Here is a 144,179-nt window from a genome sequence, read left to right on the forward strand (position 1 = left end):
CAGTCATATTTATATAATTAACAGCCAGGCCAGAGCATCCAGTGCTGCTGTTGGTGTTGAGGGTGAGTCACACCACCAAAAATATCACACAGGGCCACTGCACACAGATGCACACGTAGAGGGAGGCCAAGCCTGAGACCGCCTGTGACTTGAGAACCCGCAGCATCTCACAGTAAGTACCTGTAATTCATCAGTGGCTTTGTCCTCTGTGTGGTCTGCTTTCAGCAACTACTGGTCACCCACTAGTGTTATTTATTGAATTCTGTGCTGTATCCATTTGGAACAGCAAACCAGGATGGACTTACCACCACAAGGCTGGCTCCACTACAGGACACAGCTCTACTTTTAGAAACCTCAAAGGGTTCACTGTCATTTGCGCTTGGAACTGAAATTTAAGTTAATTCTTCACCCAGGACGAGATATAATCATAGCCAGTGGCAGATGGTCAATAGAGGGTGCTAGAGTCAATAGAGCCCCCACCCCCACCCCACATATAGAATAATTATATAGAACTTATCTAAATAAAGCTTTAAGAAAGTTATGATAATCTTTTTTAAAAGAGCAATCAATATGAATCATATTTATATGTGTATATCATATATATATGTGTATAATGTGCAATGACATTGTTCATTGTCTGAAGTTAGTGAAAGGTCCAAAAATCTTTCCCTATCGGCTTGACTGAAGACTCTTGGCAAACTGCAGTGATGCCAATGTTGTGTTTTGCTTTTCATGACTCCTCAGATCGAAGGACCGATCAGATCTAGCATGAATTTTGACAGGTATGACTGATTTAAAGCATTTAATCTGGCCCTGACTGCAGCTGGAGTCTGAATGATACAGTACCTTATCATTTCAATATACACATATCTACAATACATTGCCATGGTACATTGTATGAACCATTATATTCCTACTACAGTTTTTTTAATCATAATCTTAAATTTAAACAACATTTAGTTTGACCTGGTTCCATTACATCTGGGTTTATATCACAGTTTCACATGCACACACTACCTGCGTGGTGTTTAACCAGGCTCAGTAATGCAAAGAGCAGAATGATTTGCATAATGAAACAAAACTTGGAGTGGACAGCCATGCTAGTGCCTTTGTGAGGCTAATGCAAACTTCCCCATGCTATCATACTCACAATAACAATGCTAACATGCTGATGTTTAGCAGGCATAATGTTAACCATGTTACCATGTTAGCAAACTAATATTTGTCATGACAAGCCATTAAATAGGTAAACAAATGCCATATTCTTTTTCTGAGGTACCTGACCAGACACAAACTTGGGATAATGGCGATTGATAAAGCCTTTCCAAATGGAGCTTTCTTGAATGACAGTTTATTTTGCCTGAATCATTAATGTTGAATTATTATTTGGATTGTTTTGTCCTGTCACAATCTGAACAATAAACACCTGAATAAATATCTCAGAGGAACTGATGCAAAGACAACTAAGAAAGTCACAGAATCAGGTGTAGATCTACAGTAGTTGGTTTCTGTAGGTTAGAGGATGTGTGAAATGAGGCTAATAGAAAACCCCTTGGCATATGGATCCACACCTTGTCACAGCAGTGAGATAACCAGTGAGTTTGGATGTCTGTGTGGTCCTTTCCTGCTGAGTCCTCCTGGACCTACCACACTGTAACATTCCAGAGGCAAAAACCTCTTACATTTGTTTGCAGCCAACCTACCACAGTCAGCCAGCCTCGCTCAAGTAGAATCTGTTGACTTTGACCTACCTCACTGTGTGACGATGAACCATTCATCAAGATATTTAACTTGGATTTTAACAGGATGTGGATCAAAGATGCTGGGGTTTCAGAGCAAGCATGCAAATTACAGGATGTCTGTTTGGTGAAATATGTGATGTATCTGCCACAACAAGAAGTCATGGGATCTGGGAACAAAATAACAATGTAATAACTGTAATAATTTCCCATCTTATTTCCCTACAAGAAGTATAACCCAGATTTAGTATCAATTAAGCTTCTGAGGATCATTAATTATTCTGTCGTGTTTTGTAAAAAAACAAAAACTCTCCAATTTCTAAATGAAATAAGTTGTTTGCACAATCAGATGGAATATCTTGTACAATGTTAGGCAGAGATTACTTTGTATGTTCAGATTCTGTAAGGGAGGGGAGCGGCCTGATCCATAGATTATTAGGAGACTTCCCAGCAAGCTTTGTTTGACAGTAAAAATTCTACTGACACCCTCCTTTTTATTGTCTGAAGAAAACATACATGATGTAAACTTGCTAGCCAAAATACATTGTTAACCATGATAAAGGTTGGTGTTGAATTCAGTCTTCAACCACTCAAACTGTTAAATTTGCAAAGATCAGCTATGACTAGTTTCATCTTTGAACCAATGCTGAAATAAAGTAACTCCAAATAAAACAGCTTCATCTCTTATACACTGATCAACAACAACATTAAAACCACCTACTTCATATTTGCAGGTTCTGCTTGTGCAGCCAAAACAGCACTGAACTGTCATGGCATGGGCCAAAGACCTCTGGGAGTGTCCTGTGTTGTCTGGCACTGGGACATTTGTAGTGGATGCTTTGGGTGCTGTATTTTTGGGGGTGGGGCCTCCAATTATTGGACTGGTTTGGGCTGTTTGTTGTGTTCCTCAAGCCGTTTCTGAGCAGTTTTTGTGGTGTGTCAGGGCACATTGTCCTGCTGGTGGGGTCACTGCCATCAGGGGTGCCCTTGTCATGAGGGGCTGTACTTGGTCCACAAGGTTCCCCAAGGTTTCCCAGCAACATTGCATTGTAACGAGATGATCAATATTATTCACATCACCTGTCAGTGGTTTTAATGTTGTGGTTAATTGGTGCACATAAACAAGTTGAAGGAGTAAACAAAAGATCTTTGTTTAGAGTGGATCTTTTTATAGTAATTGTAGAAAAGAAAATAATGTATGTAATCTAATGATTTTGAATAAAGCCTACGAAAGTAAACTTGATATGTCTACTACATCCAATTAAGTTCTAAGTTAACATAACTAGACTTGTTTAGTTTGTGTGAAAACTGAAATGGTTTAAGGCGACAGGTTGCCACATGTTTTTCTCCATCGAGGTGCATTTGGACAGACAGGGTGACAAATGTGCCAGGGAAGTTAAAAAATAAAGGCACATTTTTAAAATGATGCTATGGATTAATGTTTTCACTTTGCATTGAATCATTGGTCATTGAATCTATATATGCATCTGGATCCATGGATCGTTACAAGCTCAGTGCTTGCTTGTGCTGGAAAGCACCCAAACGGGGCTTGTGTCCTTGGGTCTGATTTACTGGGGAAAAATACTGCTTTTATTTCTTGTTCAAAATGATAAAGATGTTGTATACTGAAGGCAAGTTTTAGACTCACCATTCCACTTAATATTGTTCCTGTGGTAGAAACCCAGATAAAGACACAGGATAGAGATACAGGAAGAACGTGCAAAGCCCAGCAGTACTGGTTAGGCAGAAAACCCAGGAGCTTCTCGCTGTGTGAGCCACCGAACACCCTCAAAGTGTTCCCGTGTGACTAAAGGGCTGATGTGCAGACAGCGGTGGTTTCAAGCTGGAGCCCCTCGGCCACCACAAGTTCCTTCCAGTCCCTTGATGTCCTGTTTGTTTTCCCTTTGGTCAGAACGTGGCGTGTCGACTGGTTACTGGCCAGAGGCAGTCAGGAAGGAAGGGACTGACCACAAACTGTCCTGCGGTCACTCACAAATCCAGTGAAATCTGCCTGTGTGTGTGCGTGTTTGTGTGTGTGTGTGTGTGTGCGCGTGTGTGTGTGTGTGTGTGTGTGTGTGAAAGTGAGACTCAGAGAGATAGATAGAACAGTTTTCCACTATGGGTCTATATATTTGACACTATCTACACATGTATGCACTCACAACAGGGAACTTCCTGTCTTTGACCTCAAATATTTGAGCATTTTTCCAGGTGTCAGATGTACAAAATATATACAGCTTAAAAAATATCTGACATACTTTCTGGGCAGTACTGTGGTCTTTACTTCACGCTATGTGTACTGCAGCATATGTAAACTGTTAAAAGCACAAAATGTCCCATACAGACCGTGACACACTCGTCATTTCCTTCGAGAGGCTTTGAATATCTTTCATGCATTTTTCTGACGTTTTCTAATGCAGCTTTGGGATCATTTGGCTTGAACCAATTTCAATCACACAAGGGACAATATCAGCGCAAAGAGTTTTTTTTTTGACAATGTCAGCAGTCAGAGTCAAAAATAGGTTTAACTGTAATAGTCAGCATCTGTGTGTGTCAGGAGGTGCTGCTGAGGATAAGAGAAAGAGGGAAAAGGCAAAATGTGTATGTTAACCAGACAGTTAACGCAGAATAGATGTTGGAAATATATACATTTCTGCAAACCATGGATATTTTGAAACTTTACATTTCTTTATGTTCCAACTTTAAGTTTCTTCAGATTTCATTTTTCAATGTTATGTTGGGATATTGCTGTGTTTATGATCTGGTTAGATTTAGGAACAAAAACCACTTGCTTAAGGTTAGGAAAAGATGTTTTTTTTTGGCTTAACATAAATGCCAGAAACATGCCTGGAAACATCCCGACATCTCATCAAAAAATTGTGGCATTGTCGCCACAAACATCCTGAAGTCTTGTTAAAAAAACCCTGCTTTGTCATGACAAACACAGCTGGAAATGTCCAGATGTCTTGTTGAAAACATTCGTTTTTGTCTCCACAAGCACAACTGGAAATTTCCTGACATCCCATTAAAAATACCCAGGTTTGCTGTCACAAACACAGCTGGAAATGTCCCAATGTCTTGTTAAAAATACCTGGTTGTGTCTCCACAAACACGGCTGGAAACGTCCCGACATCTTATCAAAAGTACTGTGTTTGTCATCATGTACACAGCCGAAAATATCCCAATATCTTGTTTTAAAACCCCTGTTTTTTGTCTCCACAAACACAGCTGGAAACGTCCTAACGTCTTGTTTTAAATTTCATTTTTGATTGCAAGTGAGGTGAACAGTATGCTGGAGTTTTTGTCCACACTTAAAAATGTTGAAACGCAGGCTTGAACTGTAATGCCACCAGTATCCCCCGCACCATCTAACATGACAGTCAGCTCTTGTACATGTAATGTATAATGTCTACCTATTGTAGGAATACAGAAACGTACAAATACGAACATATCGGTGGTAAACTGACAACATTTTACTCTGGCGACTGGGCTGGTATGTTAGAGAGAAAGATAAAATGAGGATAGATGGTCAACAGGCAGACAAAAGCTGCAGAAACCTGGAATAAGTCCAGGTGGTTGGAGGCCACCACTGAACCGATCGACCGTCCTGTTCGAGCGCCGGCCATCCTTTCACCCACGCAGCCTCACGCCGCAAGTGAGGGCCAAAGGTAATATTTAGGGACGCATGGGTACACAGCTAAACTCCAAACACACCTCGCTCCGAAACAAAAGTTGGACAGAGGGAAGAAACCAGAGAATTAAACATGTGGGAAGATATTTTTTCTCTCTCACTTTCTGCACAGTAGAGATGTGAGACTATAAATATTAGCAATTGTCCACTGGGCCATCACAAGGACTTTACTGGATTACACTGGACGCTCACATAAGAGTTGTGAAACCACCATTTTTTTAAATTGAGAGACAGAATTGATATAAAACAGGTTGAAAGAGTTCAGAATTCTGTCTTCAAGTCATTCATTTACCATGTTACACTCAGTAAGTGGATGCTCGCTGGTGTTTGCTTTCTGCTTGTCCCTCATTCTTCTGTTTAGCAACGGATACTCTGAAGCCTCCATATACCACATAAAAGGTAAGAAGTACCTCTGTTTCCCTGCAGGATTATTCAAACTCTTGTGTCCATGCTCTAGCAGCTGCTACTTTCTGCCTGGGGAGCAGAAATGAACACTTGCATTGTGACTTATGGTACCTCCGGACTATGTCCTCTATACTCTGACCTTGCATTCAGCCCCTGTGGGCTCTTCACAGCAGATCAGCGTGTTCTTATTGATCCCCTCCTCAAGGTGACTGACATACCCCATGATAGCTGAGGCAGCCTGCAGGAAAGGGACGATAAGTCAGTGTGGACGCTAGATTTAGCCTGACCTCTCACAGCAGGGCGTTATGTATTCTGCCATAAGGGTAAACATTTCTAGAAGTCTTCCTGTAAACGATGTGTAATTTTTTTAACCTATAGCTGGGTCATACCTGCACTGAAAAGGAAAAGTAAGGTTAAAAATGTGTGTGATATGTCATCGTGGTTCTTGTTTCTCCCACAGGTGTTTGTTCACACAAAGACAAGTACTACAAACCAGGAGATTCTTTCCGGAGAGGCTGTGACAAGTGCTTCTGTCATGATTTTGGTGTGCATTGCCTCACGTGAGTAGATTATTCACTTCATACTAATCATTCACATACTAATTAATTTCAGTTATACAAAGCCTTGCAAATGGCTGCCTCTCATAGAGGGAATTCAGACCTGGTAGCAATATCCATTCTGAGTGATCTTATTACAAGTGGACAACATCTAACTCCATCAGTTCACACCTGGCATTAACATGCGTCTCAACATTCATCTCAAGTGACCACTTGTGATCGGATCTCACTTCGATGCTCTACATGCAAATAAACACGTACATCATTGGGCCAAATGGACACAATGTTTTATACACAAAGAAAGAAAGAATTGATGTATAACATTTGCCGAATTTACAAGGAGGCCCAAACAGTTAAGACTTTGCTGTAGACAGTGTTTCACAAAGTTAATAAAGTTTCTCCTGACTCCACAACTCACAAAATTGCATGATTTTTAAAGGGAGTCTGGGAACTTTCTCAGTGGGTGACAAAGAAGAAGCCTATATTGGTGACTGTTTATTATCTGTAAAGTTTGACATGTTTAATGTCAATTAAATGTTGTCTTCTTTCCTCAGTTTACTTTAAATGTTTAAATGAGTCGAGACAGTGTGTTCAAACTGACACTTTTTAAAAGGAAAGAAACAACTTAATATGTTGCATTTAATGCTGAACTAACAAGAAGGCATGAATGATGTAGAATTTGCTGTAATGAAGTTTCTCAAAGTTTGTTGAGTCTCTCCTCACTCAACAACCCTTAAAATCACATGATTTGTAAGGGAGTCTGGGGATATTGCATTTACTAGTTCAGGTTAGTTGAAACAGATGTTCATGTTCACAAACATCTGTTAACATTGACATGTCCTCAATGCATCTTTGGGGCATTCATACATGTGATCTGAAAAGTCCCACAGTCTCATAATCACTCTCCTCTTCAACCATGTCTCCTCTCTGTCCTTCCAGGCCAATGAAGCCCACATCGTGGCCCAGGAAATGTCGGCGGATCAGGACAGAGTGCGGTTATACGATCATTTATAAAGAAGAGCCACAGGTGGAGTGTCGAGCCTACAGCTGGATAGGATGACGTGCTGGACTATTTTTTAACATGTAGATTATGTATGACCTGCATACTAAACACTGTGTATATAGAGTTGTAATACTTTAACTCTGTGCAGCATAACTTTGATGATATCACTGTCATATGTTTTAATGAGGACAAGTCAAATCATAATTTGATGCTTATTGTCTGACTGAAAACAAGCAGGTCAAAGGTCAAGGGCTGTTTATTGTGGATTCCAACCTTTTCTGTTGACAGTGTTTTATGCAGTTCCTTCTTCTAAGTGGTGTTTTTGGTAATGCATTACACAGTGTACTTATAAGGGTTCAAAATCAGTGATGTCCAATGATGATCATTTCATCTGATGTGAAATTCACACCCTAAATGCTTTGCTTCATGGGAGATTAAACTCACACTGTACATTTTCAAAGTTACTAGTTCTATGGAGAACATTTAGTATCGAAACATTTCACACAGCACTGCATGCTGCATGAGAGCAGAATGGAAAAAAGTGTATTAACATTAAAGGGCTGGTTTTACCCATTCATCTTGTATGTATGATTGTTTACAACTCCTGTTATTCAAGATTCAAGATTAATTTTATTGTAATTATGTCAATTAAATTAATCCAGATGGTATAATTAATTATCTAAGCTATACACACAAAACAAAAACTATACAGACGTATGAATAAATAATTATCATATCAGAAAATAACTATTGATGGTGGAGTGTTGAGCACGAGTTCAGGAGTCCTACAGCCTGAGGAAAGAAGCTGCTCTGTAGTCTGGTGGTAGAGCAGTGGATACTTCTGTATCTCTTGCCAGACAGCAGCAGGGTGAGCAGACTGTGGTTGGGGTGGCTGTTGTCTTTTAGTATCCTTTGGGCTCTGTGAGGCAAGAGGCCTGTTGTGATGATGGAGACATCAGTGTGGGCTGTGATTTAGTTACTATATTTATATATATATATATATATATATATATATATATATATATATATATATATATATATATATATATATATATACATATATATATATATGATCTCTTTGTCATTACATATAGTCATTTGATCCATTGTTTGATTTGTGTAGCTTTGTATATATTTGAAATAAAGTGAAGAATGTCCCCTGTGGTCATTATAAAATCATCATCCTGTGGAAGCTACCTGGACGGTCTGGAGAGTTAATTTAAATAAAGATTTAAAAAACAAGAAGAAACTACGGCAAAAGCATGATAAATATTAAATATAGGGTCTCTGGATCGTGACAATTAAAGAAGCACAAAACTCATGAGAAAGTCAATTCCACCATTCATTACCATAAAACAAGCTCAGAGAAACATGTTGAGTAAGTGAACCCTGATCAGCCTCGATCAGGGTTTAAATTTTGATTAGGAGCTTTCCTTTTACAGCAGCAGGAGGCTCTGTGAGAAAACAAGTTTGAACGTGTACAGAATAGAAAGAGGCACTTTAATTTCTTAAAAAAGCTGTCTGAGATAAAGTCTCATCATAACAGTTTGTAGTTATTATTAAAGGGATTTTTATGGAGATTTCCATATCCAAATCAAGGGTCTAGTGGGTGTCATTGTCTATACTGTACAGTTCTTACAGCCCTGTTAGGAAAATGTATGATTTTTTTGGCAATATAAATGACTTGATGTGACTTACTGTACATTTGCACCGCAATTAATCTGCCTTTACTGTTTAAAGTTGTTCATTACACTGTATAAAAAGTAAACAACAACAAAAGCATATTTTAATTACATACAATGTGAAAGATCATGAAATCTATAAATGTATTATCATTCTCTGATTTAATAGCAAACATTCAATCATACTGAATAACACTGCACTTAAAGTTGGCATCATATTGACAACTTCACACTGGCTAGCAGTGTAAAGCCTGTCAGTGTTGCAAGAGGCAATACAAAATCATCTTTTCCTTGAAAGAGCTGCAATCAATAGGACTCAAAGGTGTCGCAGTCAAAGGCTTACAGTCGCTACACTAGAAAAGATCCATGTAGAAATCACCATAGCAGCATAAAGTGTGCGATGGGGATCCAATGTCATCTATCAGGACAACACCACATTCCACAGGAATTCACAAATCAAAGTGAGTGAAACACAAACTGTCTTCTAAAAAGCTCTCTGTATTCCTCTAGTATAAAAAAAATCAAAAATGCATTTTTAACGTTGCACAGATTGAGTCTGTGCCTGGTGCATTCTGAAATATGCCAGGTTAAGATGCTGAAAACATCTGGCCGTGAGGACAGGCAGATGGGGATGAGCACTTCAGGGCCTTTAGGAGGCTATCAGGAGGTCAGCCAAGGGTGGCGGAGGCACTGTGCAGCGGTGGCTCTCCTCTCCGGATGATAATCCAGCATGCGAAGAAGGAAGTCTGAGAATCCAGAAGCTTCCTCCAACAAGAAGTGGTATTTCTCCACCATAACGTCATACAGGCTCCAGAGCCTCAGTTGGCCGACACGATGCAAGTCACCTGCAAGAAAACATACAATATTACACAGGGATGTAAACAAGTACCAGCGAGAGAGTATCTTGTCATGGGATCACACGGCTGCGACACCTGTCCACATGTTGCTGTTCAACCTATGAATGAATTATTACATGAGTACTCAATAGTGTTTACTATAGTATTACATGAGTACTCAGCAGTGATTACTACATTATTACATGAGTACTCAGCAGTGATTACTACATTATTACATGAGTACTCAGCAGTGATTACTACATTATTACAAGAGTACTCAGTAGTGTTTACTACATTATTACACGAGTACTCAGCAGTGATTACTACATTATTACATGAGTACTCAGTAGTGATCCCTACATTATTACATGAGTACTCAGTAGTGATTACTACATTATTACATGAGTACACAGTAATGATTACTACATTATTACATGAGTACTCAGTAGTGATTACTACATTATTACATGAGTACTCAGCAGTGATTACTACATTATTACAAGAGTACTCAGTAGTGTTTACTACATTATTACACGAGTACTCAGCAGTGATTACTACATTATTACACGAGTACACAGCAGTGATTACCACATTATTACACGAGTACTCAGAAGTGATTACCACATTATAACATGAGTACTCAGTAGTGATTACTACATTATTACATGAGTACACAGTAGTGATTACTACATTATTACATGAGTACTCAGTAGTGATTACTACATTATTACATGAGTACTCAGTAGTGATTACTACATTATTACATGAGTACTCAGTAGTGATTACTACATTATTACATGAGTACACAGTAATGATTACTACATTATTACATGAGTACTCAGTAGTGATTACTACATTATTACATGAGTACACAGTAATGATTACTACATTATTACATGAGTATTCAGCAGTGATTACTACATTATTACATGAGTATTCAGCAGTGATTACTACATTATCACATGAGTACTCAGCAGTGATTACTACACTATTACAAGAGTACTCAGCAGTGATTACCACATTATTACATGAGTACTTAGTAGTGATTACTACATTATTACATGAGTACACAGAAATGATTACTACAGTATTACAAGAGTACTCAGCAGTGATTACCACATTATTACATGAGTACTTAGTAGTGATTACTACATTATTACATGAGTACACAGAAATGATTACTACACTATTACAAGAGTACTCAGCAGTGATTACCACATTATTACATGAGTACTTAGTAGTGATTACTACACTATTACATGAGTATTCAGCAGTGATTACTACATTATTACATGAGTACTTAGTAGTGATTACTACATTATTACATGAGTACACAGAAATGATTACTACAGTATTAAATGAGTACTCAGCAGTGATTACTACATTATTACATGAGTACACAGTAATGATTACTACAGTATTTAATGAGTACTCAGCAGTGATTACTACACTATTACATGAGTACTCAGCAGTGATTACTACATTATTACATGAGTACTCAGTAGTGATTACTACATTATTACATGAGTACACAGTAATGATTAGTACATTATTACATGAGTACTCAGCAGTGATTACTAAAGTATTACATGAGTACTCAGTACTGCTTCTGGCCCCCTTGCTTGAATCACACCCATCTTCGGACTCTGAACTCAAAGTATGACTGCATCATACAAGGTTGTGACGCTATCACGATGAGAATATATGTCTGCATATACATAACATACATATAAACACCTGACAAAGTACACAAATCGATTAAGGTGAAGTTGCAGACCTACCTCTGCGGCTGAAGTACTCTGCAGAGTATTTTCCTGACAAGGCAACAGCTGGTGGGATTTTACCAAGCAGCTCCATAATCTGGGCTATGTGGTCTGAGGTTACATGCATGGGACACAGAAATTTACAGAACATATTAACATACAGTGCATCAACAATTACAATGCAGCCACTGAGTAATCTCATTTTAATCCTGTGTCAGTGGTTGTCGCACCACTATTAGTGTCACTAGACTGTACTAAACATACCCTCCTCCAGGGAGATGGACTCGCTGACTCTGGGTTCGAACAAGGAGTCTCCAGTGACCAGCTCAAAGGCCTGAGAGTGTGAGAGAAAATTAAAGTTTGGATGTGTAGCCAAGTAAGCATCAGTAGTGAGGACCAAATCTAAACCACAGTGATTGGTGACTCCAATATTGCTTAATTGTGGCACAAACTGAATTATTTCAACAACAATTGGCTGGATTACTACAAAATTTGGCAAAGATGTCCATGTCCCCCGATGATGAATATCCATGATTCTGATGATCCACTGTCTTAAATCTAGCACCACCAGTAGATCAAGTTTTGACTTATCCTCTGAAATATCTCCAAATCCACGAGATAGATTGGGGCATATTTTTTATGGACATTCATGATTTCCAGAGGATGAATGCAAATGAATATGTTGAACTCCGTGGTTACAGCACCCTCACAAGAATAAAGAATGTCATACTGTCACACACATTTATTCAAACTTTCATGCTCACAACGTGGTAAGTCCTGCAGATAAAGGTTGCCAAACACTGTAATTGAGACAGCACCCTCTTGCTTCCCCCAAGAGGGTGCCATCCACCATGATGGCTAAAGATGAAAAATAAAATCTTATCTAACAGTTTGCTGTTCTTTAAATGATGAAGGTTACTTGTGGGGTTCCTCAAGGCTGAGTGTTGGGCCCATTACTCTTTATTTTCTAAACAAATTACACATGTAAGGTATTGGAAACATTAAAATACATTTAATGGCAGATGATACCATCAAATTTGTTCTTGTGTGAATTTTTTTTCGATATTGTGGAAAAAGAATTGTACCTTCTAAAGAGTTGGTTTGATTTTAACAAATTTCAGTGGTATTCTGGCCAGTTAAAGCTCCTACTATGCAGACAAACTTTGTAATACCTACAGAACATTTACAGAACATTGTTTTGAATTCTAGTGTAAATCCCAAAGAAGGTTTTGGTAGAATGATGCAGAAATAAAAACATAGAGTCTTGGTTTGTATATTTTACACAGTGTAAATATCCAGTGTAATGTATTTCCCTCACCAAGCAGGCGACACTCCAGATGTCAGCAGATGGGCCGTACTCGGATCCCAGTAAAACCTCTAGTGAGCGATACTGACGGGTCTGGATCTCCTCACAGAAATGTTTATACTGGTCCAAGAAAAAGAAACGGACATAAACATAGACAGAAAATTGTAAGTTCAATCAGTTAGTGTTTGTTCTCTCAGGGTGTTACAGGCAATACATTTGTGTTTCTACTTTTCGGAGGGTAAATTCTCATGTAACACACAAACTTCTCTCTAAAAATGGAGACAAATGTGTTTTATATGGCAGCAAAATTAAGCTGAATTGCAATCAATCACCCATACCCACAAAGTCCTGTGTGAAGCAGATGAGTTGTGGGTTTTTTGAATACTTATCTAATGTGCCCGCCTCCTCACCCACACCCGCTCCCGTGAACATATCACCCCCGTACTCCAAAACCTTCACTGGCTCCCTGTCCCACACCGAATCAACTTCAAGCTCCTCCTACTCACCCATAAAGCCCTCCACAACCAGGCCCCTCCCTACCTCACGGACATGCTCCACCACCACACTCCTTCTCGAAACCTCAGATCCTCAGACGCTAACCTTCTCTCACCCCCCCTCAGGACCAAGCACCGTACCTGGGGGGATAGAGCCTTCTCCATTGCTGCCCCCTCCCTCTGGAACTCCCTCCCCAAACACATCCGTGACTGCCCAGACTCATCCACCTTCAAGTCATTACTCAAAACCCACCTCTTCAAACTCGCTTTTCATCTGCACCTGTAGCTGTTTGCTGTACTCAACCTGTTCTCCCAAAAAAACCTACACAGATCCATATCCTCATACACTGTTCTTTTTACTACATATTTCTCCTCTATCGCACCATGCACTTGAGTTTATGCACCATGCACTTGATTTTATGTATTCTTGTATGTATTCTATTCTTGTAAAGTGTCTTTGAGAGTTTTTAAAAGCGCTGTACAAATAAAATGTATTATTATTATTATTTATTAATGTTTTGGCCTCTTGGGGGCAGCAGAAAGAAGTTATATTATCACGTTTTAAGTTAATGTGGTAAACTTGTGAGCAAAAACTTTATTTATACTGCACATCCAGCAGTTATGTAGCAACACTGGGACTCAACTGAAGTGGTGTTTCTGGCCACTTGATCAATGTCTGATATTCTCTCAATTTTTGCTCTGTTTTTGGTCTCCACTATCTCCTGAGGCAAATATCTTCATCTTTAGCTGCTGCAGTACATGCTCAACTAAGTTTACTTTTCAAGAACATACTGTATGAGACTAAATGCCTGTAAAGATGGACCTGTATTGTAGATCTAGAAAAACAGACAAATTCAATACTAGGCTAATGTATGTCAAACTTTCAGCTTCAAGCTATGTAATGGTTGTATGTAAAGTATAGGCCAAGTACTCACCACCCAGCAGGAGCTGCCCAGGTCTGCAATCTTCACTCTAATTTCCTTTAAACTGTATGGGTTCACCTGCTTCTTCTCTGAAAGAAACAACAAGAATTCATGTATTAAAACATCGTATCCATTCCAAGATATACTGTTTTATAGGAAATTTACATACTGGAGACTTAGTTTTCTCCATCTATGACATTCTGGATATAATGTATTTGCTTGATATAAGGCCCTCAGTGTGTACAGAGTAAAGTTTAGTAAAAGCCTGACATTAGCACAAGTCATCTGTTCCGTACACACAACTGATGAACACTGTACGTATTAAAAAAACAACTGTGCCTGTGGTCTCTTTCCCAGCCAGTACAGAGGAAGAGCTGCTGCCCCCTGCTGGGACTTTGTGGGACTGCTGCTCCAGACACAGCAGGATGTTTTCAGGCTTGATGTCTGTGTGGATGATTTTACACTGAGTGTGAAGGTAGTCCAGGCCCTGCAGAACCTACAGAAAACACAGGACAGTTATACTGATGCACCAAACTTTTTCAGACCTGTGACTCTGTCAGGGCAGACCGATAGGGTCAGGCAGGCAAAATGGGCAGTCTAATTAGCCTCATATGTATCTGCTGCCTCTGTTTTTTTCAGTTGTGCAGAATCTACTTAGTGTAAAAGCCACAATGTTGTCACGACTTGAGAAAAAAGTATTCACTTTCTTGTCAAGAGTATGATAAGAAAATTGATAACCTACAACTCTCATGTTTCTATGCTAACTATGAGCAGTTGATTAGCTTAGCTTAGCAAAAAGCTTAGTATAAAACACACAGCCAGCAGCACCAGTAAAGTTCACTAATTAAAATGTTGTATCTTGTAAACAAACATAAATGTAAAAACAAGTTGGACAGAGCCATGTCAGCTTCCCTTTGCTTACAGTCTTTATGTTAAGCTAGGCCAACCACCTGCTGGTTAAAGCCATGTCTCTGCTACAGCTTCATATTTAGCACGCACACTTGAGAGAGATCAGTCTTCTCCCGGCAAGAAGGCGATTAAGTGTACTTCCCCAAAATGTTCAACTGTTCAAATATTTACTGATGGTATCTGGATTTGATCCTCAGCTAATGAGGCATTACTTCAGGAGAGTACTGGGAATAGGAAGATTTATGCAGTTCTTCAGCAGTATTTAAAGTATTATTTGTTAGAAATGGGCAGAATTTGAAGGTAGTTCCAAAACTATAGTGGGGCATTATAAACGCTTTCTACTGCTCACTATACTTTGCTGTAACTATCTTTGGTTGTAGCTCAGTAAGTCGAAGGGGCTAAGTGGCCCTATTAACTGACTGGAGTCTGCCCACACCACAACCTCGCAGGCAGCAGGGCTCTGTTATCCGGCTTTCTACTGAACACAACTGCAAACAAGACTGAGAGGGAGTCAGACATCAGCAATGGGTATAAACCATGTAAAGCTTCAATATGTTCACCTCTTACTGTGAATCGACTGGTGAATTGAGGATTTATTTCAACCAAACCGGAGGTGATTCTGGAAAAAACAAACCAAGGCTGCTTTGCTGAGTTGAATTTGTTTACGTCTAGTCTGAATGAAGTGTGTTTGATGAGGAGGTAACAAGGCAATTAAGATTGTCGGAGTTCTTGTGTATGGTTGTATTTTTCTGTTTCTCTTTCTTCACACTTGATAACGTTACTTCATTTTTTGAATGTTTGAGACTAAAATTCTGGCCATATCTTACAAAACTGCCCCTTCTGGTCTCAGCAGTTGTTTACCTGAGTAAGTACTTGTTTGACTGAAGGCCCCGTCAGTCCTGGATTCCCAAAACAGAGCTGCCAGCTCCTCAGGTCTGGCCCCAGCAGCTCCAGCACCAGGCACATGTCTAACCAGCAGGCATCAAGGTCAGTTTAACCTGTCTGTGAGCTATTAGCAAGCATTCTTTATTGCATGATGCAATGCAATACTGCAGTGAGCCAACATAGGCTAATGCCATGTGTTGTTACATCTCTGAAAAGTCAGAATTTGCAAACATTTATCATTTATGAGATATATTCATTCTATCACACATGTTGTATAATTGATACTATAGTATACTGTACTTTGATATTGACTGTCTGATTTGATTGATGCCTTTTACTGGCTCTTAGAGACACACCACAAGCTCACACCTCCATACATGATAACTCTTCAGGCCTCAGTGTCAGGTTTTAAATGCATGCCCAGGGCATGACAGTCTGTAAAAAGGATACGGATCCCGTTGACCCCGGCCAGCTTGAACTCATCAAGCAGCTGGACAATCCTTTGACTGGAGGGATGACGGCTCGTAGGTCCACTAGCCTGATTAGAGAGACAACAGGACAGAGAAAATTAATAGTAAATAGGGAGTGGCAAAGGCAGTGTGGAGGGGAAGGTGGAAAGGGAGCTAACATGGGCATGCAAGAGTTGTTTTGTGAAGGAGAATTTAAATGCAAACAAAAAAGTCAAGAAAATGAACACAAAAAGAGTGAGAGAACACAAACAACAGGTCACTCACACATCGTAGGAGAGCAAGTTCATCTTGTCCTGCCTGGGTGAAGCCAGCTCCACTCTTCAGCACCTTCACAGCCACACGAAGACCTAGCCTATCAACACAGACACCACTTTTTTATTATGTTATGGAAAACAGACAATATGTTATGAAAAATAGACAATAATCATCATGAGAAACAAAACAAAACTGGAAACGAAGCAATGAAGGAAGAGGTTTGGCTGCTGTTTGTGATTAATGTCTGTATTCAAAAATATTTTGTTATGTTTGCAATAAGTGCTAATTCCAGTTCTCATGTATACATTGGTGGCCATTGTGAAAACTATTCCTTTAAAGTAATATCTAAATAAGGTTGCATCACCACAGATTTTTCTACCTGAGGTCCAGACACAGCCAGACGGTGGAGAAATAGCCCCAGCCGAGTTTAGAAACCACCTGGTATCTTCTGTTGAGGATGTCTCCTATCTGGACAGGGTGGTACCCACCTGAGGAGTTAAGAGCATGAGAATAGACAAAACGATCTATTACCTCACTGTGTATATGATGGTTTAAATTTAAGCTTCAATGGCACGACGGCTCTCATGTGTTTGACCCCTGTGTGTACAGTTCTTCACTGGAATGTGAAACCTTATCATCATACAGTAGGCCTATACATATTTCTTCTCACAGAGAGAGGGCTACAATGTGACACTAAAGCTATTTCTGGCATTACAACTTCCTCCAAAGCTATATCGTGTCTGTAGTGAGTAATACATTCAAATCTGCCAGCGGGACACTGAAAAATGATGATGCATAAGCCTGTATCAGCTCTCTTTCAGCCAGCGTGACGTGCAGTTCTTGGACATAGTCAGAGATCTCGAAATTGAATCTCTTTTGCTACTAAAACTGAACATGATAGAAGCCAGAATATGATTTATTACTGTGTCAGGTATCTGTGGTATCACATACTCAAGAGCTTATCTGCTTTAAGAGGTACACGCAGAGACCTGCACAGCTGGCAGGAAGGGAGGAAGAGCAGGGACCAAGGTCACAATACTGCATTCAAGTGACCATGATTACAAAGGGAGTGAGTCTGGTCACGAGGGTCATAAAAAGCATTTAGTTCACAAACCAGAAAAAATGAAAAACCTCATTTGAAGTTCAATTATTTTGCAGACTGTTCAAATGTCATCTAATAAGGTCAACACCAAGGACGGGACCTAATTTAACGATTTATACCGTGTTATCAGAACGTTCACAATCCAGTTTGTGGCTCATCACAAAATGAAGAGCAGGAATTACACAAGGTGATATGAGCCTATCCTCAGATTGTTTGATTTGAATATTTTAAAAGCACAATTACCATATATTTTACAAAAAAACAGGAATAAATAAACCAATATAGAATGTATTGTAATGAAAATTTGTGTTGAGATTGAATGTCCCCAGTGGATGAATCCCACTGACTCTGTTGATCCCCGAACCTTTACTCTAGTGGAACCACGAGGTTGACATTTTTGGTTTGTAGTAAAATATTCTCCATAAATATTATATATATATATATATTATATTTGGTACACATTTGGTACACACAAAATACAGTATGCGTCCATCCATCCAATAACCAAACCATCAGCCGCAGTTGAACTTAGTGTTTAGTACCAATTACCAGTATTGGGGCTAATGCTCTACAAAAGTAATGTGTTACAGTAATGTATTATTTAAGCAGTAATGGAGTAAAGCATTGCGTGTCTTTAGTGTGTTAAGTGTCGATGAAGTGTCTTTTGCTCGTGCACCAACAGAAAAAATAGTGCTCAAGAAGAAATGTGTTGCCAAAATGGCCATAATACATCGGTCAAATATGTGAAATTTGTAAGTGACATTTGTTGTTCTGTGTGATTTCTCGACTCAAGCCCCTGTTCAAACCAATCACAATTAAATAATTGTTGTCAGACATATCAGCACAGGCTTCTCTTTCTCTTTTATTTTAACAGCAACGTGTTGTCATGCTGTATATGTAAATGATTTCTGCTTTGTTGATGGAAGAATCATTTAGATCAGTCTATTACAGGGCGTTCTGAGGGGTTGGGGGGGCCGAGGATGAAAGTGTGGCAGCAGTAAACGAGCACCTCTACAGATGATGAAGTGAGTTCAGAGACTGCCCTACCATAACAGTATTCTCTGGGGTCCTCAGAGTCCTGGTTGTCCTTTGGATCCAGCTGCTCGTGGCATCCAAGGGCCTCAAAATTATTAGGAGACACAGCTTTATTCCTGCAAACACACACACACACACACACACACACATAGACAAGTCAAATGAAAACTTCATCCTATAGTCTTCTGCATTACTGTCCGTGCATCTTCTACATAAAGTGTGTGTGTGTGTGTGTGTGTGTGTGTGTGTGTGTGTGTGTGTGTGTGTGTGTGTGTCAGTGCCAAGTTGCTGAGGGCAGCCGGGACAGTTGAACTTCTTTTAGAGTTTCCCATACAGTCATCCCGCTGTGGAAACTTGTCCCTGTGCCTGGCTAAGAGCGGACGAGCAGCATCGGAAGTTGCACTATTTCTGACTCAGCTGTAAATCATTTTGCAGCATGTTCACGCAACCTGATAACATCCCAGCTGCTCTGGATGTAGAAGAGTTTGGGTTATCACGTCATGCCTGAAAATACCATCCACAGCTTGAGTCGTACAGTAGAGTTTGCTGTCCTTTTGTTCTTAGATTTAGTGAGCACAGTAAAATGTTCATGATGTAATATGAAGACTTGTTTAAACACTTTGATATCCTGCCTGAAACTCTAAGCTGTCATTTAAGTCACCTCCATGGTGTCTATAATAATGCTGGCATGCTTTATTCGTGCAGTGCTCTGCTAAACTTAACTGCGCTGCTGTGGCCATGGAAAAAAAGTGTATGAGCCAAGCTGTGTTTTGATTGGAACAAGCAATAATTATAGGTTACATCAAAACATTAAAGCAAATGCATGCTTAGAAAAAAATGTTTGTGTGTGTGTGTATGTGTGTGTGTGTGTGTGTGTGTGTGTGTGTGTGTGTGTGTGTGTGTGTGCAGTTAAGTCACCCATTTGCGTACATGATTCTTCTACAGTAGCAAAAATAAAGAAAATCCTGTACAGTACTTACATATGATGCTGCTGAGCAGCTATATGTGCCGAGCGGGGACTCCTCTTCATGGTGCAGTTCAGGAGATGCAGCCTGCAGACACAGCGGCCAATCAAAAAGCAGGTATCTTTAATTTAAAAAGTGTTGCAGAGGTCCAAACTTTTTTTGCATAAAGTTAGGAGAGAGACGGACACAGTAGCTGCAGCACCTTTAATGTTGCACCACTTGAACACAGTTGAGCAGCTGGGAGGTGGTGGTGGTGTGGGAAAGGTGGGGGTCCAGTAGATCTCTCAGGGGACTGGGAGTCAGCAGGGTCTAAACATGGAAATCCCCAGCAGCCTCCTAACTCAGCGCCTGTCAGGCCTTTACCTGCTCCACTGTGCGATTTATATCCTCCACTCTCTCTCTCTCTGTATCTGTATCTCTATTCCTCGATTTCTCTTCAGCATTACTGTGGGAAGCCACAACAGAGTTGAGAGGGGCCAGCAGACGAGAGGAGTGTCGTGTGAAGCCAAACACACCGAGGGAGGAGAGAGAGTGACAGCTGCTGAGGGTTTTTTTTCCCCAGCCGTCTCACAGGGAGTTTGACCTTTGGACCGCAGGATCACAGATTGCTAAACCTGGTTTAAGAATGGGATCCCCGTCCTCCAACACGATATAAAGTATCACAATAAAGTCCAGAGAGCGAAGGTGAGCTGAGGTCGGCTGCTTCAAAATCAGGCATCGGTTCGAGTCCTTTTCTTATCTGTGATGTTACCCATTAGGTATTGGCCCTGGAGAGGAGAAATCCCAGGTGTGAATGTGTGTGTTCACGATAGAGGGGTGATGTATTTTCGTAGGCTATCCCGTAGTTAGTTTATCCCTGGTTCACTCATAAATAAGCTTGTGGGATTTTTGAATTGGATTCTGGATTATTGCAGAAAATAAACTCTTTGATAAACACAACTTTATGTTTAGCAAGATAATCTTCACAGATGAACACCACTTTTATGATTTATGTAGTGTCAATGCAATCCACAGAGATGACAAGCTAACGTTAGGCTATAAGCATTACTTAATTACCACTACTAAGCTTTTTACTACACTATACGGTACACAGTACTATAAATTGATCAATCTGCAAGTTGGACAATAAAAGTTGGAATAGTTTGCAACTAAAGTTGGCCCAGTAGATGAGTTTAGATGACCCCCAACAACCTCTGTAGTCTCATTTAGCCACTTGTTAGCAACTGCCTTTTTTAAGACATGTAAACACTTTACAAATGGAGTATTTACTGACATATTTTATGTCGTAGAGCAGAACGTTAAAATATCTAAAGCTTAGAACTGCAGACCTTATTTCAGGCATTAAACCTAAAAGACAAGACATTTTTAACCATTTAATTTGAAGTACCACGTCCCAATCACCGGGAGGTGGATGCCCAAACCTTGTCCACAATTACAGTCGATTATTGACTTTGTATCTCTTTGTCATTTTGAGATATTGCATCATAAATTCAAAATGGCAGAGGGAAGAAGAGACGAAAAAGTACCCTTGAAATAACTGTTAAATTCACTTATTCTCAGAAAACAGATCAAATCAACTTAATAAGGTGTCAGAAGTACTTTGAAGGGGCTCTGTTGAACTTCTGTGTTGTGCTGTAGGTTTATGTTAGCAGACTCCATTTCTAAACCAATGTTAGCTTCTGTTGCTCTCTGTTAGCGGAGCAGAGGGAGGCACAGAGACAAGGCATTTGAGAAAATGCATAAAGTTACATCCTTTGGACTGTCGCGGAAAATCTGACCCGAGTCCTTCACAAAGAAATCCACAGGCTTGTGTAGGCAACCAAGAGAGATGGGGAAGGTCTTATTTTTCATGCCGTGTGACGATCTGCTCACATACGGCCAATAAAACAGTGGTTAATACCTGTATATTGCTACAAATTGTTACATAGAGCCCTTTTAATCCAGACTTTAATAACGTTGGTGTTGCATGGTGTACATTAATCTAACTTACACATGATTTGAACTTGTTCAAAGGAAAAAAGACAATTATTTTGATTTAATATGTCAGGCTTGAACAGAATAAGTTGAAGCACATTTCAGCTAAAGAAATGCATGTACTGTATTTACTGTATTCTGTATACTTTATAAAAAACTACAAAATAATGTTAAATTTATATCAACAGAGGGTTTTTTAAAGAAGTGGCATTCTGTGTGAAAACATGTGGTGTAATCTTTCTAAATATATGAACACTACATGTCTCAACCTTCATCACCCCACTGTGATAAAGTATGTGTGTGTGTGTGTGTGCGTGTGTGTGTGCATGTGTGTGTGTGTGCGACCTAAAACTTTCCACATCCGTCGGCCTGATTCTCTGCTTTCTGTTGCCAACACCGTGCTGTTAACACTCCCTCTCTGACTCCTCTCTGACATGCCACAAGATTTCCTGGCCGATACCACAGAGCCAAAGGCCTGCTGGGTAATAAAGTACAGCAGAGAGAGGGAGAGAGAGAGAGCTGATGGTGTTGAAGGGAGAGAATTGAGAGGTGAGATGAAATATGTGTTATGTGTATGTGTGGGGGATGATGGGACTTTAACGTGAGAACACTTGGCCTTCACAGTTCAGATTCTGAGGGCCTCTCGACCTCACGTGAATGACTGCTCATAGTCAGATGACACTTTCCCACAGGCCCTGACTATACTGTAGAGCACACTATAGCTGAAGTGGCTTTAAGCATGTTATTGTATATGAAAATGTATTAACACTACTGATCCTATTCTGCAACAATTTATTTATGCAAATTGGATCTACTGCACAAGTGAAAAAAGTTCAATAAAGCCTTTTGTGGCTGCAGAGGGAGCTGTTGTTGTCGGTGTTTGAGTCACGTTACTGTAATGTTGACTGCCGACTGTAGCCGGGTGGGAAATGTAGTTTATTTAATGGAGACATTACAGAGAACAGAGGGGAAAAGAAAAGAGAGAATCACAGTCACTGGTGTGTACTGAATATTGCTAATATATAATTTAAACACACACACACACACACTCTCTCCTTGTGTGCCATTGCTGGCTAACATTAGCTCACGGCTAATGCACTAAAGTAATCAGGCTGTTTGTGTCAAACTTGCTTTGCTGGCGGTTCATACAGCATTTAGCAACAAGCACTGCTGATGAAAATCTACCTGGCTCAGACAAAAATGTTCAGTCTTATTCATCTTAAGTTCATTCTTGTTTGCAAACTTCCCTAACCCAGAACAAGTATCAGCGACCTAATGAAATGCATTGTTACCTTGAGTTAACATGGATTTCTCTGGTTTGAACATTGTTGGAAACATTCAGGATCATGTAAATACACAACTCAGTGTCAGACATTTTAATACTGATTCCTACATATTACATCTTTAAACTGTCTATCATGAGTCTGACAATGTAATTGGAGTGCAATGCTCAGTGGTATGAGACAGGACACTCAGCTTTGTATGAAGACTGGAGGCAGGTTAAATAGACTGCCTGTCAAAGCAAAAAAAAGGAATTGTCCAGGGGAATTTTTCCTGGCCAGGACAGTGACTTCCTCAAAATAGTTCCACCATGTAACCAAGTAACAAAATAAAAAAAAAAAGATCTATAAAATTAGTGATTCATTTACCTTTGGACAGAGCCAAGCTTATTGTTTTCAGGCTTCTGCTGAGCTAATCAACTGCTTGCTGTAGTTTCATATTTAGCGAATGCTGACATGAGAAAGGTATGGATTGTTTCATCTAACTCTAGGCAAAATAACATGAAAAGGCTTTATTTCTGAAAATGTCAAATCAGTTCCCTAAAAACAGTTGACAGGACTTTATGATCAGTTCCAGTGGAGGCCGGTGAGGATGACACAGGAGTGATCTAATCTCCCTTTTCTGTGCCAGGGAGGAAGCACGCAGCAGCATTTTGAACTATCTAAATCTGAATTATGCAAAGACAGTGGAGGACTTGTGCACACACTGGTTGGACAGACTGACATGAACACTTGAAACAGCACAGCCTTGCAACACGCCTTCATCTCTGTGAAGCTTTTAATGCTCAGAGTTTGTTTCCATTTTGAATTCAACTACAGTACATGGTCATTTGTGAGACTACAGTCAGTGGTGGTTGGCCAACCTCTCTGATACTGAAGTTTCAAAAGGAGCTGCACTGAAAGCTTCATCAGAGCAGTAGTAGTAGTGGTTGGATTGTATTAGAGAGTGCAGGTGCTTCACCCTCCTGTGTCCTGCTATTACTGTCTAATGTTGGTCCAGTCTTAAGCTCAAAAGCCTGCGACTATTTTCCATTCTCAGAGAGCTGTAATCAGACACTTCCCACAGGAGCACGAAGCATGTGTGTGTGTGTGTGTGTGTGTGTGTGTGTGTGTGTGTGTGTGCGTGCTGAGAGACACCATAACAGCACCTGCATGGATCTAGATAACTGGGTTAGTAGGGGATAAATATCAGGTGATACAATAGTTTACATCAAGGCGTATTTTTGTTCCAGTTTAACCTCTGAAACTTCATCTTTAATTGACGTTCATGAAATAATCAGGCAGTTATCATGAACACTGAAACATAATAATGTGTGAAGGCAGCTGGTTGATGATTCATCTTCTCGTTACCGTGTTTACAAGTTCCTCAAACCACAAATAAGTCACGCTGTTAGTGTCGTTGGAACAACACCACACAACAGCCTATAACTCTACCAATAGAGTTACAACGAGTGGTCGATCAAAAGGAAACACAATAGGTGCAACTACTTTGATGATCATTTAATTATTTAAGTGACACACATTTTACAGTTCAGGCTTCTTAAAGGAACAGTTCCCCCAATGAAGGAAATCCAGTCATTATCTACTCACACCCATGCTGATGGAAAGTCAGACGAAGTTTCGTAGTCCACAAATATTTCTGGAGCTTCACAGCAAAACAGCGTTCTCCTGAACAACTGAAGTAACTGGGGACTTAAAATGCAGAAAAAAATCATGAAATGGCTCCAAACAGCTCATCTGGGATAATCAAGGTCTCTGAGAGACCCCAGATCCTCAAACAGATAAGCACCCTTTTCTAAAGCCAACATTTTCGCTGTAGCTGCTGAGCTAAAAACGTTAGCGCACACACCTGGTCTGAAGTGGATGCACAAGCTGGAATGTGCGTATATGCACGTACGTACCGCAGTCCTTTATAGTGATGGAGTAGTTCTGAGTGCTTACGCTTTAGCTTAGCAGCTACAGTGGAGATTACGGCTCAAAAAAGGCTGTAATGTCTTTTCAAATCAAGCTGGGACCTCAGGGCTTCCAGATAAAAGGATTACACTAGGATTATGTTTTTTTATGTTTTTTGTTTCAGTTGTTTTATTTGCATTTTAAAACAAGTCCAGTTGTGAATGCTGCAACGCTGTTTTGCTGTGAATGACTGAATTTTTATTGTTTTAATTAATAGATTAATAGGGAAATAATCAACAGACTCATCGATAATGAAAATAATTGTTAGTTGCAGAGAATACACATTTTCATATACCTCCTATGCTACATATATACAATGTAATGTAATGCTCACACACACTCTCCCTAACCCTCTGTTTGGCCGATACGACCCCCCACCCCACCCCTACCTCCACCAGAGTGAAACGTGACCTGCATTCACTCTACGATGCTGCTAATTTAAGAAACACACTGAACCCGCTTGCCCTTAGTTTAGCACTTTAACGCGCACACACACACACACGTTTCATCACCCTGCAGACACAAGAAAAAGAGAACCGTTATCAGCTGATGTTTACACGTTGGACGGCAGATGAAAGTGTAGCTGTTACTGACAATCTTCTGATACTCTGAACTTTTAACCGTCTCCACACAAACCATGACATGGAATTTGAATAGTTTAGGATGGTTGAGCATCACCAACTGTGTGTGACAGGCGTTCATACTCTTGGATTTATAAGGCTTCTGAGAGAGAGGATGTCCAAATAGAGTCCCCAGCCCGGCTCACCAATGACAGGAAGTGATTTAAATGCTATCAGACGTGTGCAGTTATCAGTGTCAACCATCAGGGAGTTAGCCTGGAATTACTTGGTACTTGCTAATGACAAGTGTCTTTCTAAAGTGCATTGTAGTCATACCTCTTTTTGATTGGGCCTTTTTATCGTATAGGACTAATTTGCAACCAGTTTTGACCTCTTACAGACCTCTCTCAAGGCAGACAAACAGGTGTTACCTATTACCGCTAATAATGCTTGGATTTTATTTAGGCATGTCATTCCAAGTTTCAAGGCTTAAAGGATAAGTTCACCTAAAATTGAAGATTCAGTTTAATCTCCTCAGCCTCATGCTGATGGAAAGTCAAGTGAAGATTTGTGGTCCAAAAAAGAAGAGAAGTAAATTTGGACTTTTTCCAAATTGATTTGAAAAGACGTTATTGAAACCCACCTGCCTACTTATTAATACAACCAGGTGTTTTCCTCTTCCTTTCACAGCACTGAGATCTGGATTTCTAGGTCAAACTGGGATTCTTTCAGTTCTTTCAGTAGCCAGGCTGCTAGTGGTAGCCATGTTGCTAACGCCGTCTTTGCGACAGTGGCTGGCAACAGTGATAACACAGGGAAGCTATAGTTTGAAACGTTGTCTATTTCCGCTTTAACAATGTTTATAAATATTTTTTTTATCTTCAGTTTGCAAGCAGAAGCCAATTTTAATTTAATGTGTGACTGTAGAGTCAGGGTGTCACAATTCTCAGGTGATATTTAAAAATGAAATATTTACAATACACATATGATAATATTGTGTTAAGAATCCGGTGCCTCTGGATTATTCCCCTCACCCTATTGTTCTTCCCTTTTCAAAGTAGGTGATGGTGATGCACATTACTGCTGGTTGCTACCCGCCATGGAAACAACTAGCTAGGTAGCTACAACCACAGCTACACCAGTACTACCGCTGTGCAAAATCATGTTAGCAAATGACAGATGACGACTCTACCCACACCTAAAAAAAGTGAGCTCTTCAGTGTGGGAGTTGTGTAAATTTTCTATAGATATTGCGCTAATATTTTTATCATTAATCCTTCTGGCCATGATAATCATATAATGAAAATTAACTACATGACTACTACTTCAACTTTCTGTGAACTGCATCAACAGTGTCAAATGTGTGATAGAAACACACATGAATAAACAACAAGGATATTATGATTGTTATTATCAACACTCTCCTTGCTGTAGAAATAATATTCAGAATCCACTCTATAAAGTAACAGCAATAACTTGAGACATTATTAAACACCGGGACCACTTTATTGCATCACATTAAGTTGTTGTTAGGTTCATCCTAGCAATTAGTTAGAGAATACTAAAGTCAGGATTACTTAAAAGCAGAAAGTATGTACAGGAAAATGGTCAAACATCAGAATGGAGCTTTGCAAACACACGTAAGCCACAAGCAACACTAATGTCCCTGGCAAAGAATGTTTTTTTATTGTACAGAATAATCACTCGCGACATTAAAAATCAGAACCGAACTGTATCAGGATTTAAAGACAACTAACTGTGAATGTGATTTCAACTTGAACTATCTTGAGAGGAAATCAACAGATAAAAAGGAACGTGAAAAGGTAGAAAATGAAAAAGTCTCTTGGTTTTCTTTAAAACAAACATGATGCAGATGCAACATCTGATTGGGAGGGATATTTCCACTGTTATTTTTATATGTTAGAAAAAAATATCCAACAACATATGAATTAAAATAAATTAAAAATAAATTAAATTGGAAAAAACTAGTAAAAGACTTTCGCATGTGGCATTGCAGAGCAACAGGGGACACAAGCACCTCTGTTCATTAATCATACTGTTTGATTTGAACGCTCTGACCATCCAGTGGAGGCAGCTGCTTTCCTCCATATCCGTCAGCCTGAAACAGGGCTATAGTAAAATTTACAGGTGGAGCTGAACAACAAAATGCAACTTCAGTTTTTAACAAGAGAAACCAGGAAGAGATAACACTTCACTGGAGCTCTGGCTGAATGAAAAAGTTGTAAATCGCAAAACAAAACAAAAAAATATTGTAGAAAATGGCCAAAACGTCTCAGAAATATGGAAGATCCAACCTGACTTAAATAAAAGAAGAAAATAAAATTTAAAAAAAAGAACCTGGATAACACAATTCAAATTAATCTATAAAATGCACATATATGAGAACTAAAAGTAGTAAATTAATTCTAGATTATTCATGTCAGGATTCATGACCTATGAGGGTCGTCACACTACACTACGTGCTGTCAATCAAACATCATTTAAAGAGAAATAAATCCTGAAATGGCGCCAAACATAAATCAAATAATGTAGAATTTATTCACTAGATTTTCCTCAGTTCAAATATTTGTGCATGTATTTCCTTGTAAGTTAGGCTTGGTCCTTCACAGGTGATAGGATCATCACTGAATTAGTACGTTACGGTAGTGCTATTATGGCTTTTGTCTACATGTAGTTACAGTTCTATAGAAGAATTTACTTTCATGGTTTTCTTAAGGACGGATCAGTTAACGTGTTAGCTAGAAGTAGCTCTGCCAAATTGTCTTGGGCAATACATCTAAAAGTAAAACATTTTTTTTACAAAATCGATAAACATTTTGCAAAACATTGCCAAAGCAGAGGAACATTCACAATAACTGTAGGTCATCATGAGAAGAAAGCAGGCTGTGAGTATTCATTTTCTACGTCTGTGACAAAATAAAATCAACAACTTTACAAAACACTGGTTTTAAGTTCAAACTACATGAAGCAGCATCTACAAATTGCAGTGATGGCAAGCGTAAAAAATGAAAAAGAAAGCCTATCTCGGGAAATTGTTTCCACAGAACAACAAACTGTCCAGTAACAACTAATTCAACTTCAAAGAGTAAGACTTGGTCGAATGATTTAAGGAAGCTCAAAGCAGAATCCAAACATCCTTCCAACACGACGAGCGGTTGCTCGGGCCTCCACAGCACTTTGACAGTGTCAGTATCTGTTTGTTTGTCCTTTATGTAAGACTTCTGACATCACGTCCACAGCTGTCGACAGAAAAATCCTCCTGTTCCCTTTTACTCTTCGTTTACTCTTCGTTCACTGTTCCTTCATCCAGCATCAATGCCTCAGCAGAAGACTAATAAGTATAGTTGTAAACTTGCAGGAATGTTCTGTGCAGTTTGTCCAAAAAACAAAAAAAAAAAACAAATCTTCAAGTCCACTGCCATTTGAAGGAAAAACAAAAAGATCTCTTTTCATATTATGTCTCCCTTTAGTTTGACTTCAGGTCCCTATATTTTGATGTGCTTCATTTCACATTTTCTCTTTTTCCCCCTCAGAGCAGTGTCATCTTCCTCCCAGTGTTAGGACCTGTGGAAATGTCAAGGGCTTTTCTATACCTCATGGACAGGGGACAGAAAACACGGCCAGTGTCAGTGATCCTAGAGATAATTTCTCCCTTCGCTAAAAATCAGTCTGCCAGAATGACAGCGAAATCACAGTATGTGCCACACTGTTCCTTTGTCCTTAAAAAAGAAGAACAAACATTGCTTTTTTCTCCAGGAGATGGAACTTTCTTCCATCATTGTCCTCTGCTTTAAGGTTAAAGGAAAAATCTGTAGCGTCCTTGAGGTCATAGGTCTGTGACTTTGTTTTCTACAGCTGCTGCAATCTGTTGGAGCCTGTAACCGAGCTGCATCTTCTGGGCTGTGGAGTCTTCTTCCAGGGCCGTGATGATCTGACAGAGGATGGAGGAAGTTGGATGAAAATCACTACAATTGTACTGGAATTTTGGGGGACATCAATATAACTGACCATTTGCTAACAGCAACTATAACTAGGCACAGCAGATCTGTAAGGAATGCATTACACTTTTTAAATTTGGACCAGTAACATCATTGTATTGAATTTGCCCCATATTACATTAACTGCTCTGATTGGCCCAAGACAGACCAGATCAGACAGAAATCTGTCTTACTGGGAGCAGACCACACATATCTGCCAGAGCAAATGAAAAGTTCAACAGGCATAGCTGTGGTAACAAAGGGATGCAGGTCTTACAGTTGAAGAGCTAATATGATAGTGTATTTTTAGCACTTAAGAGAGTGAACAAAATGACTACACATGCACCATGATGCATCCAAACCACAGCCCATCAAATCATCCAACCACACAGTCGTGTTTTTGTACATTGGTTATACTCACTTGATCATAGTATTTGTTGATGTACTTGTACAGCTCATGTAAAGCCACGAGGCAGTTGACCTCAGCAGTATAATTCTGTTTGGGGAGAGTAAAAATAGAGAGGTGAAGAAACGTCAGCGGGCAGAGGCTGTTAAGAACTCTATCGGTTGCCATTCATATTTTATTTAACTCCACAGCTAGCTTGTTAGGCACCCACCCAGGTGGTGGGATTGTCCAGGTCCTGAAATGATTTGTACTGAAACCTTTGCCTTAAAAATTTATTTTTGCAAAATAGGAAAACAAGAGCGGGTAACGTACACGAGAGAGTTCTGCAAGAGCAGAGTTCATCTCCTGGTCACTGGCGGAGATGGTCTGACGGATGTCTGCATAGTACCTGAGAGAGCAGAAAAGAGTTATGCAGTGAAAAGAAAGAACTGCAGTGGAATTTAAGGAAATATAATGCCTCCCTTCATATTTTACAGCAGCTGTTATACAAAGCACCTTCAGCTCATCCTGGCAGCAGACTGCACAGAGAACATGTACTGTTTGTACAGATAGTCTGATGTTAAATGGCTGTAATACAAACAGAATAATGGTAAACTTGTATGATGAGCAGAGCTACTTTTCTTACAGCAGAGGATGTGTTCATAAGGATCAAGACTCACTGTTTCAAATGATTTCACCATTTACATCAAATTTACCAAAGATCACTACATTTTAATGATAGTAAACATGTCAATTTTTTTACTAATACAGTTAACAGGAACCCATACATGCTACTTCTTTGTCATCAATGTAGAAAGTCCCTAGACTCCCTTAAAAAATCATGCAGTTTTGTGAGTTGAGTTTGGAGAAAGCTCTTGTCAACAATCATGTTTACCATCCTAAAGAGAGGTGTACTGTCTCTGCTCTTTAATACGTCTGCAGCAGTTATCCTTTTTAATGTACATCAGACTAATAAAGCTTATGAAACAGGCATATTTGTTACATAGAAATCAAGTCTAGTGAAGCTTTAATACATCACCAGTGTAATCTGCAGGGTTTAATGTGCAGCAGACAGCAGTAAGTGTAGCAGTCTGCTCTCAGACCATCCATGCATGGAAGCCTCGCAGGCTTAGTCTACCCTCTGTCTGCCCACTGACAGATTGTCCTCAGTCTCGCTCTCTCCCTCCTTCCTTCCCCCCCTCCCTCACTTCTCTCTCCTCCAGTGTTTTTTATGCCTGCGGGTCAGTGGGGCAACTGGCTGCCATATTCTTACCTCTCCACCATCTGTTTGTAGCGCGGGATGTCTCTGGCGTACAGCAACTTGTTGATGGGAGAGTCCTGTGCAAGGAGGACAAATGGAGAGATGTGTCCTGAATATCACTTAAGATGGATCATACAAAGCCACCGTCCTAATATGAGATGATGTATATTACAAATACCAATTTGTAGTGTATTACAGTAATCTTAGATTTATTATCAACATCATAATTATTATAATTTTCATCATCATTATATTGTTTTTATTATTGCTGTGTTTGTTGTCATTATTATTATTAACATTGTGAGTCATTACCATACAGTAACTAAACTCACACTCCCATCACTTCCCTTATCATCCATGAATTCACTGATGTGAATGTACTGTATATAGTCATGTTGTTGTTCTGATTCACTACCGATATAATTTCCCTCATAGTGCTCGTATAGTGTTTTGTGATTTGTTTAATAGCAGAGCTATAGTGGTATAGAGTTACACGGTTCTGTAATATTGGCAGTGCCTTAAAGTGATTAGCTCACCCGTCCCAGCTTGTGGTCAGCGATGGTGCAGGAATCCATGAAGGTCTGGGCGATGACGGAGAGCACAGCATCCACGTGGTCTGAGGTCTGCACGTCAAAGATGAACTGTGGGTTCTTCAGGATATTGATCCAGAAGCGCAAGGGTAAACTGTTTGGACAGACAAGAAAGTCAATGCACGTGTTAACAAAGATCCACTGATTACAATGGATATCAAGACAATGTATTTACTGTATAAACAAGAGGAAAAGTGACACCTTAATAAATGTTTTGTTCAGGTTAAAGGATCTTTTTAAGGTACTTTTTACACCTCATCTGTTCGGCTTGATTCCAACAAATTGTGCATTTGCCTGTAGCTCAGTTTAATGGAAATCTGGTGTTGAATAAATCTCTGATTCAGAGATGCCTCTGGTGAAGTTTATTGTGTGAAAGCAAAGCAGACTAACCACAATTCATAATCGCAGTTATGTGATTTTGATATGAAGATAAACTATTAAATCTATCTTCAGTGACTGTCAAAGGAGTCATTAATAGTTTTCTGTCATCTTCATACACAAAAGAAAAAAAACATATATATATAAATATATATATAATATATGAATAGATATACATACATATATATATATACATATATACATACATATACATATATACATACATATATATACATATATACATATGTAAGATTAAATGGTCCTCTTGGTAATGCATACTGTATATGTGTTAGCATGTGAGTGCTTGGACTTCCCTCATAAATTGATAAAACTGAAGGAGTTCAGTGAGTAGCGGGGTGAGTGTGGCTGTGGCTCAGGAGGAAGAGCGGTTTGTCCAATAATCGGAAGGTCAGTGGTCGATCCTCAGCCCCTTTACATGTACAAGTGTCCTTGGACCAGATACTGAACCGCAAATTGCTACCAACGGCTGTTCCATCGATGTGTGAGTGTGTGTATGAATGTTTCATGGTAACTCTGCCACCAGTGTGTGAATTTGTGTGTGAAAGGGTGAATACTGACTTGTGTTGTCCTTGAGTGGTGAGTAAGACTAGAAAAGTGAGAAATAAATGCAGTCTGTTTGATTGCAGGATGACTGGCTGTCAGTCACTGGTATTTGATTTCGCCAAATTGGTTCATGTAGCAATGATGATGCAGGATGACAGAGGGAGAAACGATCCAGTAAATGAGTTACTTTCCCGTCCGTATGACCTCATTTTTACTTCTCTTGGATTGATGCAATAAGTCACTGTGAGCACAGCTAGACCAGAACTAAAAGGCAACAAGATGGATAATGTATTAGTAAGGATGTATTTTTCTTCTCTGCCCGACCACATGAACCAAAATACATTGTGAAAGTGACTGAAATAACCCTTTGATTAAGAGTTCAAGAGCTCTGGTGACATTTCCAGGAACTCCTCAAGAGATGTTTTTGATATTGTATCATAAAGTTGTGGCATTTCACATGAATCTTAACATCACGTCATCGTAGAAATACGTGTTCAACTACTGTCCATATGTTCTGTGTGGGCATGCTTTGCTGACACATGACGTTCTTACAGCGTCAGATGAAATTTCCCTTGCAGTGTGTTTATATCTTTTCTCACATGGCGGCCCACCAGAAGTTGGCCTGTGACCCATTTCTGGCTTCAATCCCCGTCTTCTCACATCCAAACCATTTGTGAGCTGCTGCTGCTGCTGCTGCCGCTGCTGCCAGCCAGTTACCTGTTGGTCTTCCAGATGTGGATGGTCTCAGGGTCAGTGATGTTGTGCTGCAGAGCCTGCTCATCCAACAAGTCGAAAAAGTATTTGACAGCCAGAGGTACAGGGCGACTGGTGCTGAGGATGGCGGTGAATAAATCATCCACAAACTTCTGCAGTGTTCCCTGAGACAGAGCACACAGTGAAACTGATAAATAAACCACATGTTTACGCAATCAAGCTCACAGTGGGTTATCTGCTCATTTGTGGTATTCTCATAACTGCCGTTTGCTGTAATTGTGATTATTACTTCACTACTACTGGCTGTTTCCCAGACATTACTCTTTAAATACATCTAGTCAAACTTTGTCTCCCCAGCACATTCCATAATCCTTACTCCGTACACTAACCTGTTCACTGTCACACGTAATAACTAGAGGGTGTAACGGTACATGTATTTGTGTCTTCATCATTGCAACCTCTTTGTCTTAGTGTCTGTATGTTTATGTTCCATCACCTTCTATACTGCTCTTTGTTTTGTCACATGATTTCACCAATTCAAAAGATGCTTTCATTACAGGAGCCCTCCACTGATTTAGCACTAGGATCATCTAGGATCCGGTTATAACAAAATATACTATCCTGTTGCATTATGGGAAATGTAGGATCATCTTTTTTTAGAGCTTGATCCATACCAGAGACTGATGTCAGGATATCTCACTCACTGCTGTACAGATAATGACTGTTTGTTGTTTTTGTACCACTTTAACCTTTCTGTGACTAAACAGTGGAGCCATGACGGATATTCATACTACACCACTTAAGAGTTTTCCTTATCGAATATACTACACATAATACTTTCATGCCCACTACATTTTTTACACCATGCTTATCAACATGTGTTTATTGTGAGAAAAGATCAGCAGGATGTGTTGGGTCAACAGATATATTGAAGATGAATATTTCATTTGTTTTAAATAATGCAGACTCACACTGGATCAAGACTGATGATGGTTTCTTTGTGAAAATGTAAGCTCAAAATAGCACAAAGCCATAGTCATGAAGGCTGCCATGTTCACACCCTTTTAACCAGATGGCTTTACTCACTATAAAAGACGAGCAGCTCTGTTACTCCTTATGGTGCAGTTACAGGCAGTGTTAGCTGTCTCGTGAGTTAAGTGTGGAAGATTATCCAGAAGTAAAAAGAAGACACACTTCATACTATTGTATCTAACATGGAGAATCCACCACGGTGCCACAAAACATGCTCATCTAAACTGTCTACTACGCTGCCTGTTACTTTTTAACGCAATAAGTGTGGATCGTTCATTTAAAGAATGTGAGCATCCAACATGTGTGGTACATGTAAGTATGCAACACCTGTTCAAATCAGAGTGACTGAGCAGCATGTGTTTTACCTTCATGGAGAGCAGTCGTGTGAGGTAGATCTCGGGGATGGCCTTGGCCCTCTCGCCTCCCCTCTCCCTCACACTGCCTCTCCTGTGCTTGGGCAGCTCCGACTCTTCGCTGGCTTTCACCAGATGCCACAGCCTCACTCCTCCCTCCTCCCCATCATCCAGCATAGGGGTCTCTGGTAGGAGGGGACCACAGTGATATTAGTATATTTGTCTTGGCTTGGTGTTGTCTATTTCTCAGCTGTTGTCCGTTTTACAACTACTTTTATTGCCAACTCTCAGCTTCCCACTGCAACATAACACACCAATACACTGTCAAACAGCGACCTCTGCTGGTTATTCAGACTCTGTTCAGCCTGTCAGGAAACACGACTGCATAATATCTGTACTTACCAACATTCACTTAAACAGTATTTACTTGTAACATGCTGTTAAAAAAACATCTAGACTGATTCATTTTCTTCGTTCCGTATGTATGTTTAGCTGCTCACAAAATAAATTAAATAACATAATATTTTGACCATGTGCTTAAATTAGTCAAATAATAAAGCTTGCTCTGTATTTCACTGATTAGTATCTTCAACAAAAAGGAAAAGAAAAGTAACTGAGATAAAATCAAATCTGTGTAACTGCTCACTGTCTGGCTGAATATGAGTAGTGGAGATAGAATATGACGGGGTAACAGAGGAAAAAAAGAAGTCTGAGTTGCATCTGACAATATTCCATGAGTTTTCTTTAAAAACTGAGGCTGTGGCTGTGTATATACAGTAATGGGCCAAGATGAATTAAGCGTTGTTCCGAAGTATAAAAAAATCTGGAAAAAAGCACTCTTGGCCATTTTGCATTCATGTTTAAGACGCTGCCTAACTTCAGATCCTCATGTCCCCGTCTCTTAATAACTGCAAAGTGATTTCTGCCACTTGAAGTTCCTACCTGTTCATATCTAAATGATGTATTTGTGTTTAGTGTGTTTACAATCCACAAAAAAATGAGACTCACTTTCTCCAGGCATGTAATCATGGCTGTCATGGAGGTGATGCTTGGTGTTCCTGGGGACGAGGGCCACTGTTGCTCCATCAGGGACCTGCATCACACAGTTTTATCACATCTTTCACACTTTGGAAAAACTGCCTCAAACATTTAGAGGAATTTTACGAGTCTAGATAGTTTTCACAGCTGTATTCTGCACATTCAGGGCTGATGTGTGTGTGTGTGTGTATGTTAGTGTTTGTGTGACTTGCTCTGACCTTGTAGTGCTGCAGTGTATTAAGTCGCTTCCATGAGCCTTGTACCACTGATGTCAGGTCCTCATCTGATAAGATTAGGTGACCTGCAACACCTGCACGCCATTCTGGAGAGAAAATGTTTATATGACCTCTTGTTACTGATTATCATTGCAATTAGTTGAGAATTTTTTGTATCCTAATCACGTTATGTCGCTCCATGTATTCCAAGACTCCCCAGGCCTGCCGAAAAGTTAATGTGAACAACTGCTCCATATGACTGAAAGCCCACTCATCACTACAGTCACCTGCTAAGGAGAAGCAGGATGTTGTAACACAAACTGGACTTACCGAGGTGTAATGAGTCAATGTGTGGCCTCTGTGAGAAGGAGGTTCCCTTCCATGTTTGCTCCACAAGTTTCTCCTTCACTTGAGTGATGGTGTCACAGTCGAGGACTTTCGCAGGTACCGTCTGGGTAGTAGTGCCTCCAGTGGTGGCTGCAGCTGGCATCACAACATTTAAGGTCTGGACAGATCAACAGGAGGATTGTTTGACAGTGGTAAATACTGCGATACCACTAGAATGAATTTCAGTGAGTGTGTGCCGTCGTCCATATTGGTTTGAGTTAAACTTGTAAGCTTTATTTAGTCACTCAAGTTTGAATTCAGAAAAATAATCAATTAGGTTTGACATTAACTATAATAAATATCATGTAACAGTTAATGTTAATTTGACCCCTGCTTAATGTGATACAATTTGTTTGGAATAAAGAAAAGAACTATGCAAACTTAATGCCACCAAAAATGACAAAAAAGAAAGAAAAATCTGCTTCTTGAGTAAAATACACATTGTACTGCCATGACTGTAATATTGTTAACATATTAACTCTGCCTGTGTTAATATACTGTATATTGTATCTCTGTGTGTCCTGACCAGTGTGCGGTACTCCACGTCCTCTCGCAGCAGCCGGTTGTCATTCAGTGTGTACTTGGCTTTTCCCGTCACAGCGTCCACAGGTCCCTTGTCCACCTGGTGCTTTATTGCTCTGAACAGCATGTAGAACGACTCCCCTGCTGATTCCTGGCCAAGAATAAAGACGGAAGGTCAACAGTGTCCCAACACAACAGGATTTAATTTAAGAGTCACTCAATGCATGTCCTGACCGAGCTGTCTCCATTACGTGTGAGCAGCCAGGATTGGCCAGCCTGCGTGTGGACGAGGCCAGAATGATCAACTGAATTTCATTTGTACTGGCTTCAATAGAGAGTTTTCACAGAGATACATCTTTTAAATGCCAAGTGTTTCTAACGGGCTTAATATTTATCAAATTTAATTTGAGACATTTTAAGACGTAGACGTGCTGTATTTCTCTGAATAAGTACAGGCTTTTGATGCAGATTTAACCTTCACTCACTGATCTCTGGTCAGGTTTAATATACTAGCATACATACCCTCAGAAAGGTAAACAGACAGATGGACATCCAGTTTGTCAAAAGCTTTTCAACCACTGATTCCGTTCTGGAAAAAGAAAAAAACATGCATGTAAACAAATGATGTATGGATGGAGAAAGTGTCAGTGGCCCAGCGCTGAAGATAAACTGACCAACTGAGTTCAGCCTCACCTCCTGAGCATCAATTTGGGGTTCTTGGCCACATACTGCTCCACCAGATCATTGAGGAGTGTTTTCAGGATGTCTGTGAAGTACTCCAGTTTACCATGCAGGGCTACAGTCAGCAGTGAGGCCACATAGGCCCGGTCCCTTGGAGAGAATGTCCGCTGGACCTCCAGAGTGTGAATAAACTACAGAGACAACAGGGATAAGAAGATCAAATCATACCTTGGTGGATTAAATTGTAACTAAGTGGCCGACATCAGTGTGTAAGGTTGAACAATAAGCTATCACCCTTAAAAAAGCCTGCTACAAGCTCAGAACCACTGCTTTTCAGTATGTATAGTACATCAATAATCTCCATCTGACTGTAACTTTGTACTGTGCCAATAGATACAAACCTAAAGACCTAACCTCCTGGCATCAGTGTAAATCAGGGGTCAGCAACCTTTACGATCAAAAGAGCCATTTTTGCCCCCGTCCCTCGCCAAAAAAATATGTCTGGAGCCGCAAAACATATTTGTGTCTTATAATGAAGGTAACACGGCCTAGAAAGTCTAAATTAGCCTATCAAGATTATTAATCAGCCTCAATGAGCGTTCATTTATAATTCCACATGATGTGGCAACTCTGCAGTGGGCTACTTATGCTTACAGTATAAGATACTTGAACTTTGCATTTCCATTTCAGTGATGCCATGTTTTGGTGCATTTATGAAATAGAAGAACTAACCTACAATAAATAGAAATAGAGTAGCAATACAGAACTATATATGCAGACCTACTTAAGTCCTCCCTGTGTTAGTGAAAATGTACAAAATAAAAAGTAGCCTCTTTTGATAATAAATAAAACACATAGTGGCAGGCAGTAAAAGTAAAAAAAGGACAGTTTAAATTTATTTTAGTCCATTTCAGTGGGAGTTAATCCTTCTTTTTTATCCTCGGCCACATACAGCAATCAACCCTCGGGCTTGAGCATTAAACACAATGTGTTAACTCAGGATCATTAAATTAATCACAACTTGATAGAACAGATACAATTCTGTGTGTAGGCTACGCATTTTTATTTTAGGAGAATGCAAAAATCACTGTCGGCCTAAAGCAGTGATGATGATAAAATATGTATATGTATATATATATATATATATATGTATATATATATATATATATATATATATATATATATATATATATATATATATATATATAATTCATTTTCATGTAAAATGTCAAAGCCACAGGGGGGCAAAAGAGCCGCATGTGGCTCCAGAGCCGCAGGTTGCAGACCCCTGGTGTAAATGGACACAAAATCATGTGGATGAAATTAAATACTTGGGTGTTACCCTTGATCCAACTCTTAACTTCAAAAAGCATAGAAAAAAAATCTGAAATTTAACCTTGCAAATCTTAGATATAAGAAACTCAGTTAAGGTATCATATTCCTACTTGAACGCAATAATTCATTTATGTTTTTCATTCTGTACGACAAGTTGGTCTCAGGCAGGTAAAACAGGCTCGAGACCGCCTGAATCATTGTATAAAGAGTCCTAAAAGTTCATAATAATAAAACACATCGGTATCACCACTGTTGTATATTCACCAAATTTCCTCACCAGATTGACAATCTAAGTACTTTGTGCTCTCGTAATGTCTAATTTTGGAACATATCAATAGCTTACGTTACATCTCTCCTTTATGTTTTATATAAGATTCATGTTTATTTTCTCCATTGCCCTGTTCAACTAAAGATGTATGAAACGTGAAGATGTGAAGATACAGCAAGTTATTGGGAAAACTCATGTTGTGGATGTCCCCCCACATTAAGACACATTCCTTTGCTGACCTTGGTGAGAAAAAGTTTACTGTTGAGCAGATTGGACAGCTGAACCAGCCCTTGCTCCACAGTCTGCCTTCGACTCTCAGGAACATCCAGATCTCGTCTCAGTGGTGAGTCCTGGTGGCCTGGAAAGAAAATGCGCTCGGCATATGCCCGGTAATCCAGGAAGGGAATCCCTGAACCCACCAAATCACTGGACATGTCCATCATCTCAGTCATCAGGTCTGAAGGAGGAAAAGGGAATGAAGGCATCAGTTTGAGCATCTTCCTTATTTTGGGACAGTGGCTGAGCTGATGTTAAGGTTTGGATCGTACCTGTGAACTCCTTCTTACAGCGATCTCTCACACTGGTCTCCAGGTTCTCCAGCTGGATCTGCACCTTCTTATAGTCCCTCATGGCCTGTTTGCTCTTCCTCCTGACAAATAACAATGCATAGACAATATTAAGGTAAAGACGAAAGAAAGTTAACAGGAGAAGTACTACTTGAGGACAACAAGGTAAGTCAGTGGAATTGAAGTGAAATGACAAAGTGTTGTACATGTTTACCTGTATATGAGGACTATGATGAGCACAATGAGAGCCACTATGGAGGCTCCCACCCCAACTCCCACCTGAGCCTCCAGAGGAAACGTAGACTGGGCCTGGCTGTCATACTGCACTCTGCCCAGAGAGAAATTCAGATTCCCCATTTTCACCTGGAAAGCACAAATACAGACTTTTTAAACCATGAAGCAGAAAAACAGCTCAGAATGCAATCATATACTGTTGTTCCTCTACACTGATTTACTCTTAAATCCTTATTCTCCATTAGCTTCACCTGATCAGAGTCCTTGGCTGCAGTCCGGTTACACTGAATGTAAATGTGAACAGGTTCTCAGTAACATTAACTCACTGTGAATTCAGGCAGACTGTCCATGCCATCCTGTTTGTTGCTGGCTGTGACTGACGGCTGCTGGGCTGGTGGTTCACAATACAAGTGGTTGCGGGTGAGGGTCTTCACTGAACACACCCCCTCCCCTATCCGAGCCTCCACCTCATGCTTGTAGATGGCCAGATCCAGGTTTTCTCCCTACAGGGGAATGATACAAAATGATGCACAGCATAGTCTTACAGACAAGGATATATTGACATATACTAAAAAATATAATGAAATATATTAAAAATAATACATTTTAATATATGGAAAGTCATTGTCTTTTTCATTCAAGAATGAAAATATATATTGATAATACATTGGTAATACATAGTAATATGTATTTAAAAATCTATTTCTTAAAGGAACAGTTCACACAAAAAATGCAAATTCAGTCATTACGTACTTAACTGAAATGGCCGCATGCAGCTCTTCAAGCGTAATCCAAGTGTCCAGTGGATTTGAAAAGACATTACGATCACCCTTTCTTCAGCTGAAACCTTCACTGGAGCTGTTAAGATGAAAGTTTTGGCGTGCACCAGGTCTGCAGTGGGTGCATGAACTCGACGATGTCTTTTCAAATCAATTTGGGATCTCGGGGCTTCTGGACACTTGGATTATGCTGGACGAGCTGTATGGAGTCGTTTTATGTTTTTGTTGTTTTGTTTTTTCATCTCCCCCAAGTCTCCATCTACTTCAAGTGTCTAGAAGAACGCTGCAACTGTTTTGCTATAGGCATGGGAGTGAGTAGATAATGACTGAATTTTCATTTTTGGGTGAGCCATTCCTTCAAAATAAATTTGAACATATTACTAGATATTACATTTTTGGAATATATATGGTGTTTTTTTTATTGTTTTGTTTTTTTACAATATATGAAAAATGGCAATAATAAGCTTACTTGTCAATGTAAAAAGAATATATAATTTGATATATTAAATAATATCTCGCAAGTACATTATTAAATACATATTAAATACATATGAAGACGACACTAATTTAAACACAAGACTGTTTCAACACTTCATATCAGTGTTATATGGAATTAGGTGAAAATATTCTCATAACACTGTTTAATTGACACAATAATGAAATAAACTGCAATATTTATTACGGTTGTGGAAAAGTGAATGTCTTCCTGCACTTCTTAGACTGGCCCACATACTGAAGTAATTTCTTAAACACAGTTTGCAGTAGAGAGCAGAAGAGAAGTTGGTTTCATCAAAGGTTGTGAGTCCTGACCTCCACAGAGATGATGCTGCCAGGTTTGTAATGGTACGGTTTGCTGGGGTCATTCTGGTTCAGTGAGTAGAGCTGCGGGTTGGGCTCGTAGCTGAAGGCTTCACTCCCCACTGCACTGAAGTCAAAATGTAGGCTGTCCAACAGGAAATGAACTTTGACCCTGGCCCTCCTGGCCTCTGGACCCACCGCAGGAGTCGGACACAAGATGAGGGAGGAACTGTTCACTGTGCAGCGTGACTCGTACTGCAGGAGAGCACAGGAACAGTCAAATTAAGGATGTGAGAGAAATATTAGTCTGAAGGAAAATTATGATCATCGTCACCCTGCTGAGTTTTATATTTGACAGCAGCTTTAAATATTTTTTTACCATATATATTTGACAGGTTTAAAGAAAACTGAACACAGACCACAGAGAAAACAGACCTGTTTGACATGACAGAGTGTTCCCTCAGGGCAGTCGGCCTCTGGGACGATCCTCCTCAATCTCTTCATTGGACTCCGATGATCCCGGTATCTGGTCAGGACTCCTTTATTCCTCCTGACGATGCTCCTTCTCCTCCTTGGGGGGAGAGTGTCAGGAGGACTGAGGGTGACCCTCATTTTGGGCTCCTGGACCACATCCAGGTTCTGACCAGAGACTCGAATGATTCTGCCTCCCCTGAAGAGGAAAGGAGAACAGAAGAAAATCATGGTTGGAAAGACGATTACATTACATGTTAAACTTAAACAACTGACATACTGGGATAATAAATAAGCCTGTTAAAGACTGCCATTTTGCGTCAATGCAATCTTTCCACTTTAGCGTATTTAGTGAGTATTTACAGATGTAATTGTCTTCAGTTGAGTTGACAGGAGGTGACTTCTCCAATTGTTCCCTTGTTCAAAGTGTCAGACGGTTCCAGATTATTACAGTCCAAATGTGTTCAGTATATTTTAAGTATTTTTCACAATGAAACTTCTATACAATTTATTCCAAGTGATGGAGAAAAAATCATATCAGAATACCTGATGCAAGACTGTGTGAGGAAAATCATGAATATAATTATTTTAGTGAATTTTAGTTGTTTGATGTTTTATGAAACTTTAAATGTAATGCACAGAATGTCACATGTATTCCTACATATACGTAGATATGGAAGAAACATGATTCAACAACCCTGATTACAGAGAAGTTGGGACACTATGGCAAACATAAACAAAAACAGAATGCAATCATTTGTCCCCTGTCCCAACCTGTTTGAAATGTGTTGCTGATATCAAATTCAGAATAAGCATACATTTGCACAAATGAAAGAGGTTGATGTGGTGAAACATTAAATATATTGTCTTTCTACTGTTTCCAATTGTGTTCAATTGAGCCACAAAGGATTAGCAAACAAGATCAGGACAGACAAACATCATCTTTTGGTTTACTTCTTAAAATAGATTACTGCCCACTATCTGCCTTAACTTTTAACTGTATCCAAGACGTGTGAGGTTGAGATTTCAGGGTTTTGCTCTAAAAGAAAAGTGTCACCACAACAATTATACAATGTATATTATGTACATGTTTAAAGTATACTATAGAAATGTATGAATGATTAAAGATTGCTCTGTTGAGACTGATAACTACCTGAGAAAGCTTTTGGACGGAGCAGCCATTGTGATGTTGGGGTTTGGGGTGTAATGATACACCAAACCCTGAAGGTGTCGCTCTGCTCCACCGAACCGCACAGTGATGCTGTGTTCTCCTGTTCTGTTGCTGCCTCGGGTCAGACAGCTGATCTGATCCTCCTGGATGTTCAGCCTGAACAGAGGTGGACATTTTACATTTTAACCCCACGTGTATATCAGTCTGTTTACAGTAAAAGAAAGTAATAATTCATGGTCAATTAGAAACACTTACACCATACATGGCACTCCTCCGATTAAGACGCTGACTTCACTCGGGTGTCCAGTCCTCAGTCTCTGGCCTCTGATGGTGAGAGATGAGCCCCCCGCCTTGGGCCCTCTTTGGGGGAAGATGCTGCTGAGTACGGGATCCTGGAGATGCAGAGACAAGGAGAAGAAGAAAGATAACGGATGAGATGAAGGGAGAAAAAAAAGTGTAATCAATAATCCGATACTGAGCGGCTGATTTATTGTGAAGATAAAAGAGACACCAGGGCATTCTGGGAAACACTAGAAGGCTGCCTCACAGTCAGCTAGCAGAACAATTAATCTGCTTGTCACTTGGGCCAATTAATTAAGGCTGTTGTCAAACCTACGGCCCTTTTACTGTAATGTAAATGAGGAGACATGTTATTACCTTATTGCACTGCAGTGGTTCACTTACATTTACAAGGCAGTTTCAAGTGAAGCCTAATTAACAAAAGCTAGGAGCAGCGAGCTGTCGTTTCATTAATTGGTCAGAAATCTTCAGTGGGAAAGCACTTTTTATGGATAAACAAACACGGACATTAAACAGCTGCTGCGAATTTTTACAACCAATCATTCTCGATGCTTCCTCAAGTCGAATTCGAACGCTGACAGATCACATTTCCAGCACATTCTCCAAATGAGGCATTTCAGGATTAGGTTAGAAATATACCAAGGGACTCTCCCTCTCAGAGAGGTCTTGATGCGTCTGTTTTGATCCACACCCAAGACCGATTACTGTGTACTCATCCATAAAGCTTGACAAAACTCAGGGGGAAACATTCAAGAATTCAAAGTAACTGCTGCTTGTGAAGTGTGTGTGAAAATGCCCCCGAGATGTCTTTGTTTTTTAAATGCTTGTTTATTTGCTTCAGAATAATTATGAAATCCTGCCAGTGTAGGCTTTTTGAAAGGGTGGAGTTTCTGTAGATATTCAGTGGGTTTACATGCACTTAAAGTGTAACTCCACCGATTTTACACATTATTTGTCTTTACGGGTCTGTTAAAGTACTACTGCATATGTGATAATTGTAGTATAAAGCCCTTTGTGGCACCAGAGGAAGCTGCATGTAATCTGATAAATTGTCCAGAGTAACCCTTTAGGTAAGCAGGTTATAGTGTGCTTTGGGTCTGAAGACTACAAGTCTGAAAATGAAAAAAAATGTAGGGGTGTGGAGTTACAATCTTAAAACTGTGATGAAAAATTCAGACATATTTGTGCTGTGAGGACGAGCAGTGGTCCTGATGGTAGGAGAGAATTCTGATTACCAAATGATCAAAGTTACCTGATTTCTCTGAGTAACTGTTTTTTTGAGTGGTTGCAAACATTCTGACTGTGGCTGAATTTACCTGGAATCTGAAGATCTGTGCAGACAGTCCGAGTCCTCCTCCCCTCACTTTGACTGAGGCCTGGCCGCTCTTTTCTTTTCCACTGCTTGTAGTCTCACACACTATCCTACAAGATAAAGACAGAAGACTGTCACAGTTATAAAAATGGAAACAGAAACATTTCCCAGCAGGCTATGTTCAGGTGTGGTAACAATGACTTGCCTTGAGGAGACTTCGTATCTGCTGTGGATGACATTGCAGTGGACCCCGGCTACTTGGACTGAGTTCTGGATGTCTTCAGCTCTCTGGCCGAGGTTGGAGCCTGAAATGGTCACGACGGTCCCCCCCTCTACGGGACCAGATACTGGGTCCAACTGAAACACAAGAGCACACAAATATGAAATGTATATCCTGCCTTTTTCTGACATAATGCCTCAATAACATGACAGCGTGACATGAAAATGGTGTCCATGAGACATGTAACGACACAGTCCGTTCATGGTTCAGCACATTGTATAAAACTGGGTGTATGGTTTGATGCAGTATTGCTAAAAGTGGTAAACCGGGGGGTAAAAACCATTGGGACCACTGCTGCACATCATTCCTTATCTCTCTCCCCTCATTTCTTGACAGCAGACATAACAGACAGACAATAAAGACTGAACTGAACGGAACCAAACAGCAGAGTCAAAGGAGCATATATCTGAGCTGTCACATACAGAAAACATCCAATTTGTCAGATACGGAATAAAACAGAAAGCAGTCCTGCAGTCAGAACAAGATAATGATTCACATCATTATTATATCTTGCTTTTCTCAGACAGTGACTTCCACCGCAAAAATAAAATAGATAGGAAGTTTATTCTTCAACACCTTTTTCTCTAAAAGCCAAAAGAATCCTTAGGAAGTGTTCAAAAGATTGTAAAAACATTCTTACAAAGTGAATGACAGGTGCAGGACAGGTGTGTTGGACCTCATCGGTGCAGGAGTCCTGATACACACAGCGAGAGCTAACGGCACCGCCACACCATACACAGCCATACTTGGGGTCTGCAGTGCGACACCGGCTGCAGTCTGACCGGCCCACTGAACAATTGAACAGAGTCACTGAAACGAGGCAGAGAGAGGAAGTCTGTGAGGAAATGACATTATTTTAATGCCAAACTATATAAAATGAACCCGCTACTGTACGTAATCAGAATCTTACATCTCCCGCATACAAATGATGTCACACAAACAGACAGAAAAACAGTCCTCACCATACAGATCCTCAGCGCTGTCGATGTGGAAGTTGTTTTTCCTCCTCACATTGATCATGGCTGCATATTCCTCCAACAAGGCAGAATAGGCATACTGCACCAAGAACAGCAACATCAGTTAAACAGGCATAAGTGCTACTTGTGATATCTTAAATGAGTTGATGTTATGCACACTCATGTGCAAAGCAGCGACAGTGTGCATCAAATTATCTGGTTATGAGAGCAAATGACAAATATTCATAGAAACACACAAAAGCTTGATCATGAGATGTCAGTTCATAGATTTTCTATAATATTGCATGCCAATGGGCTATTGGTGTTTTTTTGTGACCTTTTTCTGTTGATTTACAGTCATTATGAATGTTTATTCCATCAGATTGAAACAGAGGAAGTTGATAAATTATTGTACAGCCTGCAGCAAAATGGTGACCCAAACAAGCATACAAAGCGGGGTGGGCGGGGTCAGTTATTCAGAGCCGGCCAGCTCTGGAGAAGAGTGATGTGCAGAACCAGACCTTCTGGAGGAATAAACACCTGGAGTTACATCGGTTTCTGCTCTGATCCGGAGCCATTAACAAACAGGGGAAGAGGTCAGAGATTACGTTTTAACTCTTGGGAAAAAGAGGATACATCTTCACTCCTATTTATCAACCTGACTGCAGCAGTGACCCGCGGAGGTGATCTCGATTGTGGGGATGTTTATGTACTGTAAGGTTGACTGCCCGGAAATGTATTTTCCTTTTGAACATAATGTTACAGAGAGGAGAAAAGAGAGAACCAGAGTCTCTGGTGAGTGCTGAGATTAGTGAGAGGTTGAGATCAAAAACACACACACCTTTATGGCTAATGTACAGTAAAGTAATCTGTCTGATTGATGCAAATAAGCACCTGCAGTAACGGGAATAAACTTGAATGTTCCTGTGGTTAAACCCAAAACTTCCCTTCACAATAGGTGGTCACACTATTACACAACCAACATTGTTGATGAAAATCTACTGTATCTGACATAACTCCTGGATGAGGTAATGTCACAAAGTTTTATTGAAGATACTTTTAGTCTCAGTTGCCAACTTCCTTCCTCTCTCTCTGACTCCATCCTGAAAGTTATAGCGACAGACAACCAAATGAAATGCACCATTAACTTGAGTACACTTGTGGATTTCTCAAGGTTTGAAAATGGCTGGAAACATTTGAAATGATATAAGTAAACAGCTCAACAAACTATATAACAAAGGTCTAGTCGGTTTTAGACATTTTAAGAGAGAAATGTTACATATTTTATCGTTGAGATGCAGATAAGCCAAGTTTTTTGCTGAGTATTTACTATATAATAACCAAGGATGTTTTGTACAAACTTTTACTGTGATTGCAGTTATTTAGTCATTAATATTTAATGTTGTTGAAATTGTTTTCAGGGCTTTACAAAAGGCTAGAAACCATTATTTTCAGACTTGGAAAGTGTACACTAAAAGGTTCAACACACTGAGATGATAACTGAGATATTTTCTGACCTGGTGGGGTTTGCAGGTGATAATGAAGACTGATTGTTGTCCGGTATCCGGCTCCACTGAGGCATCCACCACCACCGACTGATTCTCAATGTCCAACACACACTCGTAGTCCAAATTCTCATCCTAAATGTTCACGGCAGAAACATTCAAGTACACAGACATACAAAAAATAAGCTCATTTTCACATGTCAGTGGGGGTACAGTGGGTGGTACCATCTGATTTTTATTTTGCTGTCACAGTACCCCAGTGAGGCTGCAAAAGCTGCTATTTCTACAGTTTCAATTTCATTAGGAGAAAAAAACACTGAAAGTCTTCGCATTATAATGCTCTTTTTGTTACAGTGAACAGTGAAAATCTATCCTAAACCACAGCATGCATCAAAAACCCCTGAGGTCTAGAGCTTTTAATATGAGCCTTTATTTTATTATATACTGACACAGAAAAAATGTGTCTATATCGCTCATATGTTTGCAAATCTGCTTGTACTTACTGCTGATGATGAGACTTTTTTGATAATTACATGTAACAAATCCCAGCCTCAAACCTTGTATCTGAAGCTTGATGATAGACATATTTTATCATGTGAATAATCAGCTTTAATGTAATCTGACTCCAATGAGACACAAGGCTGTTGACCCAGTGTTTGGTTGCCTTACCTGGAACAGGTTCAGGTGTTGTCCCACCAGAGTGACTTTCCTCTCCACATTGACAGGTAAGAGGGAGGAATCCTGAACTCTCTCCACACATGGACATTCCTGATGACACATTATAATCCATTACATGAGAAATATCGAAACATAAGGGAAAAGAAAATGCTGCTATGCTTTATAAACCTACACATAAATCCTGTTCAACATTATGTGGACATGTGAACAACTTATATCATAATCATGGGCATGAGATGGTTGCTCCATGCTGGTAAGACCTTGAGTTCTTTTGTCAGAGACAGACATAACTAGTTGTTTGAACATCTGCTGAAACAAGTGGCATTAGGGTTAGGTATGCAGTTAAGCCTGGCTTACGTCCCAGTTCATTCCAAAGACGTTCAGATCAGTGTTGCCAGATTGGGCAGTTTTCAAGCCAAATGGGAGGTTTTGGGCAGGTGGACAGGATTTGGCTGGTTTTGAAATACACTAAAAACTAGAGGGACATTTCTGAAGAAACTGGAGTGCGAATGCTGGAGGTTGAATAGCTGATGCTTTAAACTGCATTGCTGGCTTTAGAGGTTGAGTAATACCAATAATGTATGACAATTGTGGAATATTTGAAGGTCTGTTGAAAAGCTGACGCTAAACTGAATAGTTGGGTTTAATTCGAGGTATGAATTGTTATACAACATGGGGTGAGGTTGAAGGATGCAAAATATACAACAGGTTGGGAGCTAAACTGCATTGCAATTATAATCAATAGTTATGAGAACACATCCAATCATTCAGCTCACACGGTCTGTTGTGTTTTTGCTAATCTGTTTTTCATTGTAGCAGAGATGATTATACTTGCAACATTACACCATAATTATTTGTTTGTGTTTTGATATCATATCTACTTTACTCTGTTTCTTCTTTTCCCTTTCTGCTTCTCTCTCTCTGTGTTAATGCTGTCAAGGCTTGTTGCAATTTACCAAGCTAGATAAAACCTGTTTTATTTGTTGAGTCAGCTGTCCCTTTATTTTTCTTTATTTTTAAGGCAGAGAGAATAAATGAAAAGTAGTTGTATAGTTGTACAATGTAGACTCCTTCTGTGGCGCACTTGGGAACAATTGACTTGTTGTTTTATGTCAAATTGAAAAAATGGGATTACCAAAAATTCTGTTACTACTGTTTATGCATTAATTTGTATTGTTTATTTTAATATAATATTAATACATGGGAGGTTTTAATCAAATGGTAGATTCTGAGATGTTATTGGACTGAAAAACAGACCAATCTGGCGACACTGTTTCAGATCCTGGGATGATGCAGGACACTCAGGTTCTACACCTTCATCTTAACACATTTTGTACAGGACATTGTGCAGCCGAGCATTGTCAAGCTACAATATTAGAGCGTTTCACTGAACTGGAACTAAGGGCCTTAGTGTGAACCACGAAAATAATTCCTCCCAACCAAGACATTACAATTGGTATTATGTGGGCAGACAGCATTCTGCTTCCCCTGACCAAACTTAAATTTGTCTTTCCACAGAAATCTAACAAACTTAGATGATCCACATACTGTTGGTTGTAACAGATCTGACGTGGGAGTAGCGATCCCATCTTATACCTAGCTTAATACTATACCAGACTATGAATACAAAAATCCACAAACAAAATATGACACAGCTAAATCCAGCCAACCGCCAACACAAACGACACAACAGCAACAAAACATTCGACATAAATTAAAAACCAAAGAGGGATAATAAGAAATGATGTCATGATCAGGGATTACAACTCTCCTTATTGTGTAGGAGAAAATGTATGTTCTGCAGTAGGGAAACATTATTATCAGCAGCTAGCATTGAATGAGGTGAACAGCAGAGGATATGGAGAGGGCAGACTAGTCGATAAGACCTGTCGGGTTAGTGCCTTGAATTTCTCACTGCTATCGTCACATCTGAGATTACATTGATTTAGTGTCAGTCATTAGCCTTTCCTGTTGACAAGAGAGCTAATAAAGATAACTGCGCTACAAGTGTAGTATTCAATATTCCTTATTGTTGCCACTGCTGTGGGATGTGCACTGTGTACTTGTATGCTGACTGCAGATTAGAGTTTAGATCATCCTGGGTTAATTATGAAGGATTTATAAAGGAAAAGTTCAACACTTTGGGGAATGTGCTAATGTGCTCTTTTGTCAAAAGTGAGATGGGAAGATGAATACCACTCTGATCTCACCTGTCTGTTAAAAATGAAACCACAGCTTAGTGTAGCTAACTATAGGTGGGGCAAAATATTGAGAGGGCAATAAATCGTATAGCTGCCTTTTGCGATTTTCAGATACACTGACACAAAGTAGTGATATTTTTATGAAAACATGAAGGTGCTCTAAACAGATTTCCATGAAATTTTGACTTACTAGATTCACTTCTTCATAACTCTTTGTGGTATAAATCTAATTCATATAGATTGCAAAGATTTTAATGAGTCATAGTAGTATCCAACCTTTAAACATTTAGCTCCCTGGCAGTTAAGCCTTTTACACTAGATGTTTTCCTCCCTGCTTTCAGTCTTTATGCAGGTATAGTAACGTATATGCACTAGTATGTTCTTACCCTTAGCACTTATATCATAGCACTTATGTACTTAAGGTATCCTTGATAAGTAGCAGCTACTATGCTCAGACAAGCTTGAAAATTGTCTCTATTTTTTCATTCTTACTTTATCGACGGTGATATGTTGTGGTTTCTTTCTTGTGACAAATGTACTTATTGTAAGTCGCTTTGGACAAAAGCGTCTGCTAAATGCCCTGAATGTAAATGTAATGCTAAGCTAAGCTAACCATCTCCTGGCTTTAACTTAATATGTAACAGACATATTCAAGAGTGGTATCAATCTTCAAGAAATATCAAAACTGTATTTCCCAAAATGTCAAACTTCCTTGAAGCAGTTTCTCCTTGTGACAGGGTAACAGTACGACTTCTACACCAGCTGCACACGTGGCTTCTGCACTCACCAGGAAATAAGAGTCAGTGGAAGAATCTGACTGGTAGTTTGTTGCAGATTCAGAGGTGGGGTTGATAACTGTTTCTGGCGATTGTGTATAGATGACCGACTTTTTGCTGGTGCCTGCAACAGATGAACCTGTTACAGAGTCCATGTCAGTATCTCCCTCTGGTTTCTCCCACTCATTCAACCACAGAGGTGAGTCTTTTTCTTCAGCGCTGGTCAGAAGAATGGCTTCCTTATTGTCGCTGACAGAGAGGTCTGTTAACAGGACCACTTCGCTGGAGGTGGTTGAGCTTACATCCGAGGAAGAGCCCACCACTTCACCAGACGGCTCTAAAAATCTAAAGACAGAGTCTACCTGGTCACTAGTACTGCTAGGTAATGTAGTGTTGGGAGTTTTGTCAGTGACATTCCAGGGTTTAGTGATCTCATCCTCTGAAAAACCTCTTGTGGTGCCTCCAACTCCCTCAGTCACTTGTTCCACATCAGCAACCAACCCGCCGACGGTGGTGACATCAGTGTGAATGGTGGTGGCCTGGGTGATGATCCTGACAAAGGGGGAAGTTGTGTCCGGGGTTGGGGGTGAGGTGAGTTCAGCATTAGGGGAGGTGGATGGTATCACTGTTGTGGCAGTTGAGGGGGCAGCTGCTGTGGTGGGGGTAGGTGTCACTGTGGGTGGTGGCTGTGTAGTTGGGGTCATTGTTGTTGTTGTAGTTGTAGCAGCCGGGACAGTAGGAGGTAAAGGGGTCAGTTTTCTGGTGGGTGGTGGGATGGTGGGTGTTGGCGGTTTGAACTTGACGATGGAGTAGCACAAGTGAACAAGCGAGGAGACAAGAAAAAAAGGCAGGGGGAGGACAAAATTAAGATAAAACAAGAGGGTATGCAAATAAATACATCAAGAAGCAACTTATGAGGGACATTAAAAAAAGATTCATGGTAAAAACTGGACTCAAAAGACAAACAGAACAAACAAAACTACTGCAAACAGACATGTTGCAGAGTGCAGTGTGAAAAATGTCCAGCAAAGCAAACCCAGTGCTTTAAAGTAACACGTAAACAGTGTTTTCCTTTAAATATACAGTAGACACTCAAGGCAAGTTTATTAGGTGCCTCTAGCTAAAACTAATTTAGCCTGATACAACAGTCCTGCAATAAATCCTCCCACAGGAAGTGAGTTGGACTGTGTATACTGAGAGCTCACTTGTGTAAATCGGGTGGACAAAATATAAGAAATAGATTTCAAAGGCCCTGTTCAGTCCTGATATTAACATGTGTCCTGGGTGATCCGAACACAAGTGGACAGCCATAAGTAGGTGTGAATGGCCCCGAGATGCATCGAGGATGCATTTGAGATCCGATCACTCCACATTCAAAGGCGGTCCGGACGGCAAGTTCTTTTAACACTGCGTAAACTAATGAGTCCTGGGGCACAATGAAGACCACCTACTCAACTGGCGTCCTCCGTGAAAGAAGAAGAAGCAGCCATAATAACAGGCAGAATGGATCACATGCTGTCCGATTTCCACGTGCTTGTATATTAAGCATTAACTACAATACATTAAGTTGCCTCTTTCCTTGTAAAAAGCGCTGGTTTGTGACAGCATCGTTGTATCAGTCTGTTTTAACTGACTTCACCATTTACGCAAAATTTATGAAGGACGACAAGATTGTATCGATGTTAACGGGTCAAATTTTACAATTACAATAAACAGTAATCAATAGTGCCTACTTCTGTGCCCAGGGAGTAAGTCCCCAGTCTCCCTTCAAAAAACAATCACACAATTTTGTGAGTTCTCTCGTTACAAAAATATAAATGTAGTGAAACAGTGTCCATGACAAATTCTTAATTATTCCGGCCTTCTTGTAAATTCAGTAAACGTTATACATGAGGTTCTGTCTTTGTGTGAAAAATATTGTGTCTGTTTGTCCCACTGATGCATGCATTTATACGCCTATGAAGTGAGATACGATCACAACTGGTCACTTGAGACGCATGCAGAGACTCATTCGAATGCCAAGTGTGAACTGACAGACTCCACTTGTGATTGGATCACTCACAACCTTCACAAAGGGTCAATTTATTGGACGACTTTCGTATTACTGCAACAGTTTTAGCTAGGCGTACCTAATAAACTGGCAACTGTATGTACCCCTCAAATCTATTTTCCATTTAAACGACACAACCAAAAGCCTTCCTGTGAACTCACATTTTGGTTGTAGATGGTGACTCCTTGGTTGCAGGTGTGTTTGTGTGTGCAGACATGCTGGTGGATGCACCAGTTACACCCCCAACGGCTGCTAACACATCCTTGGCATCTGGCAGAGCACACAGCAGGAGAACAGGCAGAACGGCAAAATAAATCACCATAAATAAGATGCTAAAAAATGTTAGAAAGCCCTTTCTACAACTCTTACAACACCTCTACACTCTCAGATGATCTAACACTGTATTTCTTTGCTGTTCCATCCATCCAACCATCTGGTGCTCATACTTGCTAAACTATCACATAAATTACATTGACTTGAGCTGCAATTTTCCTGAAACAAATGACACAGTCATGAATTTGTCAAAACAGCTATGCATGGCTTTAACTGCATACAAGATCTGAACGATCTCAGTGAGGCATCTAATGGACAAACAGCACAAGCTGAAGAAGCCTTGATGTTGACGTGTGTGTTTACTTACGGCCTGCGTCCAGAGAGCTGCTGAACTAAGCTGCAGTTGTAAAAGGTGAATTCTGTCTCGGCCACCGTCACGTTTACAAAACGCAGTGACAGGGTCACCATCACAAACTCTGCAGAAGAAAAAAAACAGTTGCCGTTTTAGCTCAATTTCAAATGATTAGACCAACTTCTGTGTCAATTTCTGACCAAAGCACTCACCATCTCCATGGCCAATGGGGGGCAGACTGCTGGCATCAGGGGTGGAGCATATCACACCGGTATCAGTGAATGAGGCAGGAGTTTCTGTGTCCTGGAAGAAGCAAGAGTAGGCCTCTGCTTTTCCTAGACTGGGGAGGCCCTCCACCGACACTGTAATCTGAGTGAGGGGAAAAAAAGTTAAAAGCTTGACCGAGGGTTCAGCTCTTATTTATCTTAGAAAGTGTTCAGGAAGACTACAGGCACACAGTGGACTATCTGTTCCCCACTCTTTCCCTTGAATTACATCAGTTTTCTCCCCACGGCTGATATTGTAGACGCTGAGGTGCTGGATACTGAGGCACTGCTGCGTCTGGTTAAAACTCCACAGCCACTGACCAGGCACAGACCCTCGCTGGCACTCCCAGCGCTGGCCACACCTGAAACACCACAGAGAAGTTAAGTAGAGTGACAAGGAAAGAGGAAGTGGACATTCACAGTAGCCCCACGATTACTTTTTTTTTTTTTTACACTGACTCACCGTCCCTCCAGGACACACCAGCCACAGTAGGGGTCTTTGGCAGACAGACAGGACTGACAGTCCAGGTGGTCTCCACATTCTGCCACTGGACGCTTCTCTACCTGAAAATGAGAAAGAAGTGAGGGTCGGTACTCAGAGACAGGTTTTTGTGGTGAATTAGGTAGTTATGAATTTCTCAGTTTAACCTTTCTGAATAATAATGTAAAACTTCAACCTTCATTATGGCATAAGACCTTATAAATGATTATTAACCTACATGTTGTTCTTATTGTTTGCAAAAACATAACAAATGTCACAACAACAGCCTTTTAATCATTTATTTATGACATTTGCTTTGATTATAGTCATTGAGTAGCTAACCTGGGTGGCTACAGGCAAGTTATTTAATGTTAACATGGTTTATTTCTACTTTTCATTTTTACTTTCCGCTAAGGGGCTTTTAAGTTAACTAAGGTTAACTGTAAGTCTTATTTGACCTCTTGCCTCTTTGAGTGTGTGAGCTTAACTTCAGCTTCATCCTCTTGTTGCATCGCTAGTTAATTATCATTAGCTAAGTTAGCTTAGGATGCAAACCTACCTATTTGAAATGAGCGATAACGTTGCTAGCTAGCTCACATCCATCCAGCTAGCTAGATATGTTGACACTATGTTGAGCTTCAATGTTCTCTCGACAGTTAAGTGTCTCACTGGCTTTAACCAGAGCATTCAACTCCTAAATTAACAAAGGTGTTTGTTTTATCACCTCTTAGTAATGAGTGCTACAGTACACAGTAGGCCTAGCTCTGTCTCAGCAGCCATTTTGTCATGAAATAGCAGGTAAACACAGGTGTTACTAATCACATAATTAAGGCTGTTTCTACTTCATGCCAACTTTTGCTTCCTGATGTGGGTTCAGTCTGCATTATTTGGTCAGAAAAGCAGTGATTCACTGCCTTTGCCCACAAACTTTAAAATATAGCAACATTTTTGACTCAAAGAAATTAAATTTTAATCTACTAATGACACTCTACCAGTAGGTTTATGACACATTTACTCCTTTTTCGTGATACAGTTCTAGATATGAGAAATAAAACTTGAGTGAACAGCTCTAAATTTGGATTAAGATGTTCAGTGAGACAAGTCTTTCAATATATAGACTAGCAGCTTCCCATGTCCATTCATCAGCATCTACGGCTACCCACACAGACACTCTAGAGGGAGTGTGCCAACACAATGGAGGCCACTTTCACTGATCAATACCATTGTTATGTCTGACCTCACACCTCCTGCTGACTGTTGTACCCATCACAGTAGGTTAGGCGACCTTTGACTCCGACAGCCAGCTGGCCTCTCTGTTTTCTCTTATGCTCTTTGCCTCTTATTCTTTTATCCTCTTTATCTGCGCGTGAGACACAGCTTGAGGAAGTATCAAACCCTGAAAAACTCTGACAAACGATAAATTGTCCGACCATGAATGACAAGCCATGTTCGGTCTCGTGTATGGAGACATCTGGGTGAGAGTTTGAATGGACAGACTCACCAAGAGGGCTACGGCTGTTTATACATCTGTTGAGTAGTTTGAAGATAAAATGCATGAAAATCTGTGAAAGCGTAGTTGCAACATAAACTGCTGAATTCCATTCTGTGTATTTTTAACAGAAAATTACATTTACCACCTCCAACTGTCACGCAGCCTTATTGTATCTTTAGACTTACAGTGGTTTTGGTCATGATGTAGATGTGTGCTCCACTCTGGTCCAGTAAAAGGTCACTGTTAATGGGTGAGTTGGGCTGGATCGTCATGTTTGCATATACCTCCACCTGGCCATCCTGGCCTAGATATACCTGAAGAAGTACAGCAGAAAATAGAGCCTTCAGAAAGTGGTATATGAGTTAAATATATACTCATCACGAAAGGATTATTATACACGGACAAACATTTTTAGAGAAAAGTGGTACAATCCTCTTTCTCTAAGACTGAAGTGAAGAGCTGCCAAAAAAGAAAAGGATACAAAAGAAATATCTCCTTCAACTTACAACTCAAAAGCAAATCAAATCACGCTTGTGCAGGATCGCAGCAGAAGTGGCCATAAATGTGATTACGGCGCAGTCAAATCTAATATGAAGCGCAGGAAGACACCTCTGGCTTAAGTGATTCCCAGGCCTTCAAACTCTCATGTTACCTCATGTTAATGAGATTAGCAGAGGTTTTCATGCCTCTTTCCACAAGGCTCTCACTTGGTCACTGTGGACAGTTGTCCCATTAAGAGGATGCACTCAGCATATAATGGCATGAGAAGCAGCTCTGTAATGTGTCGTGACTTGGAAATAAATTTATGCAGTCCGTTGTTTTGCATGTCATAACGAGAACACGATGCTGTATTGAATATCCAATAAATTCGCTGCATGTGTGTGGGAGAGCAAACTGGGGAGACAAATGGTCTGATAATCGCTGACAACTTTTAAATGCAGTGATTTACATTTTTTCCAAAAGGCCGACCTCAAACTTAAAAGTAAAGTTGAACATTTTGGATAATTGGCTTTCTTTCTTGCCGAGACCAAGATGAGAAAATCGATAGGCCTAACCGCTCTTATGTCCGTACCCTAAATATAATGCTGAAGCCAGGATCTGGTGAGGTCAGCCTAGACAAAACACTGAGAGCAGGATGAAACAGCTAGCCTGGTGCTGGTAGGAGGCCTGCTTTCAGTCTCTGTGAAAAGCTTAGCCAACAATCTGCTGGCTTCAGCTTCAAAATTAGCTTACAGACATGTGATCATTTATATTTAATTCATATTCAACTTAATGATATGAGTGAGGTATCAACGTTATTATGTAACTCTCTGCAAGAAAAGAAATATGCGTCTTTTGCAACATGAACTATTTCCAAACTCCAACAGGACACTTCAGAGGATCGACTGCAACCGCACTGGAATCAAGATGGTGACAGTAATTGTGGCCTTTTGCGCACACACACACACACACACAACACACAACACACACACACACACACACACACACACACACACACACACACACACACACACACACACACACACACACTCCAGTATCTGGATGCTGTGGAATTTGTCCTGCTGTGATATGATAATCCTGTTACAATAGCTTACTTTAGATGGCTACATGCAGTGCTGCTTTGATCTGCTACCTAAAAGCACTATGTCTGACTCCATGTCTCACTCGCTCTCTTTCACACACACACACACACACACACACACACATCAAACACACTGATACGCAGCATAATAGACTTACTAGACGATAGCCAACTTATCGAATACCTCACATCAGAGTTATGTCTGCAATCCTCTTATCTCAATCCTTACGTGTACTGTAACTGTCGGTTACACAGCTGTTTTTGGACAATACTGTGAAAAAAAGTACTACTTGGACAAAAATCTCTTTTGGGAAATACATTCCACTGGTCCTCCAAAAAAAATTAAAAAATGTATCACTTCTTTTAAACATTAGCTCAGAAATTCTTTCAAGTCTCCAACAATCACATACCGCAGTCCACAGAACAAAAAGCAAACGCATTAGGCATGGGATCATGGTGGTATGCCTGACTGTGTATGTTGGAAAACTATGAATGTCGGAATGACTGGAATCTTCCAGGCTGTAGCTGCATAGCGATGTAGAAGGATATGAGAACTGGCATAAAAAATCCCTGAAACTGGCTGCAAATGTCTCATGTAGTGTAAGGTGTGTTTGCTTTCCTGGGAAGTGATTCATAGACAGCCTTAGAAGGATCAGGCGCGAACAGCCACAAGGGCAGGGCCGCAGGGATCACAGTATTAAGTTAAGCCTTACTTGTGTGATTGTCCTCAATGGAAAATTAGGAAACTGCCTTATAAGGAAATTGCCCAATGGTCCAAATATTTCCACAATACACGATCTTTGTTATTCCTGTGATGTGCTGGCAAAGTGTCTAGGGCGTCTCCCTGCCCTCCACCTAGTGCATGCTGTGGCAGGCTCAAGGGCCCAGACAAACTGCCACAAACAAATGAAAGTATGACGTCACATAGGCTACCTTGTGCAGAGTCCCTTTGGAGTCTCCGAGGAAGGCGATGCTGTGTCCCTCTGTGACGCTGACAGCCACAGCAGTGAGACGGGCAGCTGAGGTGTGCCACGCTGCTTTAGCTTCCAGCGGTGCCCGGCTAGCCATCGGGCTGGGGGTGTGGTCAGAGCCACAGGGATACGCCTTGAGGGTATTCTATAATACATGAGCACAACAGAGAGGTTGGTCAGGTGGTTTGTCCGAACATGAAACGCAAAGTTTTATTGCTAGCATTTCAAGGTATTTCATGATTATTTGTCTTTATCTAAAGCAGGGGTGCCCAAAGATTTTCCCTTGGAGGGCCAAAACCCAAACTTAATGGTGGACAATGGGCCAAAAGCAGGCACCTATTGTATTGTATTGAATTGAATTGTTAAGATGCCAAACGGTACTATACCGAATCCCTAAGAGGCAAATGATACAAAAAATTATAGTGATCCATTTTCTAAGGCTGATCTATTTGTTTTTTTTTCTCTTTCCTGTGTTTATCACTTAAGAACACATGAAACAATATTTTGCCAGAATCATTTTAAAGTACTTTTTTTTTTTCACTTGCCTCTCTGGGCTTCCATATTACTTAGTTCCCTCAATTGACTGACTTCTGACACAAAGTGTCTAAAGTGACAGATATTATTACCTAACTTGAAGCCAAGTAATCTGGATGAAAAAGGTCATTTTAGTTTTATTGATCTTAGTATATGAAACATCTAAGCTTCAGACTTACAAATTCGTATTCACATCTTTTCAATTAGTCTTCCATTCTGTCCTACGATTGCCTCAGAGCATTTGAATCCTCTTAATTCATCGTAAGAGGATTGCACCATAGATTAAAGTAGACTCATACAGACAAAGCCAACTCGCTCTTTTGGTTGGGCAAAACAACCGCACCAAATCCAGCTTTTTCAGTAAGTCTCTGAGCTCTGGCTCCACATAATTGGCCCTGAAGGAGGAAGTAGAATGGGCCATCTTTTTTTAGTCCACTCAGAGTTTATCAAAAAAATAGGATTATCGTTGTTGCAAGGGGAACTGTGATCTACTGCATCTTCCTCATTCCACAATACCCACTCTATTTTTTTCAGCATCTCCTTTTTTACCCGTCACCTTCTATGCTAGACTTTTTTTTCCCATGTATCTACATGCCCCCCCCATTCTCTCTCTCTCTCTCTCTCCCTTTCCTCTTCTATCAGTGGGTTTCAAAAGACATCCCATCCTTCCTTGTCAGAGCTCATTAAGCAGCAGCACAGCTGATTCCGAGTTAGTTTGGTTTATTGATCCCTAACGATCCCATTAAATGGTTCTGAGCGCTGGCAGGACCTGAGCGGCTGCAGGGCAGCAGAGGGGGTCACTGGAGGGCTGCAGCTGGGCAAAGCGACTCCTGGGGCATCTGGGAGCTCTGGGCTTTTCAACAAGGGCCGCCTCATTACAAGGCTTGGCTGCCTTCAGTTCTTCCAGGTACTCAGCTTAATCTCAGCAATCCACTCATCCCCTTGTTACAGTGCTCTACTTTCTGTTTTGTCTTTTAGAGACCAATGAAACCATGTGAGTCAATACTCTTAAGGTACATAAAGAGTGCAGGAAATAATTTGCCATGATGTATAGCCCTGTGTTTATAATATGGCCGGTATCCATGCTGTAACAAGCAAACAAAGCAGAAAAAACTATAGCATGCAATTCTGTTAAGGGTACCAAAGAGAAACAGTAATTCGAGAGTCTCATATGAGTATGTTATTGTCAAAACCAATGTTTTAAAAGCCCATAGCTCCTAAATATTTTCTGCTGAAACAGAAAAACATTTTTTCAATCTTACCATGAGCAAGTTGGCACAGCTGGACTTGACCTCGTACTCTATGTAGGCCACCTCTCCTCTTCCCTCCACCTGACCATCCTGGGTGTAGCAAAGGTCACGGGTGGAGTTGATGTGTCTGTCGAGCTCATCCAGTGGGTAAACGCACAGAGCCGAGGCATCCAAGGGATTGTTATTTGTGGGGCTGATGCGGGTGGAGAAGACTCCCAGCAGATCCTCGCCTTCCCTGCCTGCACCTTGTCCCACCTGTTGCAACAAAGGCGTGGGAAAAACTCAGGAAAGTTAAACACAGCTAGCAGCAGTTCAACTTTTCATCAAAACAAGAAGAAAGAAGATATGCAGCTACATTTTAAAATTTTACTATCTTCAAGGCAAAGATTATAAAGGACTCATGTTGTTAACACTTGGAGAAACTTACACTGATAAGCCCCAACATTAAAAACACTGACAGGTGAAGTGAATAACATTGATTATCTTGTTACAATCAAATGTTCTGCTGGGAAACCGTGGGTCGTTGACGCGTACCATCCATCCAAACACTGTTGCAGACCAAGTACACTCCCTCATGGCAACGGCACCCCCGATGGCAGCGGCCTCCTCAACAGGACAACATGCCCTGTCACACCAAAACTACTCAGGAATGGTTCGAGATCCTTATGGTCCTGGGGGTTGCAAGGTGGAATCTCGTTGGATTGGACTTGTTCCAACATAACCCAAGGACACTTGATCGGATTGGGATCTGGGAAATTTGGAGACAAGGTTGATGCTCTTAGTCATGTTCCTTGGGCCACTCCTGAGCAGTTTTTTCGGTGCGTTAGAGCATGTTGTTCTGCTGGGGGCCACTGCCATCAGGGAGTGTTTGGATGAGTGGTGCATGACAAGTGGCTTTTTAAAAGAATGCCAGGAGCCAAAGTTTCCCAGCAGTACATTGCATTGTAATGAAATGATCAATGTTATTCACTTCACCTGTCAGTGTTTTTAATGTTGTGGTTGATTGTTGTATATACACACAAATAGGAAATACCTGGGCAGCCTGGAGCAAGTTGTAAGTCCTGTGGTGAGAAGAATGGGATCGGCAAACAAGAGGAACTTCCACATAGGAATAGTAGGAGGTGTCGTCCAGGCACACTCTGGCAGCATATGTCCGGTACTCCCTTGAAGCCGACTTGATGTCACGGCGGTAAAACAAGAAATACACGTACGAGCGCCGTGTGAATGTCATCACAAAATGGTGGTCGTATTCCGACAGACGCCCAGCCACAGCCAGCTTAGCTGTCTCCTCGTAGGAAAAAACGGGTTCCGATGAAAGGTGGCGGGTGGAGATGGGCGGGTGGCTGGCGGTATAGCCTCTACCAACATACATCACGGTCCTTTCCCCACCACGAAGCCCAACCACCAGCCCCACAGTTGACACTGACTGATCATTGGCCGCAACATACTGCGTATCCACAGGCCTTTCAGTAGAGAAGAGAACCTTCTTGATCGATTCCAGACTGCGTTTCTGGCAGGTGCCCTGGTGGATGCTGCCGCAGGTGATCAACTCCAGCGCCTTTGGATCCACCAGCAGTAATTTATTGTAATTACTGGTTCTCCTGGCATGGGGACAGTTAAGCTCAGTGACTGGGGGAAGGCAGTCTTTGCTGTCGCTCACGGGACCTGTCGTCTCCTCTTGCTCCAGCCGAAGTCCATCTGATCCATCTAGCTGGAAGAGGTGGTCCCTAGCCCCCACATACACTGTCCCCACATAGGGGTCAGGGTGGAGCACCAGGTGCTGGAATTCAGTGTCATTGCGAGAAAAACGAGGGTAGGAGCGACCATAGGCAGTGGCAAAGATAATGAGTAAGAGCAGGGTGGAGTTCAGAGCCTTCCCATGTAGCATGGCAGATATTCTAAGGGAAGAAATAGGAGGGTTAGAGGCGCACTGGCAGGTGATTGAGATTAAACATCAACACTGAATAAGGCTAAAAGCTGCTTCTATATAGTTGAGTATAGTGGACGTTTAAGAGCTTTAGAGAGCTTAGGTTAAGGCTCAGATAAATGTTAAGATGTAGTGAGAACCTGTTGAAATTTAAGCTAGGAACAGAATCTCTTTTTCTTGCTAGCTCTTACTATTCATGCAGACACACCTAATTATGACACAAAATATAACAGGATAACTCTCTGATGTTGTATATTTTCATTATAGTCAACAAACCAACAATAAATTGACTCTACTAACATGTAATGTCTCTGTTGCAAAAGCCTGATATAACTTGTTCCTCTTCGCTGTAGACCTCTACTGTTGCACGTGCTGGTACATTCCTGTATTACCATGCACTCTAGGGCTGCAACAAGCAGTTATTTTCATTATTGATTACTCTACAAATCATTTTCTCGATGAATCAATTAATCAAAATTTGTGAAAAACGCTCATCACAATTTCCAAGAACCCAAAGTGATGTCTTCAAAATGCTTCACTTGTCCAACCAACAATCCAAATCCCAAACAATCTTCACTTACCTCAATAAACGAACTAAACCAAACAAAAGCAGCAAATCCTTACATTTGAGAAACTGGAGTCAGCAAATGTTTGACATTTTAGCTCGAGAATGAAACGATTCATTTAATACAAGTGGAGATTCTAGACTGATTATAAGATTGTGTCGTCATTGAGAAAACAAAAAATATAGACTATTGCCAGCCTTGTCCTTAAAACAAAATTTTAAAAGGAACACATCTTACCATTTATGTTCTTTGTTAAGCTGAAGACTTCCTCCTCCTTATCACCTGGAATCATATCCCATTCCTTTCCTCTCTGTCTGTGAATGCAACACAGAGGATTAGTTATATATGAAGCAGAGAAACAAAGAGAAGGATGGATACATGACACACAGACAGACAGTCAGAAGCAATGTTCAGGATTCGTGTCTCATCTTATTCATCAAATTGTCACATCAAGCATATGATTTCTCACGCAGTGTTTATATCTTTGCCACACAGTATATCTTACAGACAACAAAACATCAACCATCATTTGCCATTTCCACAGCCATCACTCAACACCTCTGAGGAGAGTGGTTTGTGGACACTGAGAGCCTTCGCATTAGAGATAAAAACCCCTTTAATTATTAAAGAGGTTCCTCAGACCTTTCACTGACCTCGCCGAGAAAGGTCATGTAGAAATAAATAAATAACTCCTGTACATCATACTGTATCTTGCAAGCTTTAAACTGAAGATGTGTCAGAATTAGATACACAGAATATTATTCAAATTCAAACTGGGCTCTGGGAAGTATTACTTATGCTGCAATGCTCATAATGGCAGAGAGAGAAAATATGCAGAGAAAGCCATGTCTCTATAAAATGCTGCATTGTGCACCATTTCTTTGCAGTGTGAATAGATTTCTAAGACATTAGACATGCAGTGCCATCTCACCTCACTGTCCACCCCCCGGGGCTGCAATCAGGACAAAGACAAGGGGGGGTGGACCGGGGTGCTGTGTGTGTGGATGTGTGTGTGTGTGTGTGTGTGTGTTTGTACAGGAGCAGGTGCATGTGTCTTCGTATGTGTCTGGTAAGAGGGTGAGTCTCTTTACTTATTCATGAGCAGAATAAGAAGTATAATAAGTAATAACCTCCACGCCCACTGTCAGAGGATTTCGGTCGGATGTGTGTGTGTGTGTGTGTGTGTGTGTGTGTGTGTGTGTGTGTGTGTGTGTGTGTGTGTGTGCGTACGTGCGTGTGTGTGTGAATGTCAAGATGAGTGGCCATTACAGTCTGTTAAACAGGGCTTAAAAACCACACCGTCCTCTGAGACAGGAGGAATTGTCTTTATGAAATATATATATAAAACAAACTCATTCAGTGTGCCTCATGTTTTATTGAGTCAAATCTGCTAAAGCTCTCAGATACAATTTCTCTTGAGCCATGTTAGCGGTGTGGATGTTTACTGATGGTAATGTCCTCAGCTCTGTTGATGGGGTCTGTCCACCACTTTGGTCCACAATAAATCTCAATAACTATTCTCTGGATCGCCATGAACAGACATTCATGTTCACATTAGGATGAATTGTTATACTTTGGTCCCTTTGTGATTCATTAAATTTTCATTTAGTGGCATCATCAACATACCTGGAAAACTAATGACATCAGCCTCAGCAGTGGCCTATTCACAATCACAATGTCTGTATTGTCATTGTGAGCCTGTTAGCATTTAGCTCAAAGCACTGTTGTACAGGCCACAGAGCAGTCAGCACGCTTAGAGACTATTGAGTCTAATCTGTCATAGATGTCGACAAATGTGACATTTGCCAGGCTATAGGAGCCCACAAGATAGAGTTGCAGGATAATGATAAATGCTACAAAAGTAGCGTAATGCACAAGCATAGAAGAGTCAGAAAGTCAGGAAATTGATGAAATAATGTCAAATATATAACAATATCCAATGTTGGCTAGCATTAGCCACCAGCAGCTACTGGTGAAACAGACCAAGTTAAGTGTATTTAGACAGAATCAGGCGTAGTGCAATTAGCCGCAGAGGTGTCATTTCATAACCCAACTGTGTAAAGTAATGATGTGAACTTTAAGCCCCCCGATCCAGAATGTGGCGGTAATGCACCTAAAATCAGAATAAGAAATTATTTAACATTTCTGCACCTCCAGTCCCTCATCTTGAATCCAATGGTTTTTTTGAATGGGTTTCTAGGTCTGTGGTTAACACAAGCTTAAGAGATGTTTTTGTTCTACAACATAAAATACATGAGTAAATACCACACGTGTGAATTCTCAGGCGTTTACCAACAAGTGGCGAAATTAGACTACAGAAGTTGTCACCAACATTAGACGGCATCACCCCGAACACGGAGACTTATCTACTCACTTCATCTTTTCGGGCTGACTTTAGGTGCAAATTATTCTAATTCTAACTTTACAGCTTGTAGATTGATCAAGTTATAGTTAAGTGTGTATATCATAGTACAGCAAGACATGTAGTGATGGTGACGTTGAAGTCATGTGACCGCAATGTCGTCTGTTTATAACATTAGCTCTTTACTTCTGGCGATTTCATTTACGCTTCAAAAATCCTAAAATGGTGTTCATCAGTGAAGATTGTCTTGATGCACAAAACAGGTAAGTATCATAAACTTGTGTTTGCCACAGAGCTTATTTTCTGCAATAATCCAAAGTCCAATTCAAAAATCAAAGAGGCTTTTTGACCAGGGAACCAGGGTGATGCAGACTTCTGGGTTAGCCTCCAAAAATACATCAATCCTGCCACTTTCTATTTAACTTGCCAGTTCTAAAGCGACTGCATGCATCTTTATTTTCAGGATATAACCAGTGTGTTTTAAACTGGTGCACAAGGTCAAACTGAGTGTCTACATGTGAGACATTACGTCACACTCCATTGTGTTTTTGGTCATTCATGTCTTCTGGTCTGGTCATCAGCTTACGTGATTGGCCACCACAACATGATGGTGGGTTGCATTTCTCCAAAGTTGTTTCTGTTTCAACTTTTTTGCCACAGCCAGCTGCTTTTTTTTTTCCCCAGCACCCTCAACGGTCTGCACGGCTGCACCCTAAACACACTTCCCTCACTCAAATGAATGGGAGCAACGCCTGACTCTGACTGAATGAGGCCTGCTGTAATGGGAAAGCCTCCGAGTGTGTTACAATGAGGAAGAACATGTTGTAGTTCTCTTGAATTCAACGTTTCAGTTTTAAGAGACTGTTATTTTAAGTTTTCCTGACACACACACACTGGGACCATCAAGGCACTGACAACAACAGTTGCTACAGCGCATTGTCCTTCATTGAAGAATTTTCTACACTACAAACAAATGCTGCATCAAGTACTGTGCTAATGACTTTTCAAGCTTGATGTTCTGCCTCTGTAACAGAGAGCCTGGGAACAATTTCAGACAAATTCTCACTGCTCCTCTGAGCAGGCGTCCTCACCTGCTCTTTGACCGGCCAACATGACGCAGTCACCATATTTATAGCCTATGGCGACCCCATCGCCATGGGAACTTCCTCTTACCAACCAGCAATGATGGCTTCCTACGAGCTACCGTGAGATCAGACTGGATGACTGTGGTGTGGGACTGAGTGGAGATGGAGGGGAAGAACACAGGCAGAGGAAATACAGCTGTGGTGGGTGTAAAAGACAAGAGGGGAAGTCTATTTTTAGATATTTATTCCGACATCTGAGACCTATTAAGGCTATGAAACATTTTCACTGAATTCATCAACTGAATGACCACTCTTCAACATCATTTGAGTAGCGTGACTCAACAAGCTTTTAAAGCTAATAAAGCACAAATCCATTACATTCAGATGCGAGAGCTTCATCTTTATACGCTGCAGCTGGTCTTTGCAACGATCCAATAACACTGAAACTGAAACATCTCCTCTTTTCTCACTGTGGAAGTAATTGCTAGTGATACAAATACCACCGCCGCCCTTCACAGGAGCAGAGGGGCGGTTTCTCTCATGCTCCTCACTAACAATCTCCAGAGTTCATCAGTTGTGTCTGGTATGCAGCATGTTCGGCCATGGGGCACAGTCCAACAACCTATAAATAACCCCTGGTAGACCTTTAGACTGTCAACCCAATTGGGGAGGAGGGGTCACAAAGCTTCTATGGAGAGAATATTCACATGCAAGTGAAGACACACAGAAACGTATAAGAGTGAATTACTTTCCTGCTGGAGTGAAAAAGCCTCTGGAACAGGAGTTTAATTGAACTCGCCACTTAAAACCCTAATAATGGCTTTCTTTTAGCTGCTGACAGGAGGATGACACACCCATCCCAATCAATGGTAGTAGTAAAGTGGTTTGTGTGTGTTGTGTGTGCCAACAAGTGTATTTATAGACCCCTATAAACCTCTCAGAATGTGGTCTCATCAGTGAACTTTTGCCCTAACCATTCCTATCTGACTCGCTTTCTCTCTCTGTCCATGTTTATTAATCACTGAGAGAGTCTGCTGTGCAAGTTCATTTTTAAAGCTCCTAATGAGCCGTGACAGCCCACTGAACGCCTAAGACCCCATAAAATATGTGGGGTCAGCAGCGCAGGGACAGTGGGGGACATTGGGCCCGGAGCCACGGAGCGCTGCCTTGCATTGTTATGTTCTGCTGGGTCGCCTGGCGTCTCGCCCCGGGCCCCAGACTTTGCAACAGTAGCATCTGTGGATCCCATCCAGAGAGTACAGTAGAGAGAGTATGAGAGTGTCTGTTTGAGTTCAACGAGACTTTCATTGACCAGATGCAGGCTACCATTGAAGAGATACAGAACAGACATCACCGTTTGCCAGTAAATAGTTGGAATTGATTTAAAAGTAGGGAGTCGACAGAGCTACGTTGAAACACTGTGTTTGAAAAAGCCTGAAGATGCAATTCTTGCCTGTTTCCTCCTACTCCTAATGCAGGAAAGACCACATACAGGAAGTTGAAGACAGACTGCTGTTTTTCTGTAACACACTAGCAAAATGTCTCCCTGTCAAACCTTCTGCTCGCCACAATCATCACCAGCGTTCTGAACAATGTGTAGTGGTGACACACTCCCACACTACATGTTCCGCTTCATTTGTCAACCCACTATTTAGTCCACTGGTTAATACGTGTTGCCTGGCGTGGTGTCTGCTCTGTCATCACTGTGATGAAGTTAGATAACGTCTTTTGGTCCATGGCTACTCCCAACTAAACCCTCATTTGTGCTGCATTATAAAAAAATGCTGTCAATTTGAGTTGATTTGAGGTTTTATAGATTTAGGTGTGTAAGTTACTGATGAGATTCTTAGAACCATAGCAAGGTTTTTTTGTTCTCAGCATCTTTTTTTAATCAAAACCAAGCACACCTTTGGAAATGATCTTATGACTTTGTTCAAATAAAAATACAAGAATATTTTTATAAATGAGGCCCCTGGTCTACGAATCTTGTTCTCAAGATGAAGGAAAATATGTTTGTTTGGTGTAGACCCCCAAAATATGTCACATCATCATGATGTGAATCAGACCACAATGGGAATATCTGTCAAACTAATTGCAATTTGTTTATTTTTTGAGCAGGTTAGGGGTTAAGGGTCATGCATCCCTAATTTAAACTAAAATAAATTGATTACAGTCCACAGTAAACATCCTAAATGTTTGTTTGGCCAAGTTCTAAGGGTTGAATTTGATACTGCTGTTTCTCAATCTTGGAACACATACAACATAATACACTGATCATGTTTCTCATGAAGCGTGAGCACCAAAAAAGGGAGTAGAAAAGCAGGTCACGCTCAGCTGAAAAACCTGGAGACATGTTCGGACACCTTACTGCCGATAACATCTCTCTCCGGATCAGTTGTCCTAAAAGGTAACCAAAGCTCTAAAAAACAAGCTGAACACAACTGTCACTGTCGGCGAATATAAACACACAAAAAGCACGCATAACAAAATCAATTTTTCCACTCTAGTTGAGACCAACACAACAGTCTGGAGGTGTTATCACCCTTCACGTCAGCTCCAATCCCAATTTACATCCAGCATGTACATCCACAGTGGAGTCGCTGGTTGTGTGTCCCTCTTTAGATGGTTAGATCAGAAAGAGCGCTAATATTATGAGAGGCAGATGTACACATGCTTGGCCCCTCTCCACTTCCGTCGCCTTCGTTAGGGTCAATGGCCATCTCTCTCCCCTCAGTTCACATGCAGACACAGAGGGTCTCTCTCTCGGTCCCTCCGGTGTGCTGAAGGGGCTCTCTGTCTCTCTGCTGCTGGAGGGAATAGTGTCCCTTTCACTGCTCTCCCACCAAGTGGCTGCGCTGAACGGACACAGGATAAAAGCCACTTCCCTTGGAAAGAGAGTCCACACACACATCTACAGAGGAGCAGAGACACAACACACTTTTTCATGTGCACACACACACACACCCACACACACACACTCGCTCAGCCCGTTTCATGACAGGATCTTTTCACCCTGGAGACAGTAACGCTCTCCCTGGGAAAAAGCAGGTGTTAAGCCTAGCTGCTTGGTACAGCGTGACACGCGCCGCCAGACGTCCACTGTAAGACCAAAGGACTTTTATCTGCTATGATCCATCACTGATGAACTTTTTTATAATCTCTATTCTATTCATGATAACCATTCAAGAGCTCATTTTTACAAAAATCCATTATCAGTGAAGGCCAAAATGGCCATTTAATGAAAGAACGGCAAATTCATTAATATGCCGATGAAAAAAAGAGGATAAATGGACTTTAAACCTACTGTGACAGGTCACTGCCTGCTATGAAGAAGGCTATTAAGACAGGATGGAAGACATCATCCTAAATAAGTACATCCAGTATATAAATGAAGAATTAAGTTGTGCAATAGTCAGGGAAATTATTAAAACTGGATTCATTAAAATGAAATGTCATCCAGTCATTCTGTCCATAATACATTTATTTATTTATTACATTCATCTTTATTTTAAAATTCCCTCGAAAATCTGGTTTTATTTCATCGTGGAATTTTCCCAATGACATCCTCTCACCACTCAGCCAATCATACGTCCTCTGCTCCTTTCAGCAAACTCGACCAGTGTTTCCAAGTTTAGTTTAGGGATGTACTGATATTTCAGCCAAAAATCAGTATCAGCCAGCATACACCCTGTTAACTGCCTCTTTTAAACATCGGTATCAGTACCAGTCGAGAATTTCACAATCTGTGCATCCCTAGTTTAGTTAGTTCAAGTTCAACCAGTTGCTATTGCAAAGAAAACACAGGGCAGAAACACTTACACTTACCCCGCAGTTTATTTAGCTGAACAAGGTGATCTATGCCAGCTTGTGCTAACTAGCAAGGAGTTAACAGCAGCAGCTAGCTGATCAGCTAACAGCATGCATTTGACTGAAAGTTGTTGTTTTGTTTTAAACCTTCATTTATTCAAGGGGCATTCACTGAGAGCAATGCAACGCCCTGATCACATGCACTCAGTTACACATTCACACCTGGGAGCTGCTCAGTACAACCACAGTCTGCTCTGCTGGCTAATAAGCAGCTCCACTGGAGCTGGGGTTAAGGCCCTTGCACAAGGGAAGCTCAGTGGTGGTGATGAGGGAGGGGCAGGCGCTGCCTTTCACTTCCCCCACCCAGATTTCAATATTGGAATTGAAGTTGCGACCCTCCACTCCCAAGCTCGGTTCTCTAAACTTTAGGCCACCACTGCGCCAGTTAAGGGGATTGTGACAGCGCTGCTGTCATGAAAAGTTTTGAAATACGAAGTGTCATTATGTATAAAAAATGCCATTGTGAAATAAATAACAACTTGAAAAAGGCCTTTGTGAAACAAGTATGAACTCACAGAACCAGAATCGAGAAATAACATTGCAAATTAAATCCTTCTTTTATATATTTGACTCATCTCCTCCTCCGTATGATTATTTTCTGTATTTCATAATGTCATATTTTATATATGACACACTTTTGTAGCTTTAAACATCTTCACACCCTGCACATTTTGAAATCCTTACTATATAGATGAATAATATATCTATTGCAATGCAACAATGACAATTCTTATACTTGATATGGATGTTCATCTAACAGGATAGCAGACAGAGATTTTTATTGCAAAGTGCAACTGCTTTCTCCGAGTGTATGACGACGTCTTTGACCTTCTGACCTTGACTAGGTGGGAGAAAGGAGAGACTGTTGCTGTCATTGAAATATGACAGACTGGAACTGATGGTGCTGTAATTCTTCAGTTCAACATTCAACAGGCACTGGGATCAAAGAGCAGTCCGGAGGAAGCAGGGGGTGGACGGGCTTAATCAGACGGAGAGAGACAGCAAGAGAGAATGAAAATGATTGACAATAGCAGCTGAAGCCCAATTTAACTTTTTCACCAGTGACAGGAAAATGACTGTGGGACCCAAGTGACCCAGGAGTGCAGTAAAATATGACCACTTAATAAGCATGTCTGTTATAAATCTCAAAGTGCATGTTTGAATATAGTTTGATGGGAAAGCATGGTCCTCGAAGCCTTTACGTAGCTCAGGTCGTGGTTGTGTGCTTTCATTATCTTGTGGACATGTGTGTTTTTTTGTGTGTGAGAGTGTGTGAGTGTGTGTGTGTGCGTGTGTGTGTGTGTGTGTGTGTGTGTGTGTGTGTGTGTGTGTGTGTGTGTGTGTGTAAGACAGAGTGTGTTAAGTGACTGCTGGTCAGATCCTTAGAAGGGGCCTCAGCTGACAGGGTTGGACCACAACAGCGCGGACGGCAGCCAACAAATCCTGCCACAATTACAGAGCTCAGCTCTCGGCCTCCCGTGGGAGAGTCGGCCACGCTAAATGACAACGTGAGAAAGGGGAGGAATAGATGATAAAGCAAAAAACTTTCACTTGCACTTGTGCAAAACATCTGAATGTACAGGAGCCTGTGTCTGCTTACTGACAAGCTTGTCTGTTAGATATTAACATGCAGCTGGGTTATGTGATAAATCCTCCTCTTAAAGATTTCAACTCGGCTTGAAATTATTTTCCCTTAACATGAAATATTCATGACTACATAATAACAATCAAATAAAAACAAAAACATCTTACCATTACGTTTAAACAGTTAAACATTAATAACTCAGCTAATCCGCTGTGTGGGTGTGGTCGGATCTTATTTGACTGACAGTGACCAAACAAACCTCCAACTGTCGTCAGATTCAGGTTCAAATGTTGCTAAATCCTGATTGGTGCACAGAAAGAGGTGACATCACCACTTAAGTCACACACACTTTAAAACAAGCCTCCAGGAGGAGCACAGGGCTTTGAGGACAATTAAAATTCCCCAGTGCAGGTCCCTAAAACACTTTTCCCGTAAGCTTACATTGTGAAAGGAGAGGCTAAAACCAGTGGATAGATTTTTTCCACCACAACCCATGTGAAATGACTGGTTTCACTATCAGAATTTGATCTGTTCAGTCCGATAACATTTGGAGAGTCTAGAAGAGTTGCTCGTTTAAATCATTTTATCCCCATTCAAGTTAGCGGAGGGCTAAACAGGAAGTTAACCGCTCGACTGGCGAAAGTCTCTAGCGCGTACGATCGATGGGCAGCACGATGTGGAATGTAATTTTATATCCACGAAGTCGAACTTTCTTGGCCTTTGTGTGCAACTGTACAACTTTGACAGGAATGAACGTGGCCCCGCCTTCAACGCTGTTTCCAGTTTCTCCTTAATACATCCATGCTTTAAACCAGTGAGAGCACCAGGGAGGGACATTAAAGCAATCATGTCCAATAACCAAAACTGTCCTAACTTAAATATTATACAACACTGTGTTAATCTAGGACTTCATCAATCCTGTTTAGTACGTTTTCAGGGACTTAAAGGCTGTCGTTGTGCCGTCCAAGGCTCTCTGATAGTCCCCATATGCATTTATAGCCTTGTTTAATTCAAAGCTTTACCTGTTAAGCAAACTATGATCTTTTGTGCTTTTTGTTAAAGACATAGTTCATGCTTATCTACTTTCATTCTGAGAGTTATGTGAAGATCAAAACCAGCAGAGGGAAACAGCTAGCCTGGCTCTACCCAAAGGTCAAAACATCTGCCTTTACCAGCAGCTACATAGCTTAATTAACACATAATCAATTCACAAATGTTATCTTGTTTGTTTAATCCACATTGTTAAACATAATTTGATGCACCTGCGCAAAGCCATGAAATAGTTCAGCCCATTACTCCCAGTAAAAACATAAATTGTTGTTTTTAGGGTTGTTGTTACTGTTGGTTTTTGTTTAGATTAAACAAACTAAATGTAATCTGTTAATTACTGAGTTGTAGAGGTGCCTGTGGACAGTATGGTTACCTATGGGTGGAGCTCGGCCAGCTGTTATGCCCAGTTTCCAATCTTAATGCTAAGCTAGTTGATCTTCTTGTCTAACCCTTGGGAGAAAAGTCAGTAAGTTCATTTCAAAATGTTGAATTGTTCCTTTAAACTCAAGCAACCTTGCAATAAAAATATCAAGCAACACTGACCAAAGTAATGTACAGTAGTCCTGCCTTAACCGTCACATATACCAAGAACAGTACCGAGCAGAAAAGCCACCAAATTTTGATTCATTTATGATTCACTCATAAGTTGGTGTAATAGTTCCGACAGTGACTGAGATTTAAAGCCATTAAATACACTGAATCTCTCCTATTTCCAGAGCCATGTCTGTAGTAAAGTGGAAAAAAACGGACTAGTACAACAAAAAGGCAAAGTTCATTTGCATCCTGTCTAAAAAAGACAAAGAAAGCTCAAATAGCTTGTCTGTGACTATTTGGGGTTTGAATGTCGACTGGCCATATGCTGGGATGAAGCATCACGTCATCGAGGACGCGCTGGTATGGTCATTGTGTGGCAGAATGCTAAGGAGGTGGCAGTGGGACGTGCATGCGTATTCATTTGTTTGTGGATGGTCTGCATACATTACCACCTACGGCTTGTACAGCCACATGTCCACTCCAAGTCACACACACACGCACACACACACACACAGACACACATACACACACACGGCCGCCTCTTCTTTCAGAGCACTCAATAGCCTGAGAAAGCCCTTTGTCGTCCTTCGTTGTCGTGACGACGTGCCTGGGTCGAGTGAATAGAGAGTGGAGGTCTAGCTCTCCCAGTCTGTGGGCATTTTAATCAGCTTGTCACACTGTCTGTGGTCGAACAACACTTCTGCTCTCCTCTGTCCCTTTATAAGGCCAGAGACGCTTCTTAGCATTTCTTTTTTTTTTTTTTTTTTTTGAGTAAGCACATCTTCAGCAAAATTATTCCAGCATCATGTTATGATCCAGGGAGCTCTGGGAAACATCAAGCATGATTTTCTGCTCCGTGATTGAATTACACAGTAGAAAATGGAAAGAAAAAAAAAAGCGCCATATCCAGCCACAAGACCAATGATAGTGAACCAGAGTATTATTGCTAATATGCCTGGGCTGAGGGTAGAAAATGTGGTCTGCTTTCTGCCCATCCTCCAGTTTAATAAGTTCTATGGTTATGAAACACACAGTACATATTCTCAAAAGCCCAGAATAAGCCTAAAGAACCCCCCGTCTATTCCCCCAGGATCTTATTGCTGGATGTTTGAGTTTGAAACAAGGATCAGAGAACATGATTTGTTTTATTCATGAATGAGTTTGCAGCTCATGACCCCTGGCGAACCTTTGACTCGTAACATGCTAAGTGGAGCCAGTCCTGCATCCCCCTTCTGTCTCACCCTTCTCAACAAATCCTCTCGCCCGTCTCTCCCTCTGTGGCCACCGTGCCTGGTATCTCAGGCGCCTATCTGGATGCCACACATTTTCTAAATGTTTAGTCAGGGATTCTTTGCGGCTGTTGTCCCTGCAGGACTGAGAAACGCTGCAGCATTATATCATTACATCATTACTTAACGAGGGAAATACACTCTTGAGGTTAGACCAGACTAGGACACGGCAATATATCAATATTATATTGTTATCATGATATTCGGATATTGTTATATGGTCATATGCCATAAGTGCTGTCTGTTCCTGATTTTAAAGGCTGCATCACAGTAAAATTATGTAACTATCTGAACTTACCAGACTGTTGTACTTGTTTTAACACTTATCTTTACCAACTTAGTCCTTACAACAACAATACTGATGATTATTTATCCAAAAATATCATTGTGTTAACTAATAACAGTATTATCACATATGAATTGCCTCTAAGGGGATTTTGCAATATAGCCTATATATCATTTTAAAGCCGAATCACCCAAGAATGAATTTTTCTGATTGTTGAAAAGATGAAAAAAACAAAAACATTTTGCAGATTTGTAGAAACACATCCAAGCTTCAAGCCTCTGGGTGGGTAGACCAATTTCCCAAAGCAGTGGTCAACTGACATTTTGGAGCCAGCCTTGCATGGAGACTAGTTTGTCAACTCATGCCCCCATAGCACTGATGAAGTATTCTTAGTCATTTTTAAACGGCTCTACAGAACTTCTGTGTTGCGTTGGAAGCCTGTTGTTAGCCCTAACGCTAGCTACTGTCGCTCTCTGTTAGCCGAGCGGAGAGAGGCACTGAGACGAGGCACTCGAGAACGTCCTTTGGAGAAGTCAAATCCTTTGGACTGTCACAGAAAAAATCCAACCCGAGTCCTTCACAAAGAAATCCACAATCCAGCAGCATTAAACAACTTCAATAAATCTTCCACAGGCTTGTACAGGCAGCTGGGAGAGACGGGGCAGGTCTCATTTTGATTCACATTACAAATCAATCAATCAATAAGAAAAGGAAGAAGGAAGGAGGCGGTCTAGCTAGCATTAGCTGTCTCTCTTTGATGGGTCCAAATGTGATGACAGGTAATGAACAGCCTGTCAAAACTCAGCAGCAGGTATTCCTATAACCTCAGCACTCTGTAGGTAACACCTTGACTCAAAGTGAGACAAGGAGTAACCTACTTGTTAGGGAGTGGTGACAGAGCGATGGTTAACAAAGCATCATCATCGGTTTGATCATCAGCAAAAGTTTCGAAACATACAAGCTGCAGCCTGTAGATGAATGAACTTTGGCTTCTCTGGAACTGGAATACACTCCAAGAGAAATTGAGATACACATTCATGTCCTATGTATTTTGAAGCAGTGCCAATCGGTGCTTGCTAACATGACTCACTGGACGTGAACTGTGGGTAGAAGTCTGCCATTGGCCGCCTATTTCAGGCAACATCGTCTTCTGTTTATCTGTGTATTATTTTTAAAATCCCTGTCATTATAGGAAACACACAATAACAACCTCCTAGCTGGCAACCTACACCTACACCTAACCTGGGAACTACCTCACCTTTTGTGAGCTTTTAGCCATTTTCATGCCAGGGTTAGCTCCCCTACTGTAAATGTTCCACCAAAACAAAATCACCCCAGCAGTATTTTGCAGAGTGTTTTCTTCCACTGTACCAGAATAATGGTTGCAACCAGACCTTTCTCCACCGGACACAGCACTGTGGAGATGGGTCTGGCTGAGTGAGACTAGGTGCTGGCAGTCAGCAGAGCTGGGAGCGGTGACCTGAACTTGCTACCCTATCTGTAGTCTGATGAAAGAGCTGTTGTAGGGTCAGTTCTACTAACACACTGACTGCTCTGTCTGTCTGCTGAAAAATCAAATATCAGCATGGGCGTCTGCGCCCTTAATGTGTTGTTGTATAAGGGTCAGCCCTGAAATAAATTTACATTTCTCTAAGAATAAAGATAAAATGTGATGATGACTCTTTCAAAATCAGGATTGTGCTTTAGTGTCTCTCCTTGGCGGCGGGATTTCTAAAAGCACCTTCTGGTTTTGTCAGCGTCTGTTTCTGCTTGGTTGTTGGGGGCTACCTGATTCTTTGACCAGAAAAACAATACGACGACGCTTGACCTGAGTACGTCATTGTCATGGCCGGTCACCATCAGTGTGTATGCATGCTAAGGCTGCCTACTTTCATCCTAGACTTGTTTCATCTGCAGCCAGGGCACCCATGCAGACATAATCCCTCTGAATCCCTAAAAAGGGACCAGTGACAGGCGTTCCTAATTCACATTTCATTCCGGATCGCACCCTACAGTCCTACAGGGATTTATGCTTATTGGGTAGCTACCGGAGGGTACTTCCTGATCCCAGTGTGGTGCTTACTCAAGGTAGAAACGGCTGGTTAAACAGCTTTAAGACCATAATGCTTTCAGGAACATTAACAAAAACCAGCTGGAAACAGTTACCGAAGCAGAAAGAAATCTATATATCTGATTGAGCTGTGCTGATCCAGGAATGTGTCATATGTCATGTTTGCTTACAAGTGGAGTGAGCACCTCATTTAGAAAACACTGATGCCAAGTAACACAGCGACAGTTTTCATTGATTTCTAATGACAAAAATGAAGAGGATGCAATGATCCGGAATACTGAAGTGATTGAAGGATTAGGATTATTTTTTGTGTGACCATAAAATTAATAAAAAAGAAAGTAGCAAACACCCTATCAAACAATAATCAACACAAGTGCTACACGATCAGTAATCGACGACTGAGACTTGTACCATTGTAACATCGTGATTTAAAAGGCCTCCAACCAGAAGGCCCAAAAAAGTAGTGCGTCCCCTCAGAGTTGCTGTAAGGTGTCATGTGTTTGACATGTTGAAGAGAAAATGAAAAGAAGTTTGCTGCTTCTCTATGTTAAACGTCAGTTGGACCCCAGATGATCGGTTACATTAGAGGCAGCAGTGCTTCTTTTCTCTGGGCTATTGTTTGCGTTTTTCTCTCAATTGTGCTATTGTTATTTGTTGCCGTGGTTTTCTTAGCTTAGCTTCTTCTGTATAGCTAGCCAGCTAACTTTGTTCCAAGCTTCAGAAGCTGAACACAGCTAAGTTACATGTGGTGTGGAGACAAAGACGCTTTTAGACCCAGCATGGGAATGTAATGTCAGTGGTGACAGGAGACAGTATTCTTGGTTAGGTGAGATCAGTGGGTTAAAGGGACATGGGGAAACAGGGTTGACCGCAGTGGGGTGCTATGGAGCAACTCCAGCCTCACAGCAACTCCGAGAGGACAACTACTTCAAATTCAGAAACACACATACATCCCCCAAACAACGCCATCGTCGATCACAATGTTTCACTGTGGACATTGTCATCTGTTTTTACATTGCCCAACCCTATGCTCAAAATCACAATGCTAATGCGTTGAAGTTAGCAGGTATAATGTTTACCATGTTCACTGTGTTATTAACGTGTGAAACAACTTGTCGGTTAATTAACTAGATGATCAACAGAAAAACTATTAACTATTTTGATAATCAATTCATCTTGTCTCAATGACATTTCATGGCAATTAGGTCTGCACAGTTAAAGTATAACTGAAATCACAATATGGCCAACAAGTCAGTATAAATGCAATTCAGTCCAAGTCCAAAAAATACAATACTACTTTGTATGATTAATAAATCAGACCTGCATGTCAATAACGAAATTCATTAATTAATAATAAAGCATATGTAATTTGATCATCTGCATACCAGATTGTCTGAGGGTTTTGTCCAGTCTTGTGGCAGCATTTAGTTGCACTGCTGAGGAAAATACCCCATTGGTGCGTGAGCTGTGAAACATGTAGTGCAGAGCCTAAATGAACACTACGAAATGCTCCCATCACAATGTTTTGATCTATTCCCATTTCCTTTTTCTTTTATATTCAAAATGACTTCACCTCATTTAGCTCCCGAACTGGTGGTTTTTGAGTGTAGGCAGGTGGGCGTGATATCCTGGCCTTCTGTCAACAAGCCGTTTGACGGACAGCTTCATTAGAAAGAAAATGGACGCCCCCCGGAGACACGCCTTTGTCCCCCCCCTCGACACCACCCCTGAGCTTCCTGGGATTGGGAGAGCAGACAATCTGAGCAGGTCTTTTAGAGTGGGAGGTCTTCAATTGTCAAATGCTTAATAGACTGTGCTCTCTCCATCTTGCTCAAGAACACGCACGTGAGAGTCGGCATGTGCAATGAACGCACACACACATACACACACACAGTGTCCACACCCGCAGACGCTTTCCCAGTATCTGAATCTCTGGCAGAAAATCAAAGATGATTGATGAGTGGAGTCTGGCTGTGCTGAAGGTCTGAGGTGTGTGATTGTGATCTGGGGACAAAGGAATCATTGCCAAAGGTTAAGCATACGATAAAACCCTCCGGAAAGCAGGGAAGGGATTTTGGATGTCATTAATCACATGAGCTCGCTCTTTTCAGTGCGTTGTCATCTTTTCCTATCAATACCAACAATGTCAATGGCGTGCTGTAGGAATCAGCTGAAGTCATATTCCAGGTCTTGAGACTAACCGCATCCAGATGTCCCGAGGACGCTAGAAAATGCATTTGTGATGAACACGCATCTTCCCCAGAAGATCCACCCAGAACTATTGCTCTGCAAATAAACTAAACCTAGTGCCGACTACAATGGATCATGTCTTCTGATGAGGTTACTAGCCTATAGTTACTATCATTGGCTGACCAACAAATAATATGACTCACTCAGGACTCAGGGGGAAACCCACCATATTTTTTCTCTTATAATGTTACTCTGTGAACAACAAATATATATTTAAATCGGCAGGAGGAGAAGCAGTTAAACTGTGAACCACAGTTTAATGTGAACACAACAAGTTTACAGCATATAAATATACTGAAATACTCCAGCTGAGTACAGTTTAAAGTACTTGTATGCTAATTTATCTAGGGATGTCTTTTTCAGTTCATTTTGCTTTTGATAGCCCAACACCCATTAAGTGGTGCGCTAACTAACCAGTTATTAAGAAAACTAAACAACGTGAATGACGTGAAATAGGCTACAAGAAGCATTTTCCTTTCAGCCCAGCACTCCATTGACTCAACCAGCTGAGGTGCACCACGTCAGCTTCTCAGCGAGTTTGTCTGACATGTGCCGGTCAGAGAGGCTCAGGGTAAGGAGTGCACTGGTCTCTCATAGCTGGTCCCATTTCCACACTTGGTTTTGTCGCTGTGCCGGAAAAAAGAATTACACTGGACTACATCTCCCAGTCAGGAGTGAAGACATTTCAGGTAGTTGTGAAGTTAGTTTTGGTTTACGAGAGTTGTCAAGTAGTCGCTTGTCAAAGCTAACTTTAGCATGTCTAGCTTGACTTGTAGGTCATCTTTCTTCTTCTCAAAGGGCTTTTTTAGTCACAGTAGCTGTGGATGGCATAACCTACTCAGGCTCGAGGTAGCCAATTAGCTCTTTCGAATCCCTCTCCCTCTAATACAATGACGAGTACTACTCCTAAACTGAGGAGTAGCATCACACATTTTAACCAACCTTTGCTGCCTCGCTGGAGGAAATGTTCCGTGTGGGAACTTCCCACTTAACGGTTGACATATATACTTTTAACTAACAACTAGAAGTTGATAATTACAAAGTAATGAAACTAAATTTGATTTTGGGATGGTCACTTTGGCTTCATTCACTTCAGGACATTTACAACACTTTATCAGGACGGAGGAGTAGCCCTGTATTCACAGTGGTAAAATCCACCTGCAAGTCCAGTTAATGCACAATGAAATATGACAGGAGCATCATAGATCATGTGCTACATTATAAGATGGCCGTACTGCCACCGCCGACTGCGTCTTCAAGAGGGTGTGTGGCTACATATCACTAAATCCAGACAAATGCCAACCAAACTGCTCCAGGAGGCATCAAGAGGTCTTTGTTCGAGGAGGGGCACGGGCATGGACCCAACACTAATATGGCTAATGGCTTAGGACACCCCACTGCTTCTTTAATTGAAGCTGGCTCTCCGACATCCAGTGGGGAGAGAGCGGAGAGGGCAAGATAAGAAACGGTAAAGGAGAGGGCGAGATTGGGGAGAGGGTACGGAGTTAGGTTTAACTCTGATCTTGAAACGAAAGGAGGGGGCTGTGAGAGGGATGCAGAAGGTGTGTGTGTCAGAGTGTGTGTGTGGTGGGGTGGGTGTGGGGATGCAGCCAATCAGGATTTCCCCTGAGCCCTCAAGACACCTGGGATCATCAATGATTGATCAAACCAGAGGGTTTAACCAAGGGAGAGGTGGGTAAAAAAAAGCACGGACGGAGGGGGCAGGAAATACAAAGGAGTGTGTGTGTGTGTGTCTGTGTGTGTGTGATAATGAGAAATAGAGAGAGAGAGAGAGAGAGAGAGCAAGCGAATTCTAACAAGAGAAAGGGCAGAAATGAACAGAAAAAACATCAAAATTGACCGAAAAGAAACAAAAACCAGGCCGAACAAAAGACCGTATAAAAAGCCAGATTCAGTTCACTGTATCTAAACTTAAGAGAGGCCGCTGTGGAAGCAAACATCCCGATCAAAGCCAGACCGCTGCAGCTCTACAGAGACCCTGCTGCCTGCCCGCATGGTTTTGGCTGTGCTCAGACCAGCGAAAGACAAACAGAATCTCAAACTGATCCGCACAGACTGGAACATTACTCACACACACACACACACACACACACACACACACACACACACACACACACACATCAATGTCCTCACAGTGACATAGTGTATTGCTTTCTTAAAAGGGAGATGTCATTATTTCACCCGGCTATTTTAGATGTTTTTGCCATCAGGCTTGTTCGTTATAGCAACAGCTTCTTTGCAGAGACTGTGGACACAACAGACCAAGACACAGCTTGTTTGGCGTCCACTGGGCCGTGAGGCTGGAGCATCGCACAAATAAAAACTAATCAAATTAAGTCCCGAGTGGCTGAATGGAAACTAAGTAGATTTACTTTACAAACTGTGTATTTAAAGAGGAAGTGCGCTGATTTTATACATTAAATAATGCAGTTGTAGGTAGGTTGTATGAAGGCTTTTTTGGCTCCAGAGGGAGCCGTGTCTGAAAAGTCTGAAAAATTGCCTCGAGTGATGTCACTTGAGTCGGTGCTGTAGCCCGCCCCTCATCTCCGCTTGACGCTCGAGGCTACATTAGCTGCTACGAGCATAACACACCTTAATCTCCAATCAAACGGGTTGCATTATGGGTAATATAGGCACCAGGCATGCATTGATTTCTTACACTATTCAGTCTAGTAATGTTACGGAAATACATGGATATATTGGTTGAATACTGTTTAGAGATACATTTTGATGTACTACTGTATGTTGAATATTTCCATTTTGCTACATTTCAGAGAGAAATTCAGAGGGATGTTGTACTTCACTACATTTATCTGACAGTGACCGTTATGTATAAGCTATATTATATTATATAATGCAATAACTTACTACATTAATAATTAAACCAGTGGTTCCCAACCTTTGTGGATGTTGATACCTGCCAATAAGCTGTTAGCAGTTCAAACATTAATGACTCTCTAAGCCTCTCAAATGGTTTCATTTTAAGAACTGTTCAAGGCCCAAAGATGTATAACTCAAGTATTTCAGAGAGAACGCCCAAATACTGACAAATTTGTGTAGGTGAACTTCTGTTCTTTCCAACCCCATGAATCATCTCACGACTCCCCATTTTGCTCTTGAAGGAGGAATGGATTTCAAGGTTGGAAGCTATACGACTAAAAAACCCACCTCGACCAGCTGCAACAGTAAAATGCTGCTAACACGTGGATGCATCAGTACTAACAATTACATGATGTAACACCTAATAATAGACAGTATCAGTCACAGGAGACAACTGCAGAACCAGTACTTCAATTTTGATACTTGTGTACATTTTATTTACCATAATTCTGTGCTTTCCCTTAATAAAAAGCAGGACTTGTAATGAAGTATTTTCACATTGTTCAACTAATACCTTTACTTAAGTACTATAAAGGAGCTAAGCACATCTTCCACTACTTAAGATCCCCACTGCAAAGCTTCTTACACTTCGGTTTGTAATAGCCTTAACCTTCAAATTCACATCCTGTGGAACCTGCTGTGAATCTGAATATTCAGTGTCATTATAGGGATTTTTGTACCATGTTCTTTGTGTATTTCAGAAAAAATACGTTTAAACAGGTTAAACTGTATCATAGTATCAATACAGGAAAGACAGTAAGTCAGGCTTACAAAGTGGACCAGGTGGTATTTCTGCAATGGGTAATAAAATGGGTAACTTTCAATTCAAGGTTTGAAAAAGATTATTTTTAATTTGGTGAAGACCTTGACCCTCGTTTGATTTTGGTGTGTTCATACTCTGCTATGACGACAGATTATGTCGATGTATGTATCTAAGTATTTCAATTTCAACTTAACCTGTGCCCTACAAAGGCTAACCACAGTAACTACGTTAACAATGAAACAGCTTCAAAGTTTTTTGACTGCCCAGCCAAATGGGTTGTAGGTGGAACAGTGGTTATGTTTTTTTAAATATGTATTCTTTAAGTAATTTCCACATGACCTATGACCCTATAAATTATATATATAATTCAAATATATATAACATTCATATATATATATATATATATATATATATATATATATATACACATACATATAATTCAAATATATATATAGAGAGAGAGAGCTCACAAAAACTAAGGACGAGTGTATGAACAACACTTACTGCCTTTGATTTGATTCGATTTTATAGTTATTGCAATTTTTCACAATTTCAGTCATAATTCAATTTTGACCACAGTTGGAGTTACTGTGCTTTGTAGGACAGACCTGTTTGTTTATTGTTTCAAAATCGAAACATGGCTGAACATGAAACATGTTTTGTTCTTGGTGGCTGGCTTTCAGGCTAAAGCAGATTGGCTCTGAGGGTTGCCTGGCATTGTTGCTGAATCTCTGAATAAAGACTTGAATCCACTCCCTACGTCAGGACTGCTGCTTAGAAATGCATTATTAATGAGAATAGTCTGACTGATGCTTGGGATTAATTACAGTAGCTTTGAAAGGACCCCCCCCCTCCCCCATTTTTTTGCTCAACACAACCAAGCCAACATTACTTTTGTTCTCATTCAAGCTCAGAATTGAACTCTGCGAGTGTTTTGCAGATACTGAGGACGCCCTAGCAGACATTACTGTCTGGTTTTATTATTTCCATTCCACACTCTATAAAGCGTATCCTGTGTTTTTTTTCCACATTTGTTGGAGCAACAGTTGCACCGTGCTGTTGTCACCTGCTTCGGTCACACAGAGAAAAGCTAAAAGGCTAAGAGCTTCTTCTTTATCGTCCATTTGCATCCTCTTTTGTCATTAGAATCGCTTACAAGTGCAGCTGCTTAATGCAACACAACAACACAGCCGACATGTGTTCAAGTCCTTTTAGAGAAAGGGCTCTCTTCTATCATTTATTCAAGTGCTTCATGTATTTATGAGTAATAAAACATATGTTGTCATTTAAGGCAACAGACTGTCCATGACACTGTAAATCATGTGCTCATGGGAATTTCAGTTGCTCTTCCGACTCCATACAGTTTTAGTTATTTGAGATACATTTGATTATTTTTACATGCCACACCTTTTGTTATTCTGTCGTTCAACATGCCATATTGGGTTCACACAGACATTAACAGACAACACAGTTAAAACATGGTTGAAAAACAGTCCATAGACGGGCTGTGTTCACACTAACCACTACTCAATAATCACCATACTAAGATTTAAAATAATAATAATTGCTAATTGCTGTTAAATCTGTTTTTTAAGGTTATAATCTGATACAATCAAACAATCAATGTTATTTTGGTCTTGTCATCAGAGGTGTTATTGGTAACACTCAGCCCCTAAACTCCATCTCCCTCCTTCCATCGCATTCACGTTACAACATCACTGTGTTCCAATCATCTGCCCCCTCAACGCTAGCTAGTTGCCAACAATAGCTAATGCTGCTAACGCCAGATGGCTAACGTTAGCATTGCCAGTATTTGCTAACACTAACATTGCTAATGTAGGCATACGTTAACGTTGTTTACGCTAGCTAGCATTAGGACAGTACAGTATGCTGGGCACATAACCTTGTGTAGAAGTACGTTTTTTTACACAAACTGGCAACTAACAACACTCTTGATGCTGACAAAACACAGATACCACATAATATCAACAGCGTTATACCACTGGCTTACAAACATTGTTTCAAGCTGGAAACACACAATAGAAATAAACAAAACAATCATTTTGGACCCCACAATTTTGTACATTCTTCATTCACAATCATAATTATGTTTTTAAGGAAAAGAGATACTTTTATTGTGCACATTTATACAAGCTCTGTAGATGCATAATTCTTAAAAGTATTTGCCTACATGAAGTTGTCATCAATATGTCCTTAAATTACGATGCCATTGAAAAAAAAGACTGAAGAAAGTACTGTGTGTGTATCCAAAGACTGATATATGTTATTCCTCTGAGCCATGGAGCTCCGTTGTTGTCCAAGAACATCCTCAATATGCATAACAGGAATACGGACCACAGACACAAGCAGGGTAGGGGATTCCTGGGATTTGTTTAGAATGAGAAAAACACAGAATAATACCAGCCTTGTCCTTGAGGTAGGCTGCTATTATTTTTTTTCTCTCTGAATGCATAATTTTCAGCCCACATTCATCTTGCTGTCATACAACTGACATGATTGCGGTACAATTTTTCTCGCTAATCGTGCAAAAAAAAACAAAGGTCTCAACACTAGATGAGGACTGGGTGATCACCATGTGAATGTGGCAGATCCTCCATCCTCCTCATTCATCAATCCAACACACGCACACACAAAAAGAAAATGCTCATTCTCTCTCACCATGGGTTGTTGTTGGTTTCAATTAGTGGACCCACCGTCTGACACCGGGCCACAGGAGTCTGTATTGATTGGCTGAAGCTATAGAAATGCATGTGTCAAGGGCAACTGGGGTCAAACTGTGGACCCCGGCGAAAGAAAAGAGGCAGAGAATGACAGGAGGGAGGGACAGAGGGAGGAGAGGGAGGCAGACGGACATGGCCTATCGAGACATGCCTCTGTAAGAAGAGGGGGAGAGGAAGATCCATTTAGATGGGACACAAAGCCAGAAGGCCACTGTGTGTGTGTGTGTGTGTGTGTGTGTGTGTGTGTGTGTGTGTGTGTGTGTGTGTGTGTGTGTGTGTGTGTGTGTGTGTGTGTGTGGAGGGGGTATAGGATAACGCACTTTGTGAAAACCAGTAAGACATTCAAAGTATTTTTGTAATGCGATTTGGATAAGATTTAAGTTAGGTTAGTCAGGGGTTAAAGTTAAAGTTTGTTTAGGATTAGAAATGACTGTAGTCAGCGCATGAGTGTGTGTGTGTGTGTGTGTGTGTGTGTGAGAGAGTGAGTGAGAATGAGAGAGAGATCCTGGTAGGGGGTGATTCAGCAGCTGGACAAACAGACTTGATCTGACTACTGTTCAACTAATGGAGACCACTGATGGCTGGAGCACACACACACACACAGACATGCACACACACACAGACTTGCGCACACACACACGCACAATAACAACAACTTCTGGTCTGTTTCTCATATTGCATTCACCCACTTTCATGTGAAAGTATGATATTACAATAATAAGCACACTGCATAGCTTGTGGGCTGAACCTGGTGGGAGGTATCATTTGTGTAAACCCAGAACAACAGATAGGGGGGAGGGAACCCACCTGGAGATGGACGCACAGTGAGCAGCTACCATCTGTCAATAACCAAGGACAGTGTGTGGTCAGGTCCAGGAAAATTAAATGTCTCTACGACAGTGAACTTGGGAGAAACAGTTAGCCTGGCCCTGTCCAAAAGTAACAAAATCTTCAAATCAGCACATCTCCAGCTCACTCATTAACTTATTTTCCTTGTTTGCTTAATCTGGACTGAAAACTAAGGGTGAATATTAATTAGTGAGCTTTAAAAGGTTCCTGATTGGTTGAATTTTCTTACATATGGACTGAGCCAGGCTAGCTGTCTCCAGCTGTATCTAGTCTTTAAGCTAATCTAAAATAAGATGAACAAAGCTAAACTAAGCTAAGCTAAGCAGCTGCTGGCAGATATACTTTTCCTTTTTGGAGAACTTGACACAGTTACCAAACTAAAATATAAATGAAAAACTAAAATAACAATTAATCAAAGAACTAAAACATTATTTTCTGATTGTTTTTTACAGCGGTTATGTTCTGAAGCACAAATAAAAACGCCCACCTCTCTGCAAAACCCTCCAGAATTTATGTAAATGCAGCTGAAGTGCAGGCTTCATCATGTCCACTGTCTGGCTCTCTGTCCTGCCTCTGTATGAGTGTGTGTAGCTCGCCCCACTCTTAGTCAAACAAACAGAGCCACTGCTCTCTGTACATTCGTAAGCCCTGAAATGTCCCACACACTGCAAAATACTAAGGAAATAAGAAAATACAGACAGAGGGGCAGGGCCTCTACAGATACAGACACAACCACATACTTCTAATGGGTTGTAAGTGATGAACGATTACTTTTCTGAGTGTTTACATTGTGTTTTTTTGTTTGTTTTGTTTTTTTACGTGCATACTATAGCTTAAAAATGATTTTATTGGCATATTTTGGCAACTTATATCTTGTCCAAGAATGTCCAAGAAAAACTTATTTTAACTCCAGCAGCTGCTTCTTAATGTAGGTCACTGTCCAAGAGACTATATGATATTCTGCCATTCATTTCTATGGCTGTCACGTCCACTTAAAGTCATGGTCCACTTTGCTTTGGCAGTTTTTGGCATGCCAAGCTGTTCCCTCTTTATATCTGTCACACTGCAGTGTACAGCTGTAGTAATACCACCTAATAGACTACTGCTACTGCTAAATGTTTTTTTGCAACAATAAGACTTTTCATCAAGTTGAAACAATCAATTTCCGACAACTTTGAGCATTCAAGAGTGTTTGGTGAATCCAACACAGAACACTAGAACAACCAAGCACAAAATAAAAACACGATAACGTTCTTCATGGGTCTTTTTAAAAAGAAAGACTCGGTACATATTACTGGTATTAGGTAATAGGTATTAAACTACTGTAGGGTATTAATCTGAGCTATCTGGGATGTCATTTTAGTCTGCCATCGAATCTGAAACTTACTCTTCATAAAAACAATCTAACAAAAGACTTTCTCTCACTTTCAACTGGATTCCAGAAGCTTCCTGAAATCTTTTTCATTTCCTTCGTACAAGTAATCATCTGTGTTATTCTGCTTTTCTCAGCAGCATTCAGTAATATAAAGAAGTTGATTGAATGTTAAACTGAATGACTTCATGTGATTGACATTTGTAAACAGTCGCTGTCTGACCACTGACTTTACTGCGAACATAACACGTTCACCAACTGTGCAGAAGAGCAGACAGAGTGACAGAGACAGAGTCACAGGAAAGAGAAAGACAGAAATGTCAAGCTGTCACAAATTCTGGAGAGTAAATGATCTGGTTACTGTGTTTGTGTCATTTCCCCCTGTTCTCACACTGTGTGGTCAGCTGTGCTGTAACCGCTGTGAAAATCTATACTCCCCTTCTACACTCAGACACGCTGTAGACTGTTTGCTTAGCCCCCACAGACTGCTGGACCACTCCTCCTGTTACATCCGGAAAATCTAAACAAAGCACTGAGCATTAATATCTTACTTTATTTTAACAGGAAGTAAGATTTCTGCTGTCTTGTAGCAAAAAATGACCCTAATGCATATTTCCTGCTGAGTTGTTGAACAGTAGGGCTGTCACAGATACCAATTTTGGGGCTTTGAGGCTTCAGTGAGAGTATTTTGTGGCCAAACTTTTCTCAGACTTGCAGTCATTACTTACTTATATACTTTGCTGTTGCTATAATTATGAACCTAATGAGTAGGGGGGTCCTGATTTTGGAAAAAGCTTAACTTTTTGAGGTTGTGGTTATCACAGCCCACATTCGCACACAAATGCTCTCATTTTATGTGTTTTTTGTGTACTTAAAGCAGCCATAATCAATTTTTTTTCACCTTTCATGGCTTTATTCGATAGGACAGCTTGAGACATGACAGGAAACGGGATGAGAGAGAAGGAGGTGACATGCTAGAAAGGGCCGCAGGTTGGACTTGAACCCTGGGCCGCTGCAGTGAGGACACAGCCTCTGTACATGGGATGCACGCTCTACCAACTGAGCTACTGTGGCACCCAATCGATATTTTTTAACGATTGATTAAATGACTGTTTTGTGAAAGGTGTTGCACGCAGTAACATACCCAGAGACAACTATCACCCAACTCTGCAGTTCCTCTCAGTTGAATGGAGCTTTATAGTGTATTGTGAAAATGCAAAAAAACACTGGGGCTGGAAATTAAGCTTCTTTAGGCAAAAGTTCACTTGGGTATGTTTGCATGGCAGTTTCATGTATACTTGTTTGTAACATATTTATGTTTGTTTTCATATCCCTTTTGGACTTGTAGTTCAGATTTTGGAGGCATTAGCATCTATGAGCCTTGGTTAACCATAGTCGTGGATTGACCATATGTTGTTTGGGGTGCCAGTCGGCCTTACATCAGACAGATTCTGGTTTTGAATTTTCAGAAGTCAACCCACCACACGGATACATGCACCAGCACTTTCCACATGTTCCCACTTCAATCGCCTACACACCTTGCCTCAATGTCTCAAAAACAAACAAGAGCGACTAGCCAACACAGTTCAGCATACAGAAATGTACTGAAAATATATAAAACCAAACCCAACAAAAGCTGTCCTTTTCAAGCAAACTCCACAGTCCAAATGCAAACAGAAAATGATCTTTTAGTTCAGTTCATCAAGGGTTAAGACCATCAGCAGCACAAAATATTCAGCTTATCATACAAGTGAGCCCTCTTCCCAAAAAAATCAATAGAGGATCTTTGCAAAGAAGAAAAACATATCTTTAACACCTTCTCTGAGTGGGGATGCTTGGGTGTATCTTCAGAGAAGCATGATTACAGCTTAGGGTTAGGGTTAGGGTTAGGGTTCGTCAGCAACCTTTCATTTCTGCTTGTTTAAACATAGATCATTTAAAGTCATTGAATGTCCCTTTAAAACACAGCAACAAGTGGGTAAAGGTTAACTGTATAGGTTTTCTTTGCAAATTTATATTTTTGTTTCGTTGTTGTTCAGAGTTTCGAGAAGAAACTGGAGAACCAGCGTTAGAAAAAGACAGCTCTTCACTGATCAATTCAAGATACAATTCAGGAGAACAAGTCTAAATGGCTTGTTATGTATGATTTTGTAGCACATAACTGCAGTTCTGATCTACCAAAGACATCGACAAATCCAGCATAAAAGCAATTTCCACAGAGGTTCTGGGGTACTTATGTCAATAATCTTGGCTTTATGTTAATAAGCAGGCATGTTTTTATTGTGGCTCGCTGCCAACTGCATCACAGAAATGAGGCAGACTTTTCCACTGCCGTGGTCAAACCGGTCAAACAAACCATCTAAATGACTTCCTGCTCTTTCTGCTGCAGCTGCTGCATTCGGGGGAAACACACACAAATTCATGGTTTTCTCTGCTACACTCTGCCCACGGGCCAAGGTCCTTCACTAAATTATACCGTTCAGCACAGAGCAGTATGCCTCTCCTCTCCTCTCCTCATCTAATAAAACAGAGAGTGAGCTGCCACTCACTCAGGCTTGGAGTAGTTTGACTGAAAAAGCATCTATCTGTCAGTTCATGGAGCCAGAGAACAGGGTAATTTAAAGCCTCTTCTCAGGTTCAATACCAACCTTCCGGATGAATCTCACATCAAATGAGATAAGCATTTCCCGTTGAGCTACTGTGTTAACAGTAAGTGGAATGCCAACATCTATAATGCAACTCAACGAAATGCATTAAGACAATGAAGACTATATTTAAATCTTTCTATAGGTTGAGAAAGTGGGACTCAGTTTTCTAAAAATAAAAAAAAATGGAGGTAATGGATAGTGATTTTTATTCAACAGTTTTCTGTTTCTCTTTTCATTTAAACTTTGTATGTATTAACAAGATTGTATAATGATCCACTGTGTGATTGAACTCTGTAAAATATCAACACTGTTTTAATAAAAACATCTTTTATTTGCAATGTCATGGACAAGTACTACACTTCCCTAAAGTGTGACAGCGACGTCTTGGGTGCAGCTGTGTGTTCCAACAGGACAATGATCCCAAACACACATCAGAAGTGGTAAAGGAACAGCTAAATCAGGCGAGAATTGAGGTTTTGGAACGGCCTTTCCCTGAATCCCAGTCCACATGTTCTCGAATCCCATCGAGAACATGTGGACTGTGCTGAAGAAACAAGTCTGTGCCAGGAAGCTACAAATATAGCTGAACTTCACATCATCCCTCAAGAGGAGTGGTTAAAAAGTCAGAGGATGACCAGAAGCTTGTGGGTGGCTATCAAAAGCACCTAATTGGGGTGAAAACGGCCAAGGGACATTTAACCAAAAATTAGAATTACTGTATGCATTTGTTTGACCCACAGACCTACAATAAATTGGAACTCAAGATTGCCATGATATACATACATGTTTACAAGTGGATGTAAACTTACTGTACATATGAGTCTCCTTCAGATGAGTCTAAATTAACCAGCAGCCAGCTTTATCTGCCCTTGACAGCGAGTGGACTTCATACCGGGTGGCTGGCAAACTCACCCTGGTGGTATTACGGCTTAATCTTCAACCTTATTACTTCCCCTCAGCTTTTCATTAATCAGCGGGAGACTTAAGAGGATTGCACTTTCGCTACCATCACAGCATAAAAATCTGAAGTACTGAGTGAGCCGATTCCAAAGTGTAAACACGACGAGAATCCTCTTAAAACACATCCGCAGGAAGAGAGAAACTTTAGCAGCAGAGTGGGTTAATTCAATAAGGTTGTGTTATAGAATAAAAATAATTTCCTGTACTGGAAGTAATAGTAGAGCTAGAGTTTAAAACTTTGAGGTTACTTCATCAGCAAATATGCAGCACAAGGAGAAGTGTAATTGGTTATGTAATTCACTGAGCCAGAGTCAAATGGTAAAAATAGGACTAAAAACTTTGTCCAACAGTGATGGTTAACAAAACGGCATTACTATCAGTGACTGTTTAACACAAAGAAAATGCAGACCACATGGTTTGCAGATAATCAATGGGCTAATCAACAGTCCTGGAAAAGATTCTTCTCATTTTATCCCCATCTCTTGAGTAGCCTAAGGGGATTTAACCCATCGGCTCTATGAGGATCTAACTGACACTCTGACAATCCCTTTCACTGCTGGTAAACCTGAGGATCAGATGAACCCCCGCATAACAGCAAGTCCCTGCAGACAATAAGAGCAGAGAAGCTGACTTAGCAATAGCCTCTGGTGGACTCTGCGTGTACAAACAAGTAAATTCCAAATCCATTAGCTCGACTGACAGCCAGGTGAAGCAGTCCAGTTCAGGTTCGTTTGATCAGTCGATTCCCAGAATGTCATCTTGACAAGTGTGCAAATGATATTGATCGCTCATCGACCGCTGGTGGTTCTCACTCCTTGTTTGCAGAAGTAATTAATTGGAGCCTTAATCTTGAGAACTAACAATGACACAAATCAAGTGTCAGTGGGTGTGTCACATTCAGGATAACATTTCAGGGCATTACTAACAGTTGCTAGAAACCCCACGGACAAATGCAGAGGCGTTTATTTAAGAAAGGGAATGTTCCACCTGTGAGTCAGTCAGATCGCTAACATAGCTATGCTGGGTCCAAAGGCAACTGTCCAGGGGCCTGTGGCAGCGTGTTAGGGGCGACAGCTTCAGAGGGAGGAGGGTTTATGTTTCTGGCTGCAGGCAACTGTGCCCACATGTGTAAGTAGCAGTCTGGCACCAAGGGCTCGGATATAGACAGAAATGAAACAGACAGAATGGGAACTCTTATTTAAAATCAACAAATGGTTGGTCATTTTGTTTAACACTACAGGGTCAGCGGTCGATCAGTCCCGAGATCACTATGAGCATCATCCTCGCTTGTGAGCAACTGAGCCGTTCCAGAATGCCCTGTCATACCCAATCATGCGACTATTACCTGTTATTTATTAACCTGTTTACCGGTGGACTGTACAAAACAGGTTTATTTAGCATGCCACGAATAAATAAAACTGACAGAGGACAATAAAGTAAAGAAACATCCTTTGATTGATGATCGGTATCGACCTGCTTCTAGCTATCAGTGATTGGCGCACCATTAGACAGAAGATAGAAGCATTTATTTACAAAAATCAATGAAGGTGATGAGGTAAAATATCAAACATGTCGTCTCTGAACTGATTTTAATTGGGTTTATGTCAAAAAAGAATGATCACAGTAATTTCTGTTTAGCACAGCGTCTCAACTTTTTGGGAATCTTTTTTGTTGTGCCATTTTTAAATGTATCTTCTGAATCTGTCCCAAAAGACCTGACTGGTGCATCACTAGCTGTTATATAAGGGAATAAATAACCAGGTCAATAGTGCACAAGAGTGTTTCAGTTCCCACAGCAGCAGCAATTCCACTGAACTTTCAGTATAAAATCTGTGTGGAACTAAAACTCGTCAGTCACAGGAAAACGTAACATGAGAAAAAATGACATTAACAAGGGCAAGATTTTATTCCAGGAAGCTTCGGTGTTGCAATGAATTACCCTGATTCCACAGAAGGCACATCTATATACTCTAATTCTATAGTGGACACTGCCTGAGGCAGCGATATAGAAGAGGGCAGCTGGGGGTTTAAGGTTTTGTCTGGAGGCTGGGCTGCAGGCTGGGCCGAGGCTCTCCAGGGAGCTGGGGAAGGGGACAGGGGCTGTGGCTGAGACTGAGACCGAGGGCTGGTGGCATGGTACGTACACAACTGTCCCGGGGCTGAGGGCTGCTCGGAACAATAAAAAACCACACCCTATGGCTTTAACATGGCATGCCTTCTTCTGTCCTCATATAAGAAGATTAGATTTTCAATAAGGATTACATCACTGAGGGTTAAGCTTGACCATATTAGATGCTTATTTCTAACATCTGAACAGTGACTAATCTTGCTGATGTAATTAAATGTTTTATATTCCATTTTGTCATTGGTGATGTTGCTCATTTTAAAATCAAATTCTTGTTTCAATCATGTTTTATCTTGACACTTCCATAGGCTGCAACTGCACATTAGATAATTTTGTAATTCTCTGCATCTCTATTGGCTCTAGTGTGAGCCAGTCGGCATAGGTAGGCAATTACTGTACCTGGGAGCCCCAGTGACTTAGCTTACTGCTGCCCTACTACAGCTGCAACTAACAATTATTTCCATTATCGATTAATCTGCCGTTTGTTCTCACATTTTTCACAAAGTGACATTTTCAAATTGCTTATTTTGCCCAACCAACAGTCTAAAACCCATAGATTATTCATTTAATATCATAAATGACAAAGAAAAGCAGCAAGTCTTTATATTTAAGAAGCTGGAAATTGGAAAAGTTTGACATTTTTGCTTGAAAAATGACTGAAACTATTAATCCATCACCAAAATAGTTGATTTATTGATTAAATGAATCGATTAATTGACTAATCGTTGCAGCTCTTCCTCACCCCAAAACATCAAAGACAACATAGCTGTCAGACACAGCTCACAGAACAGAGACCACAGCATATCATTACAGCTTTATGTGCACATGGGCGGGACGAGAAAGACCGGAGGAGGACAGCAACAAGACAACAGAGATTTTCTGCCTGCAAATAGCAGCCAAACACCACAGCCAGCTCAGGTTAGACGGATTTGAACAATTGTGCCCATGATGAGGCGAACACCTCTTTCATTCATGTACCTACTCTTGAACCTGAGACATTCTTCTCTCACCGTGAGAGTAACAGAATGAAATGATGTTCAAGGCCGTGAACGTGTGGGTAAGCAATGTCCTCCTACCTGGAACAGTCCTTCATCATGTTTCTTGTGTATGTAGCCTACAATACTTACTCAAGTCTTTCTAAACATGGGGAAACCTGTCTTAGACAGCATAGTGCTGTTGTTCTCTGTGGAACTGTCAGCGTTCATTGAGCATGCATGTTTTCTGAAAACTTACCGATGCTGACGAAACGGAGCAGTACCATCGTAAATCGTGGGGGGGCAGTGCAGCCTACAGTTCAGCAAAACGACCATAGGACACGACAAAGAAGTTTGAACAACGGCAGACATCTGAAACTACTAGAACCTGATTATCTCATTGGTAACCATCAGCACCATGTTTATCGTTGTTAGAAACTCTCGACTCTGAGCTGCCCTCTACTGGACTTATTGCTTAACATCCATGCCAACGAAAAAAAAAATACGTGGCCAGTTACGGTTACATCATTTGAGATCTTTTTCTGTATTATTTCAGTACAACTGCATACTCCCAGTGAACCAAGTGTACCTTTAACCACATCAAGATATACTAAGAAAACATATTTCCCTACACTGGAATGTTAACTCCCACTTTTGGTGCGAGGAGGATGTAGACAAAGAAAGACGGACCAATCATTACGAGTCACTCAACGATCCCTCACTAGCCTCAAAGATACGCATCTGGTCTCATGAGGGCCCATTATGTGTCATGATCCATCTGTGCATGTACTTCTCATGACAAAAGTCTCCTCAGCCTGTACCTCTGTTTTAGACTGTGTGTGGTGAACAGGACGAGAGGATGGACGGGAATTCCATTTAAGTACGATGGACAGAAGCTCCCTGCTAATGAAAAGAAGTATTTATTAGACTGCCAATCTGCCCTTCAGCCAAACTCCCTCGAGGGCTCGTACCCGGCAGATAGCGAGCATTTCTGAACCGGGGTCAACCATTTGTAAAGCCCTTCCACTACGCATGTAAAAACAATAAAGGAGTGACTTGAGGTTACACTGTGGTGCACAGAAGAGAGGAGCATATGGGTTCAGGCTTCTCACAATGCCGTTCATTTTCCTTATCTTCTCAGAGATGCCTGTGGCCACCGTGGTGCCCCAGCAAGTGTTCTCTGCAGAATCTCCACTCCCAGAGCCAGTTACAGCACAAACAGAGCCCCCCCCTCACACACACACACACGGAGAAGAATGTACCATGAGGGACCACCAGCTGTTGCAGTGACCGATATGGGGAACGCCCAAAATACTTCTATCATCAAAATCTGGCATGCACATTCTCTCTCGTGCACTTACACACCTACTGTAAGATCAACACGATCAGGTTCTTTACACTCTGTGACTTCTTCTAAGATGCTTCCCTGCCTGTTAAAGGAGTTAAGCTAATAATTACAGTGAAATCGTCCCAGACTCAGCCAACAAAGCCATTCATTAACAGGACAAGAGCTTATCAGAAACTCAGCAGGTCATCATATCCCTATCCAGTCATTTCTTCAGATGCCTCCCAGCTGACTAAAGGCTTGTTGGACAAAAGTGCTAAAAATATAACCAACATCCTACTACAGTATGTGACACCTGAGATGAACAAATGAGAAAGCACGCTGAGCAGGGCACACTTGGCGTCTGATTTCAAAAGCATTAACACTCCTCTCCCTTTAATGCTCCCACTCATTTCCAGTTCTCACGCTGTTGAAAAGCAAACTACTTAACCTACACTGTGCCCGACACTTGACACCTATAAATCATAACACCCCATCCGTACGGCATACATGCCCAGCAGTCTTACTTTTACGATCCATTGAACGGGCTGGAAAATGGTTGTTTCAGCTGCGGAGCATCGCTTTTCAATGACCAGCTGCAGCTGAAGTGGCCTTCGACCCGTTCCTCCATGCGTGTCTGAGAGGTTTGAGGTCCGGATGGTAACCTAACCACTTCCTGTATGCCACCTAATGAGAATAATCATCCCATAGTTTGATTTCAAAAGCTCTGCGGGCAGAAATGGCAACAGCCAGCGATGTTGTTTTGGATTTTGAGGCAGAATATTTCTGGTAATATTGAGGCCAGGAGCTGACGAAATGTTGGAAAGGTTATCAGACAAGACAAATATTTGACTGAACACATCAATAAATAACAGTTATATGAATACAATGGATTGTATGAAGAAATATAAACTTTATACTGTCCCTTAAACTGTAATACAATTTAATTAAAATAAATTAAAATAGCATTTTAAGTCCTCTAGTTATCTTTTATTAGCTTTTTATTTCCTCAGGTTGTAATTGGCATGTCCGAACCTGACCGAGTCCAAGAGAGTGGCAACTGAGCCCGACCCAAACCAGACAGGCACTCTGTTTTTTCCGTGCCAACCTCGTTAGAGCTCGACTCTGATTACAGACATCTGCAGAGTAGATGACCATGAAAAGGCATTGTTCTGTTCACACAGATATAAAATAAAAAACATACTCATCATACTCATCTTATAACTATGGTTATGCACATACTCATACAGAACTGGAGTTACATCCAGGCAGTAACTACTGCTGTCCGGGTAGGGCTGGGCGATATGACCTTAAAATGATATCACAATATTTTCTGGCCATATAGTGATGCACAATGAATACCTCAATATATCACCTCAAAGCGCTTCATAGATGCTAGGACTGGGCAACAGATTCAAACATCACAATATTTTTGATCAAATAGGCCCGACTTTGATATCAATATTGCAACAATATTGTAGGGATGACTAGTGGTACTTTCACAAAATACTAACACAATGAGATTTCTGATAAATAATCATCAGCAATGTGGATTTTAAGACAACATGGGTAAAGGCAAGTATTAGAACAAGTAGAACCGTCTGGTAAGTTCAGAAAACGACTTCACTGTACTGTAATGAAGCCTTTAAAACCAGGACAAGACAACACTTATGCTTTATCACGATATAACGATATCAAAGATCTAAACAATATATAGTCTCATATCACAGTATCCATATATATCGTATTGCCCAGCCCTAGGACCAGGATGTGTGTTTAATGCAATGTCATATACTGTAATGCATACTGCTGTAAAAACACTGTAAACTCTTGAATCAGGAGTAAAAGTAATCGAGCTGGCGAGTTAATGCTAACAAAGTTGGCTAACATATGTTAGTAAAGGCAGGAGACAAACACAGACACACACCTACAAAATGTCAGCGATAACACAATTAAGTCTAAGACTAATTTCCATTGTGGTCCTTGATAAAGTCAAAAGTCTTGGAGGTGATGCTATATAATGTTGTGAAGACGGAAGATGTGTCCGTGAGCTTCCGAGTAGCATTAGCAAGCTAACTTTGTTGACCTTAGCCTGTCAGCTGAAATGCGTTAGCTCCTGTTACACAAGTGATGCTCCAGCAGTCAGCACGGTATATGGATGATTAACATTACGTGGCTGATGTGGTTTTATGGAGTAACTGGTGCTTTCAAAAAATATTAACACAATACGATCTTGATAAATAATCATCAGTAACATAATGACCAAGGGGAAATATTACTACACCTACAACAGTCTGGTGAGTTAAGAAAATTACATATATTCCTTGTGAGGTGCATTTGATCAACTGATAAGGAAACAAAGTACAACGTTTTATATTTCATTTTATGTTTCATTTAAATTAGTAAACTAACAGTATTATTTATTGATGTATTCAGTTGTATGTTTGACCTTTTAATGCTCATTTTGGGGCTCCACACAGTGGTCTTGGTTCACCTGGAAAAAGTGACAAATTGGACTTGAGTCAGTGAACAACAGAACTTTTCTACACACTACAGTCTGTGATAATGCCATAACCATGCACACTTTCATTCATCCCCCACAGTCAAGTGTGGGTAATGTGATATTGTGCTTCTGGAACAGACCCTTAGCAAGCAGATGGCCAGCTATTCAAAAATGTCTGGATGCTGGGACCCCAAGTAAAAACCAGAGAAAAGACGAGACCACAAGAATCTTAACAAAGGTTGCATAGGAAATGTGCACGTGAATGTTTGGAATGAGAATGATATAAGGAGAGGCTTTGATTTAGCCGTTTCTCGTTTTACCAGATAAAATCCAACAGCTGTTACAGAAGAGGGGAACCAGCTGCCCAACTCAACTCCATCTTCCCTTTTTAGCCATTTCAACGAGATCATGAACACACCCAATGCTGAAGAGCTCTCTGTCTTCAGATCCAGCAGGCTCATCATGTGCAACACACAGACTGAGAGGGGGATCCTCTGAGAGCCAAGCCTCACCTAGTCGCGGAATAGCAGAAATCAGAGCGCATGACTGGTTCTGATCACACACTCCCTCTATAACCCAAGAATTTCAACCGTTCTCTGTTTAGTCCAGAGGCTAAACTGACTGTAACGAGGGCCAACGTCATCATTTTCAATAAGGGTGATAAAGCGTGTTTCAACAAGAGCAACATAAATAAACACTGTTCATCATCATCATCAGCCACTGATCACACAGATTCCAGGAAATAATGACACATTTTAAAGTCAGTGACCTCTCCCCAAGTTCAACAAACATTGCCAAAGCAGATCATCACAGTTTTTGTAACTTGGGCAATACATAGGCAGCTGTGTATGTCCAGCAGAATGCTAGCAGGTGAACAAGGCATTTGACATTTGGCTCACACACATTCCTACATCAGCTGACAAAACCCCAGAGCTCACCACAGCCCACAGCTTCTATATTGTAGTGAGCAGTCTTGTCTGAGTGTGTTGGATATCATGTATCATACTTTTTAAAAAAAGACAGTGGTAACTTCGAGGTTTAAAGGAGCACTATGTAGTTTTGGGGAAGAATTTTTTTAATCAGAAGACAAAGATCTTCATTGACTGATTTTTTTTTCTGCCTAAACAAACTAAATAAACAAACTCTCTTTGTTTTCATGACTGAATAAACTGAATAAAGAAACTGAGCTTAAAGGACTACACAATTTATACTGTTTTACTTTGTTTATATGTGGCAGACCCTGCCACCTTTCCTTTAAACAGTGTTCTGGGACCTTATTGTTCTCTTAGAACAGCTTGTTTATTCACTTTTGGAAAAATAAATATATTCCTGAGTCTGTATTATTACCTCATTAATATTGTAAATATTTAAATTCTGAGTTTGAATTGCTTCTCTAAAACTACATACTGCCCCTTTAACTGTTTGGATGATAAAACAAAGCATTTCTGAGCATCAAAGATCGTCTACACACCTCAAAGCAGGATGAAGTTCATGAACTGAAATGCTACCTATGTATTTAACATGACTCATACTAGCATGTGCCGGGCCCACCTGAACAATAAGAGGGGTTGTTTTTTTTCACTGACAAACAAAAGTGATGCTCGTGAGGAAACTTTGTTTTTCTCACGTGAACCACATTTTTTTTTTTTGTTCCGTTTTAATGAACGCCGGCCTTGAACTCACCTGTCTGGTCAGTGGTGTGTGTGAATCAGCCGTCCATGCTGCCTGAGTGAAACACAGCCTCACATCCACGCCAACGAGCTGAGAGTATGTGATGAGGGCAGCTCCACTTCAGCTCACTGTGAGTTCCCCTCAAAAACCGGCGCACTTTTAGGAAAGTAACGGGACTGAAAGTAGAAGAAAGTCCGAGTCCAGAAAGTGTGTGTTAGAGTGTGTGTGTGTGTGTGTGTGTGAGTGTCCCCGTCAGAACCTGAGGCAGTCTGTCTCTGTGGTTTGGTTCGGTGGAGAGCTCCGGACAGACAGGCTGGTCTGCACATCTGATGGGCTTCAACAACAGAGCAGCAGGCAGCTGAGACAAGAGACACGGAGTCAGACAGGGTGGGACAGGAAACGGCAAGGGGTCGCCTTCAAAATAAAAGCTCAAAACCTGTCACCTGAAAAGGTATAAAAGCTAATTTTGTGGTAGTTAAACAGATAGCCAATAAATCGTATGTATGCTACAAAATCTTGTCATTTTGTGCTACTTAATACTAATATTTCAGTAGGCTACATACTAATTTCCAGTTCCCGATTTAGCTAAATAAATTTTGTGTGTGATGTACTGTATAATAATAGATTTAACAAAATGAGCCCCACCTTAACCAGCTGCAGCATTAAAGGATACGTTTACCAAAACTTGAATTCATTCATTATGCCTACTCATCCTGATGCAAACCAAAAAGAAAAAGAGCTTCGCAGCAAAACAGTGTTCCAGCCTACTCCTAAACCACTGAAGTAGATGGGGACTTGTTTTAAAATGTAATTTAAAAAAACAAAAAAAACATAGAAATTGTTCCATATAGCTTGTCCAGTATAACCCAAGTCTCCGGAAGCATAAGCATTCACCCCACTTCAGATGGGAGACATGCTAACGCTTTTAGCTTAGCAGCTACAGTGAAGATTCCGGCTTCATTTGGAGTGTAAATCATGTCTTTTGGAGACTTGAATTACAAAGCACAAACAGAAACAAGCAAAACTAAAAAAAACAATAGAAAAAAACAACAACCTAAAATGGCTCCATACAGCTCATATGGTGTTATCCAAGTCTGCGGAAGCCCCAAAATCCCAAATGGATCTGAGAAGACATTATTTACACCCTTTTAAAAACAGCAATCTTCCCTGTGGCTGCTTAGCCACAAATGTTAGCTAATCCATTTGGGATCTCAGGGCTTCCAGAGACCTCGATTACGCCAGATGAGCTGTATGGAGCCATTTTATGTTTCTTTTTGGTTTTGTTTTTCAGTTGTTTTTTAATGTTTTAAAACAGGTCCCCATCTACTTAAGTCATTTAGTAGAATGCTTATCCTTTAAAGTGATAAGTACAATATATTGGCATAGCAAAAATTGTCATCCAATTATATAATGTAGATCTATATTATTCTGAAAGGGGTCATTCACATTGAAAGTACCATCACTATTGGTAACTTACATATAGCACAACAAAAAGTTTATCAAAAGTCTGTCTTAGTTTATTCTTTAACCAGAAATGTTTTTTCACTGATTATCAAAATAAAGGTTTGGTTTTTTTCCCAGTGTCAAGTAAGTTTAAAATAGGGTTACATTTCGGCTTTAAAGCATTTCACCGTTACTGTGCCATTATAACTCAAAACGAGCTCGAACATGAGGGTTTTATTTTGAAAATCCTGCTCAGACCTGCTGCCCTGCCTCTGCTGGCTTAACACCAGTAACACTGAGCTGTGGCTCTGTCTGTGCAGACAGTGTGACCGGTTCAGACAGTAGCTCCTGTTAGACACTGGCACCCTGAATCCGTTATACATTAAAACCACTGAAAATATATGAATGAAAAATAAAACTTGGTTCTGTGATGATCCTGTTCACAGTGTACCTAAAGCAGGCAACATCTGAAAACATCTAACACATGGTGAAACAAATTTGAATGTGCTGACAGATCTATAGGATTCCAGTCAGTCAGTATGTTTACCCACCCACTGTTATATTTGAGCATACAAGTCATGGTCAGTTAGTTCAAATGTTGATGATCATTTTGTTTTTTATCCATTTCATTATATACAACACATTGTATGGTCTAACAGCTGGACTACTATTCATTTAGTCATTTAGTTGAAAGCATTTTATTTGAATGTCTAACTCCAGCTTTGAGATCACTGAAGATGAACATGAACAATGACTTAAAGAACTGGGACTCTCCGCCTCCTCTGTGCGCCTACGTGAATGACGTGTGACTGCCCTCTGCTGGTCCCTGGTCCATTTGTCTTCCAAATGTCAGGTTCAGAGTTGTGGATGCATCCTGTTTTGTCCAGGATGTGCTGACATGCAGCTCGTTAGATTTACAAAACAACAACAAGAGAGAAGTTGCTGGATGTTCACTATTAAAACTGTTTTTATTAAACACCTACTTTATTAGTTACACCTGCACAATGTAATCCAATACTATTAGGCCTTTAAGTTTACTTTATGATTCATTCTGATCACACTGCAATAGAGGTGTTAACAGAATTATATATTTTAATATTGTTGTTGTTGTGACTGCATTATGTTCAGGGGGTTTTGTAATAGTTTTCCTCCCTCATGGTTTACATAGAGAGGACAACAAATCTGAAATGCCTCTCAATAAGGTAGAGCAGTACACCACCACTAACTACAAACCCAGTAACAACTGACATGTAATTGACTTCAGTGCTCAAGTGCTCATTAATACAGATTTAACAACTCTGTGCTTGAAATCTGAGAGAAACTCTTTTGTGTGCATAAAAAAGTCTTTTACTTCAACTTGTGAAACATGGGAGCAAAAACAAAGGTGTTGTGTTTATATTTCAGCTGAGTGTCGATGTGTGAATCACTACAAGAGACAGTATAAAAAAAATGTCTGAGACAGATTTTTCATTTTCATTTTTCATTTCAGATTTTTCGTCTGACCACCAGTCTAATCTAGAATCCATAAAACAGAAGAAATAGCAAAAATGTTTGTTTTTTTCCTGATAAATGACATTCAAGACTAATCAATTATCAAAATTAACTGGTCAATTAATTGATTAATCATTTCAGCTCTACAAAAATCAGTGTCCTTTCTATTGGCTTCCCACCAAGACCCTTTAGTTTACTCACAGTAAATGTGTATATTGAATTTTTTAAAATTTTTATATAACAAAACAATTACGCTCATGTAGAAGCTCCCCTTTACTTTACACGTAATAGCTGAATTAAAACATAAGATTTATGTATAAGGCTGCATTCATTTAATACGATCAGACTAAGTTATTTGATTTATTCACACTGACTCCACATTATAGAAAAACTTTGCATTAAATGTGACGCTCTACATTGAACTTATGTAATAAATCGTAATGGACAATTTACATGTCATTAAAATGCTTAAAGTCGAATTATGATTATGATTATGATTATGATTTTAATTATTACGTTTATTATTGTTGTTGTTGTTGTTTGACTGTGACAGCTATGAGCATGACTGCGTAACCCTGATATTGTGTTTGGGTTCCTGGAGACCTCAGGCCCTCTCTGACAGCTCAGCATACATCATTTTGTTTGTTCACCTTGATTCTACATAACTTATCCTAGTTTGATGAGAATTGCTTATGAATGAGATTCTGAAGTGATTACAAGTTTTACAAGTCCTCTGTACAAAAAAACAACACATTACCTCTGTCTCAGACACCTGAGCTGTGACACATGGTTAGAGACACTGCATGTCACACATGCTCTGTATCTGTGATTGGTGTCGACAGTCCTTATTATGCAGCAGTTCTCCTCCAAACTCCCAATTAAGTCTATTTGGATCATCAGATTTCTTTTACAGTTTGCTCATGTCAAACAGAGAATACAAACTCTCTGAGGTGTAACTGACCATGTATATAAGTGACGCCTCTGTAGGATAACATGCTGTACATTTCTCTGTCTGTCAACGACTCCAGCAAATGTCATGTATCCATATTGTACCCAAACGTCACACGTGAGCAAAATATATCGTGTTAAAATATGACTTTATTAAAAGTAAAAGTCGCCCACCCTAATAATACTCGAGTTAAAGTCTTAAAGTATCTGATAATAAATGTACTTAAGTATCAAAATTACAAGTAATACATATATTTTTACATACTGTATACTATGGGTCGACCAATTATTATTATCGAATCTAATATTCAGCATTTTTCTAATAATCGGAATTTAAATCTGACTGCTGATAAATAAATCCTTTCATGTAATCTGGGTAACTAGTAACTAAAGATATCAAATAGACAGTGAGTTAAAAGTACAATATCTGTCTCTAGATTGCTGTGGAGTGGAAATACAAAGTAGCTGATACTCAAGTAAAGTACAAGTACCTCAAAATTGTACTTTAGTACAGTAATTGAGTAAATGTACTTAGTTACATTCCATCACAGCTTGTTTTAGTCTGGTAACGTGTCCACATGTCATCCACACACACCGGTGCATGTTGTTTCTGACAGCTCAGCATGTGACGGGGGCGGGGCGGGGGCGGGTGCGGGGGGGCAGGCTGAGGACGCACGGGGGCGTTCCCTCCCGCTGCTCCTACCTCCGCCGCCTGCCACAGCTCACCTGCCAGGTTGAATCCACAAGACCGTAAAAGCGTTTTATGACTAACTGTCCGACTGGAAGCTAAAAACAGCAGAGCGTCATGGAGGCTCCAGGGAAGGATTCCCCCTTCAGAGCGGGTTACCACAGACTGGAGGTCCAGAAAACGACGTGGGACGTCCCGGAGAGATACACGGCGCTGCGGGCGGTCGGCTCCGGAGCTTACGGGACAGTGTGGTGAGTGTACCCGGGGAGGGGGCGCACGGCTGCAGGTTAACTGACGAGGAAAGGGTCGCAGAGTTTGTGTCAGTCAATTTGTTCAGCAAAGGACCTTCCTATAATCCTATAATACATTATAATCCCGCCAAGAATTCTCTTATTAGGAACTGCAATACAATACTGGACATAAAGGCTGTTTTTGTACTGACAGTTAATACCAATCTAGGGTGAAACTGTGATTTATAGGACAATTAAAGTATTTATTTTACATAATGGAGCACATTGAGAAAAACATTTCACCTCTAACATACACAGAATGATTTGTATTATAGCAAGCACTCTTAAACGTGATAAAACATGTGATAATGAAGGACAGGGATGCTGTTTTGTAAATGGTAAAAGCTGCTCGCCTCTGTTATCTACTATCAATATGAATGCCCGGAGTCACAAATGATTTTCTACAGGCTGTCTACATTTATGTAGGCCTCAAGTCTGCATTCCACTCCCAGACTGTGCTGCATCCAGTCCAAGAGGCCTAGATTACTGTGACATCTGCTAACAGAAGCATTATTGTCCCGCCTGAGGCGAGTCAGCAAGTCAATGCAGGTCTCCTCCGATAGACAAGAATCTCCTCCACCAACAGGGAGGAACACAGGAATCCAAGATATCTCAGACTCACTTCTTTCTAATGATAAGCCGCTGAGAGACAAGATCCCAGTGCTGATGTTATCACATCTGGTCAGTGTTTAATAGAGGGGACCTCAGTCCTGAATAGTTGACTAATGTTTTGATAATAAACTGGTTTCTTGCAAGCTTGTTTTCTTTTTGTCTATGAGAACTATACTACAATGGCACTCAGTAGAGTGCATACCTCTGCCAAGGCCCAACTGTCCCATTTAATTCAATCAAGCCTTATAACCCTTGATACTCTCCTGAGTCCCCGTTATCTGAGGTGCACATTGGTGGTAGTTGCAGGTTTATGTCCTTGGTTGTTACGGTGTAAAAGACTACCATCTTTGAAAACTTCGGTCGTCTAGATCTGGATTTTTATTAGGATGAGCATCAAATTGTACTCAGTCTTAGATACCAGGCATCTGAATACACCTGAAAAAAATCCTGGATTCGTCCTTTTATCCGGATCCATATCAAAAGTTAACAGGGTCTATTCTGGGCTGAGATCCATCCTCCATCCAAGTTTCATGGAAATCTGTTCAATAGTTTTTTTGTAATCTTGCTGACAAACCAACAAACATGATTGAAAACATAACCTCCTTGTTGGAGGTAATTACTGTGAGTATACTAAAGAGTCTTGGTGGGAAGCCAATAGAAAGGACACTAATTTATTAACAATTACAGTAGAGCTGAAATGATTAATCAATTAATTGATCAGTTCATTTTGATAATTGATTAGTCTTAAATGTAATTTGCTGGTGGTCGGACGAAAAAAAACGGAAATGAAAAATGAAAATGAAAAATGTCTGGAAAATTGTGTTGGACATTTTACACCATCTCCCTAATATTTTACACATTAAAGTATGTATCAATTCATCGTATTTAATCAAAAGCTATTGCATAGATCGATCACTAATGACAATATTCATCACTGAAAGCTCCATTACATAACTTTGTCACAAGTGTTCCACATTTAAGAGATCAATGCAAAAACATGTATATATATATATATATATATATATATATATATACATTTATATTCTGTGTTCATAAGAAAATCCGCCGATTTATTGAATCAGAATCTTTTTACTCTTTAACATCAGTATCAGCATTGGCCCTAAAATTCCAGTATCGGTCGAGCTCCACTTCTGACTGTATTTTATTCCCTTCAGTTCTGCCATTGACCAGAATACCAAGGAGAAGGTGGCCATCAAGAAGCTGTATCGTCCTTTCCAGTCACTCATCCACACCAAACGGGCCTACAGGGAGCTCCGGCTGCTCCGCCACATACAGCACGAAAATGTAAGAACATGGGGAGTGAAAAAAAAAAAGGGCTTGGAGAGTGAGTGGTTTGTTTTTAGCAAGAGGGTGGACACTAACATGAAAGACTTGTTGATGTTTGTTCAGACTCGCTGTTACACAGTGAGTTGTGTTTACAGTCAATTCATTCAGTCTCTATTCAACCAGGCAGCTCAACCTCAGACAGAGATCAGGTGATTTTGAGGTAAAGCAAACTTTGTTGACCATTCAACAAAAACTGATAATCTCATCACTGCTGGGAGTGTTGTATGTTGTTGAAACTCTCATGGTTCAGTATTTTTGCTTGAGGAACTGCCTTTGACTTAGCTTCAATATATACTTTAATCAGGAAGTCAAGCTGAGACAGAGATCGTATTTACAAATGAGACCTGAGTACACAATAAAAAATCAAACTGAATCAATTAAAAATTATCTTGGTAAAAGTAATGACATAGAAATAAAATAATAAAATAGGAAACAATTTAAATTCACATTCATGTATGACAGCATGACAAAATGCATTCTGAAATATCCTTGTTTGAGGTAAAATATGGAATAAAATACAAACATGATCTGTAAAAATATGTGGAAATGTGTGTTTTGTTTTTATTCTAAGATATCCTTGGCAAGAATAAAAATACAACCATGTGATGTTAAACAGTCCTTGAACCACATTTTTCTAACTGCCCTATACATATCACTGTGTCAAGTTTTAGTCTCCTAATACTAATTACTGAGTTTTAACTTAATTAATATGGTGGTTCTTCTGTCACATGGGGACATGTCAACAAAAAACTTGACATCCATTTTGTATCCTGTGTTGTCAGCTTCTTTTTTTTATTTTTTATTATTATGAGCTCAAACTTCTCTAACAGAAAATGTAAGGGTAATGACGACAGTCCTGGATGCACTAACGCTTCAGAATCAATCTCTGGGAAATGCAGTACAGGAACGTCATAGCAATGACCGTGTGGCTTAAAGGACAAGTTCAACCAGTAAGGAAATTTCAGACTTCATCTACTCACCCGAAAACTGATGGAAAGTCAGCCAGCATTCACCTAAACAGCTGAAGTAGAAAAAAAACTGCTGCAAAAAACTAAATCAAAAAACAAACCATAAAATGTTTCCATACAGCTTCTGGTGTAATTTAAGCTGAGAAATTTGATCTGAAAAAGACGTTATTTTCATCCTTCACGCACAGTCCAGATCATCCGTGTTAAGGCATTTAGCTTAGCAGCTACGGTGAAGATTTCAGCTTTTAAATGGGGGTAAATAACGACTTTTCAAATCAATTCGGGCTTCCAGAGACTTAGACTACGCTGGACTAACAAATAATTTTGGGTGGACTGTCCCTTTAAATATCAAGACTGTGACTTAGACTTAGACTTTATTGTCATTCAGTGAGCAACAAGTGAACACAGAACGAAATTTCAGTTCCAGCAGCCATAGACATTTCTACATCTAGAAACATAATATCTTGTCCAGGGGTGTGCAGTGTTATTAACTCTGCACTGATGTTGATGAAGGTCCTCAGTCATCCAGGTCATGGTAACTCTAAGTGCTGTATTGTAGACAACTGGATGTGTTTCAGTTTGTTGAAGACGTTCACCTCTCATCCAACAGGCTTCTTCAGTTCTAACTAACTGGAGGTGATGCACTGATGTGACCTCTTGACTCGTCAGTGGTTTGTGTTTGAACACATTGGACATACTGGATGCTAATGTCTTCGCTGTGTCTTTTCCCTGAAGGTGATCTGCCTCCTTGACGTCTTCACACCTGACTCCACGCTGGAGAAATTCCAAACCTTGTGAGTTCAGGAACCACATTCTTCTGCTAGTTGTCACAGCTTGTCGAGACCCTGTGTGCATGTGTGTGCATGTATGAAATGTTCAAGCAGGGATGTGTGAGAGCAGGCTTGTTATGGTCGGTTTGTGCACTTGTATTTCTTCTCCATAGCGATGAGCTGCTGTCATCTAACTGTCTTGTTACACTTTTCGTCCCTTACCTGTTTGTTGATTATCTCTCCAGTTATATGGTAATGCCATTTGTAGCCCAGGATCTGGGTCACATTATGAAGAAGCGGAGATTAACTGATCGCATCATCACGTACCTGTTCTACCAGCTTCTACGAGGACTCAAGGTAAGTTTATTTTTTGCTTCTTAAACATATAATCTGTGACATTTCTGCAATAAAATGTCTTAAAACTCTACATAACTCTACTCCACAACTTTGCCGTTGTAACTCACTCTCACCTCTCTCTGTGGACAGCTGTTTTCAGCTAAAAGCTCTGATAATCCCACTGTGCACAATCCACCCAGCAGGCTAGCCAGTGAACATGGTGGAGCATGTAGCAGCTATAGAGACAGACAGGAGTCATCAGGAGTTGGTGGAAACCAAAGCAGTGTTAAAAGAAGAGCAATTATTGGACTTGTATTGGACTATTTATTGGTGGGCACAAAAATATCTTTAAATGAAAGCAGTGTTGCTTTGTTTACATCAGTCTGGCACAACTGTAGCTTTCAACACGTTCCTGTCCACTTTTGCGGGAAAACCAACCATACCCGCCCACCATTGACTTAAATGTAAAATAGCAGTATAAACTGAAACAAATAGAAAACCATCAGAGATAAATTAGTTTATAAATCATCCAATGACAGTGTCAAGTTCATATATGTCCACTCTGCCCGCTATAGAACATGCTAGATATATCAAAAAGATGAATTAGATCAATCTTCAATCATTCCCATTCAGTCTCCCAGCATCAAGCTGGTGCAATAACCCCTCCCAGTGGCCAAAGGAGTCACAGACAAATGAGCAGCGTTGCAGCGAACAAACGAGCATCACAATCGTTCAATATTACATAATAATATAATAAGAAGAATCCAAGTGTTCACAGTGTGCTGGGATGCAGATAGGAGCCAAACGTTATTATGTTGTAATGCTGGTCACACAGGCTTCTGTTACAATGAAAAGATCTGCACAAACACGACAGCTCGTGTGTGTTTATAAGCAGCAGGTGGGTGGTAATGATGGTAACTCGTATCCCCTCGGAATAAATAACAAGTGTCATATCAAAGTTCCTCTGAATTTATAACTAGCTAGCTATCAGCTCATGTATCAGCAGCATGTAATTGTTAATCAGGCATAGCTTTAGCTAAGTTAGCCCATACCTGATGTGTACCTGAATACCTGAAATGTTTTCCATCCCAGGTCCTGATGTATCTGATGGATGTGGAAATAACAAACTGTTTGCTAACTGTTTCCTGACAGTATGTTAGTGTCATATTTATAGCTTGTTGCACAGTCCCTAAAGAGGCAAACAAACAATGCTGATATGCTTAAATGAGGCATATTATGCTCATTTTCAGGTTCATCATTTTATTTTGGGTTACTACTAGAATAGGTTTACATGCTTTAGTGCACAGAAACACACCAGTGTTCTCATACTGTCCAGTGCTGCAGCTCTGTATTCCCCGTCTGTCTGAAACACTCTGTTTAGCTCCTGTCTCTTTAAGGTCCCCCCCTCCTGAATACACAGTCTCCTCTGATTGGTCAGCTCAGACATGCCTGACCCAGCACCTCTAACAACAACAGAGCAGCTGTGCTAAATCAATTCACACATGCCAAACTAGCCGCTAGGCATAAATTATGCAAATGTGATGTAGTGTGATGTCACAAAGTCACAGAATTAAAGGTGGGACTACTGAAGAGGCGTTTCAGGAGCAGTGTTTTCTGTTATTCAAGTTCTGTTCTGTTCTGAACATTTTCAACTAAAACTCTTACATATTGCCCCTTTAAATGAACTGCTCTGTATTTATGTGATTTACATTAAAATTGTATTAATATTAATTAGTTAGTTTCAAACACAGAAGGAAGTCTGCAGTTATTCTGGTGACAAACAGCAGAAGCAAAATTTGAATTATTTTAATTTATTATCTAAGGAAATACAAGGAAGCAGCCTGGCAGAGCTGTGGTGACCTGACATCTTTTATCACAGTCTGCTATCTCATTAAGTACACAAGGTCTGATGTGATAATGCTCTCACTTTAGGAACTATAAATGCCATTCACAGACAGATTGTGCACTGTGGCCAATGACTGCTCTACCCTTATTTATGCCTTTGCACTCAGTGCTAGTCAATGTGTAACCAAGAGTGCTCAATGGAAACAAAAGAGGAAGCACGTTTAACACGGAAAATAAACTTCTCGAAACTGGCCTTTTGTCTTTGAAAAAAAGCTTTTAATCTTTTGGTCTCGAGATGTTTCCCCTTCCTGTCTGTTGACATATGTGTTCTTTAAGCGCTCTTATGTGCTGAGAGTGTCTGAAGGATGGAAAATACACAAAAACATAGCCCTCACAGTGGGCTATGGGTGTCCACACCATGCCATTAAGAGAACAAAGCAAAGCGTGTGGGTCTGTGTACTCGCCAAACTTTGTGTATGTGCAGTATGTCTATGTGTGCTGTTTATACTGTGTGCTTAAATCTGTGTTCTCCTTCTTTACAGTATATTCATTCTGCAGGGATCATTCATCGGGTTGGTATTTGTAGCCATTGTGTCTCACTCCTTATCAATGTGTGTTTACTGGAGTTGTACACTTGAAGGAATGGTTTCAGGAAATGTGCTTATTTGCTGACATCCTGACAGAATCAACCACTCAACTCTTTCAGTAATGAGTGTAAAAGGATCACACTGTGAATTTATGTAACTGTATCACAGTTAGAGGAGAGCAGGGCTCATCGTCACACTTTTGACTTTCATCTGAATCCCTCAAAACTGTCCTTAATAGATTACTTTTCAATGTGTAATGGAAGTCTACAGTGTCAGGTAGGAATGGAGTGACCTTACTCTCATTAGACTTATTCTGTTCAGGAGATATGGACTAAAAAAATCACAGCAATCTTAAAAATGAATTAAAAAAACGTATCTCTTGCATCATCAGATCATATAGAATCATGTCCATAAGTGCATTTTTAGCCTTAAATAACAATATTTAGAACAAAGACAAAGAATACTCAACTCATCCTGACATCAATCGCTCACCATCTGTGACACATGTTGTCATACTGTAGGTGACAAACAACCCAGGAGAGAATGTGACAAGCATCCCCAACAGGTTTTTTTTTTTTTATGGCGACTAAGCTAACAACCACATGTTTAAGCCTAGCTTAGAAAAATCTTATCTACACTATAACTTTCCCTTCATAGTTTCTAATGGCAGTAATTATTTTATTATAAACTCATGGTGTAGAAGATATATATAGATATTTACATTTTGACATTAAAAAAACAAACATGAAAACCCTTCCCAGTTCAATCTAACATGATTATTATATCATATTTTTCTATTAACTTGCCCAAATGTATGTTGATTTTGTTACCTTCGGACAGAGCTAAGCTAGCTGTTTCCTCTTATTTTCACTCTTTATGCTAAGCTAACCAGCTGCTGACTGTAGCTTCATATTTAGTTTGCAGACATGAGAGTGAGATCCATTTTTTTTTATGTAACTTCCTGCAAGAAAGCAAACGATTGTACATCACAAAATGTTTAACTATTGCTTCAGTGTATTAACTTCATCATGACAGGCTTTGTGCCATCAAGAAATCTCATGTGATTGTTTTTTATTTCAGGATCTGAAGCCTGGTAACCTCGCTGTGAATGAGAACTGTGAATTAAAGGTAAGTTTTCCAAAAAGACTCAGGTCAGGTTGATGATTAGTTTCAGCTTGAAATATGAAAAGTTTTTTAATTTACATTTGACTTGTTAGACATGTAAAGCTGGGGTTGGTTAGATTGTAGAAACTAGTATCCAATGAAAAAATCCCACCCCCTCCCTTCAGGCCCCTCTCCACACCTCCTGACTACAGACCGCCCCGTAGCTCTCAATTGCCTAAGATGGGAGACATATTAACGGCCAGTTCACAATGTTCAACAAGCTCATTTCATTCAGTCCCAATTGACTGGATGGGCTTGTGAGAGGCCCGCAACAGCGACAGGCACTGGATTTTTTTTCTTTCTTTATCTCAGAGCATTTTATTTGTTGATTGCTGTCGGGATGTTAACAAAAATGCTCCTAGAATAACTCACCAACCCTGAACTGAGTGAACTGAAATACAGGAAATGCAACAAAAGTTGAAAAATGTATTCAGGCCAAAATGGACCGCTTCAGATTCTGAGTGGTGAACTTAACTGTGACTATCTTAGATCCTGGATTTTGGCTTGGCAAGACAGACGGAGAGCGAAATGACTGGTTATGTTGTGACGCGCTGGTACAGAGCACCAGAGGTCATATTCAACTGGATGCACTACAGTCAGACAGGTAACAATATTACCTTCTTTAATACAAATGGTCTTTTCCAGTTTGTTATAAATACAACAGAATATTGCAGTATTATGACAAAGTATTACATTTTCATTATTAAAATTCTCCTCCCGGCTCACAGTGGATGTCTGGTCGGCTGCCTGTATCCTGGCTGAGATGATTACTGGCAGCGTGCTTTTCCCAGGACATGACAGTATCCTCACACTGTGCTGTAATAAAAACTGTGTATGCTCAATCACAGTAGCCAGAAGCTCATACTGTGCCAGGCATGTTTCATGTTTAAAATGTAGAACATGTTGGTGCAGCATTGTAAGGTTTAAAGGAGTACTCCACTGATTTTACCCATCATGATTAGTAGCCTGCTACTCTGATTGTGAACACAGATGTCAAATATCATTCTGTGGCTCTTGAGAGAGGTTTTTTTTTTTTTTAATCTGAGTATATTACTGGTTTTATCATCAGCGGTATCTCAGCTCAGGCTTAACTTCATTACAAACTGCCTGTGTGAAGTTTAAAAGATGAAAAAAAGTTCACCCAAAAATGAAAACTCAGTCGTGACCTACCCACCACCATGCAGAGAAAAATCTGGTGAAGTTTAGGCCACAAAAAAACATTCCTGGAACTTCACAGCAAAACAGGGTTGCAGCTTTTCTTCTAAATAACTGAAGCAGATAGAGACTTGCTTTTAATGTAAAATGAAACTACCATACATCTCATTTGGCATTATTGAAGTCTCTGGAAGCCCTGAGAGTCAAATTTGGTAAACGCGTAAGCCCTGTTTGAAGTAGATACATGAGCTTGGCCGAGTGTCGAGGGGATGGAATAACATCTTTTCAAATCAAATCGGGATCTTGGGGATTCCAGAGACTTGAATAAAGATGTAGCTTGTTCTTCTCCTTTTTTCCCCCATCTGCAGTTGTTCAGGATGATGCTGTTTCGCTGTGAAGCTCCAGAAATGTTTTGTGGACTACAAAGCTTCACCTGACTTTCCATCAGCATGGGGTTGTGTAGATAATGACTGATTTTAGTTTTCGGGTGAACTTATCCTTTAAGAGACATGGCCATTTCCCAGAAAACAAAATGATGTTGCATTACAGCATGTGAAATGTAGGATCCAGTGTTTCTGAAACATTCTACTCTGACCCCCATACAGAGGGAGTAAAAATCAAGATACACAAGATTCTTTTGTCTCCTGCACATCCACCTATTTTGTGGAAGTGCAGTATTAAATCTCCAGAGTGCTCCTTTAACTAGACATTTTATTGGAATGCTGCTTGGAAACAATACAATTTTTCCTGCCTCCATCTATACAGTGTATGCTGTGCTATATGAGACTTCCTTAACCAGCCTGTTCAGGTATTGATCAGCTGAAGAAGATCCTTCGTCTGACAGGAACACCAGACTCCTCCCTGGTTCAGAGGATGCAGAGTAAAGACGTACGTTTTGTCTCCATCCCTTATTATTCCTGCTAACAACAGCACTTTGCAGCTTCCATATCTGACATTTAAGCCAACTTATAAATACAGTGTGCATTTCCATATATCCTTGCAACATGTTCTTTGGAACTGTTTTCCAGGCGCAGTCATATGTGCAAGGTCTCCCTCCACAGAAGAAGAAAAACTTCAGGGAAGTGTTTTCATCCATGGAAGATAACGGTGCGCTGAACTGCCTCTACTCGTTTACTTCACACCCAGTCATTACACATTTCATTCAAGTGCATAACAATATCTTTTGATGTTAACTCATCTCTGTCTGGCTAATCTCTGTGTTTGCAACAATTTCTCAACCAAGGTCAACCATCATGCCCCCTCATACATGATAGCTGTATCCAATTAATCATTTTCACTGCTATAAATCTGATAACAAATAGATTTAATGATGCTTGGAACTTCAGTGAGTGTAGAGATTTCACTACATGTTGTGGTATCAGAAAGTCTGAAACCTCAGTTTAATGGCCAAAGTTTAAAAAAGCGATTGAACTAAAAGTAGAAAAAGAACTCGCTCTGCTCAGTGTATAATCCCACAGACTGTCAGCATCCTTTGGACCGTTTGATTATAGCCAATAACAGACAGATAGTCTACGCCCATCATGTTCTGGTTACAGACAGGAGCCACCTCTTTTTCGCCAAGTTTGCTGAACAGGACTTTTTGTGGACTACGAAACTTCACCCGACTTTCCATCAGCATGGGGTTGAGTAGATAATGACTGAATTTTCATTTATGGGTGAACTTATCCTTTAATGTAGGTTACATCATGCAAATAACCTTCATGCGAGCGTGCCACTGAGATGACGCCGTCTAGACCTCATCATATGTTGTCTCCAGCAGAAACAAGATTCAGAGCTGAAGCAGTTGTTGATCACTCTATACCAGCCAGTAAAGAGATTGATTTGATTGATATATTTTTATTCCTAACATGTAAAATCAAGGTGAACAGTGTTTTGTGTTGATTCCTCCAGCTGTGGACATACTGGAGGGGATGTTACTGCTGGACCCAGAGACCAGGCTGACAGCTAAGCAGGGGCTGTCACACCCGTTCCTGGCTGAATATTCTGACCCAGAGTGCGAGCCGGACTCTGAGCCTTACGACGACTCGTTCGAGAGCCTGGAACTCGCCGTTGGGGAGTGGAAGAGTAAGTATGGCTGGGCAGAAGAGGTTGGAGGTGACCGTTACTGTGAGGTTTTAAACCCTGACAGAGAATAGATCAAATGTCAGGACTGAGTCTGTGCCATACTGTCTCAAAGCTTCAAACTTGCTTTCCCTTTATAATCCTACCAGGCCTTATCCACATGGAGATCATGACCTTCGACCCTGACAACCCCAGTAAGACCGCCATGTAGGAGGCTGTGATGAGCTGGTGCCTCCCAGTGTTTGGTTCTAATCCACACACATACTGTAAAGGTCAACAACACTGTCAAGCTCAGAGAAACAAACATAAGACGCATAAAGATATCTTGAATGTTTTTTTTTTTGGTGCATCTGATGTTTGGCAGTTGAAATGCATTTCACTAAAGGGCAGCTGTACTTGGTACGGTGGCCTGTAGAGGACAACAGAGAAGAGAGATTCTAAGATGACGGAAAATGTCCCAACGTCTCGTAAAAAATTGTTTTCAAGCTTATAAATGTTGAAACGCAGTCTTGAACAGCGGTCACTGGCATAGCAGCATTCCAGCTTCACCATCTCCCTAACCCTCATGTACATGTCATGTGAACATGATATGACACGTATTGTACAAATGTCAATACAGTAGTATGTGGCATGCACAATTTTGAAGACATCCTTGGTTTGTAGAAACCTAAACGGCAAACATTTTATTCTGCTTCTTACTGTGAAATAAAAGATGATCGATCCATCCAGTGATGGAGATCATGGACCCCGAGATTATTTCCCAAAACGTATTCGTCCAAGTCAGGATTCAATTCTATAAAATATTTACTTTATTGACTACTGCAAAGTAGATTGGGGGAAAAAAACATGTGTAAAAATATTTGTTGGGAAATCATGAAAAACTGTACCTGTACAGGAAATATAAGTACATAGTAGAAATATAACCCTGCCTTAGTTACATTGTATCTTATCTGAGAGTTATTGTATGTGTCTGATTTTGTATGATTGTGTGTAGCATATCCATGATCAGTAAAGGGTATGCAGTGCAATTTCTTTTACAGACTCATCTGGAAAGATGTTGGAATTTATAATTGATCTTCATTTGTACTGTTGGAACTCACTCAACTGTTTTCAAATAAAACTTTGTAAAAAAAAAAAAGGAGCATGTTGTTGTTTATGAATAATGTTAGAAAGATGAGAATAATTGAATAGTGTCAGATGGATACTAGTAATATCAAACAGGCACAAAGTGTTATAGAATCAATGATCGCTAGAGGGCAGCATCACCTCAAAGCAAACATTATCTGAGGAGGAAGGAGCTGGTTGACGTGTCCTCGGTAGAGAAAGTGCCGTGTTATGGGCTGTATGTATTGTAAACAATGGCAAAATGAAGATAGACATGATAATGAGAGTTAATTAGAAATTAACCTGATGTTAATTGCTCCAAAATGTAGCATAGCAGTATGGCATTTTTGAGAATATACTGAATATATTTCTTGTTGGTGGCTTTTAAGCTAAGTTTGCACCGACTGAGGGATTCCTCTTGGTGGTGACTGTGCTCCACATACCAGTATGAACAACTTATCTCCAGTTCACTAGTTCATTATTTCTGTCAAACTCACTGTTCATTTCCTGCAGGTAGCTACATGTTTTTATCTACATTAGCTCTGGGGTTGGCAATGCGTTTGGTTGTATTGACATAAAATGCTGTGTATACATCCATGGGGGTGAGTGGATGGATCCTTTTGACACTGACTCTAGTGCCACCATGAGGTTGAAATTTGTGCTTTGTGCTTAAAATGTCTCAACCATTAGTTGCAGTGCCACAAATTCTGGGGCAGTCATACATGTTCCCGTCAGGATCAACTGTAACATCTGTCTTTCCGCTGACCTTTGTTTCAAAGCCACCTTCAGGTCAACATTGAAATTTTTGCAACACTTTTGGTGGACAGTGGACATCTTTTAGCTATTTTGGCCATAAACTAAACTAATATTATTATTTTTGGCCCCAAACAAGAAAGATTCAAAGTCAGTTCTCACCTTGAATCCATGGTGCTAAAATCTCCAAATCAAGCCAGAATTCTTGGCACAGTAAGGGAGTCAGACCTTCATTTTGACCACCACATACAGTCAGTTAGAGCATCAGCTTTGTTCGTGCATTTATTTTCAGTGGGCTTGACTACTGTAATGGTGTGTTCACAGGTCTTAGTAAAAAAAATCCATCAGACAGCTGCGGCTTGTCCAGAATGCTGCTGCCAGGGTCCTCGCTAACACTAAGAGGGTGGATCACATCACACCACACTGCAGTGGCTTCATGTGTGTCAGAGGATAGATTGTAAATCTTATTACTGACCTATAAAGTACTTAATGACCTCAATACGTGCCCAGGATCAAAACCAAGCATGGTGAAGCAGTTTTTAGTTTCAATACTCTGATAACCCTGTTTTAAACATTACTCTTTACTTTCCAATAATCTGATTCATGAGTTTGGTTAAAAAGCCAAACAAGCAGGAAAATTACAGTTGTCACTGCAGAAAACAAAATCCAGTTGTCTAAAAATGAAAAATATTTATTTACCTACTAAAATTGAAACTCTACTGTTTCAAAAATGATTGCACATTCCTGTGCACCCTAGTAGCTCGCCTGCACCCCATTCTGCAGTCTAAATCAGTTCTTACTTGGCAAACTAGACACTGGTCATTACAATATGCAAATGTGTGGCATTGTGATGTGTTAAGTCACAGAATTAAAGGCGGGACTATTTAGGGGGCATTTCAGGAGCAGTGTTTCCTGTCGGAGAGAAGAGCTTCTGTTGGTTTATCCCTCAAGACCTTTTCCATGCAAAAGAGCATATAACACACTGAAGGAAAGGAAAAATACTGAGGAAGCATAATAGGTCTCCTTTAAACTTCTGTCCATTGTGTCTGCACCCAGAGCCCCCCACTGTTTTGCTGACAAAATCCGCCAAAACATTTGTGACACGGGTACAAGAGTAGAGTCGGATCTTGAGAGAGCAAGACGCCCTCCTCTCACCAATCTCTGATCAAACTGTCTAAACTCGGCAGTGCTGATAAACAAACCAAGATTCCGTTACTACACTGCCTTGTTCTGCCAAAAATGCTTCCAGAAACATATTTTAGCACTGTTAAGGTGCAATAGAGGAAGAGGTTGCTGCCATATTGTTCCTGTACTGTGAAAACTGTGGCTGGAAAAACTCTAAACTCTCCCCTAAAATGTTTTTAGAAACACATTTTTAGCGGACTGTTTAGTAAGTTTGTTACTAGCGTTACAGTTTCCTGTTTCAAAATGGCCTCCTAGCCAAAACCAAGCACCTCCTTGCACTCCTCCTACCTTGCAGTCAGCCATCATTATGAGTGTTTATTCGTCCAATGCGGTGCAGTGCATTCTGGTTGTTGTAGGTTTTAAAGACCAAAAGATAACCAAAACTCTCTCCTACATTGACAGCTTAGTTTTATCCAGGAGTGAAATGCTCCTTTAAAGACGCACTATGTAGTTTTGGAGAAGAAACTCAAACTCATAATTTTAAGATTTACAATATTAATGAGGTAATAATACAAACTCAGAACTATTTATTTTTCCATAAGTGAATAAACAAGCTGTTCTCAGAAGAAAATAAGGTCCCAGAACACTGTTTGAAGCTAGAAAGGTGGCAGGGTCCGCCACATATAGACAAAGTAAAACAGGATGAAACTGTGTTGTCCTTTAAGGTCAGTTTGTTTGTTCAGTCATGAAAACAAATAGAGTTTGATTATTTAGTTGTATGCACATGGAGCTTCTTTAAGTTGAAGGATTCTGCCCCTCCGTCTCTCTCACATTTGATTGGAGACATTATGCCCTGTATGTATCCGAGCAACTACCTCTGAGCTCATATAACTTATTAAATTCTATTTCTCTTATGGTCTGTTTCTTCATCACTGACAATCAATAATAACACACACCATTCATCAAAAAGAAGAGACACAAACTGCCTGAATGAATATGAAATCAGATTTATTCCAAACGTGTTGATGGTACAAGTGCACAATAAATCTGGTAGTCAGCCTTATCCATGTTTCTTTGTAATTCAGAGTTAAAATGGAAGTAAAGCAAAACACCATTTATATGCTGGAGAGCTCATTTTCTCTCAGAGCAGGAGAAGAAAAAGAGGATCCCAAAGATGAAATATGAAAGTGTTATATGTGGCTGCTTTTGATGATGTCACAATGCACAACAAGATGACGGATGTGAGACAACAGAAGAGACTTGACAGAAAAGAGGAGCTGACACTTAATGGTTGCCTGTCGTGTATGATTTATAAATGCAAGACAACATCAGGACCTCCCGCTGTGCGAATCTTAGAGCTGCAGTTGTCATTTTGTGTGCAATGATTGTTGCTTGGTAAGGATTCTCTGTCATGACACTACAAGTATCCTCCTGTCTGCACGACAGCACATCCAGCAACCAAAAGACAGCCAGGCTGACTGATGAAAGGAAGAGAGGACTGACTCACATCTCTGCTGCTCTTTGTTTTTACTCTGGTAATCTCTCTGCCTTGACTTGTGTTTAGATGTAATCTCTGACTCTCTGTAGGTATGTGGTGCCAAAGAGGGAGCAGCAACACCTGAACCATTAACATGGATCTGCCAGCTGTAAATGGCCAAATGCAAATGTTTCTGAGGCTGCTGCAGGGAGAGGGGTGGTGGGCTCATAGAAGCCACTCTCATATGAGTGGGGGAGAGGGGAGGGGCAAGAGAAGGAGAACGAAATGAGGGAAGAAAGTGAATAGAGAGAAAGACAGCTGGCGTTTTTAGTAACGGCGACTGCTGCTGCTGCTGGAGCTCATTCTCATGCTGCTGCTGCTGCCGCCGCCACCGCCATAGCTGCCGCCATAGCCGATGCTCATGCCGCCGCCGCCGCCGCTGCCATAGCTGCTGCTCATGCCGCCGCCGCCAAAGCCGCTGCTCACGCCGCCGCCGTAGCTGCTCATGCTAATTCCACCGCCACCACCGCTGCCATAGCCTGTTGAAGAGAATAAAACGTTTTCAGAGGAGATGGCCAGAATTTAAATTTCTCTGTATCTTAAGCTCTTTTATTTTATCAAAACTTGATAACCAAACTGATTTCAGTTGTTATATGTTCATGAATATCTTAGAAATGACTTGAACTGCAAAAATATCATTTAATACATACCGAAGCCGCCGCCGCCGCCGCCGCCGCCACCGCCGCTTGAGCTCTGTTGTACGTGGATGGTTGCAGTTGCACCGCCGCTTGAAATTCTGCAGAGAGTTACATAAAAGAACAATTTTAGCTACTGATGCTGCTGTCTGCACAATGTGATGCTGTGCACTTTCTCACTGTGTCTCAGGCATCCAAAGTAGCTAAGCTTTTACCTGGATTCCTCTCCTTCCAGAAGCTTCTTGTATGTGGCGATCTCAATGTCCAGAGCCAATTTGACGTTCATGAGCTCCTGGTACTCGCGGACCTGGCGGGCCATGTCCTGTTTGGCTCTCTGCAGGGCCTCTTCCAAGTCCCTGATGCGAGCCTTGGCGTCCTTCACAGCCAACTCACCGCGCTCCTCAGCCTCAGCGATCTGGGCCTCCAGGTTGGCACGCTGGGGGGTTGAAAAGTAAGCAGAAGCTTCAGAAGTGATATTCCTCATTCACCATGCCTTCTACATGTTCATGTTCTGGCTTTTGACATGCATTCAGTCTACAATTGAATTCAACTGAAGGTTATTCAGGTGTTACCTGTCCCTTGACTGCCTCAATCTCATTCTGGAGACGGCTAATCATGCGGTTGAGCTCAGCAATCTCATTCTTGGTGTTGCGAAGGTCATCTCCGGCCGCGCCTGCAGACGTCTGCATCTCCTGGTACTGAAAGAATAAGATTAGAAATAAGTGTCGTTACAAATTCCACAAAGAATCCGCACGTCCACTTTGACGTGACATTGCATGATGTGGTGAGATTACTTTCTCTCTCTACCTACCTTCTGCTGATACCAGGTCTCAGCTTCAGCACGGCTATTTGCGGCGATTTGTTCATACTGAGCCTTGACTTCGGCCACAATGGAGTCCATGTCCAGGTTGCGGCTGTTGTCCATCTCCACAATGACTGAGGTGTCCTTGATCTGTCCCTGGAGTTCACGCAGTTCCTGCACAAGAGATGAATGTTGTTTTTAAAAATGACATTGAAATGAGGAAGTGTTTCCCTGAAGTGAGAGTGAAGAAAATGGACGTATTAATACTGAGGTGAGGTTCATTTTTCTTACCGCCTCATAGACAGCTCTGAGGAAGTTGATCTCATCCTGAAGGGCGTCAACTTTGGCCTCCAGCTCAACCTTGTTCATGTAGGCGCCATCTACATCCTGAAATTAGAGAAGAAGGAAGTGGTCGGCATTGGTAATGGGCAATAATACATTCCACTGTTGTTAATGACAAGGTGGAGTGACAGGTGTTATAATCGCAGATCCATTCTCACCTTCTTGAGGAGCACAAACTCATTCTCCACGGTAGCACGCTTGTTGATTTCATCTTCATATCTGAGACAAACAGGAGAAAAGACAATAAGGAAAAGGAAAAGCCGCGGGTATCATCTAGTATCGGTTGGATGCTTTGCTGTGGTTTCCTGTGCTGGCATGAACTCACTTGTTCTTGAAGTCCTCAACCAGTCCCTGCATGTTCCTCAGCTCTCCCTCCAGCTTGACTTTCTCGTTGCCGAGCCCGTCCAGCTGCCTGCGCAGGTTGGCGATGTAGGCCTCGAACATGCCGTCAATGTTGGAGCGGGTGGTGGTCTGATCCTGCAGCAGGCTCCACTTGGTCTCCAGCATTTTGTTCTGCTGCTCCAGGAAGCGCACCTAAAAGGTAAAATCATGTGCCCGGTTTAGATCCACTGTCACTCAAGGAGAGGTATCACTTTGAATAAGAAATTAAGCAAATTTTGTAACAATGCATCATTAGAACAACATTATATACTGGAAATACTTCATATCTAAAGATTTGTTTGCTTGTTGGCAATGTCTGTTTTCATATTATCACTTTGATTAAACTACAAATAAAAAAAAGGCAAATAAGTAGATTACATTTGTTGTTCCTCTTCTTCATGATTGGGCACGCTCGCTCTGAGGTAACAAAAGATGTTTGTCTTCTCTGTTTTACTTTCCTCAGGATCCATTGAGCCACACCTCTGTGTGACTTTCCCACACAAGAAGCAACAATATTGGCAGCTGCTGTTTTAAAATGCTTCTCGGGGCAGGGACGTTCTAATGAACTGAACTGAGCTCCAATCATTTTTTCTGAGAGCATCTGACACGATCCTGACTAACATGTTTCAAAGACTATACAGTGCCCCCTATAGAAGGTGGGGCCCATCACTCCATTTTTGTGTGTGCATGTGTGTCTGTAAGCTTTTGCCACACCTTAGCCTAGCCCCTCCCTTGGCATTACCGCTCCCTCGCCTCCAGGATGCATACCTTCACTGAGTGAACTTGCCTGCCACAGCCCTCAGTAATTATTGCTACACGCCTGAAGCGATTAACATTCACAAGAAGTCTAGATGTTAGGAAGTCTACTAGGGATCAGATCACCCGTGTGAAGACACATGAGGTGTGGTACGCACACACTGCAGAAAGTGCTAACTGAGCATTTTGTCTTGCACGGTGCGGTTAACTCGTTGTTCGTTTGCCTGAGAGAAAAGGCCCCTCATCGTCTTCACCAGGTCTTTAATTATGCATGACAGTGTAGATGCATGAATTAAAAAAACTTCAAGTGTTACGCGATGCATTGCAAATAGTTAAGATGGGGTCCACTTTCTGCAGCACCACTGGAGGCTTGTGAGTCCTTGCTGCCATGGGAATAGGTGATAACCTGATCCCTTCTTCCTCTCATACTGTGAGCGTGGAGTCACTGGATACGACCACTCTAATGTTTCCTGCCTCTCTTTCGGCACCGAGACAGCTGGCAAGGGGCCAATCATGTCCATGGTGAAGTGGACGGAGCAGCGGTCTGCTGTCAGATTGAGTGAAGGTGCAAGTATTGGTTTGAAAGGAGACTTTTGTTCAACTGAGGACATTATAGTCAAACTAATAATGCTGCACTTGGTGGCATTAGTTCTCAGAGTTAAGTCTAGCTATGCCCTGACCGCGCACAGTATTCAGGTTTGGATCAGTTGCTGTGTAATATTTAATGAGCCCAGGTGGCCCTTTAGAGGCAGGTTGTTGCAGCTATTCACGCTTACACAAACCAATGAACTCTACTGTCAGTGCATCCCCCATCTATGATTTCACACAACAGCTACTCAAGTATATCAATGTCACAGTGAATTTATAGTCAGATATAAGGTTTTCGATATTCTTATGAAATGATGTGAAACATATCGGAAGCTTTTTCAGTAGCTTAAAAAGGTCACTCACCTTGTCAATGAAGCTTGCGAAGCGGTTGTTCAGGGTCTTGATCTGCTCTTTCTCTTGGGTACGGACAGTGTTGATCATGGGGTCGATATCAACGTTCACGGGGGCCAGCAGGCTCTGGTTGACTTGGACGTTTGCGATCTGAGGCACTATCATACCTCCACCGCCACCGAAACCACCGAGACCACCACCGAAACCACCGCCGAAACCACCACCACCACCACCGCCAGCACCGTAAGCAGAACCAAAACCACCTCCACCTCCACCTCCACCGCCACCCATTGAATAGCTAAAACTAGAACCACCACCACCACCACCACCACTTCTTGCCATAAACATTGAGCCACCGGATGGCATTGACATCCTCGAACCTACAATTGCAGATTGGGAAGAAAATGATCTTCCTCCTCCTCCTCCTCCTCCTGAAGCTCTGAAACTACCACCACTGCCAAAACCAAAACTGCCACTTCCACCTCCACCACCGCTTGACCTGACAGTTTTTGTCACGCTCATAGAAGATCTGGACGTCATGGCTGGTTTGTTTCCTCTGACAGGGAAAGATTCAGAGAGAAAAGGGGGAGCAGAAAGATAGAGAGGTCTGGCAGAGCACACAAAGAGGAGAGTCAAGTCCCTCTAAGTATCTTCTACCTGTCCACGATGGACTTTTATTTGCCTCAAACTGCGGAGGAGGACCCAATGAGCTCCACCTCCACTGCACCTCCCCCTCAACCCTCCTCCAATTACCTGGAGCCTGGAAGGGTGCACCTGTGGGCAGGTAGGTTGGCTTGGAGCAGCTCAGCCTGTCAGACAGGTAAGAGTGCCACCTCTGTAAAGCGATCGGGGCTCGGCACACCCATGTTTCTTGCAGAGGAATGGCATCTGAGCCTGGGAGGAAAGACATGTTGGCAAAGACAACTCAACTTGCTGGGGGCTCTATGAGAGTTTTGGGTGATTGGAGGGGGGGAGGGTGGTTTAGGGGCCTATACACTCACCGTATGAATACCTAGAGGTTCAACTAAAACTTACATAAGTAAAATCTCTCTGGATGTTTTTTGTAAGTTGACCCTGCATATGAATGTATGCATGTAAATACATTGTATGTGTGCGTTTATGCACAGATTCCTAAAAACTAAACAAAAAAAACTGACCACACCACATTAAAATTGTCCCACATGGAAAAACCATCTGACTTTGTTCTTAAAGGAAAAGTTCTCCACAACTGAAAATGTTGTCAATGTGTACTCACACCTGTTCTGATGGAAAGTCAGGTGGAGTTTTGTAGTACACAAAACATTTCTGCAGCTTCACAGCTAAACAACATTCTCCTAAACAACTGAAGTAGATGGAAACTTGTTTCAAAATGTAAAAAAAGAAATGAAAAATCATAAAATTGGTCCATTCAGCTTGTCTGGATGTTGAAAAAAAGGCTAAAAGTGTTGAATGACGTGTAAGATTATTTGTGGGGAGATTCATACTCTACATTCTCTTGGAGTGCTCCCAGTCTCTGATCACAGAATTCATAAAAAAACAAAAACAATAAAATACAATAAATATAAATGCTGCCAGCCAAATAATCATGATCACAGAGTTCAATAAAATAAGCTTGATTTGGGATACAAAAAAAAATGAAAATAACAACACAACAGTGATGCAAGAACACTGTTTCGCTCCAGAAATGTTGCTGTTTTATTGAATGTATTATAAAACAACTGTGAGCACTTCTATTGTATCGGAATGAGGCAGAAATCTCCAAGACCGATACATTAAAGGGTAACTCCCCCAATTTTACACATTCAAGTGTGTTTACAGGTGTTGGAGAGTACTATTGTATATGTTAAAAAGGAGCATAAAGCCTTTTGTGGCTCCAGAGGAAGCTGCATGGAACCTGATTAATTGCCTACATTACCCATAATGCAACTAAACGTCTGAGTGGCATCACTGGAGACAATTTAACAGATTACATGCAGCGTCTTCTGGAGCCACAAAAAGCTTTGCACTACCTTTTTTTTACACAAGACCTGTAAACACACTGTAAAGTGGTGGAGTTATCCTTTAAAACCTGGGAAAATCTAACCAAAATGATCTGCATGGCTACATACCACCAAGGACGAGTACAAAAATATTGACTTTTATCATTTGGGTAAATAACCATGCTCTAACATAATCACTGACAGGGAAGAGGCACATGATTATAAAATTAGTTGCATTACATCATATTCTCTCAGATACATATGCAGGAAAACAGACAGTAAGCAGGAAAATGATGAATTGATGGAATTCTTAAAAGGAGTTTTGATCTTATCTGGACTGTTTATGCAGTCAGGGTGACAAAGAGGTGCTGGGTGAGGCACAGTTGACTAAAACTTCCAGATAGAAAAAAAGCAAAGCTCAACTCACTTCAAGTGAAATAGTTGTGGTATTGTTTTTGTAGGTGGGTGGTGGCTTATTTTCACTTTTTAAAACAATGGCACTATCAGCAAAAGTAATTTTAGATATAGTAAAAACATAAAGAGATCGAAATACTTGATAACCCTCATAAGGAAGCCACTTTTGTAGGCAGCAAGCTCTCTGCACAGGATTAGATACACAGAGTAGAGCACATACAGTGAAAATGTCTAAAACTGAATGCCCATTTCAAGGAAAACACAAATTTGTCTGAGAAAATGACACAAATAGCATTTATTTAAGTGAAATCTACTAAGCTGAAAGGCTCCTATAAATTGTTAAGGTACAAGGTGAGTATGAAGTAGATAAATAAAGTGATCTTAAATAATAAATAGGAAAATAACTTCACTGAGAAATTAGTCTGGAATTCATGAGTCCACAATCCTTTTATGTATGTGTCCAGGCCTGCAGCTTGTACGTGCTTGAGGGCACTGTGCATACTATCATCAACACTCATACAACTCTGTCCTTTAGTAGTGTGACATCATCACTACGGTTCGGTAAGTTTCACTACTTGCTAATTGTAGTTTTGTCTCACGTACACTCGGTGCACCTTTTTGAGAGTTTCAACTTTAAAAAGGAAAAGTGCTTTACACTTTGGATCTCTGTTGCATTAATGTCAGCCTACAGCTAAAAGAACACCAGGAGTTAAAAGCAGAAACCATATTTCTTATTCTGTCAGACATGAAACTGTGGATGCCTGTTGAAACACATCCTTACAACTCTGGTTTAGGTGTTGGCACCACTGAGTCACACCCAGAAAAAAAGTGCTTCCAGTACTTCTCTCTTCTTTTTAACATTGTCTTGTGTAAGGACATACGCAACATAATGTATGTTTATGAATCTGTGCATTGGTTGAACACGTTTTGAGGAAACACCAAAAATATGTTCATATCGGCAAGTGCTTACAGTTAACGGTGTTTGCAGGTGCATCTGCTGTTGTTTTTCTGACTATGTTCACACATCAACTCAAGCACAGCTTATGTACGGTCAAAGCTGGGCAAGAAAACCCACTTGATTGTGGTTGAGGAAAGATTATAGAGGAAAAATTGCATTGTTTCGCCATTAATGAGAGGAACTATCAAACATGATCAGCTACCGTTACTATCCACCATCACAGTGACGAGGCTGTGCAACATGTATCCATAGCAACACCAAGGCCATCTCAGCCCTGATCACTCCCAACCTGTCAAATACAGCAGCCTGGTCAGTTCACTTCTACGCTTCTGAGTTTGACACTGTACCCATCTGATATCATTTCTGGAGATGACACTTTAGTGTGTCGTATAAAGAGCAAGAAATGAATACTGTGCTTAAGTTTTCTCTGGAAACAAAATATATGACAAGCTCATAAAACATATAGATTCAATTACCAAATGGTTTAGACAAATATGGCTCGTACAAATAATTGACTGGCAGGAGATGAATTGTCAACATTTTGATAATCATTAAAGTCATTATTCATGCAAAAATGACACTTTATGGTTCTGCTTTCTTAATTGGGAAGATCTGATGCTTTTTCTTAAAATATTTTTTTACATTATTTTCAATAATCTTGAAAAAAATGTCTGAATTGAGTACCTCAATTTGAATACTTTATGCACATTTCCCTGATAATACAAATAACTTTCATTTTTTGTTGATTCTGGCGGCCCCTGTGGACAAAAGTGGTATGAACACCACACCACACTGATCTCACTGATGGTCTGTTACATGGCTACTATTTTTAAAGCGTGGTATTCGTCTGACTTCTGCACCATATAACTAAAGATTTAAATGTCCATGATTTATATTTGATGTAGAAAAGCTTTTAAACATTTATGTGCACATTTCTTCTTCATACACAGTACCTATATGAGGAACAGATCTCTACTGCAAAAACACTAATTGATGTGTCAAACACTAGGGCCTCACCCTATCAAATTTCTGCCCTTTTCATAAAAACTGACAGTCATCACAATGAAGATCATTACTTTTAACTGAAAGCACCATTCCTTAAAGGCAGTGGCACCCACCAATCTGGTACAGGATTATATTTGATCTCACATGATATGACGGATGACATTTCAGGCGTTCTAGTCGGTGCATGTAGAGGAATGTTCACAAGCTCATTCACTATGTGAGAACCGACCTCGAGATGGGAGTTTACTCCACTGAAACTTGGCAAGAGGCAGTGCTGAGAAAAGTCAGAGCAATTAAATCAGGATGAGCAGTTGATTCTGACGTGCAAAACCTGCTATTTTCTAGTGTCAATTAGGACAGTGTTTGTATAATATAATGCTGTAATTTGATCCCTCGCTGTATCTGGTTCACATTTCACTGCAACCTGCAGTTTTAAATGTCACATTTTTTCGCTGTTTGTCTCAGCCGGGAAGACGACATCTGTTTAGTCACACGATGTGTGCCACACCTTCGTGGTCAAGTCAGGTGAGTTCAGCTGATTGAGAGACATTTGAGAAGTGTTATCTCAGTTGTACTACACTTGCAATCCACTGGAAAAGTAGCCCTTGTATTGTTGCACCAGGACTTGTTAATGTAAGCCCAAGCTCATTTTACAGTACATAGTTGAATATCTGCAAGCGACTAGCTATTCGTAGAACTGAGTAACAAGTGCTTAGTGTCAACAACAATAAATCTCCACCTGTGTGGAGAAGCATGATTACCCTTCTACTGACAAGTCCTAGTAGGACAATAATATCATTTTAATGTTCAATCATTTTAAGTTTGATAGACATTGAAATATAAAAAGGAAGATTAAAAAATTCCAAAAAAATAATAACCTGGATGAACTGTTGATATAATTTATTAGATATATTAGATATAATTTTGAATACAAAACAATTTTCTTAATACAAAAAAAACACAAAATTTCATCAAAGGCAATTAGTTAAACTAAAACTTCAAAAATAGTTAATCAGCTGTTAGACCTATTTCACAGGCATGTTTGTTGGCACTAAATCCAGTGTTATAGATTCATGGAGGCACAGAGCAGTCAGTCAAACAGCCTTTAACCTCGTACAAGTCCAACATTATGGAAAAGGATACAACATACATCCAATACTAAAGCACAAGCAGTGTCAGAGAAAAGCAATTTCAGACTGCTCAGGTGCAAAAATGTGCAAAAATGCACTCCTGGCAGACATTATTTTTCTATGAATTTGAAGTGTTTAAGTGTGCCGCCATCTACCTGTGACAGAATGTTCTGATCAGTCAAAGACATAATGATTTTTTTTTTTAAAAATACGATGGGGTGTATTGTTACGAGCTAGCTTGCTTGCTAGCTAGCTTTCCCACAGGAGATGGGAATGTGACGTCATCAACAGCCGATCGGCCATTTTCAGAAGATATTTTAGCCGACACCTTTGCCACCCATCTAGCTAGATAGTCAGCAAGGTCTCATCCTGTTCAACTTGGTGTTCAACTAGATAAACTTCAACACACATGATCAGTAAACACTGCTACAGCCAACTGTACAACTAATAATTAGACCATACTAAGTCCGACCTGATGAGTGAGTGAGTGCAGGACAAAGAGTAAATGTGGGACTACAGTTTCAGTGTATTCTCACTTTTTGATACAGTAGATGGATGGAGAGAGATATATAAGACATTTTACTAGTTACTTACGTTTATCTACATGGGTAAGAGAGCCAACTGTTGGCTGTTGGAATCAAAAAGAACTGCTGAACCAACACAAAACACTTCACATTGAGAAAGATATGAAACATGAAATGTTGCCGTATGAAGTCAGACACAAAGGTAGGCGAATGTAATTTGTTTCATTTTGCTAAATAGTGGTAGAATAACTATGAATGATTAACTGGTGTTTTGTTAGCATTCAGTTAGCCTAGCATTAGCTAACCCTATCCAATCAATTAACCTCAATTCTGTAATTTATCACTTATTTTCCTTTGTCAAGAGCTTCTCTTATGGGCATTTGTCTTTCATATGTTCTTCATACAGTTATGATGCTTAACAATTGACAGGTGACAAATGAGCAGTGACAGTGACAGATAATGACAGCTAGTACGCTACCCTTCAATGCATATAAAATGTCATCACTTCATCATTTTCATAATTAGCATATGAGTTCTTGAGTTATGCCAAAAACATGTATTGTGAGGTCAAAGTGACCTGGACTGTTAAGCTTTAACCATCATTTGATCCTTGATACCAAGAGGACATTGCCACATGAATAGGTGGCGTGAGTAATAAATGTGTGCAATTGTGTAAACCAATGCCGAAACATGAGCATATACTCTCACAAATATGCACTAAATACGGAAGTAACAGGCTAACTAAACTATTGTCCTAACAATAGGCTACACATCCAGAGGCAGCTGATGGCTAAAGCTAGCAAAGGTGCCTTGTGTCACGCACAGAAGGTCTGCCTCAGAGACTGGCGGATGTCAGTTTGGACAGCTGGAGTTGCGAGGCTGAGGAGTTCCTGCGATAATTACAGATTCACGTGTGACCACAGTTATACGTATGTGTTATAAATACAACAAGAAATGTTCCCAACCGAAGGATTAGAAGAAGTGCTTGGATCTGTCTCTTTTTTGAGTGTTTTATTATGAAAATTAACCAGACGTTATGTTGTTGTTTTGGTGTGTGACTTCCTGTCTGCTCTGTGCTGAATTCGGCTGAAATGATGCACCGTGCTCCGGCATCCGGCAGAAATAGAAGCCTTGCGTATCTGCTACAGAAGGGTCCGGACTGCCGGAGCTGCAACGGAGTAGATACGCAACGCAGCGGAGCCAGTGGAAGAACAAGCATAGACTAGACTGAAACCTATCAGCTCTGCTGCCGTGGTGGAGCGGAGACGGACCGAACACGGATCTGGTGGAATTTAGGGGTTAGTTTGGTGAAAGAGAGAAATTTCAATTCAAACGGTGTATGGTTGTATTTGGTTTAGTGAGGAAAATAGGCATACAAATATTTCCTTTCTTGACATTCTGTGAGTTTGGATAGCTTTCCACCCATCTTTTTTCATCAGAGAAACGTACAAGACATCTACAACATCGGTAACTACAAAGGCACCATTGTTTTATCTCCAATGAAGCTTCTACGCATAAATTTCTCTAAAAAAAAAATGCAAAAATGGGGCCTGAATAAACAGGTTCACTATTTACATGTAAGGACACAAACAAAGCAAACATGACTTACTGGAAGCTTGTTTATTAGCTTATCTTCTGTCTGCAGGGAAACATTGCTTAGGCGTAACAAAATAATCCTGACTCCCTTCAAGTCTGAACTAAGCCTAACTGACAATGTTTTCCAGATTCTTACTGAACACAAAAGAGCTGAATACGAATCAAGTTTGCACTGCATTTACCTCAACTAACCATTAGGAACAGCTTTATTTATTCCTATACTACCATGGCGATTGCATTTGTTTTGAGATGTCGTGGTGCATGTAATTGGTGCCATCATTAAACCAAGCACAGCAACCAATAAACACTTCAAATAACTGAAGATAGAATCTCTCTCATTTCTTCCACTTGTGAATTCATCATCCGACTGTTACTTGGTGGGTGTTGCCAGTTTATTCTTGTAGAAATATGTAAGCTTGTACGTTGTTTATCTGCATAAGCCTCCTCTAGGCAATACACTGAAGGTCAAACCGCGGAACTTGGTTTACAGCAGCATCTAAAGAGCACGACATGTTTGAACATTGCGTTAGTCCAACTGAAGTTTTCTGTCTCCACCTATGTTATGCTCTGGTGGAGTTTAAATGACAGATGCCATTCAATGATAAAACACTTTGACTTTTAAATGTCATTCTTTCAGTCTGAATCTTCCTTTTTAAGCACAGACAGACTGTTCCTTCACTTTATAAACTGTCCCACTAAGCTCTTGAGAGTCAGTGCACTCAGAGTTACAGTAAATACCTGTGATAAAGGTGTGGTGCTGACCGCATCTGCACACAGTTCTACTACTCCCTGTTTCACATAGACGCAAGCTAAAATTACTTTGCTCTACACAAGCATCTACAAGGGAGTGGTATGGGACCAAATCCATCAAGCTAGAGGGGAATTTTACTAGACTGTATGAAAGGATTATAATGGTTGCCACACCTTCACATGAATTAGGACGATTCAGTACAAGGTTAACCACCAAGAGTGCGGCCTTTCCTCTTCTCAGGACCCTCTTTTTCAATTTTATCTCATTTTATGCAGAAAAAAATGAAAACATAGAGATTTGTGCAGGACGGTCCCCATTGATGGCATATGATGCCCAAAATTTAACTCAAGTCCAGCAGTGAAGTTCCTTCAGTTTGTACCGCTCCTCTAATATCAGTGCAGACTGTTAAGGTAGGAGCACAGGTCGCTAATGTCCTGTCTAATGTTAGTTAGAAATATGGACGCTCGGAATTCGTTCACAACTTCATGCTATCAATCAAGTCATGAAATTAAAAAGAACACTGCTTTGTTACCGGCCGCTAACGTTAGCTTTGCTATATAGGCTACCATAAGCAACCCGTGCTCCTACCCTGCCTGTCTGCACTGATATTAGAGGGGTGGTACCAAGTGCAGCAATGCTACTGCTGGACTATTTCGGGTGTTATATGCAATCAAAGGGGGGAATGCAACATTGAAACACGTCAAAATGCCATGCACAAATCAGCAATAAGAATGTTACATTAGCGAGTTAGCTTGTTAGCTACAGAAACATCAGCAAACTGGTTACGATTGTGTTATTGTTGTTACAAGGAAAATGACCATTATACATTGAAAGGAGGGCCATATAGGCCTAACACTTCACCCCACCTCTATCCCAACAAGAATTGGGACAGCCTAAGCTGGACATGAATGTGTGAAACACAGGGGTAGGGCTAAGCAGTAGGGACAAGGGGTGTATTGGGATTGGGCCTTTAACAACTACCCCTTGTAACTCTGTACTGAGGGGGCCAGGGTGGACTCGAAAAGGAGGGGTAGGTGTAGAAGTTGGAAATGGGATTAAGCCCAGATATCTACTTATGTTTATGGGTTACACACTTAAGATCAGTGACTAAACTGGTTTTAAGTATAACTTAACTGGAAATATAATCTCCTCTGTATATTTAAAGTTATATTTCTTGGGGCTAGGTATAAAACACCTTTTTATCTGAGGCGGATGAAAAGAGAGCCAACAAAAATGTGACACTGTCATGCCACTTACAGACTATTTTACATGCGGTCACAGGCGGTAATGCTGCACATAATGACCTTAATACTGCAGAAGTGGCCTTACGGCTTCTTCTGCAGCCATTGTAGCACAAGAAGCATCTGTCAGCATTCCGAAAATGTGCCAATGATCAGGATACACCTTTCTCCAGCACTAATCTTTTGCGACCACACCCAGTACTACAGTAGCCAGAGGGCAAACTGGCACAGCAGAGGCAAAGCTGAACTTATGGTGGCTGTGCAGAACAGGAGACACACCTATTACTTTGCTGCCTTCATTATAGTACAGATCTGTGCACAGGTATGTGTAGCAGGCTTTTTGCATAAAAACAGAACTTTTTTGTGTTCTCTCTCTCTCTCTCTCTCTCTCTCTCTCTCTCTCTCTCTCTCTCTCCGTCTGTGTGCGTGTGTGTGTAAATGGTTAATACATGAGGCCAGCATCAAAGGAGTGACTGTTAATGAGACCTGGGAATGAGGAACCACACCCTGGCAACGATGCCTGCATCATGATTGTACACAGCCAGACAAAATAACGTAAGAACTTCATCGGAAAAGGCCGTCACATCGACGTAATCAAATCTGCAAGAAGCGCTTCAGTCCCTCCCCTGAATGCTGTCTGTTTCTGAGTGTAACGCTTTAATCCAATGGAACCAGGAGTGAGTGGTATTTCTGAGTATAAATGTGTCCCAGTGTGTTTGTGGAAAAACACGGATGCCCACAGCAAATGGATGTTTGTAAAGCAAGTCTGGACTTCACAAGCAGCTACAGCAGCTGATTTAACAAACTAGTGCACTCAAAAACAGACAGGAGGAGTAGGCTCAGGCTTGCCGACTTACAAAGTTTTTTATTTTTACAGCATAAACAATAGCTTAAGTAAAAAAGTAAAGAAAAGATAAAAGGAAATTGTTCACTATGTGTGCTGCTATACTGCTGTGATGTCATCTGTGATTATGTCAGAGAAGCTGGGCTCAGTGGATTCTCGCTGATTTGGATGACAGTTCCGTTGCACTTTTCCATGTTGGAGGCTGCAGCATAATCCCTGAAGGCTGCCTCAATTACCCCTGGAACTGTAAACTGCCACAGTCTGTGTGGTCAAGTCAGCTACAGCAGTCTGTAGCAGTGCGTCAGTGCTGTGGTAACTGACAGGTGACGTTGCAGGGCCTGCCCATCGGCTGTCGGCTAACGTCGAGCCGTCACATATCCCACACTATTAGAAATAGTCGGCCCATGTCAGTGGCTTTTCGGCCGACTCAGCAGAAGTGAGTAGAATCAACGGCGGAACCAATCGATGAGAAAAAGTCACTTTCATTTGCCCTCGGGCCTGTTGCTGTAGTATCCATGATATCACCCATGCAGTGCGGTTTCTCTTTATTTTTCACCTGGGCCTCTTGGCCAGTGTAATTTGAAACTTTCCCACACATATTCTCGATTAGATGTCACAATATAAGCGAGAGTGGCAAGGAAAACGCTGCTTTATTTATGCAGTCCAGAGTCTGCTTGTTTCCCCTTTTCAATGATGAATACAGACTACCACCAACTGATGGTATGGGAAGGTACTTCCTCTCATTCCTCTCAACTCAGGATGTCTGAGGGGCAGGGGTGAAAAAATAAAAAGGGCACTAGCTGTATGCAGTGGGGCACCAGTGAATAGAAAGCGAAGAGAGGGCACTTAACCATGTTTTGTTCTCTGTAAGGGCACCCTAAAGGGCACTTTATCGTGTTTTGTCCACTGGAAGGGCACCCTACAGAGCACTATATCGTGTTTTGTCTACCAAAGGGGCATCCAAGTGGGCACTTTCGTGGCGTTTTTTTCGAACACAAGGGATCCAGGGGGGAACTTGCCTCCCTGTACCCCCTAAGCCAACCCCTACTACTGTAGTTGGCTGTTGGCTGCAGTCTTTGCGGTGTGTTCAAGTGCAGGCTTTTGGCCGAGACACAGGCGACGCAAGGCCTTTGTCGCTGCTTTTCTTTGGTGTCTTGGCCCTTAGATTTGAAGTACAGTAACACCACAGCATGTGAGTGATGAGCACAACAATCTAATCACAGTCTGCACACTGATGAACATCTACGAAAATGTCTCAGATTGTGGTTTTCATTGGTTTCCACACACACAAACTATCATTAAAGGTTTGACAGGCAGGTAGTCTTGCTATACCACATAAAATAACTACAATCACCTGAAGGCATTTGGATGAGTGTGCTCCATATCATAAATCATACTGCATGGCCCAACACTGCATGAACTTTAAAAAGAATGCACACACTAATGAGGGAGATTATTTATTAAGCTGTTCATATAGACAGTGCTTTTGTATGTATGAGTGACATGTAGCCCAGAGATAAGTTGGATTGGGCCTCATCTCCTGTGTACCTGCTCACTCTCAGAGCATGAGGCAGCTTGCCTCAGTACAGCTGTGATATAAAAACTCATCACAGACAGCTGCATAATCAAACTGCTCCCTTATAGCTCAGGCTGCCCTGTGGCCTTGAGTCACCCGTTAGAGTGGTTTGTCACGTACTTTGACGTTCACACTGCGATACCTTTTTTTTCATTTTTCAGTGTCAGTGCAAGTTTGTTACATTTGGCTTATGTCATTGCGTCGCACTGGTTTATTGCCATTCTCTGAAATAGCTGAAGGCAATACTGTATGTGGCGTCCTCAAAGGTGCAGTATGCACACATGCACTCAATGGTACCTTAACTTGAGTCCTAAGACAGTTTTTGGAACAGTTTGAATGAATGTGGTAAGGTGGGTCTGGTGACACTTTTCTGTCATTAAAAGACAATTGCTTGAAGTCTAAAAGTCAGTCACACGAAACCAAATGTGGTTTCATGTGACTTGTGTGCTATCTGAAACAATACTGTGGCATTATGGAGACACTCAGTGAAGATGATTGATGATGCACCCAGAGGCACCCACGCTGCAGCATTAACAAAATATTATGGAAGAGCCTGCAAGCCAGGGTGATAAAGATACATTTATTTTAATAAATGGAACTTGCACACAACGGATTATGGTCTACCTGTGATTAATCATGTGAGCAAACTAAGCTAACCATACTCTAAATTACTGTGTGGCACCTATCCATAACAGTGAAATAGTCAGCCGGCTAAGTATTATCACTAGTGTAAGCCAAAATGGATTGTTTTGTAATTTATCATGCAAGAGACTCTGACAGACCTTCCACCAAAGAAACCATTGGAGAAGAAGGTGAAGGTTAACATTAACCTACATTAGCTGTGCTATATTCTGACTTACTGAATGTAGACGGTTGGTATAAAGCCTGTCATTGGGCACCTTTTCCCCCTCCACCGCTTTCTGTGTGTACTGTTTTCAAAACCCCCATCACTTCATGAAACTACAATAACAACCTCCAAGCTAGCAAGCTACATGCTAAAACTAGCAAGTTACTCTTCAAGTGTTGCAGTGTTGGTGTGCAGATTGCAGTGTTGTAAGAATTGGACACCTGTCGAATTCATACTAAATAGGGGGCAGAATGTCACCAGAGTAAACGTTGATTGCTGATAACTGTAGCTGCTGTTAGCTACAGTAGTGCGCTCAATTAACTGTGCAGCTAGAGCGTTAGTATACTCTGGCCGGACCGGAGCTCGTAGCGTAGGGGGAGACTATCAGACTACCACCTCTTGAGGTACAAACGAGCCACGGGCTAACTGGTTAGCATGCTGACGCAATACAACATTTTCAACATGACACCAAAACTGTTATTTCTTCACACTCTGTTGATAGTTTTAGTTTTTGAATGTTTTTAACAAAAATTAACCTGTTTGTTAATGGCACAAACATAGACAAGCTAGCAGCTTTTACCTTTTCTTTTGCATGGATTTAGTCATTTTAATACCAGGGCTCACCTTCCCATGTGCAAACCAAGTTTCCTCCGACACCTAGGCTGCCCAAGATGACTGTGATTGGTTTCAAGCCACAGCGTTTTTTTCCCCTATACCACAATTACCAGATGAAGTCAGTACTTGATATATATACCAGAATATATTTATATTTTATATTCTTCAAAGTAGCCACCTTTTGCTTTGATGACAGCTTTGCACACTTCTGGCATTCTCTCATTCAGATTCATGAGATAGTCACCTGGAATGGTTTTCAATCAACAGGTGTGCCTCGTCAAGAGTTAATTTGTGGAATTTCTTGCCTTCTTAATGAGATTTGGTTTGAGACCATCAGTTGTGTTGTGCAGAGCTAGGGTTGGTACACAGTTCAATACAGTGAATAGCGCTATTTGACTACTGTTGTAATCCATATTATGGCAAGAACCACTCAGCTTAGTAAAGAGAAATGACAGACCATCATTACTTTAAAACATGAACGTCAGTCAATCTGGAAAATTCCAAGAACTTTAATGTATCCTCAGTCGAGTCGTGAAAAAAATCAAACACATGATGAAACTGGCTCTCATGAGTACTACCCCAGGAGAGGAAGACCAAGAGCTACCTCTGCTGCAGAGGATAAGTTCATTAGAGTTACCAGCCTCAGAAACCAAAAATTACCAGCACCTCAGATTAGAGCCCACATAAATTCTTCAGAGTCCAAGTAGCAGACACATCTCAACATCAACTGTTCAGAGGAGACTGTGTGAATCAGGCCTTCATGGTCGAATTGCTGCAAAGAAGCCACTACTGAGGAAGAACAACAAGAAGAGAAGTGTTTGGGCCAAGAAACACAAGGAATCGACATTAGACCAGTGGAAAGATTTTTGGTTCCACCCGCTGTGTCTTTGTGGGACACAGAAAAGGTGAGCGGATGGTTTCTACATGTGTGGTTCCCACTGTGAAGCATGGAGGAGGAGGTGTGATGGTGTGTGGGTGCTTTGCTGATGACACTGTTGGTGATTTATCCAAAATTCAAGGCACACTTAACCAGCATGGCTACCACAGCATTCTGCAGTGACATGCCATCCCATCTGGTTTGCGCTTAGTGGGACCATCATTTGTTTTTCATGACCCCAAACACACCTCAAGGCTTTGTAATGGCTGTCTGACCAAGAAGGAGGGTGATGGAGTGCTAATTCAGATGACCTGGCCTCCACAATCACCCAACCTAAACCCAATTGAGATGGTTTGGGATGAGTTGGACCGCAGAGTGAAGGCAAAGCAGCCAACAAGTGCTCAGCACCTCTGGGAACTCCTTCAAGACTGTTGGAAAACCATTCCAGGCGTCTACCTCATGAATCTGATTGAGAGAATGCAAAGAGTGTGCAAAACTGTCGTCAAAGTTAAAAGTGGCTATTTTGAAGATCATATGTAAAAAAAACATTGAATGAGAAGGTGTGTCCAAACTTCTGACTGGCCAAAAATTGTTGGCAGAGACAGCTTCCAAATAAAAAACTTCACAAACCTTCAACACAAAGGTTCTTTTATAGCATGATCTCCCCAAAGTCAGCTCATGTCACACTGACACATTGTTTACTCTTTTCTTTATCCGTTGGTTGACTTTGGCAATCAGTTAAGTATAGACGCTGAAACTGCTGATGTACACTAAGCATTCCACATATGCCTCACCCTGCCTCACACTTCACAGGAACTCACCCTGCAGTCTGTACCCAAGATATGTAACACTAATTGTTTCCCTTATTTGCCATTTCAAGATGCTTATTAAACAGCGTCATTATTGCACAGGTGTGGCATTTTGTAAGGTCACAATAAAAGGCCACTCGACCTCACAACTGCAGACCACATGTAACCACACCTCAAACTGTCAGAATGTGTCTCAGGGAAGCTCATCTGTGTGCTTATTGTCCTCACCAGCAGCTTGACCAGACTGCTGGTGGTTAGTATGAACTTAAGAAGGCAAATGATCACTTTCGATGGTGTCTGGCATTTTGGAGAAGTGTTCTCTTCAGGGATGAATCACGGCCTCATGTTGCAAGGATCCTGACACAATTCCAGTAAGATGACAACATCCCCGTTTTTGCATGGCCTGTATACTCATCAGATATGTCAGGCCTTGAACTTGTTCGGGATGTTGTCAGGATCAATGTGTGCGACAGCATGTTCCACTTGCGCAACTTCGCACAGCCACTGAGGTGCAGTGGACCAGCATTGCACAGGCCACAATCAGCCAGCTTATCAGCTCCATGCGAAAACAGATGTGTCGCTCTGGTGGTCACACCAGATGCTAACTGGATCTTGTTGGGCATTTGTGTCGTTGAGTTTACTTAGCTCTAAATCAAGAACCCGGCCTGATATTCAGTTTTTTTTATTTTTTTATTTTTTTATTTATTCATATGCACAATGATAAAAAAAACAAGAATTATATTTAATAATACAAAGGCAAATAATTGTGCAGGAGAGGAAAAGAAGCCCAAAGGGCTTATATGAATTCCTCCCCCTCAATATAAAATCACTAAAACAAATTAACCAATAGAAAAGAAAAAGAAAAAAAAGATAAAAGAGCAAAAAAGGGAAAAAGACAAAGAAAAGACACAATAAACAAACAAACAGAGAGAGAAAAATATCCATAAAATTACAAATTCATTTCGGTTATACTAGACATGAGTATTGTTTTGCCTGGATAGAAGATACCTCACCAGACTAGTCCTAAACATTTTGTAGGATGATATAAGCTTAAGAGACCTATCTAAAGAGTTCCAGAGTTGGGGGCCATGGAATTTAATACAAGATTTATGACTGGAGGTACGACAAAGAGGTAAATGAAAGTTCTTCAGGCCTCTCACTGAATAAGAGTGAATATCTGATGATAACAAAAAAAACTTATGAAAAGTGCCTGGAATGTCTTGTTTGTAATGAATGAATTTAAACATAAACAGACATGTTTGAAACATATTAATAGAAAAAATTGATAAAAAGTTTAAATTTGCTAAATAATAGTGCAGATGGCACTTGATTAGTAGAATTTGAAATCATTCTCAAGAATCTTTTCTGAATTGAGAATAACTGATTAAGGTACGAGGAATATGAAGCACCCCAAACAATGTTACAGTATGTCAAATATGGATAAATTAAACTGTGATATAATGTCATAAGACAGGACTGATTAACTAAGGAAGAGACTCTTCTGATAATGCCATAGGACTTCATAATTTTTTTGCATACATACTCAATATGGTTTCCCCAGGACAATCTTTCATCTACTAATATACCAAGAAATTTTGCACACGAGACTTGTTTGATTTCAATGTTATTAATTTGCAGCTTTGAGTCCTGCTTAGGAAAAGTTTTATTTTTGTTTCTAAAAAGTATATAATTTGATTTGTTTACATTCAAGGAAAGCTTGTTCATCTGAAACCATCTTGAGGCGTATTCCAGCATGGTATTGGCATTTCTGATTAGACATCCAAAGTCAGAGTGAGACATGGCAAAGTTAGTATCATCCGCAAATAAAATGGGCAAAGAAGACTCAGACATTACAGCAAAATCATTAATAAAAATTAGAAACAGAAGGGGCCCAAGAATTGACCCTTGAGGCACACCATAGTATAGTTTTGCTTTCTTAGATTCATGACCATTAATACAAACATATTGTTCTCTGTTACAAAAGTAATCACTAAACCATTTGATCACAACATCTTGAAGACCATATCGGTGGAGTTTTGACAGGAGAATATCATGGTCAACTGTGTCAAACGCTTTTGAGAGATCCAAAAAAATACCAATAGCAAACATATTTTTGTCCAGAGCAGTAGAAATTTTATCAATAAGTTGCAAAAGAGCCATATATGTTGAGTGCTTTTTGCGAAAACCATATTGGTGTTTGTACAATATGTCATTATCATTGAGGTGTGAAATAACTCTTGTGTAAACTAACTTTTCGAGGACCTTGGAAAAGCACGGTAAGATAGAAATTGGTCTATAATTGTTAAAGACACTGGGTTATAGTGACCCTGCTACGCTACAGCATGTTCAAAGGTGACCAAATGCATTTATTCACTCCTTGCATTCTCAAACCTGTTGCACGCTTTGAACTGTCATAAATGGGGAACATATAAACTATGTATCTCGAGAACCTAAAGACAAACTACCTGGTTTAGCCTATGCAGATACAAAAGGGCAGGTCAAGCAGCCAAGTATCTGCTCTTTGCTTGATTGAGAACCTTTAAGATTTAAAGGCAGCTTTACGGGATGTTCAGGGTTAAAGAGTGGTTTCACCTGTCAGAGGGCTCCTTAGAGTTATAATGACACATAATACTTGTGTCAGGCCCGATGAAAGGTCAAAACATCATTCAGCATCATTTCACTGCAGAGTTAGATGAAGGCCCAAACTGTGCAGTTTCGTGACTGATGTTGCACAGAAAGACAAGTTTTGATAACTCTGACACTACTGAGTAATAACAGAGTATAGTATCTATAGTATAGTGAGTATACATGCTGCAGAGACTGTTAAGCAACTTGTTGCAAACTAGTCCCTATCTCATTGTTTTTTATGCGTTGTCAACTCAGCCCATTAGCTTTCACTGCGACATTTATCTTGTCATATGCCTTTTAAACAGCGTTGTTTGACTGATTGATGGTCAGATTTATGGTCATTCAATTCTCCACACCTCCTCAGAATTAAGGCTTGGTTGCCTGGGGCATGTAGTGAGCCAGCTCTGTCAGTAAAGAATGACAGTCACCCCAAGCTAAAAGCCACACCTCTGAGCAAATCTGAAATGAGTGCATTTTTACACTCCCCTTTCTCCTCCAATCACACCTTGTTCCATTCAGTCCTCTGACACATTTTAAAAGGTCAGCACAATTTAAGCACAGGTAGAGAGAAATTAAGTGCATGCCACTGGGGTCACTTCCACAGATTATACTAGCATGGATGATTGTATGGTTTGTACTTTTCATCTGTAAAGGACTGGTTGTTGAATTCATAAAGGATGCAGAACACCAATCCCTGTCATGGGAACCAAACACTGTAACACCTTACAGTCAACAAAGCTCATCAGCCACTCACATCTTTGGCACCTGACAGTGTTTTGTGTTAGTCACAAGGCCTGGATTTTATTTTCCAGAGCTGTGATTTATAATGTGTCACAGGCAAGGTCCAGACAGATGAAATGGTGCACAAGGCAACACAGATTATCCAGATCATCTTCTATTGTTTTACAGCCCCTATCACTCTCTCAATCAGTGTTCTCCATCTGCAGGTGACTCCTATCAGACATTCTTTCAGAAACGTTCCTTTTTTGGGAGTGGTTAAAATGCAAGTATAGGCTTTATCTATTAAAGCTAGGGTTATGTATTTTACCTACCTGCTTATTGTGCATGACTGGAGTCTTCCACAAGGCTAGGTAGACATATTGCTAACGCTATTAGCAAGCTAGTCGCACAAGAACGGAAAGAAAGGGCAGCTAGCTTGAAAGCCCTGAGTACTAACAATAGCCTTGTTTGTTTACGGTCACTATGATAATGCAGCACCATTTCTCATTCTGTAGAGGGGTAACGCTCGGTTTGTATGAATGTCTTTAAAACAATCACAGTTGTCTTGAGGGATGTTTAACTCAGGATGCAGCGACGGTGCCCCTGCTAAATAGAGTCAAGGGAATCTTGGTTTGCATGCAGGGTGGTGAGGCCTGGCATTAAAATGGCTAAATCCCACCAAAAGAAAAGGTAACAGCTGCTAGCTTGTTTACATTCGTGCTGTTAGCAGAAAGGGTTCGTGTTAGAGTAACTTGGCAGGTTGCTAGCTCAAAGGTTGTTGTTGTTGTTTCAGGTAGTGATGGGGGATTTGAAAACAGTAACAGAGCAACCAACTGTCTACAGCCGATAAGTCAGACTTCTGCAACAGTGACAGACTCGTTTAGCAGCTAACTCAGTAACGTTAGCATAAAGCACACAACCAAAGCAGATAGCAGTAACTGCCAGACTAGGTAGGCTTTTCAGACTGAGGTACCTTTGTACCTAGTAATTTGCCTGTGCTGGAGCAATTGTGTTATTTAACAGAGTTTACCTTTTATGTATTTATTAGACTAAAAACAGCTTAGAGAGCTTGTTGA

At 40.7% G+C, this 144,179-nt stretch overlaps 4 protein-coding genes across 4 annotated transcripts; 1 reads left to right on the top strand and 3 right to left on the bottom strand.

Moving 5' to 3' along the window:
- Positions 1–9,737: 9,737 nt before the first annotated feature.
- On the bottom strand, positions 9,738–20,074 carry LOC140999705 (SRSF protein kinase 3). Its single transcript, XM_073470226.1, has 12 exons — positions 20,036–20,074; positions 19,068–19,171; positions 17,298–17,406; positions 16,928–17,015; positions 16,644–16,731; positions 16,170–16,276; positions 14,731–14,895; positions 14,412–14,486; positions 12,995–13,102; positions 11,941–12,010; positions 11,695–11,787; positions 9,738–9,922 (listed from the first exon to the last, which is right to left on the bottom strand). Coding segments are annotated over exons 1-12 (1,194 nt in total). The 5' UTR covers positions 20,038–20,074.
- A 7,967-nt stretch (positions 20,075–28,041) lies between these two features.
- plxnb1a (plexin b1a) lies at positions 28,042–100,724 on the bottom strand. Its single transcript, XM_073471188.1, has 39 exons — positions 100,502–100,724; positions 63,517–63,593; positions 61,820–62,684; positions 60,799–61,041; positions 58,965–59,147; positions 56,635–56,763; positions 54,940–55,040; positions 54,706–54,838; positions 54,423–54,579; positions 54,226–54,334; positions 53,747–53,855; positions 51,547–52,332; positions 48,550–48,648; positions 47,893–48,015; positions 46,382–46,475; positions 46,060–46,229; positions 45,345–45,496; positions 45,144–45,249; positions 43,783–43,919; positions 43,510–43,683; positions 42,321–42,555; positions 41,898–42,140; positions 40,635–40,811; positions 40,289–40,437; positions 40,057–40,157; positions 39,748–39,965; positions 37,918–38,096; positions 37,747–37,813; positions 37,229–37,375; positions 36,646–36,820; positions 36,319–36,422; positions 36,071–36,155; positions 35,075–35,247; positions 33,681–33,841; positions 31,968–32,115; positions 31,444–31,508; positions 30,504–30,579; positions 30,207–30,281; positions 28,042–29,739 (listed from the first exon to the last, which is right to left on the bottom strand). The coding sequence occupies exons 3-39, from the start codon at positions 62,672–62,674 to the stop codon at positions 29,635–29,637; spliced, it is 6,543 nt and encodes a 2,180-aa protein (XP_073327289.1). The 5' UTR covers positions 62,675–62,684; positions 63,517–63,593; positions 100,502–100,724; the 3' UTR covers positions 28,042–29,634.
- Positions 100,725–105,176: 4,452 nt separating this feature from the next.
- LOC140999678 (mitogen-activated protein kinase 14A) lies at positions 105,177–117,112 on the top strand. The gene is made up of 12 exons (XM_073470198.1): positions 105,177–105,310; positions 107,137–107,266; positions 109,012–109,070; positions 109,292–109,403; positions 111,770–111,799; positions 112,895–112,942; positions 113,468–113,582; positions 113,707–113,778; positions 114,942–115,021; positions 115,162–115,240; positions 116,045–116,218; positions 116,365–117,112. The coding sequence occupies exons 1-12, from the start codon at positions 105,177–105,179 to the stop codon at positions 116,424–116,426; spliced, it is 1,095 nt and encodes a 364-aa protein (XP_073326299.1). The 3' UTR covers positions 116,427–117,112.
- A 3,076-nt stretch (positions 117,113–120,188) lies between these two features.
- Positions 120,189–125,231, bottom strand: krt5 (keratin 5). Its single transcript, XM_073471107.1, has 9 exons — positions 124,602–125,231; positions 122,839–123,047; positions 122,672–122,732; positions 122,463–122,558; positions 122,181–122,345; positions 121,942–122,067; positions 121,585–121,805; positions 121,385–121,470; positions 120,189–121,213 (listed from the first exon to the last, which is right to left on the bottom strand). The coding sequence occupies exons 1-9, from the start codon at positions 125,127–125,129 to the stop codon at positions 121,002–121,004; spliced, it is 1,704 nt and encodes a 567-aa protein (XP_073327208.1). The 5' UTR covers positions 125,130–125,231; the 3' UTR covers positions 120,189–121,001.
- Positions 125,232–144,179: the final 18,948 nt, after the last annotated feature.

The sequence above is a fragment of the Pagrus major genome, chromosome 7 (genome assembly GCF_040436345.1).
Source record: "Pagrus major chromosome 7, Pma_NU_1.0".
In the NCBI taxonomy this organism is placed as follows: domain Eukaryota; kingdom Metazoa; phylum Chordata; class Actinopteri; order Spariformes; family Sparidae; genus Pagrus; species Pagrus major.

Bases quoted from the DNA above. Each gene is read 5' to 3' on its own strand.
- LOC140999678 (XM_073470198.1), top strand. From the start codon at position 105,177: ATGGAGGCTCCAGGGAAGGATTCCCCCTTCAGAGCGGGTTACCACAGA. The intron at 111,800-112,894 runs GTTGGTATTTGT...TTTTTATTTCAG, and splicing joins CTGCAGGGATCATTCATCGG to GATCTGAAGCCTGGTAACCT. The intron at 113,583-113,706 runs GTAACAATATTA...CCCGGCTCACAG, and splicing joins GATGCACTACAGTCAGACAG to TGGATGTCTGGTCGGCTGCC.
- LOC140999705 (XM_073470226.1), bottom strand. The intron at 16,732-16,927 runs GTGAGTGACCTG...CTCTCTAATCAG, and splicing joins AACTTGCTCTCCTACGATGT to GCTAGTGGACCTACGAGCCG. The intron at 12,011-12,994 runs GTGAGGGAAATA...TCACACTCTCAG, and splicing joins TCTGGAGTGTCGCCTGCTTG to GCCTTTGAGCTGGTCACTGG.
- krt5 (XM_073471107.1), bottom strand. From the start codon at position 125,129: ATGACGTCCAGATCTTCTATGAGCGTGACAAAAACTGTCAGGTCAAGC. The intron at 122,733-122,838 runs GTGAGTTCATGC...TGTTTGTCTCAG, and splicing joins GTTGAGGACTTCAAGAACAA to ATATGAAGATGAAATCAACA. The intron at 122,559-122,671 runs GTGAGAATGGAT...CTCTAATTTCAG, and splicing joins AGTTTGTGCTCCTCAAGAAG to GATGTAGATGGCGCCTACAT.
- plxnb1a (XM_073471188.1), bottom strand. From the start codon at position 62,674: ATGCTACATGGGAAGGCTCTGAACTCCACCCTGCTCTTACTCATTATC. The intron at 42,141-42,320 runs GTCTGTTTTCTC...GCTCTCCTGCAG, and splicing joins CACTCTGTCATGTCAAACAG to TACGAGTCACGCTGCACAGT. The intron at 40,158-40,288 runs GTAAACATGTAC...GTTATTTGTCAG, and splicing joins ATCATAGTCCTCATATACAG to GAGGAAGAGCAAACAGGCCA.